The following is a 144,179-nucleotide window of genomic DNA, read 5'->3' as shown; positions in this document are numbered from 1 at the left end:
GAATTTATTTATAAAACAGAAGTAAACTCACAGACATACAAAACAAACTTCTGGCTACCAATAGGGAAAGGGGGAGGGTTAAATTTGAAATTTGAGATTAACAGATACAGAGTACTATCTATAAAATAATTAAACAACAAAGACCCACTGACTAGCACAGAGAATTATATTTCTCTAATAACCTAAAATAGAGAAGAATCTTAAAAAATATATATATATATTTATATATTTAAAACTGAATCACTTTGCTGTATACCTGAAGCTTTGTAAATTAACTATATTTCAATTTTAAAAGATTGTATGAATTTAAAAAAGAATTTATTATTTCAGAAAACTTAAGACGCAACAAGACCACCATGAAAATGAATGAAGAAGTAATTATAGTAACATTCACCTCAAGACAATCTCTATATGCAATTGTGTTTTAAAATATTTATCCTATCACCCTGATTGATTATCTCTTTCAAATCATTCTTGATGTTGAAACTAGTAGGATGGAAATTACCCTTGATACACAAAGGAAAATATCTCAAACGAATATTTTCTGAAATTGAAAGAGACTTGATAATAATATGCATTTTTATATTTCTCAAGTTTCTGACAGAAATTGAGGCATATGGTGCTTGTGTTACAGACTGTATTTATGATATAGTGTTATTTTTGAAAGGTCAGAAAACACTTGTTTGTTAGCCATTTAATGCTCTCTGTCCATCTGTCTCCCACAATAGAAAATCTAAAAATGTATGACAAAATTAGTGAAAAATATTTTGTGGATCTAATCTTAAAAAAAAGGCCAACACTTAATCAGTGACAACCTTGTAGATATAATCACATTTGCAAAAACCTCAAAGTACTGCATGTCAGATTTATCTTGCCCTTTAACAATTGATTGCACAGAACCTAGCTTACAGATTTACATAAGTCACAGGTTTTTGTATTTATTGTTACATAGTTGAAACTGGTTTTCTAGACCATATACTTTCTCCAGTGAAAGTAATTTGGTAGTCTATAATTGTAAACTTTTTGCTTCACTGACTTTGCTAAAGTCTTTGACTATGTATATCACAACAAACTGTGGAAAATTCTTTAAAAGATGGAAGTACAAGACCACCTTACCTGTCTCCTGAAAAGCCTGTATGGGAGTCAAGAAGCAACAGTTAGAACCAGACAGGGAGCAACTGACTGGTTCAAAATTGGGAAAGGAGTATGACAATACTATATATTGTTACCCTGTTTATTTAACTTATATGTAGAGTACATCATGTAAGACATACTGGATGAATCACAAGCTGGAAATAAGATAGTCAGGAGAAATATTAACAATCTCAGACATGTAGATGATACCACTCTAAAGGCAGAAAGTGAGGAGGAAATAAAGAGCCTCTTAATAAGAATGATAGAGGAGAGTAGAAACATTGGCTTGAAACTCAATATTAAAAAACAAACAAACAAACAAAAAAACTAGGATCATGGAATCGGGTCCCATCATTTCATGTCAAATAGAAGGGGAAAAAGTAGAAGCAGTGACAGATTTTCTTTTCTTGGGCTCCAAAATCACTGTGGATGGTGACTGAAGCATGAAATTAAAAGATGCTTACTCCTTGGAAGGAAAACTAAGACAAAACTAGACAGCATATTCAAAAACAGAGAGATCACGTTGCCAACAAAGGTCCATGTAATCAAAGCTATGATTTTTCCAGTAATCATGTACGAATGTGAAAGTTGGACCATAAAGAAGGCTGAGTATCGAAGAAGTGATGTTTTCAAATTGTGGTGCTGGAGAAGACTCTTGAGAGTCTCTTGGACTGGAAGGAGATCAAACCAGTCAATCCTAAGGGAAATCAGCCCTGAATGTTCATTGGAAGGACACTGCTACTGCTAAGTCGCTTCAGTCGTGTCCGACTCTGTGTGACCCCATAGACGGCAGCCCATCAGGCTCCGCTGTCCCTGGGATTCTCCAGGCAAGAATACTGGAGTGGATTGCCATTTCCTTCTCCAGTGCATGAAAGGGAAAAGTGAAAGTGAAGTCGCTCAGTCGTGTCCGACTCTTAGCGACCGCATGGACTGTAGCCTACCAGGCTCCTCCATCCATGGGATTTTCTAGGCAAGAGTACTGGAGTGGGGTGCCATTGCCTTCTCCGGGAAGGACACTGCTGGAGCTCTAATACTTTGGCCTCCCGATGCAAGAGCTGACTCATTGGAAAATACCCTGATGCTGGAAAAGATTGAAGACAAAAGGAAAAGGGAGTAGCAGAAGATGAGATGGTTAGATAGCATCACTGACTCAGTGGACATGAACTGGAACAAACTCTGAGAGACAGAGGGAAGAAGAGCCTGGCATACTATAGTCTATGGGGTCACAAGGAGTTGGACTAGACTTAGTGATTGAACAACAATTATAAACTGGCCTTACTGAGTCCACCTTTATAGTGTTTCAGAACTATAATTTACTCTCCTCATTGGCTCCAGAAAAAAGAGTAACTTCAAATTATTTAGAATTCCAATCTTCAAATTATGCTGTCTCAAGATTTGCCACCTTCATTTGCTTTATTTCACCTTAGTCGGCATGTACTCATCTAGGAAAGAACTGTCCTGATTTGTTAGGACTGTGGTGATTCCCTGGATGCAGTACTTTTAAGAACTAAGACCACTAAAGGCCAAGTGATAGACTGACAACTCTATCCTTATTCCTTATGTATATGTATCATGAAGTTCCCTCACATTTTATGTTTGATATCAGTTTGGTACTTAGTTAGCTTTGAGACTTAGTTCTTATACATAAAATGGAAATGAATAATTTCACCCTCATACAGCTGTTGCAAGATATAAAAATGGTATCTGTAAAGGTTCTACTACAACTCTTGGCCCATAATGGATGGGTAATAAATGATAATTATTTGGATTGTCTGTAGGGTTTCCCTGATGGCTCAAATGGCAAAGAACTCTGCCTCCAAAGCAGGAGAGACAGGTATGATTGAGAAGATCCCCTGGGTTGGAAAGATCCCTTAGAGTAGTGAATGGCAACTCATGCCAATATTCTTGCCTGGAGAGTTATCTTGTTTTAACAGGTAGATACATGGGGTCTCAACAGAAGTGAGTGACTGACACACTAATTACTGTTGGGAAATGGAAATAATTGCTTGACATATGTAATACATAAATATCCTCCAAAAAGCATATAACTCAATAGAAAAACATATGTATGTATTAAAAATGAAGTGTCAGTTCTCAGAAAGAGTATAAATCACATCCTAAGCATATAACTACGAGTGGGACTTCAACAATAACAATAATAATACATGTTAGAGAAAACCAACTTTCATTTTTAAACTACCAAGAAAAATATATCAATTAACCAATAAAAATGTTAATATGTCATATTTATGAGTATCAGAAATCAATATTCTCATATCCTCTGATGGATGGACATATAAAGTATATAGTATTTATATAGGCTAATAGAGACTGTGTAACACAATGTCAAATATATCATTTGGTGGATAATTTTACTATTAATGCTCTATCCTACAGAAGCCTTTGCAGAAGTAGCCAAAGATTAATGGTAAACAATGGCCACTGAAGCATATCACTTATGAGTAAAATTATAAAAAATCCAAAGAATAAATATATCATCATGAGTGTGTTTATGAAAGTATTCTATGAAACATTATAAAATCATTAAACACAATGATATAAATGAATAAGTACTGACAGAGTGATAACTCCATAATGTAGTTAAATAAACCTGGGAAGAAAAATACTATACATAAATAAGTATATAGTAAGATATATAGTAGAAAAATGGTATTTCTTCTAAAAAATGATATGTGTGTGTGACAGAGGACTAAGAGACAGGGGGATAGATGGGAGAAATGAGGAACAAGAGAAAGAAAAACCTAGAAATATACATCAAAGCATTTATATCTAGTTTCAACTGGAGAATGAATAAAAGATTTATCATAATACTTAAATGCCTATGTATTTGAATTTTTACCTTTTATTTATATTACTATAGCATTTAAAAGCAATAGCTAATAAATAATGTCTTTTTAAAAGAAGAACTTTAACTGATTTAACTGTCAGAAATTTGTCATGCTAGACAAATGTCCATGGTTTTAGGACATATGTCTATCTTGTTCCCCTCTGCATCCTGTGCCTCTGTCATAGCCTGGGCATGAGTAGGTCCCCCCCAAAATGGTCAAAAAAGCACTCATTCAATGTTAGTTATTCTACAGAATTATATAACTGCCTGGACAAATTGTCAAAGTATTTCTTAAAAATTTTACTCTCTAGTCTGTCGTGAAGCCTAACCATATTTTTTGGAAGAAATGAGATTTTTTAATCAAAGAAAATACTAAAATCTAGAGCACAACTTTAAAGAACAGCTAACATAGAAAACATTAGAGTGAGCTTGTGAGAGTGAGTATAGTGATGAGATTAACTGAAGAGTAAAGAGAATTTCTGGACAAGTGGTGTATCATCAAAGGCAGACAGGACCTCAGCCACATGGATGTAAAGAGGGGTGACATGAGAGGGGACAAAAGTCAACATAACTTTTGTATATTTTTCCTAGAGAAAAGCCAGCTTATATCTACCTTTTTTCAGTAATTTATAATTTATTAAATTTTCATTTTAACTTCTTTGGAAAGAGTATTCATCTTTCAGCAAGCGGTGTTTTCAACTGCTGTCAGTCAGGAGGCAGTTTGAAAAACTGTCCTTGACCCTTTGTGCTAAAATCATGAATGAATCTGAAAATTTTTCTATGAATTAAATGCTTCCAATTTTATCAAAGCAATCATCCTAAGGATAATCTTTGAGGAGTTCTCTTGTTTTAAACACGTAAATTGGAAATAGTGTATTTTATGTTAAGCCTATGGGCTTCCCTGGTGACTCAGATGGTAAGGAATTCACCCGCAATGCAGGAGATCTGGATTTGGTCCCTGGGTTGGGAAGATCCTCTGGAGTATTCTTGCCTGGAGAATAGACAGAGGATCTTGGCAGGCTGCTGTCCATGGGGTCACAGAATCAGACAAAACTGAGCGACTAACAGATTTTTTTCATGCCAAGGCTGTACAAAATATTAATAATAAGATAATTTTCAGTAATAGCTGCAAGTAAGCTATTAAATTATTCAGCCAAATCAAACATCTGTTTTGATATGGACATGGTAGTAGGCTGTGGATCTTTAAGAAAGATGAAGGCAAAATGCTTCACCTACAGGTACTAATTGGGTCATTTCTGCTCATACAAAATAGACTTAGAGATGGCCTACAAAAGAAATGAACTAGCACTCATCCTACTCAATCACAGACAGACAGATGCATACACATTTTCTGATATGCACTTCTTATATGCTGAAGTGGTGTTACGGGCAAGAATGAGTACATTATCTACCAAATTGCAGCTAGCTACCATCTAGGAAAAAATATGACCTAGTTCAAATTGGTACTGAAATTAAAACTGCTCTTCACTCTCCTCAAGTACCTTCAAGTGAGTTAACTTGGGAGCTTCTTCCCAACACCCCTATGTCTTTGTTTGAAAGACAGTTTTTGCATTAAGAGAGAATTACAATGACCCCCTAGTGATAATCTTTTATTAAAAAGGCACTTTCACATTATGCATGTTCTTTGAAATTTTTATATGCCTTTTCTTTATTATGAGTCTAAATTAAAGAGAACTTGCAACTCTGAGGTATAAAAACTAGCACTATATTAACAGAGTGCTTGTAGCAAATGCCTCATTCTACCTTGAAAGGGTAATATGTGGCAAAACACATTTACCTTGGAAATAGAACACTCAGGATCCTGTAGTTATCTGTAAATATCTTGGCAATGTTAAAGAGTCCTTTTTGATTTACTTGCATATTGAAGAACTAAAGCTTTTGACTTTTGCAGTGTCACAGCAGCCTAGGTATCATAGATATTTGGAGGGGTTAGAGCTACTAGGTGGAGAAGGAAATGGAAACCCCACTCCAGTATTCCTACCTGGAGAATTCCATGGACAAAGGAGCCTGGCAGGCTAAAGTCCATGGGGTTGCAAAGTGTCAGACATGACTGAGGGACTATCACGCATGCTTACTCAGAGCTACTAGGAGAAAATAAAATATAAATTGACCTTAAATTTATAATATGCTGTATTCAAAATATGTAGCAAATTCTCCTGCATGTTATCAGTCTATCAGATATATTCATTCATACTTATTACATTCTTTCCAGAATCATTTAGTCAAACATGTTCTTGCTATTGTTGTTGTTATTGTTGTTCAGTCCCTCAGCTGTGTCTGACTCCTTGTGACTCCATAGACTGGAGTACACCAGGCTCCTCTCACCTACACTGTCTCCTGGAGTTTGTTCAAATTCATGTTCATCGAGTAAGTGATGCCATCTAACCATCTCATTCTCTGCCACTCACTTATTTTTTCAATCTTTCCCAGAATCAGGGTCTTTTCCAATGAGTTGGCTCTTCACTTCAGGTGGCTGAAGTATTGGAGCTTCAGTTTCAACATTAGTCCTTCCAAAGAATAGTCAGGGTTAATTTCTTTTAGGATTAATTGGTTTGATCTCCACGCTGTCCAAGGGACTCTCAAGAATCTTCTCCAGCACCGTGATTTGAAAACATCAATTCTTTGGCTTTCAGCCTTCTTTATGGACCAACGCTCACATCCATACATGACTACTGGAAAAACCATAGCTTTTACTAAACGTCCCTTTGTCAGCAAAGTGAATTCTTTGCTTTTTAATATGCTGTCTAGGTTTGTCATAGCTTTCCTTCCAAGGAGCAAATGTCTTCTCATTTCATGGCTGCAGTCACCATCTGCAGTGATACTGGAGCCCAAGAAAATAAAATCTGTCCCTGCTTCTACTTTTTCCCCTTCTATTTGCCATGAAGTGATGGGACTGGATGACATGATCTTAGTTTTTAAAGTTGGGTTTCAAGACAGCTTTTTCACTCTCCTTTTTCACCTTCATCAAGAGGCTCTTTAGTTCCTCTTCACTTTCTGCCATTAGACTGGTACTGTCTGTATATCTGAGGTTGTTGATATTTCCCCCGGCAATCTTGACTCCATCTTGTGATTCATCCAGGCCAGTCTTTCACATGATATACTCTGTGTATAAGTTAAATAAACAGGGTGGCAATATACAGCCTTTTACTCCTTTCCCAATTTTGAGCCAGTCCATTCTTCCATGTCCAGTTCTAACTGGTGCTTCTTGGCCCTCATACACGTTTCTCAGGAAACAGGTAAGGTAGTCTGATACTCCCATCTCTTTAAGTATTTTCCACAGATGTTTTGTGATTCACATAGTTAAAGACTTTAGTGTATTCAATGAAGCAGAAGTAGATGTTTTTCTGGAACTCCCTGCTTTCTCTTTGATCCAGTGAATGTTGGCAATTTGATCTCTGCTTCCTCTGCCTCTTCAAACCCAGCTTGTACATCTGGAAGTTCTCGATTCACATACTGCTGAAGCCTAACTCGAGGAATTTTGAGCATAAACCTTCTAGCAGTGTGAAATGAGCACAATTTTCTGGTAGTGTGAACATTCTTTGGCATTGCCCTTCTTTGGGATTGGGATGAAAATTGACCTTTTCCAGTCCTGTAGTCACTACTGAGTTTTCCAAATTTGTTGACATATTGAGTGCAGCACTTTAACAGCATCATCTTTTAGGATTTTAAATAGTTCAGCTGGAATTGAATCACCTCCATTAACTTTGTTCACAGTAATTTTTCCTGTGGCCCACTTGACTTCATCCTCTAGGATGTCTGGTTCTAGGTGTGTGACCACACCATCATGGTTATTTGGATCATTATGACTTTTTTTGCATAGTTCTGTATATTTTTGCGATTTCTTCTTAATCGTTTCTGTTTCTGTTAGGTCCTTACCGTTTCTCTCCTTTATCGGGCCCATTCTTGCATGAAATGTTCCTTTGATATATACAATTTCTTTGAAGAGATCTCTAGTCCTTCCCATTCTATTGTTTTCTTCTATTTCCTTGCATTGTCCACTAAGAAGGCTTTCTTATCTCTGCTTGCCGTTCTCTGGAACTTTGAATTCAGTTGAGTATATCTTTCCCATTTTCCTTTGCCTTTCACATCTCTAATCTTTCCTAAAAAACTAGAAAGATTTTGATTGCCCTAGAAATGTTGAGAACCCTGGAGTTGTTTGATGTTGAAACATCAAATATTCTCAGACGTCCAAGATTCAGAAAAATTGAATATGTCTACACACTACAAAAAGTGTTCAAATACATAAACATCTGTCTCTGAATTAAATATATTATGAAGTATATTATATATATAGTATATATAATAAATATATTATTAAATTACTAGCAATAACTAATAAGCCTATAATGAAAAGAAATTATTAAGTTCATTGCTAAAGAAAAATAATATGAAATAGAAGAATTTCTGTGTTCAGTCTCTCAAATACATATTATTCATTGACAATGTTAAAATATGAGAATAAGCTATAATCATTATTGTCCTTAATATTTTGATTTAACCATTACATATTATTTAAATAAGTTAATACAGTCAATTACTTGTATGCCTGCCTAGCTTACTTAAGTGATGTTGAACATTTTGCAATTCCCAGATATATTTCTCTTAATTTTCTACTTAATTCTATAGTATAAACACTAAATTATGTGGCAACATATAATTTTCCTTTCAAAACTTTTCTTTGAAGTATAATGAACATAAAGAAAATTCTACATAACCCATAAATGAACAGTTCAATGAATTTTTGTGAACTATTAGTACCGTAAAACCAATCCCCAGATTAAGAAAAAGAGTTTTACCAGTATCACAGAAGTCCAGGTTTCTAGATTCTATCACTTACAAGGCAATCATTATCCTACCTTCAAAGCATAGAAAAATTATTTCTGCTTTTAATACTATTTATAAATTGAAACATGTGACATGTACTCTTTTTATGTACAAATTATTTTACTCCTAATTATGCTTGCAATATGTTTACTGTTGGATAAAATTATAGAACTTCATTTTCATTGGTCTACAGTGTTCTATTGTTCACTTATATAAATTTATTCACCCATTTTATTACTATACAAACACACTAAATATCTATCTAGAGATGGGGACTTAGAAACAAGATAATTTTTTTGGAAGTCTTCTTTCAGTGTTTAAAAAAATATATATATATATATACATATATATATAACATATAACTATGCAAAGCATGAAAAATGTATCCTTAAAGCATATCACATGCAAGTAACCATAGACCTAATACTATTCATTTCCTTCTTATGCTAAATTTTGCCTCATTTGTGAGACATTGTTCTCATATTTTCTGTTCTTTGTTCTTTGGACACTTTATAATAACTCCTTTAAAGTCTTTATCTACTTAAAGCAAATATGGGCTTGTTCTGGGAGAAATTTATAGACTTAATATTTATTTCTTGTTTCTTTGAATGCTTCATGTATTTTTTGAACTCGATATTTTAAATATGATAACTTGGCAACACTGGAAAACATATCCTCTCCCTCCCCTCTAAGGCTTTGTTGTTGTTGTTGTTGTTATTTGTTTGTTTAGTGACTTTCTTATACTAGTCTCTATTGTCTTTTGAGACCACTTCAGTCACTATTCTGTAAGTTTAGTAATCAACTGTTAGTTAGATTTCTTTTTACTAATTTTTGTCTGACCTGTCACTTAGGGGCTCATTGAACTGGTGATACTGGTGCTTAACCACTCAGTGTGTTTGATTCTTTGCAAACCTATGGACTGTAGCTCGACAGGCTCCTTTGTCCATGGAATTTTCCAGGCAAGAATACTGTAGTGGGTTGCCATTTCCTACTCCAGGGGATCTTCTGGACTCAAAGATAGAACCTGAGTCTCCTGCGTCTCCTGCATTGGTTGGCAGATTCTTTACCTCTGCACCACCTGGGAAGCCCCATTGAACTGGGCAAGCTTTCAAAACTTCTAGCATTCATTTCCTTCTTACTTGGAGACACAAAGTCAGAGAGATATGAAAGATTAAAGCCTCAAGTCTTTCCTCAGCATACACAGAACCCTGCATATGCACAGGGTCTCTAAATTTCCAGGAATATGTTAGAACTTTTCAAGTTCCTTTAGAGCCGTTTTATTCCCCAGATTTCCCTTTTAAGTCTTTGGCCAGCTTCTTATTTGCCCCAACTGGTATCAGTACTTTGAAAAAATTTTTGAGAACAGAGTTTTCCCACTGAGCAAAATTGTATTAAGTCAATTAAAGATAATTCCCATGAATAGGCTTCACAACAGAGGTGACAAAGAGGTAATACAACTTAAAAAATCTATTACTCTGGGACATTTGAGGGAGTTCCAATCCTGTTCTCCCTCCTCCAGTGTCTGCCAAACTACTAGTTTTAAAGCTAATATGGGACTGGTGAGAGGATGACAGAAATAGGGCAAGTAGAAACTCCGTGAAATTACTATTTTACCACAGTTCAGTCATTTTCCTTGAATAAGTGACCTTCATACTGTTTTGATATCATAAACATAACATTTAGATATCCAGAATTTAGAAAAAAAATGTTGATTTTTGTCATTTTCACTTACAATATAATTACTTTTGTGAAGGAACACCTTTTTGAGATCTTTATCATATCATTCCAAGTGCTTTCTCTGTCATTGGGATTTTTATATTTTCGGCTGTTCTTTATTACTATGGACTTCTGTATATGTTAAAACTTGACCTCAACCTCATTTTCTAACTATGTTTGTATCTTTTCTCTGGAAATAGTTTATCATATAACATTGAATCATCTACTTCTGTCTACATTTCACCTTTACTATATTCTAACTTTGCTTTTTGTTTTTCTCTGCCTATGCAGGTCAAGACACAAAAGTTAGAACCGGACATGAAACAACAGACTGGTTCCAAATTGGGAAAGGAGTACATCAAGGCTGCATATTGTCACCCTGCTTATTTAACTTATATGCAGAGTACATCATGAGAAACACTGGGCTGGATGAAGCATGAGCTGGAATCAAGATTGCTGGGAGAAATATCAACAACCTCAGGTATGCAGATACTACTACCCTAATGGCAGAAAGTGAAGAGAAACTAGTCTCTTTATGAGGGTGAATGAGAATGAAAATGCTGGCTTAAAACTCAACATACAAAAAACAAGGATCATGGCTTCTGGTTCCATCACTTCAAGGCAAATAGATGGGAGAAAAATGGAAACAGTGTCAGATTTTATTTTCTTGGGCTCCAAAATTATTACAAACAGACTGCAGTCATGAAATTAAAAGACACTTGGTTCTTAGAAGGAAAGCTATGACAAACCTAGATAGCGTATTCAAAAGCAGAGACATTACTTGGCCTAAAAAGTCCAAATAGCCAAAGCTATGGTTTTTCCAGTAGTCATGTATGGATGTGAGATTTGGACCATAAAAAAGGCTGAGCACTGAAGAATTGATGCTTTCAAACTGTGATGCTGGAGTAGACTCTTGAGAGTCCACTGGACAGCAAGGGGCTCAAACCAGTCAATCCTAAAAGAAGTCAAAGCTGAATATTCATTGGAAGGACTGATGTTAAAGCTGAAGCTCCATTATTTTGGTCACCTGATGCAAAAAGCCAATTCATTAGAAAAAGAACTGATCCTGGGAAAGACTGACGGCAGGGGAAGGTGGTAACAGAGGATGAGATGGTGGATGGCATCACTGACTCAATTCACATAAGTCTGAGTGACTTTGGGAGATAGTGAAGGAGAGGGAAACCTGGTGTCTTGCAGTCCATGGTGTTACAAATAGTTGGACACGACTTAACAGCTGAACAGCAACTCCCTAGTTCAATTTGCTCATTTTGGTTTTGAATGGTTTCATTCAGTACATTTGAAAAATAATTTTGCTAAAATCACAATGGTTGAAGCTAATGTCTTGACATTGTATCATTAGCCAGACTCTATTTTAAGTACTTTGCATTAATTATCTCAAATAATCTTCACAAAAATCTATGATGCAGAAAGAATGTAAAGAAGAATTTTAGTAGTATATTACTTAGATGAAAAAAGACTGTTTAGAGTCTTAATGACCAGTTAGAAATAAAGAGGAGCATAGGTCACTAGCATTATTTTAAACTTGAGTTAATAGGTTGAAATTACGAAGTATAGAAGAGAAAAAAAGGATGAGTTCTAAGAGCAACTATGAAGAGCTATTTATCGAACATGCTGAGTTTGTGAAACACCTGCATGAAGAAATTCAGCAAGCAATTGGATATATGAAGCTGCAAGGCATGACATGTATAGCTTCAATCTTGGAGATATAGATTAGGAATTATGAATATGGTAGGTAGTATTTCAAATTTAGCACTGGGAAAGCATGCCAAAATAACCAGTACAGTGAAGCAGAAGTCTGAAAATGGAAATTTGAATATACTCAAAATTTTAAGAAAAGTAAATATGGGCAAGAAAGAGATCAGAAAGAGCATGTCATGTGTGAAGATGAGAGACAAGTTGGATTAACATTAATGTTTGAAGGTACTGCACATTCTTAATAGTTTCTTTGATGTATTGGAATATGAGAAAAAAATAATAAATACAGAGGCGCAAAGGCTTATGGGTAGAAAAGAAGGACATTACGGTAGGGTAGAAGAAAGAAGTTGAGTGGACATAAAGACAGTAATGAAGATTTGTAAAAATTACATGGAGGGAAAAGGGAAAGAGTGTTGAAAAAGGGTCACCATGTTACATGTGGTCTATCTAAAGCGATTGTTCAAAACTGAATAGCGGCACTAGACTGTTTGGTTATGTGATTAACTGTGTCAGGGTTCTAAGCTCTGGAGACAGAGTAAAGGGCAGATGGAAGCCTTTCAAGATTAAAGTGTGTTCCTTTCTCCAAAGTTTCATATTATACTGCAATAATTTTTTAAAAGAAATATGAATGTAAAAAAATCAAAGCTATTTAGTGCAATGATATCTCTTGGAGCTATTTTTGCATGCATGCTAAGTCGTTTCAGTCATGCTTGACTCTTTGCAACCCCAAGGGCCATACCCACCAGGTGACTCTGTCCATGGGCTTCTCCAGGCAAGAATACTGGAGTGGGTTGCCATTTCATTCTTCAGGGTATCTTTCCAACCCAGGGATTGAAATCAAGTCTCTTATGTCTCCTGCATTGGCAGACAGGTTTTTTACTACTGACACCACTTGGGATGCCATGTTTATACTGGTCTAAATATTTATTATGGAAAAAAGAATCAGATCTGGTCAGAAAGATGCTTTTTAAAATTACCATTCTTTTTCACGTAATCTATAATAAATTCAATATTTTATGAGGCTTAGAGAATATCTATATGAATTTTAACTTAGATAAAAATTGAGATAGTCACATATTAGTTAACTTTTCTTATCTAAATAAAAGAAAAGATATTAAGGCAATTTTGAATTTATATTAACCACTTAAAAATTCTAAAATAATAATGCATTTTTATTCTATTCTAAGAGTTTAAAAAGCTTGTATCTAGGATTTTATTTACTGAAAAATACATTTATACTAAGGTACAAATGATATAGAATTCTAAGGGCTACATAAACTAATATCCTCTAAATCTTCTTGCCTATGGAAATCAATAGTATGACAATCTGAAATTTGACACGAACTTAGCATATAAGGTAGCAGCTATATTTAGTATAGAAAGACAGCTTTATTTTTATAGATATCAATATGTTTCTCGATAAATATTAACTTATTCTGCCAATACACATAGTGGCCAGCAAAATGGGTTAATTAATGTTTCACAATCATTTTTAATCTTAAACTATTTGTCAGTGCTTTAAATTTCACAAAGGTATTGTGAAATAGGTGACTCAGTGGTAAAGAATCCGCCTGTTAATGCAGGAGTCACAGATTTGATCCCAGGGTTGGGAAAATTCCCTGGAGGAGGAAATGGCAATCCACTGCAGTATTCTTGCTGAGAAAATCCCATTGACAGAGTAGCCTGACAGGCCACAGTTCATGGGGCTGCAAAGGGTTGGACAAGACTGAGTGAACTGAGCCCATACACACATACTAAAACTTGATATATATGTCTCAGCTTCAATTTTTGAATTTAATTATATTTTTTAAAAAGGCAGAACCTTATCTTTGAGAAATCAAATTTATACTACTCATAATTCAATTTAAAATGCTAAATCTCCTTGTTAATAGATAAACTACTAATTTAACACATAATACACTGCATAAATCAATATTTTTAAAAATTTAAAACAAACATGAAAACAGAAATCTTAGGATCTAGATCAAATATTTCTGAAAAAATATGAATTTATTTCTTAGAATTGCTGTGTCAAATCCCTACAAGCTCCATGGCTTAAAACAACAGAAGCTTATTTTTTCATAGTTTCAGAGGCTAAAATTCTGAAATCAAGGTGTTGGGAGGGACATACTTATTCTGGAGTCTCTAAGGGAGAATCTTTCCTTGCTTGTTCCTAATTCTGGCGGCTGTTGGCATTCCTTTTTCTTGGTCCATGACCATATTATTCCAGTTTCTAACCTGTCCTCACATTGTCTTCTCCTCTTTATGTCTATCCTTTCAGTTTCCTATAAGGACAATTGCCACTGGATTTAAGGTCCACTTGAGAATAATCTTCTCCTCTTAAAATCCTAAACTATCATATTTTGTCACATAAAGTAATATTTACTCTTTTACAATGGAACACAATACTCATTTGATCCAGGAATTTGGAAATTAATATACCTTGGAGGAGGCATTTTTTCTGCCTACCACAGGAAAGAGCACAAAACTGATTTCCACTTGGCTCATTTTTTTTTCTAAGTATTTTGCTCATGTCAGTTATCATCTTTTGTCATTTCAAATGTTACTGCAAACAGTAACAGCTATATTTACATTCCACTAATTGAATAATTTTATTAACTGAATAATTAAAAAATTACAAATCACTAATTTCTGTCTTTAAATTGTTTAAAGCTAAGTGTTAATTATTCCTATGTTTGGTCTAACTTCAACTCTCCTAAAATAGAGTTCATTTAAATTTGTTCTTAATCCAATTCATTCTTAATGAAAATTATTCATGTAGCTTACTAAGAAATGTTTAAAAAAAAAGAAATAACTTACTGAGAGTATATTGAGTGCCTGTATATTTGTGTGTCTGCAAGTTCAGAATATAAATTTTATAATAAAAATTATATATTATGTTTTACATTAAAACTATATTAACCTCAATGTCTGGATCTATCAAAATACTATCAAGATTAAACCAAAAGGCTAAGTGGGAGTAAATTTAATAAAAGAAGTTCATGACTTGCAGTCTGAAAACTATAAAATGTTTATGCCAAAAATGGAAAAAAATTCCCCGTTCATGGATCAGAAGAAAACATTATTAAGATAATATACTCCCAAATTGATCTACAGTTCAAAAAATTCCTACTGAATTTACAGAATTTTTTTCTGTAAAAATTTACAGAACTGTTTTCAGAAATTGGCCAATTAATTTTTAAATTTATATGGAAATGCACAGGACTGAGAATAGCCAAAATAATGGTGAAAAAGAAGGACAAAGTTGGAGGACTCATGCTTTTTGAGATTGAAATATATTGCAAAGTCACATTACTCATGTACATCAATGAAAAAAATTGAGTCGAAAAATAAACTCTTATTTTATTGTCAATTGATTTTTGAAGTAGTGTCAAGATAATTCACTGGAGCAGAGAATAGTTTTTTCAACACATGGTGCAAGATCAACTAGGTTATCTATTTATATGCAAAAGAAACAACTTTGACACTGCTTTTAACACACCAAAAAATTGCTGCAAAATAAATTGTCGACCTAAACATAAGAACTAAAATCGTAGTCATCTTAGTAGAAAAAACAGACGTAAATCTTCACGACCATGTATTAGTCAATAGCTTCTTAAATATGACACTGAAAAGCACAAGTGACCAAATAAACACACTGATAAACTGGGTTTCATCAAAATTAAGAAGCTTTGGAATTTCAGCCATACAAAAATGTGAAAAGAAAGTGGAAGGTAATATTAAAAAGAAAACCCACAGAAAGTAAGAAATATTTACAATTCATGTATCTGATAAGGTAGTTTATTCAGAATATGTAAAGAACACATAACTTAATCATGAAAAGACAAATATCCATATAATGGATATGAATAGATACTTATTGAAAGAAGATATACAAATATTCAATAAGCTATGAAGAGATGCTCAAAATTATTAGCCATTGGGAAATACAAATCAAATCTCCAATGAAAAATCACTTCACACACAGTAGGAAGGCAATGATAAAAAAAAGAAAATAATGAGTTGAGGAAGTAAAAAAATTAGACCCATTATACATACTGGATATGTGTGTGTGAGAATATGGAAAGAAGTGTAAGAATTTGGACAACAGGCTAGTAGTTCTTCAAACATTATAAAATTCTGCTTTGCTATCCGTGATCAAGCAATTCCTTTCCTAAGTATATACTCACAGAAAAGAAAACATAATCCACATAAATATTTATAAACAAATGTTTATAACAACATTATTCATAATAGCCTCAAAATGGAATGACCACCAAGTGATGAATGTCTCCAAGATGTAGTCTATTCATACAATGAAATATTATTTAGCAATCAAAAGAATGGAATACCAACACCTCCTATGGTATGGAAAAACCTTCAAAAGTGTAGGCTAAGCAAAAAATACCAGTTACAAAAGAACACATATTTTTGGATTCTATTATATGAAATGTCCAAAATAGGCAAATTTTTAGAAATAATAAGTAGAGTACTGGTTGCTTAAACCTGGGGGTAGGAGGTGGGATGCATGCATGCATGCTAATGTCTTCAAAACATAGGCATGTCATTTCAGTCATGTCCAACTCTTTGCGACCATATGGACTGTGTCCTGCCAGACTCCTCTGTCCATCGGATTCTCCAGACAAGAATACTGGAGTTGTTGCCAGGCCCACCTCTATGGGATCCTCCAGACCCAGTGATCAAACCTGCGTCTCTTGTGTCTCCTGTGTTAGCAGGCAGGTTCTTTACCACTAGCATCACCCAGGAAGCCCTGGGTAGTAACTACTAATGTCTAAAGAGTTTTTTGGGGAAGAATATAAAAATGTTTTTAAATTACATGGTAATGACAGTGGCACAACTTTGTGAATGTATTAAAAACCTTTGAATTGTAAACTTTAAGTAGAATAATTATATGGTATATGAACCAAATCTTAAAGCTGTTAAAATGAGCCATTGTAAAAATTTAAAAACTAAAAGAAAACTTCTTAGGAGATGATTTTAAATATAAAATCATTTACAAAGATGATGTAAAATATAAACTAAAGGTGGGCTTTTTCACCTTTAATTTTCTCTCTTCTCTCTCTCTCTCTATATATATATATATATTTTTTTTTTTTTCTTTCCCTGTAGGATTGACCAGAATGGGGGATAAGGAAAGGAGTAGGACAGAACTGATCTTGTATGAGATCAGGTAAAGGAGGAACTTTGAAATTTCCTCTAAGACCGCAGTGTGCAAAATTGGGTTATAAAACATCATCAAGATGTGAAAGCCAACAGTTGGTATGAAAAAGAATGTCACATAATCTTTTGGAAAACTGTTTAAATTTGAAAACAGTAAGCTTTTGTCTCAGTCTGTATGAGAGATGGTCACCGGCCATAAACAAGCCAGCTCATGCCCAATGGGAGGCCTGGAGTACAGCACAGTGCCGATTGCACTGTCACTCACTTGTAGCCTCCTGCAAAGTAGTCCAGGTTATCTACATTTACATATCATATCATATCCACATATAATGAATAAAGAAACTGACCCTCACAGGATACATTTGTCTTTAAAAAATTCTTATAGAGACATATTTCATGTGAACGCAAGTGAATAAAACAATCACAATGCTGAGAAGACACCTTACTAAAATTCTTCACTGGAAATATTATAAGATTAAAACAAGAACAATCTAACCAAGTTTGATAGAAATTTTTACCACGAAAATTTGAAGTTAAAAGTAAATATGCTGATTTATCTGCTTTGGTTATAAAATAAAATTAATAAGTCACATTTATGAATGTTTGAAATGTATTCAAATCATCATGTTCAGGTAATCAAATGCCAACACATAATTTAAAATCAGAAGTTTTTAGGATATTATTCATATGGTTAAAAACAAACAATAAGTACTATGCTTTTTAGTGCTTTGTAATGAGATAACACACTACCAGGAAGGTTTTTATCTTACACAGGGATGCTGGTTAACTGTTCATATAGAACTTTAGATGAGATTACAAAACAGGACCATTCTGCATTTGCTGACATGGTATGTGATGACAAGTGACAAGGCAGGAGTATGCAACAGAGATTTTGAAAGAGAAAAGGAATATTAATTACATTCAAAGCAAGGGAACCATTTTTTACAAATAGTAAGATAAAGCAGTGCTTTTCTAAATAAATTTATTATGTAGAAAAAAATTTTTAAAAAAATATGTTTGAGAATGTTTCCATTATTAGGTAATTTAATACTCAAACTATGTTTAGGGCTTCTCTGGTGGTCCATTGATTAAGGGTCCGCCTTGCAATGCAGGGAATACCAGTTCTATCCCCAGTCCAGTAAGATCACACATGGCAAGGGACAACTACGCCTGTGCAAAGCAACTATGGAAGCATGCGTGCCTAGAGCTCCTGCTCCGTGACAAGAGAAGGAGTTCCACCACAATGAGAAGGCTTTGCACCACAACTAGAAAAAGCCCTCGTGCAGCACTGAAAACCCAGCAAAGCCAAAAATAACAATAAATAAATAAATTAAATTCTATGAAAAAAAATAACTATGTTTAAGTTCAAAAGTAAGAACAAACAGGTGTGTCCCAAAGGGGAAAAAGGCAGAAAACTTGGCAACAAATATTCTACTCTATGTAAAAACCTTCTAAATGAAGAGCTGCATTTGGTTTTGTTAACTATGGTAAATGTGAGACTCATTATGAGAGAAAATTGCCTAGCAAGATATAAAACTGAAGAAGACTGATAATGTAGAGAACACAGAACATGATATCATCCTTCCATTTAGGTATATGTAACTCATTATATATCTTTTCTATTTAGCAGTAAAAAAAAAGCTATATAAACAAACTTTGGATATTAGAACTTTAAAAGTAATATCAAAAACTTATTTTATCAAAATTTTAATGAAACATGATAAATAATAGAGCATATTCAACCACAAAGTGAGAACTACATGGATCTTATAGCATTAATAATTATCATTAAATTCATTTATAATCCAGCCTTATCCATTAACTGTTTTTGCATGTCTGAGATATCCATGATATATTAATATAGAAGCACTAATGTTTAAAATTTATGCATATAAAAGTATAAAACTGAGTGCAGTAAACTATGTTTATTATCACAAAATATTTATTGTCCCTCCCAGAGAGAATTATCTATCTGTGCCCATTGATATCAGCTTTTTTCATGTGATTTTGGATAATGAGATGAGTGGAGTTACATGTAAAGAAATTTTAAAAATTCAGTAAGACAACAGGTATTTGAGGAAACAAAGGTAAGCTAGTAGCCAATAAACATGAAAAAAAAAAGTCCAGTGTCAGTAGTCTAGTCATTAGGGAAGTGTCTATTAAATCCAAATAACAGGGACTTACTGTTTTAGGGCCAACATTAAGAGAACTTAGAAAACGTCACTCCCATATTTAAAGAAAAACTGAACAAATGGAAAATCACCAACTTTTCTTAGACACATAGGAGATCTGAGTTTGTAGAGCACATCACTATTAAGATATGTTGAGAGATGTGTACATCCAACCAAAAAGGTACATCTGGGGTTGATTTACGTGAAGCAGAAGTTGCCGAGTCATAAACTGGTAGAAACATGAAACTGTTTATTTTGATGGATTGGTGAGACTAGCATAAAACTGAGAAATTCATATTAGTCTCAATCTTAGAGCTGGTTCCTAACTTCTGAAAGGGATCTCCTCCTCAAGTCCCCTTAAAGCCTTCTTATCTCACCTAAGGATGAGACAAAAGAAAAAGAAAAGAGAAAGAAACCTAGAAAAATATGTGAGAATGTCAGAGCATGAAGAAACACTAATTAAAGACTGAGATTTCACTATAAAATTATGGAAAGCTTCCCTTTCTTCTCATCATACCAATGGGATTCCAGTATTTGTTGTTCACTTGCTCAGTCATGTCTGACACATTGAGACCCCATGGACTGTAGCATGCCAGGCTTCCCTGTCCTTCACTATCTCCTGGAGTTTGCTCAAACTCATGTCCATTGAGTCAGTGATGCAATTCAACCATTTCATCCTCTGTCCCCTACTTCTCCTCACGCCCCCAATCTTTTCGAGCAGCAGAGTCTTTTCAAATGAGCAGGCTCTTCACATTAGCTGGCCAAAGTATTGGAGCTACAGTTTCAGCATCAGTCCTTCCAATGAATGTTCAGAGTTGTTTTCCTTTAGGATTGACTGGTTTGATCTCTGTGCTGTCCGAGGGACTCTCAAGAGTCTTCTCCAACACCCCTGTTTAAAAACATTAGTTTTGAAAAAAAAAAACAAAACAAAACAAACAAAAAAACACATCAGTTTTGGAGAAGGAAATGGCAATCTACTCCAGTGTTCTTGCCTGGAGAATCCCATGGACGCAGGAGCCTGGTAGGGTACAGTCCATGGGGTCGCTAAGAGTTGGACACAACTGAACGACTTCACTTTCATTTTTCACTTTCATGCATTGGAGAAGGAAATGGCAACCCACTCCAGTGTTCTTGCCTGGAGAATCCCAGGGACGGCGGAGCCTGGTGGGCTGCCGTCTGTGGGGTCGCACAGAGTCGGACACGACTGAAGCAACTTAGCAGCAGCAGCAGCAGCAGCAGAGTATATGTGTCAATCTCAATCTCCTAATTCATCCCACCCCCTTTCCCTCTTTGTATCCATATGTTTGTTCTCTATATCTGTGTCACTATTTCTGCTTTGCAAATAAGTCCATCTGCATCAGTTTTCTAGATTCCACATATAAGTGATATACAATATTTGTTTTTCTCTTTCTGACTTGCTTCACTCTGTATGACAGTATCTAGATCCATCCATGTTTCTTCAGATAGCGCATTTCATTCCTTTTCATGTCAACAGCCAATTCTATATCTAGAAAATACAACCTTCAGGAATGAAAGTGAAATAAAGATATTCTCAGATGAAGGAAAAAATAAATAAATAAATAAAAACATCAGTTTTTCAGCACTCAGCCTCCTCTATGGCCCAACGCTCACATCCATACATGACTACTGGAAAAACCACAGGTTTGACTATATGAATATCTGTCAGCAAAGTGGTGTCTCTGCTTTTGAATACGCTGTCTAGGTTTGTCATAGCTTTCCTTCGAAGGAGCAAACATCTTTTAACTTCATTGCTGCAGGCATCATCCACAGTGATTTTGGAGCCTAAGAAAATAAAGTCTGTCACTGTCTCCATTTTTTCCCCATCTATTTGTCATGAAGTGATGGCACCTAATGCTATGATCTTAGTTTTTTGAATATTAAGTTTTAAGCCAGCTTTTTCACTCTCTTTTCTCACTTTCATCTAGAGGCTCAACTTAGATGAAAAACAATAAATAGTCTAAAATAAATCTGCCTGCAATGCAGGAAACCCAGGTTTGACCCCTGGGTAGGGGAGATCCCCTGGAGAAGGAAATGGCAACTCACCCCAGTATTCTTGCCTAGAAAATCCCATGGACAGAGGAGCCTGGCAGGCTACAGTCCATGGGATTGACAAGAGTCAGACGTGACTCAAACCACAACCACAAATAGTCTATAGTTGAATACATTCCTAAACCCTTAGCTCAGCAAGCACAAGTAATAGAAGGCTATTCTCCCAGACAGCTACAGAGCATTTCCCTTCGAACCCCTTCTCATTACATGCACTTATGACTGGTCCAAAAGTCCCAACAAAATATTTTCAGACTCTGAATTCTTTAGATGAGAGTATCATTTGGATCTATAAACACAGGAGAACTATACAAAAAAGATCTTCATGACCCAGATAACCACGATGGTGTGATCACTTACCTATAGCCAGACATCCTGGAGTCTGAAGTCAAGTGGGCCTTAGGAAGGATCACTAAGAACAAAGCTAGTGGAGGTGATGGAACTCCAACTGAGCTATTACAATTCCTAAAAGACAATGCTGTGAAATTGCTGCACTAAATATGCCAGCAAATTTGGAAAACTCAGCGGTGGCCACAGGACTAGAAAAGGTCAGTTTTCATTCCAATCTCAAAGAAAGGCAATGGCAAAGAATGTTCATACCACTGCATAATGGTACTCATCTCACACACTAGCAAAGTAATGCTCAAAATTCTACAAGCCAGGCTTCAGCAATATGTGAACTATGAACTTCCAGATGTTCAAGCTAGTTTTAGCAAAGGCAGAGAAGCCAGAGAGCAAATTGCCAACATCCACTGAATCATCGAAAAAGCAAGAGAGTTCCAGAAAAATACCTGTTTCTGCTTTATTGACTATGCCAAAGCCTTTCACTGTGTGGATCACAACACACTGGAAAATTCTGAAAGAGATGGGAATACCAGACCACCTGACCTGCCTCTTGAGAAATCTCTATGCAGGTCAGGAAGCAACAGTGAGAACTGGACATGGAACAACAGACTGGTTCCAAATAAGAAAAGGAGTATGTCAAGGCTGCATATTGTCAATCCGCTTATTTAACTTATATGCTGAGTACATCATGAGAAACACTGAGCTGGATGAAGCACAAGCTGGAATCAAGATGGCCAGGAGAAATATCAATAACCTCAGATATGCAGATGACACCACCCTTACGGCAGAAAGTGTAGAAGAACTAAAGAGCCTCTTGATGAAAGTGAAAGAGGAGAGTCAAAAAGTTGGCTTAAAGCTCAACATTCAGAAAACAAAGGTCATGGCATCTGGTCCCATCACTTCATGGCCAACAGATGGGGAAACAGTGGAAACAGTGCCAGACTTTATTTTTTGGGTCTGCAAAATCACTGCAGATAGTGACTGTACTAATGAAATTAAAACATGCTTACTCCTTGTAAGGAAAGTTATGACCAACCTAGACAGCATATTAAAAAGCAGAGACATTACTTTGCCAACAAAGGTCCATCTAGTCAAGGCTATGATTTTTCCAGTAGTCCTATATGGATGTGAAAGTTGGACTATAAAGAAAGCTGAGCACTGAAGAATTGATGCTTTTGAACTGTGGTGTTGGAGAAGACTCTTGAGAGTCCCTTGGACTTCATGGAGATCCAACCAGTCCATCCTAAAGGAGATCAGTCCTGAGTGTTCAATGAAAGGACTGATGTTGAAGCTAAAACTCCAATGCTTTGTCCACCTGATGTGAAGAGCTGACTCACTTGAAAAGACCCTTATGCTGGGAAAGATTGAGGGCAGGAGGAGAAGGGGATGACCGAGGATGAAATGGTTGGATGGCATCACCGACTCAATGAACGTGCGTTGGGGTAAACTCCGGGAGTTGGTGATGGACAGGGAGGGCTGGAGTGCTGTGGTCCATGGGGTCACAAAGAGTCAGACGCGACTGAGGGACTGAACTGAACTGAACTGATGGTATACTCCAACTATCTCTGAAATTCTTTTCCTTTATGTATATAATTAGCTGAATGATAATAAAGCTAAATAAGTATAGAGATTTCCCCATTTGTTTAGAAAATTCCCATCATACTTGGAAATGTAAATTTTGTCATTCAATGCCTAGAGTAGGAATAGAGATGGAAACATATGACACATATGTTATGCCATTTTACCAACAATTTAACAAGTAATTTTAAGTACAATTACTACAACCTCGCAATGGCTGGTTTAAAAAGAGTTTTCTTATTAGAACAGAGTCACTTTTTTTGTTTCACACGAATGTAAAGAAAAATTGAAAATCCAACTACCAATAAATTGCTAATCTCTTAAAATGAAGATATCCTGGTCTAATTGGTCATTTGAGTAGCTGATACTTTTGGCCGTAAGCTTTATAAAGCACTCAGGTCTTTCCAGTAAGTGAATTTATCCATTGAGGTAGATATAACTTTGAAGTGTTAAATTTGACAATTTGATAAAAGGAAGTAGCAACGATTGGAATCTGGTTATTTGGATATGTGATTCAGAGTATGATAAAAGCTGTTCATTATTCACAGTATATATGATGCATAGCATTCTAAAAGCTCTTCATTACTCAGGGAATACCTTCCCTGGCCTTGCAGTTTGACTTTTCTACATCTTAACCCAAATTGCACCATGGACCTGAATTCATCCAGAATAGTCAATTCCTAATATCATACTTCAGTGATAGAAGGCCAACTGTGATACAATTTCAAGGGTCCCTATGGTATTTCAGTGATACATGTGCAAATAACCTTCTGTTTTTTTGTAACACCATCCCGCCAAGGAGCTCAAAGGACTTGATAGACCTCCTAAATCCTCCCAACATTACCTTTGAGGTAGGAGTAGAGATCCCTGATAACATAATTCACATGCAGTTAAATACACTGCAGGTTAAGTCCTATCTCTTATAAAGTAATTAGATATAATGAAAAGCATCTTAAAATCATATTGACCATTAATAGAGGTACTGTTAGTTTGGCTCAATTTGTTCAATAACTATCTATGGAAAACTTATGTGTGAAATACTGTGTTTGACATACTTAATTACTATGCTCTGACATTACAATAGCTGCCACATGATGAGTGTCTACCCTGAGTGATTTATTGGGCTAAATACTTTCTTAGGCATTCTTCATAATTTCATCCAGTTAACATTCAAAATAAATTTATGTATGAGAAACCACAGTTTTTCTTATAGTATAGCCAAATTTACATTACTAGAAATTGTTGTTGGTACTGGCAACCAAACTCAAGTGTATCTGATTCTAGAATTGTTATTTTATCATTATATTAAGTAGTTCTCTTTTAATGGAAAAAAATCACCTACCCCCAATTAAGATTATTATTTTACTGGAATAAAACTGATTTTCTCGAAGTGCTTTAGCAAATAATAATAAGTAAGTCATAGAAATATAGAACTGGAGAATATGTTAATGTAATTTAACTCTTTCAGAAATGAGCTAAAAAACACTTTAACAAAATACATCAAAAGTATTATCTCCTGAATAAATGATATCATAGTTACAGATAGATAGGTAGATCTTGCTGACATCAACATCTTGTTGGATTTCTCAGGTTCTCTAACACATGGGCCAATACCTACAACAAATCTCTTCTTACCTATATCTATTGCTGTTTAGTTACTAAGTAATGCCCAACTCTGTTGTGACCCCATAGACTGTAGCCAGACATGTTCCTCTGTCCATGGGATCTCCCAGGCAAGAACACTAGAGTGGGCTGCCGTTTTCTTCTCCATGGGATCAAACCTGGGTCTCCTGCATTGGCAGGAAGATTCCTTACCACTGGGCCACCTGGGAAGCCCATATGGCATTTAGTTATGCTTTAATAAAAGTATGACAATTAAAAAATTCTAGTGTGAATGCCAGGGTTGGATCTGCTACCTATATTATTACATGTATCTTGTGCTAAATCACTTCAGTCATGTCTGACTCTTTACCACCCTATGGACTGTAGCCCACCAGGACCCTCTGTCCATGGGATTCTCCAGGCAAGAATACTGGACTGGGTTGCCATGCCCTTCTTCAGAGGATCTTCCAAACCCAGGGATTGAACCAGCATCTCTTACATCTCCTGCATTGGCAGGTGGGTTCTTTACCAGTACAGCCACCTGGGAAGTCCCTTATTGGTGCTGTTTCACTGGAAAACATTGACTATTGCAATAAGGACCTGAAATTCTATTGCTTGCCAAGTTTGAGATGAGAAATAAACCACACACTTGTTCACTTTCTTGGTACCCAATACTATCTATGGTTTTGTTACCACTACCTTCAATGTCTGATCTGAGAGGAGTAGGGTATTGAGATTGTTCTGAGGATCACATCAAAAATAAAATTTCAGCTTTATTTCTCAGTGTATCCCTTTCCCAATCCACAGAAGAGAACAAGAAAATCAATAAGACAAGAAGTCAGTTATTTATCCAAGCTGATATTTATGGGAGGTTCTTGACTTTGGAAGCCACAATATCACAACATGATTTGTTTGTTTATGTTTGGCTTGGTATTTGAGCTATGGTCTAACTTCTCTGGAGAATGAAGGCCAAGTTATAGTTTGAACAGTTGAAGACTGAGAGGATAAATGAAGGGAAAATGAAAGATAACACAGCCAAGAAAATATATAGATCCACACTGGTTAACGCTGCAAAATTGTATCTCACCACATAATCTTTGAATTAAACATAGATTTTTGTAAACAATCATAATATCCTCCATTCCCCATAACAAGTCTCTGAGAAATACAAGATCAATCTGACTCATTTTATTTATAAGGAGATTTTAGCTCTTAAAGTTTGTGTGACATGTGCATGTTCATTTAGCTAAAATTTGCCCTTGAGAACAAATGCTATGTCAACACTCTAAGTTTCATGAGAAATAATAAATTCAGATATAACTATTCATAATCAACTACATAGCTTAAAATGCCCATAATCATAACTAATCACTTGTGTTAATGTCACCAAATACCAATCATATGTTCACATAACAATATACAATGTTTTTGAAAACCGAAACAAGACATTTGCCATTTTTGACTTTTGATATAGTTTTCTGATCCAACTGAAAATAATTTTAAATCCAATTTTCCTACATTATTAATAGAGTTCCAATGCTACAAAGAAATAACATTCAATTGTAGTAAAGTTTATCTGCGCGATACTCTTTTTGGCTTAATTTTTCACTTTTATTTATATTTGTATATATAAAATATATTCTAAGATTTAGAGAGATTATATAAAATTTCACATACTTTGTCTTCCCACAGACATTTAAATGAGTAATCTATTTTACCAAAATTCAAATACAATTCCTTCATATTATTGTCAATCAGTGTAGAGTCAGTAACTTAAAATTTAGTAACCATAATATTTGAGCGAGCACTGTGGGAAGCCATCCAAAGCGTCCTTGAAAAAACTCATGGTTCACTTCCTTTAGGTCATCATTTCAAGTCTCTCCATTCATTCCACTCAATCTCATAGATTGAATATACAAGTGAATCATTAGTGATATCGAAGTTCATTAATGACTATAGAGAAAGAAATTTAAGATGTTTTCAACACATATACTGGCTATATTTTAATAACAGTATGAGTTAGTTGCACCATGCTCTTGTATTCAGAACTGTTGCACTACTGTCTCCTGATAGCAGTGTATTCATTATTCCTTCTGAAAAAGAACAATGTCACAGGACTCACACTGCCTGGTTTTTAGAATTACTATTAATCTGCAGTAGTCAAGGCAGGTATCAGTGAAAGGATAGCCATAGATGAATGGAATACAATGAAGAGACAAAAAATTAACTCACACCAGTAGAGTCAATAGCTTTTTGACCAACGTGCAAAGTCATTTCAATGGAGAAATAATTTCCATTTCAAAAAAAATGTCCAAAAATGGTGGAACAATTATACACACATACATATACGTGTGTGTGTGCGTGTGTGTGTGTGTAAACAACAACAAAGTTTAAGAAAATAAACCTAAAATTCATTTTGCTGAGAGTAAGATGCTAGATGCAAAGATCCACATGTTATAGGAATTTATAAAATGGCACTTGTGAAAAGGCAAAGTTATATGGATGGGAAACAAATCAGTGGTTACCAGGGACTGGGAAACTGGGAAGCAGTTGACTAAAAGAGAACACATAAGCTAATTTTCAGAGTGTTGAAGCTATTCTCTATGGTTCTGAAGTGGTAGACCCATGAATCTATACACTTTGCAAAAAAAAAAAAAGAAAGAAAAAAATCAAGCATGAGTTCAGGGATCTCAGGATGGAATGCAGATTGTAAAAAAAAAAAAAAAAGGAAGATTCTAACTGTACTATAAATACAGAGTATAAATTCATTGAAGAGGGTAGGTAAAAGTGATAACTAACTTCAGTAACTGGAAAATGGTGTTTTCACTGAAAGCCAAAATGTTTCTCACAGAGATATGGGTTAACAGTTCTGAAGCTCCTTTCTATACATACTGTGGATGTATAAACAAGTAAATGAATGGTAGATGGTGAATGGTTGGAGACAAGTTTCTCACTGTTGGATGGGAAATTACACATAAGCAAGAATACCAGAATGAACAATGTTCTCCTGCATTAGAATTGAAGACATCAGTATGGACTTTTTTTAGCTTAACATACAATAAAATAATTATAGATGTTTGTCTATGTATGTGTTAGAATGTGTACTTACATTTTCTAACTTTGTCCATAGAAAGGGCCTAGAAGTAGTGACACCCCAATAGCCATAAGCCTACCTGTTGCTTGGTCTCTAGTACCATTTTCTAATAAAAGGAACAAAGACTCCTTGGAGGATTGAATGTTTTATGAGTGAGCCTGAGAAACTAAAAGATGAATTTGGAGTTCATAAGAATTAAGAATTATTATTTAAACTTATCTGAGGTTTTGAGTTTATGCCTTAAAAACATTTTCAAAACAATTAATTGAACATTTGAAGAGAAGTATTTTTTCTCTAGATACTATACAGTTGATAATCCTAAATTGATTCGTGGTTTGGTCCTTAGTTTTTATTCTGATAATGAAGAGTTTTAGCATCAGGACCATAATGTTGTACACAGGAGCATTAACTATACAGATAACCACTCATTTAGCTATTTTTTTCTTTACTTTTAGATATCACTCTAGATTGTGTCTTAGGAAATCCTGTAAATTAAGCAAAAATGAATTCATTTGCTTTTATAACACCTGTATTTCAGTTATAGAACTGATCAATCTGTACTGTCATTGATATATCTCCTTCAAAGAACACAAATAGAAAGGGTTTAGTGACTGGCTCAGTTCTGGGCACATAGTTTTATATCCAGAATAATGTGACACTATTCTGACTACCTTTGGATATAAACTAATTAATTTCTCGTGTGAGATAAACAAAATAAAAACTATTAATGAAAATCATTTCAATGGCACAAAACTGCTACCTTTAGATGTCCTTTAGAACATTTCTATAAATGTAGTCCCATGTGGTATTCATTATAAGGGCTCCTCTGTAGACAAAAGCCATATTCCAGCAATAAGTTTCCTTTCTGTGCTATTAGGTCATAAAATTACTTCTTGTATCAAGCTGCCTTAGTCCTCTCATAAGTTAGTAATCCTTATAAGAAAATAAAGTGACAGACTATTTTCTTGGGCTCCAAAATCACTGCAGATGGTGACTGTAGCCAAGAAATTTAAAAAATGCTTGCTCCTTCGGGGAAAAGCTATGATCAACCCAGAGAGAAAATTAAAAAGCAGAGACATTACTTTGCCAACAAAGATCTGTCTAGTCAAAGCTATGGTTTTTCCAGTAGTCATATATGGATGTGGGAGTTGGACTATAAAGAAAGCTGAGGGCCAAAGAATTGATATGTTTGAACTGTGGTGTTGGAGGAGACTCTTGAGAGTCCCTTGGACTGCAAGGAGATCCAACCAGTCAATCCTAAAGGAGATCAGTCCTGAATATTCATTGGAAGGACTGATGCTGAAGCAGACACCCCAATACTTTGGCCACCTGATGCAAAGAACTGACTTTTTAGAAAAAATCCTGATTCTGGGAAAAATTGAAGGCAGGAGGAGAAGGAGATGACAGAGGATGAGATGGTTAGATGGCATCACCGACTCAATGGGCATGCGTTTGAGTAAGCTCCAGGAGTTGATGATGGGCAGGGAAGCCTGGCATGCTACAGTCCATGGGGTGGCAAAGAGTTGGATATGACTGAGTGACTGAACTGAACTAAGGTAGTAATCCAGAATTATTTTTTTTCCCTTGCAAAAAAATATTTCCCAGATATACTGGGAAAATACAATGTATACCTCCAATGGAATACTTGTGGCTTTATTACTGAGAGTATTTAAATAATCAGAAGGAAAATTGTAATGGTATAAAACCATCTAAATAGTGAAAATCTCAAAACTGATGAAGACGTAACTGATAACATTTTAGACATAGCTGCTTTTGAGTTTGAATCATAAATGATTCTTTCAGGTGTAGTCAGAAAAAATAGCATATTTGGAGTTTCAGAAAGACAATGGAACTTTAGACGTAATCACAATAATAATTTCTACCAACAAATCCGTAGTAAAAATAGCCATTTAAGATCTGTTATGAAGGCACTATGTATGCCAGAAAATGTGCAATGAATATCCCCTACAGTTTCCTTTAATAGATGTACCTTTCTGAATTATGGATAATTGCACATACTTTATAGTTGATATTGCCAAGAGAGAGAACTCTTGGAAAGAAAACCTGAGGTTCAGGACAGAACTTTTGGAATGTCAACACGACAGTGCAGAAAAAGAGCCTTATGTCAGGAAATGATAATGAGAAAAGAAAATATAAAATGCTATAGAAAGTTCAGTTTCTCAGAAATTACAATGTTAGATTCATGAAGTTTTGCCTAAGTGTCAGATGTACCAAGAAGTAAAAGAGGCTATCAGGAGGTGACAATTAAGGGCCATGAATCAAACAGAAGAATAGCAGCAGTTGTGGCAAACTCAGATGGCTAAAGGTGATACTAGCCAGGATGAGATGCTCTGTGAAGAACTTATCCAACAGGAATAAAGAAGCAGAAGTAACAAGGAAAAGTATTTTAGACTGTGACAGGAATCCATGAGTATGATTTTTAGGATTCATGGGGGAAAAAAAAGTTTAATTTTCTGAAAGGAGATGTTTGCTTGTATTTTGAATCTGACCGATAGTGGATTGCAATAATTATTTGTAAAATAATATCCATATGAAAATTGATTTGGCAAGATCTCTGGAAAGAAGCAAAAAGATAAAATTAAGAAGAGTGAGGAGGCTAACCTTGGAAAAACGTACAACAGAAGCACTTTTTTCTATACTCATATTAAACATCTGCTAAGAGGTAGTGAAAATAGTCATTTGGAGAGGATAAGGAGTTGTGGAAGTTGAGGAAACACATTATTGATAGGCTTTATATCTCGGGAAAGCAGAAAGCTAAGATATCCAAAGGAAGTGAGAGCCATGGCAGTGGCATAAGAACTCGAGAAGAATGAAAAACTGGCCACGGGCGTACTATCACTTTGGAAAACTGAGCAGACAAGCAATAAGAGATGAAATATTTATGAAAATAAGGAATATCTTAAGCAAATTAAACAGGAATTTGCAAGCATACTAAATTCTAGATGGGGAACTAAGAGGTGGGGAGTCAGGCTTGTGTGCAACTCTCTATCTAGTATAGGGTATATTTTCCTAAAATATCATCAGTGCTAACTGGATTACAATCAACTGAGGGGCTTGATAAAAATGCAAATTTGGGGGTCGTAAAGCAGTTCTTCTAAATCAGAAACTCTGCAGGTGGGCCCTGTAATCTGTAATTTAACACCTCCTAAGGTAAAATTTATGCATATAAAAGTAATGCATCAAACAAGGAAAGAAGCCACCAAGAGAGAGAAGCAAAAGAATGAGAGACAGTGTAAAGGTACCGGTGGCTGCACTTAGCTAGGAAGGCCACTACAACAGGGAGGGCAGAATACATTCTACCTTCCTTACTCATTGTGATGGTTGAGAAACACAGTTTTGATATCTGAAAACATGAATCATAATTACTTTTGCCTTATGAATAGAAGCCCAATTCTGTTATATCTAGGGGAATCCACAATTATCACAATGTCTACGTAAGAGAGTATTTTTAGAAAACTCTCCCTCCACAGAAATTTGAAATTTCTTGCCAGTCTATATGAATATTTTCTTTCTTATGGAAATAAATGATTAATGAATTTGGACAGAGGAGACTGGCGAGTTACAGTCCATGGGGTCGCAAAGAATCAGACACAACTTAGTGACTAAACAGCAGCAGCAGCAGCAATTATTATTTCTAAACAAGGCATCACAGGTGTCTTGGCCTTTTTGGCACTTGGCACTTTTCTTTTAGCTTAAGCTACTCCTATGTCTTCATTTGCACTGAGGAAGTTTGAATGTACATATTTCAATATTCCCTCCTTTTGTTCTTTTGCTTACAGTCCTATAGCTTTAGTCTATTAAATGTACACTCTCTAATTTTATTTTTTTTTCTTCTTTTTGGCAGCATGCATGGCTTGCAGGATCTTAGTTCCTCAACCAAGGATCGAACCCAGGCTCTGGCAGTGAAAGTGTGAAGTCCCAACCACTGGACAACCAGAGAATTCCCTTTAACGTATAATATTTATGAAAAGGTTGGTATTTTTTTACACCTGAGACAATGCACATTGTTCATGCTAATATGATTAATACATGGTTGAAAAGAATTTATTATTAGGAAATCATTACCTTCTTCCTCAACCTCAGGAAAGTTTATATATAGGGATGATAACATTACCTATAAATCTTGGGCCTATCTGTCGGCTACAACTATTTAAGACTCATTTATCCTAATCATTTGTCTGCCACCAATAATAACACAAAGGATGTTATCTATTTAAAATCAGAGGGCTAAAAGTAACACAGATGATTACTAATGTTGGAGATTGATGTGAATATGAAAAAAATGGCATGGAGAACCCTTTAAGTGATCTCTATCTCTTTAATTTTCTAAAATTCTCCATTGCTGAAATTAAAATAATTGAATTTTTAGCAGGTTGATTATAGAAACCTCCTAGAATTTAGGTAGACTACAAAAGAGAGTGATGTCAAATATTGTTATCAGGATAGTAATTCACTGTAGTTTAAATAACATATATTACATACAAAAATTTCAATGCTAATATATATAATCATAAATCAAACAATAAAGCGACACCACATATTTTTTTAATGTGGTATCTTTAATCCTCAAATTCCACCTAAAAGGGGTTTTCAGATCACCTAGGTTCAGCCAGAAGAGACTGGTGAGAAGAGACAGATGATAAAGCAGTATCAGTAGATGTATTCAATGAGTCTAGAGATGAAGTAGGAGGAGCTAGGAGATAGATGGGATGCTCTTAAATTCTGCAATGTCTAATTCAAAGGTGAAGGACATTTTACTTCATAAATTTAAAACTTTTAGTCCCTAATAATTTTAGAGAAGTTGAATTTATGTATATATATATTACTATATAAATATTCGATTATGATTAGCATTTAATATTTAATTTGTCAAGTTTTATTTGAAATTTAAAAGAAAAATTTATAATTACATTTTTTAAATTCAGCAATTTAAAATATTTTTTACAATACTCTTTCATTGTTGGTAATATTAGGAAACAGTAAAAAAAAGTGGAGCCATGTGTTTGAAGCTATGTGAAAAGTTGGTAGGTTTTATACCTATCACTCGATTATCTAAACAGGAGTCAAAGAAATAATTTGGTGGAAATAAAACAAAAAATACATAACAGCGTGAATTATTTTCTCACCACAATTTTCTGTTATTCTGATGAAACTAATTGTTTAAAAGATTTTGTATTTCTTTCTGTCATTTTCCAAACATCTGTTTTATAACCGACTACCTCCAGAGGTTCACAGTGACAAAGTTATACCCAAGAAATAAAATGAATAGAGATTTTAGTTTCCAAACCATGTCATTGTGTTTGTTTTTCATACATCAAACTAATGATATGATTGTCGTTTTTGAAAATATATCCAACATCTCAATATGAACTAATTGAATGTCAATCTAAGTTGTCCATATTGGTACTCTTTTTAAAGAAATATTTCTGGAGTACTAATTATAAGCCAGGTCATGAGCTAGGGTTAAATGCACATATATTTAACCCTCACAACAGCCCTTTCAGGTAAGTCATAAGCCTTTCTCCATTTCACATATGAGGCATCAGAACCATGAAACATTAGTAATAATCGAGAATTAGGAAAGCAGGTTTGAAACCACAGATTCATCTGGCTTTAGAGAATAGGTTCTTCACCCATAATACATCAAAATTCAGAATATGTAATAGAAATAGTAAATTGTTCCTTTAATAAGAAAGTAGGAAAGGGAGAAGGGATTGTAAACAGCTCACTTATCAAATACTCTAGACTTGAAAATGCATAAAAATTCACCATGGATACATTCCTGATAATCATGTGCACTGAGACTCCAAGAGGAAGAAAAACAATTAGATATTCATAATGATAATGAGGAAACCCTGTTAGTTGCATGAATTGAATTAAATAAATCAACCGCTGGAACATTACTAGAATTTATGTAATTATGTTATTTTTAAAATGCAGCTTAATAGTTCATTTTTCAATGATTATAACTCGCTGATCATTATTATGCTGTATACACAAAAGCAGTCAGGTGAAAATGCTACTGACCATTTTGAGTCCTGCCCTGTCAGAGGTCCTCCTGATGAGTGTTCTTCAAGACAATAGAAGCACGGAGAGTTCAGTTCAGAAGCCAAGAAAGCTTCATTCTGAGATCAGAGAAAGATGGTGTAAAAGCTCCCGCTGGTGCAGCCAAGCTGCCCTCCGGCTCCAGGTCCTAGTGCCGGGTGCTGTGGCTCTGTTGGGGCCGCCGCCATCTTGAATTGCCTTGTGGTGCTCAGCGCTTCTGCACACCGCGCAGGAGCCAAGCTGTTCGCCCAGAGAGACTCTGGTCTGAAGCAGTGCGTGTCAGGTCCCTGCACGTAGCACCCGCTGAGCAAGTATAACTAGACTAAGCCACAAAGGAAAAAAAAAAGGTGAAGGTGAGACTTTATTTTGTTACCCAGAATCTATTTTTATTTCCTGGGAATTAGTACTAGCCTTTCTTTGCTGGTGACAAATCCCTCCTCTTTCTTTTGTCCTACTCCTCATTCTTGAATTCTTCGGTAATTCTTGCTGCTGATTTGGTGCCTCATCATAACCCTGGGTGGAAGAGCAGAAGTTCTCCCCAACTGCATTTAGACGTATTTGTCACCTGCTCTCAGCTGGGCTACATATCCCTTAGCGGCCAACTTTGTCTAATCGTTTGGAGGCAAAGGACACCTGATAATTTAAGATACAAAGCCCAAATATTAGCAAAAGGAGAATGATCACAGATCAAAATTTTCCCAAAAAATCAATGTATCTACGTCTTGTGCCTGCCCTAATGTTGAGGCTCACTGCCTCACTTGTTTTCCAAAGAGAAGCTTCAGATCAGTGGGAGGGTCACACAAGTAGCCAAGGGAGTCTGTTGCCTCAGGTTGTCTCTCTGGAGTCTGAGGCTCAGGGGCTCTCCTCATTCTAGTGTGATGTACCTCTGGAGAGATCCCCCTGTAATTTCAGGGCAGAATGGACAGTTAGGATCACCACGCGGCATTCGTTCCACTTAGAAGTGAGCTGATCTTTCAGGCTGTCGGTTTTCCAGGTTTTTAGATTCACCCTATCTCCTGGCCAGACGGGGCAGAGGGCCAGGTCCCCGTGGGCAACGTTTGGTTATTATATGTAATGAGAGTTTTCCTGGTTTCTCCTACCTGGAGGGCATACACCTGAATTCTTCCATTTCTAAGGGGTTAAAGTAGTCCTTTGGGGGCTTGGGAAATGAGTCTACCATACAAAAGTTCAAATTCTCTTAACTTGGTACCTTGGAGCTAATCACAGGTGGAGCAGGGTAGTCAGAAGTAATTTAATCCAATATTCTTGAGTTTCATGACATAGTTTGGCTAATGCCTATTTCGAGATCTGATTGGATTTCCCTGCTTTCCCTGACAATGGAGGTCTCCAGGCTGAGTGTGTGGTCCATTTTATTCCCAAGTCACTTGTTTTCCCTTTCTTCACTTGAGACGCACATGTTGAGCCATTACAACTTGATAGAGATCCTGGGAGCCCAAATCTGGAGATTAATTCTTTTAGAAATTCCTTAACCACTTCAGCTACCAATTCAGTTCTAGCAGGAAATGCTTCTATCCACCCAGAAAATGAGCCTAACTAGAACCAAGAGGTACCTGAAATTTTCTGGCACTCTCAGGATGAAACTGGAATCAGTCTGAATATCTTCCCCAGGTTATGTCCTTCTGGTCTGAATAAACCTTATCTAGTTCATTAATTAGACACCCATGGCCTCCTAGACCTCTACTGAAGCCCCATTTGGGAGCTTTGTGTAATTCTTCCTTTATGTAGATTGGGGAATGAGGGATAGTTGCCAAGTTACTGGTTTGGGTCTGCCCTTTTGCCAATTGCACCCACCTTGTTGTTTCTCTTTATCATCTTTGCAGCCCCGTTTTGAAATTCCTATGATGGATCACTGCCACATTATTACACAATATTGAGTATATTTTCCTGTGCTACGCAGTAGGTCCTTGATGGTTATCTATTTTATATATAGTAGTGTGTATATGTTAATCCCCAATTCCTAATTTATCCCTTCAGCCCCCCTTCCGCCTTTGGTAAGCAGAAGCTTGTTTTCTATGTCTGTGGGTCTGTTTCTGTTTTGTAAATAAGTTCAAGTGTATTGTTTTTTCTTTTTTTTTAGATTCCACAAATAAGTGATACCATGATATTTGTCTTTCTCTGGCTTACTTAAATTAATATGATTATCTCCAGGTCCAAGTATACTACTGCAAATGGCATTATTTCCTTCTTTTTATTAATGGATAATAATTTGCTTATGAGGGCTTCCCTCATAGCTCAGTCGATAAAGAATCTGCCTGCAATGCAGGAGACCCGGGTTCGATTCCTGGGTCGGGAAGATCCCCTGGAGAAGGAAATGGCAACCTACTCCAGTATTCTTGCCTGGAAAATCCCATGGACAGAGGAGCCTGGCAGGCTACAGTCCATGGAGTCGCAAGTCAGACATGACTTAGTGGCTAAACCACCAGCACCACCAATAATTTCCTTGGGCTTCCAAGGTGGCTCAGTGGTTAAGAATCTGCCTACCAGTTCAGGAGATGTGGGTTCAATCTTTGGGTTAGAAGATCCCCTGAAGAAGAAAATGGCAACTGATTCCGGTATTTTTTCCTGGGAAATCCTATGGGCAGAGAAGCCTGGTGGGCCATGTCCATGGGGACACAACTTAGCAAATATACAACAGTATTCCATTATGTTTATATCATATCTTCTTTACCAATTCATCTATAGACTTTTAAGTTGTGTCCATATTTTAAATTAATCATCTTTAAAAAAATTATTTCAGTTTATATTTAATCACTGTTAGATAGTTGAACTTTTAAAATTTTCTGATATTTTCTATCAGATAACTGTACTATCATATTTTTTATAGAAAAGGAAGCAAGTGAAGTAAAATTTGTCAGTTGTCTAAATCAAATTTCTGTTTCCTGAGTGTAGATGTTCTAGTTATAATGTCTCCATGAATTTATGATGAGATGATATTCCATAATGACAAATAATTGCCCTTAATAACAAAATGAGTTGACATCTTTGGCTGGTAGTTTATTTTTTTTCTCTTTTTTTAGTATAAATATGAAAAAGGATATGGACTAAAATCCTCAGAACAGGCAGATGAATAGCTTATGTATTGTTTTGGTTTTTGCTTTGTACTGTTTTAGAAACAAGATATTTATCATTCCTTTTCATGTTACTTGATCTACTACAATGTAAGTACACTTCAAAGAATTTTGCTACAAACAAAGGCTGGTGTGTGTGTGTGTGTATATATGTGTGTGTATGTGTGTGTGTGTATGGGTATGCTGATAGCAGGTAGCGGAGTATAATAGAGCTGAGACGGCTTGAATTTTGCATCTACATGTGTACAGTATAGAAAGGAGCAAGGTGCCCTGGAGGAAGAGAAGATCCATCAACTGAACAAATTCAGTAGGAGCAGTAGGAGCAGTAGGCTCAGAGATAGAGATAACCAGGGCTCTCAGGAATTTTTTCAGCTAATGATTTGATGTAAGACATTGCTTTTGTTTTAGTCAAACTTATCTATATCTTCAGGTGTAGACTAACTTCAGTTTTCTTAGCAACTTTAATCTTAAGTACTTAAATTTCATATACAAATCATCTTTCTAGTGACATTTCATTATGGGAACTGATTTGTTCAAAACTCTGCAACACGTGCTCATAAATCAACTGGTATATTTCCTGTCAAAATATAATGCATTCTGTTTTATAATGTAGAAACACATGCTCAAGGCATGAAAACTAAGTTTTGAAATACCTAACAACAAAACCCCAAATTTTTCTTATAAGCATTATGCAAGGACCTGCCTATTACAAAAGCAAGGCATTAAAACAAGATGTTACACTTCTATAAGTCTTTTCAGTTTTTCAGCTCTGATAAACATTGGATAGTAAACTACATTGATGTTTAATTACATTTTCTGTATGTACCAAATTGTATGAATGTGTTAAATGTAGCAACAAATGTATATGTATATATATATATATATATATATATACACACACACACAAATATATGCAGAAGCTAATCATGACACTCCCTGACAACAATAAGAATGTGATTTATTTAAAATTTACAGTTTTCCTAGGGTAATGCTTTTTGTTGGAATCCATGGTAGGCTATGCATTGAAAGATAATATTTATGTCTTAATAAAATGACAGAATTTCACCCACTAGAAGTGTATGCTGTTCTAAAGTTTTTGATTGTAAATTTCAATGTTCCTAGAAAAATTTTAGTGTAGTGATATATCATAGCCCATAGATTTGATAAGTAAACAGAAAAAAACCCATAGGAGTGTACTCACATAAAACCTAAAACTGATATTAATTCAGACAATCTTTTCCCCATATGAAATGATACAATCACTTCACCCAGCTCTCAAAATGAAGGATAATACAGTAGTTCCAATTGAATTAGAAATGGAGTAAACTTGGAGCTAAATGAATCATAAATCAATAAATACCTCCGCCTGCCACCTCATGGTTTATTGATTCGCAAGCTGTTTATCCCTCACTCATTGTGCTTCAGTGCAATTATCATTTAATTACATTTTCTGTATGTACCAAATTGTATTTTAGATGTCTTCCTAGACCAAACAATTTCAAGCTCTATATCTACTCACTAACCATGTGGTTTGTTTATCTTTTCTACTTAAGTATGCTAGTCTTGATTTCTGCTTGTATACCAGACACATCTCACAATAGAACCTATTAAAGCACATTTAACAAAGTCTCTCTAATTACAATCATGTTTATTGTTCTCATTTTTTACATCAAGATTGATTTGAAATATAAAAGATGATGTGTTAGAGAAAATATAGCATAATATAAACCACAAAATCTATTGAATTTTATGAATCTAAACCATTAAACCTGTACTTTTATTCAACTTAACTATGACATGCTCTAGAAAGAGAATATAATTATGAATTGACTTGAAGCTGATCATTAAAGATTTTTTGGAAATATATTTGAGTATAGAATATTCTTCCTAACTTCACATTATCTACTGTTAAAAATATAATCTTCAGAGAGCAACTGAGAGACAGCAGGTAATTTTCTAATTATATAATATGAGGTATCAGTTCAGTTCAGTTCAGTCACTCAGTCATGTCCAACTCTTTGCGACCCCATGGACTGCAGCACGCCAAGCTTCCCTGTCCATCACCAGCTCCTGGAGTTTGGTCAAACTCATGTCCATTGAGTCGGTGATGCCATCCAACCATCTCATCCTCTGTCGTCCCCCTCTCCTGCCACCTTCAATCTTTCCCAGCATCAGGGTCTTTTCAAATGAGTCAGTTCGTCACATCAAGCAGCCAAAATATTGGAGTTTCAGCTTCAACATCAGTCCTTCCAATGAATATTCAGGACTGATTTCCTTTAGGGTGTACTGGTTGGATCTTCTTGTAGTCCAAGGGGCTCTCAAGAGTCTTTTCCAGCACCACAGTTGGAAAGCATCAATTCTTCAGCACTCCTCTTTCTTTATAGTCCAGCTCTCAAATCCATACATGACTACTGGAAAAACCATAGCCTTGACTAGACGGAACTTTGTTGACAAAATAATATCTCTGCTTTTTAATATGCTGTCTAGGTTGGTCATAGCTTTTCTTCCAAGGAGTAAGTGTCTTTTAATTTCATGGCTGCAGTCACCATCTGAAGTGATTTTGGAGCCCCCAAAAATAAAGTCTCTCACTGTTTCCATTGTTTCCTGATCTATTTGCCATGAAGTGGTGGGACCAGATGCCGTGATCTTAGTTTTGTGAATGTTGAGTTTTAAGCCAACTTTTTCACTCTCCTCTTTCCCTTTCATCAAGAGCCTCTTTAGTTCTTCTTCACTTTCTGCCATAAGGGTGGTGTCATCTGTGTATCTGAGATTATTAATATTTCTCCCAGCAATCTTGATTCCAGGTTATGCTTCATCCTGCCCAGCACTTCTCATGATGCACTCTGCATATAAGCTAATAAGCAGGGTGACAATATACAGCCTTGAAGTACTCCTTTCCCTATTTGGAACCAGTCTGTTTTTCCATGTCCAGTTCTAATTGTTGCTTCTTGACCTGCATACAGATTTCTCAGGAGGCAGATAAGGTGGTCTGGTAGTCCCATCTCCTGAAGAATTTTCCACAGTTTGTTGTGATCCACACAGTCAAAGGCTTTGGTTTAAATAAAACAGAAGTAGATATTTTTCTGAAACTCTCTTGTTTTTTTGATGATCCAACGGATGTTGGCAATTTGATTTCTGATTCCTCTGCCTTTTCTAAATCTGAGGTATAGAGTACATCAAACATTTTTTCTAATCAAAAAGAAAAGTTATTAACTAAAAATCCATGAAATAATGTCCTGGATGATATTGTCTAAAACATCTTTCAGAAGAATAACAAATAGCATGGGATGGCTGAAAAAGAGAATCCTTTAAGAAGATACAAATTACACATAATTTTGTCAAATGGAAGTGGATTAAAGTTATACCTGGAAAGTAACAGCATTTATATCATTCTTCCAAGTTAAAAAATTCATCTGTTGTTTCTGTCCCTATTAGGAGACTGAGATAAACTTTGAGGTCTACCATCAGAGGTTAGAGCTGATTTATATGTTATAAATAATTGAGGATACCCAATTTACTATAAACTCAGCAAAGCAACTTTATTGACAGAGAAGGGAATTTGAAAGGATTTGTTCTTCCATGGTTATACCCCTAAAATTAGAGTGTACACTTGGATTTCAAAGCTTCATCAATTTCCAAAACACTTAGGAAATATTTAGTTGCCAATATCTTATCTAGTTCAGGTGCTACTACTCAGATCATGTAGGAGGGAATGTCCTCTTCACACCTCATGGTACACAAATTAAGACTCTGGCTATGGCTATTTCTTCCATACTCAACTCACATTTACTTTATAAATTAATAGATGGATGAATGTACCAGTATTAAGGAGTCAATAAATGATAACTTTAAAAAATAGTTTTATTTGGTATTTCATTGATTCTAACAATTATAAGACAAGTAATTAAAAGAATGAAACAAAAAACTTTTTGCCTGTTTTTGTATGATTTTCCTTAGATGCAAATATTGGATATGTGTGTGTGTCTTAACCTAACCGCAAGAAATATGTTCTCTCATTATTTGGGCAACATTAGAAGAGCATTTTTTGCTTTCTGTAACTTTTCACATAACTTCAATGCAGTCTATGAAATTAAAAAATGTATACATAAAAGTCTACTAATTCATAATTAATTTCTGCAGGTGAAACTATTTTAAAACTTGGAAGTCAAATTAATTCACACTTTGGGAACCATGCATCTAGGAGAGCTGTCCCTTTCTGCTCAGCATAAACCACATCACGTGTATTTCTAAATACATGTAACTACAAAGTTATTGTACATCCTACTGGATTTCCAAGCTATAGATGATGTTGCAACAATTAACTTTAAACACATAGTTTGGGGATGAATCTAAGACAAACTTGTCTATAGCATAATTTTTCACCACTAATGGAAATATCAACATGGAAAGTTTCTGTCTCCATTTCAAATATACTCAAAATTAAAGACCAGAATATTAGGTATCAGCTTTTCCACCATGCCAAAGTGATGCGTGCATGCTGTCACTTCAGTCATGTCTGACTCTTCAGTCTTGCCGTGACCCCTTGGACTGTTGCCTGCCAGGCTCCTCTGTCTGTGGGATTCTACAGGCAAGAACACTGGAGTGCGTTGCCATTTCCTCCTCCAGGGGATTTTCCCCACTCAGGGATGGAACCTGCATCTCTTTTGTCCCATGCATTAGCAGGCAGTCGCTTTACCACTGGCACCATGTGGGTAGCCAAACCAATTCACCATAGGTCGAAGCAGGACTTGAAAAAAATTTGTCAGATCTGTCATTTTTTTTTTTTTTTGGTGGTGGTGTTGTCTTTAACTGACTTTCCAGGTGGCACTAGAAGTAAAGAATCTGCCTGCCAATGCAGTAGACTTAAGAGATGTGGGTTTGATCCCTGGGTCCATAAGATCCCCTGGAGGAGGGCATGGCATCCCACTCCAGTATTCTTGCCTGGAGAATTCCATGGACAGGGAAACTTTGCAAGGTCGCAAAGAGTCAGATACGACTGAAGTGAATTAGCATACACATAGTGTCTCTAACTTCTGATGTATTCTCTGCACCACCATGTGGGTGATGTCTATATTCCAAAAGTGTTGGCCTTCTTATATCATTCTATTGATAAACATTTTTATTTCTATAGCATTTTATTGAACACTATCTATGTGAAATGTTTGGGGCAGATGGATGGCAGTGGGGATTAGAGAAGAAGGAGAAAAGAATTCTATCAAATAAATTTGGAGATTTTGCCAATTATGATACTTTCTTGGAAATTTCCCCAATATATAGGCATATATGTGTATGTTCTAAGAAGGTTCAGTTGTGTCCGACTGTTTGCAACCCTATGGACTGTAGCGCTCTAGGCTCCTCTGTACATGGGATTCTCCAGGCAAGAATACTGGAGTGGGTTGCTATGCCCTCTTCCAGGGGATCTTCCCAACCCAGGGATGGAACCTGCATCTCTTACATCTCATGCATTGGCAGGCAGTTTCTTTATCACATGCTACCTGGGAAGGGCAGTGGTAAAGGAATCTACATATGCTTATAGATGACTTTTACAAATTGTAAAATCAGGAAGCTAATTTTAATATTATTGTACCTACTTTGCAAATGAATTTGATGAAGAAAAAAAATTAAATTGTTTTTTTTACATACAAGCTTGTAACATAAGTAAATAACTAAATAAAATTATTCTCATAGAATTTTTTGAGAGATTTTATTTCTAGGATGCAAAATTGGGTTTAGCAGCAAACTTTAGATTTGAAGTTCTTAATTGCAAAGAGATAATTAGATTTAAAATTAACATAGTAATTCACCAATCAGATTCATTGCTGTCATTATTTTTCATAAACACATTATTATTAAGCTCTCTGAATTAGAAAAATTGAAATGTACTGAAGAAAAGTAAAATAAAATTATATTTTTAAGTTTAACATTTCTGAGATATTACTTTTCTATTTTCAATTTTAAACCTTCTAAATAGAGTCTAAAATTTTGTTTTAAAATTTATTTGGTGGTAATAGAGACTATTCTAAATATGCCCTGTATATTTTAACAGTTCTTTCATCACTGCACCGTAAAAAGACAGAAGAGAGTTTTTCTTTTCAACAATAGATTTTTATTTTACATGAATATTCTGAATTTACTGCCATTTGTCTTTTTGCCTTACTCTAGAAATACTGTTTTAGAGAAATCAGTTGAAATAAAAATATCTTATAGTAGTCTCACTTAGTCAAGTGATAGGGTTTCTCTTTCTCCTTTAAAGCCATGGGAATCACTAGTCTTGGATGGTTTTCCAAATTAAGAACAGTGTCCTTAAAACTACTATGTGTTAATAGTTTAATAATTTTAGTAGTTTTATTATGTTTTAATAGTTTTAATAGTTTATTAAGAACAAAGTCCCTAAAACTATTATGTTATACTTTATTTTCCACTAAACTGTTTCAGTAGTGTTTGCTAATTCCTTTGCCCTCTCTCTGTCTCTGTCGTTCTTTTTCTTTTATTCAATTGGTAAGTGTAAGATTAACCAGTTTTCTATGCAGGAAGTGTCATTATGGAACTTTAAAAGAAATAGAATGAAAAAAAAAAGGCTTAACAAAGTCAAATTTGATTTACACATATACTGGTAACATTCCTTCTGAATTAATATTTTTAGAAAACCCTCTTTTGATACATATATGTCAGTTTATTTCTTATCAGAAAACAGTACTTGAGGATGTGATGACAAGTCAAATATTAATAATTAAGAACAGAATCTTTGAATGAGCAGAATTTGATAATGGCAAGTACCTCTCATTAACAATATACTTAGGAACTAGTCAATATATTATGCTAGAATTCAATAAGCTAGCAAATAAATATGTGAGGACTTATGGTAAAATGAAATAAAAAGTAAATATGGTTATATTTTAAGATGGTTGGCTATATGTGGAAATGTAGAATTGATATAAAATGACTTCTGTGAGGTTTAAAGAATTCAGGACAATGGAATTATGTTAAGACTTTAAAGTTCATATTTACCCCATGCAGCTTACTGGTCTGTGTCCATACCACTTGATGATGTAATGAAACTGAATTTCACAAATAAGGTAGCAAGGGTCAGCACAAGAGGAGAAAGCCTTTAAGGAACTTGCCTACTGTGTTTTTATTAACAGTACTGCTAATTTCTTTAGCACTCATTTCCTCTCTGCCACAATTAAACTGGTCTTTGCTCAGTATATTTGTGGCATGTGCTCACTTGCATATAGATGACCATTCTATTTAATAAAATAAAGCTATTAGCATTAAAATAGGGTAAACAAGGATCATCAATGTAAATTCAAGCTGATAATATCAACACTATTGGACTTGTTCTGTTATGTTCATAAAATGCTTAAATTTCTCTGAAATATGCAACACGTCTGCCTGTGTGTACACTAGACAGAAAACACAAATGTAGGAGTATCAGAGAGTGAATAGTCTATTTAGGAACTGATTACAAGACACCTATATGGAAGTAAGAAAGGAAAGTAGGAAAGGGAAGGCAGTCAATATGCTGGGTTATCAGATAAGTGACCCCGTGTGCAATTACAGCTTAACCGTAGTGGGGATATCTCTGGCAGGCAAATGTATGCCAGAGTTATCCCAGCTAAAGGACAAAATATCTGGGGCATTCATACACCAATTTCCAATAGGGATTAGTTGAGGACTACTTGTAGGATGTATTGATTCATCAAGGCTTACTTGTGGGCAAAACATGTTCCAGAAATGAGGAGAAAAAAAAAAGCCCTCAAGCAAAGAGATTCACATGCAGCAACTGGAAGCTTTCTGCGTGCACTGAAATGGTGAAGCACAAGGAGATATGTGTAGGACACAAGCACACAAAGGAACACACTGATTGTATGGCAGTAATTCAAAATCATTTTAGCCAGAAATTTATTTAAAGATTTGTGCTGCTGCTATTGTCCTATCACCTCTCAGAATGATCACGTGTTGGAATGCTTTGAAATCATGACACCAGGTTGCTGGCATGTTGATGCTCTTGCTTGCTTGTCTTCCTCATGTGTACAGTATCCTCATTTGCGGTCCAAATCTAGTACCATTTTATCTATATAGACATTTTTGTAACTCCCGGTGTTCTCTCATCTGAACTCCTAAATTGCTGCAGTCAGTACTAATAACTTGACACTTAATATTCAATCACTTAATTACATTTTAAGCTCTTACCTTGAGGCAGACAATGTTTTAGGCTCTAGGAATATAGCAGTTAAAAGAAAAATTTCCTGCCTTCAAGGAGTTTATGTTGAAATAGCGGGATGTAAATAATAAACTAAAGAGCCTCTTGATGAGGGTAAAAGAGGAGAGTGAAAAATCTGACTTAAAATTCAACATTGACAAAACTAAGATCAGGGCATCTGGTTCCATCAGAGGAAAAAGTGGAAGCAGGGACAGATTTTATTTTCTTGACCTCCAAAATCACTGTTGATGGTGTCTGTAGTCATGAAATTGAAGGATGCTTATTATGACAAACCTAGACAGTGCTTTAAAAAGCGGAAACATCACATTGTCTGCAAATGTCTGTATAGTCAAAGCTATGATTTCTCCAGTAGTAATATACGGACGTAAAAGTTGGACCATAAAGAAGGCTGAGCACCAAAGAATCAATTCTTCTAAGTTGTGGTTCTGGAGAAGACTCTTGAGAGTCCCTTGAATTTTAAGGCAATCAAACCAGTCAATCCTAAAGGAAATCAACCCTGAATACTCATGAAGGACAGTTTCTGAGGCTGAAGCTGCAATACTTTGGACACCTGATGTGAAGAAATGACTCATTGAAAGAGATCCTGATGCTAAAAAAGATTGGTGGCAAAAGGAGAAGGGGGCAGCAGAGGATGAGATGGTTAGATAGAATGACTAACTCAGTGGACATGAATTAAGCAAACTCTGGGAGACAGTGGAGGACAGAGGAGTCTGGCATGCTGCAGACTGGGGGAATAGTATTCCAGGCAGCTTAAGCACTGATTGCAAAGTTCTGAGATGACACATGTACCATTTCAGGGAAAAGTAGAGAAAACAGCTTATGGAGTGAGTAGAAGGAAACAAAACCAAAGAGTCTACAAGGGATTGTGTTGGGCCTTATAAATCATTGTAAGCACTTTGGCTTTTACTCTGAGTGAGACAGGAAGGCACTGGGGTATTCTGTGAAGAGCAGTGACATGTTGTGATGCATCTTCAACAGGATCACTTTGTCTGCTGCCTGGAATGCAGGATGTGACTAGACAAGAAGAGTCTAGGATGACATCAAGTTATTTGACCTGAATAACTGCAAGGACCGAACTGTCACTGTTTGAGATGGAGATACATATAAACATAGCAAGGTATGTATTTATTTCTGAATTTCAGTAAAGTAGAATGCTCTAACAGTATACGAATTTGGGAGACAGACTGGATATCATCATCAAAAGAGTAAGTAGACTGAAAAACTAAAGGCATCCAAAGAATGAATCTCAAAACATTTCAACATTCATGAAATGAGATCCAAGAAATGAAGAAGACCCAACAAGAAGACTAATAAGAGTAATTAGTGAGGAAAAAGTTAAGACAGAATTGTGCAATACTCTTAAAGTTAAGTAAAGTTAAATAAAACACCAACTGAAATTTAGTCGTGGGATTAAGTAGAGGTCATTGCTAACTGGCAAAAAAAACCTCTCTGAATTAGAAAGGCTGAGGGTAAAACCCTAACAGACTTTGTGAATAGGTTCATGAAATGATGCGAAGAGAGAAAGTATAGACAGGATACTGAGTCAACATAATTCTTTACCTTTGGAGGAAAGAACAAGAGAACAGGGGCCATGAATGAGTGTGCAGGCAATTAGAGGGGCTTGCACATACACACACATACACAGAGCTAACCAACAATTGTGAATGCAGCACTACCATGTCCCAGGCATTTTGCTTAGTACTTGGGAAAGAGTGGTGAATGAAATATTAACAAGGGGCTAATTTACCCTCATCTTTGTTTTTTTTAATTTAAATTAGTTTATTTATCTATTTTTTAACTTTACAATATTGTATTTGTTTTGCCATACATTGACATGAATCCACCATGTGTGTGTATTGGAATTTCGTTTCAGAATATGGGAGTCTGTTTTCACTATCATAAATCCACCACTTTAATCTTTGATAATTGCTCTTTGTCTGTTACCTTTCCATATCTTTCTAAAGAAGGACCACACCCCTTGTACTGTCCTTCTTAATTTAAATACAGTTTTTCTCTAACGCTACCTCTGAATTCCCAGACATAGGAAATAACCTCTGGCACCTTTGAAGATTTATTTTATAAATTGCTTTCTATCAACTGATACAGGCAACTTTTTGTAACAAATTATACCCCTGGCTTTCTGGACCAGGTGGATATGCAATAAATTAATCAAGAAAAGGGAGAAACCCTTGCATGAAGAGCCACAAAATTTGCCACTGAGGTTCCAAGAGTTTCTTCTAATCCAGGTCTAAACATGAGCTTATCTTTATCATGGATCTTGAATTTTTATGGAATTTGATTTATCTTTCTTTAAAAAACAACTTAAAAACAAAAAACTAACAAAACACAAGAAAAGAAAATCTCTTAACCTGCCTAAAACTCATTTTTTTGAATCAAACCACCTAAAGCTAACCAATACTATTGTGTTTGACTCTTTTTCTTTACCCTTCGTCTTTTTTCACACCTATTATTATATTGTATCTACTACTTATCATATTTCTGGCAAAATAATTGTATTGACATGCATCATTTGATTTTAATCATTAGTCGACTTATTATAGAGTCATAAATTGATAGTTTTCCACTCTTAAAACCTACAGACATTTGCATTGGAAGAAAGCATAAAGGATAGATGTGACTGCAAGTTCAAGTTAGTAAAAAATTACTTATGGGACATCACACTTTTGTAGCTTGACCTGTTGGCCCTCAATGTTCATTAGAAATTCATCAGTACAGAGACTACCCTCTCTTCTTTACTTCTTTTTTCTGATCTATTGGCTTTAGGCCAAGGAGAGATTTTCTACAGAAAACCTTTTTAATTAGCTCTTCAACCTCCTGGTAGTTTCAAAATAATTCATATAAAATGAAAACTTCAGATCATAGTTCATTTAATGAAAAATTTCATGGAAAATTGGAGATATCCAACAGTGCTATTCTCCTATTAAAAATTCCAGAACCCACATCTTTTTTGCATGTGTGTGGAGATCATAGGAAAAGATAATTTTTATTTTATTATATCTGAGACATTAAAAAATCCTGAAAACTTCAAAACTTGATTTATTCATACAATAAAACTAATAGCAAATTTTTAAATGCTCACTATGGGTTAGACATCAACTTAGTCCCATAAAATTGGTTATTTTATTTAATCATTTGAACAACCACATTTGGCTGGTTGTATATTCTTCTTACTTTGTGGATAAGAACTCTGAAGATATATATGTTTAAGTGACTTAATCAAATGATTGATTTACAATCAGTAAATTTTAAAGTCTAAATGTCCAAATAGTTGGTCTTATTCCAAAGCATGAATTACAAGAGTTTATATTGTATAAAATCATCTTATGAATATTTTATATATTTACATAGATAGAAATCATAAACATATCTTAAAATCTATCCATTTATATTGGCTGAAAAGGAGTTTAATATCAAACATGTGTTGGTAATTTGGAAGTGAAGCAATATAATAAACATCACATCCTCCCACCCCACCCCCACCATTATTGTATGTGTGTAGGGCAAAGTGGTAGTCAGGGAAGGAAAGGGGATGGTGTCAATTCAAGCAAAAGACAGGAAGACTAAAGTTCTAAATTTTTTATCTTCATGTTTTCCTGAGTTACAAAGAAATAAATGTATGAGATTCCTAGAATAAGATTAATCTCAATGTTTAATTCTTGGAACTAGGATATCTTTTTCCTAGTGTATTGGGAGGCAGAATGGCGAAGACCATTTGAGAAAATGTTTTACCAAAAATTCTAGTTTACTTTGTCCATTTCTACCATTCAAAGTGTTGAGATGGTGCCTCTTTCCTAAGATGCTGCTCCTCACCAACCTTTCTGTGTCAAACCCATGGAGATCAGTCAGTCAACAGGCTTTTTGTTATCTCATACCACTGTCTCCTATATTTTCAGTTTTAGTGTTGTCCTTTATGTGATTTTTTAAGATAACAAAAAAGAATAACATTGTTGGCTACTGTTAAAAGATAAATTGTGGCAAATTAAAATTTATTTTAAAATTTAAGAGCTATTTTAACAAAAATTAATTCTAATCAGTGCAGCTACAAACCAGAAGTAGTTAGGGACACTACACCAACAGAAACTTAGGGAGAAGCTATTAGAGAGGAAAAGTAAAGCAAAGTAAGGAAATTGCTGATTTGCTAGAACTTAAAGTTATTTAGTTGGGGCAACCATAGTTTGACCCCAGGTAAATAACAGGGAGGGAACACCGCTCCACCCATCAACAGAAAATTGGATTAAAGATTTACTAAACATGGCCCCGCCCATCAGAACAAGACCCAGTTTCCTCATAAGTCAGTCTCTCCCATCAGGAAGCTTCCATAAGTCCTTATCCTTCTCCATCAGAGGGCAGACAGAAGAAAAGCCACAATCACAGGAAACTAACCAATCTGATCACATGGACCACAGCCTTGTCTAACTCAATGAAACTATGAGCCATGCCATGTAGGGCCACCCAAGACAGACAGGTTATGGTGGAGAGTTCTGACAAAACGTGGTCCACTGGAAAAAGTGAAGCCGCTAAGTCGTGTCTGACTGTGACCCCATGGACTGTAGCCTACCAGGCTCCTCATTCCATGGAATTTTCCAGGCAAGAGTACTGGAGTGGGTTGCCATTTTCTTCTCCAGGGGATCTTCCCGACTCAGGAATCGAACCTGGGTCTCCCGCATTGCAGGAAGACGCTTTATCGTCTGAGCCACCAGGGAAGCCCACTGGAAAAGGGAATGGCAAACCATGTCAGTATTCCTGCCTTGAGAACCCCATGAACAGTATGAAAAGGCAAAAAAATAGGACACTTAAAGATGAACCACCCAGGTCAGTAGGTGCCCAATATGCTACTGGGTATCAGTGGAGAAATAACTCTGGAAAGAATGAAGAGACGGAACCAAAGCAAAAACAACACCCAGTTGTGGGTGTGACTGGTGATAGAAATAAAGTTCGATTCTGTAAAGAGCAACATTGCAGAGGAACCTGGAATGTTAGGTCCATAAATCAAGGCAAATTGGAAGTGGTCAAAAAGGAGATGGCAAGAGTGAACATTGACATTTTAGGAATCAGTGAACTAAAATGGAAGGGAATGGGCAAATTTAACTCAGTCAGTTCAGTCGCTCAGTCGTGTCCGACTCTTTGTGACCCCATGAATCGTAGCACGCCAGGCCTCACTGTTCATCACCAACTCCCAGAATCTACCCAAACCCATGTCCATCGAGTCGGTGATGCCATCCAGCCATCTCATCCTCCGTCGTCCCCTTTTCCTCCTGCCCCAAATACTTCCCAGCATTAGGGTCTTTTCCAGTGAGTCAACTCTTTGCGTGAGGTGGCCAAAGTATTGGAGTTTCAGCTTCAACCTCAGTCCTTTCAATGAAAACCCAGGACTGATCTCCTTTAGGATGGACTGGTTGGATCTTCTTGCAGTCCAAGGGACTCTCAAGAGTCTTCTCCAACACCACAGCTCAAAAGCATGAATTCTTCGGCGCTCAGCCTTCTTCACCATCCAACTCTCACATCCATACATGACCAGTGGAAAAACCATAGCCTTGACTAGACGGACCTTTGTTGGCAGAGTAATGTCTCTGCTTTTTAATATGCTATCTAGGTTGGTCATAACATTCCTTCCAAGGAGTAAGCGTCTTTTAATTTCGTGGCTGTAATCACCATCAGCAGTGATTTTGGAGCCCCAAAAAATAAAGTCTGACACTATTGTTACAATCTCTGAATCTAACTGGACACATAATAATCACCCAAAGCCTATAGTTTACATGGGAATTCACTCCTGGTTTTATGCATTCTGTGGATTTGGAATCAAAAGTTATTTTAAGCCTCAAACATAGACCCATTTTAACCTCAGATTCCATGTTATATTTGGCCCTGCTACTTGACTCAAACCTGGAATTTGAGTGAATTCATCATCAAGTTGATTCCAAATCAGTAATATATGCCAATAGTCATAGTCCAGCTCTTTTCTAGAATACTTCTCAGCTTGGCTTTTTTTGTAATTAAAAAAGAAAATATTTTTAGCCTAATAGAATGAATACAATTCTCTTTGTTTTACATTTTTTCACTCTTACCTTTGACTTAATTATAAATGCCACCCTCTCAGGCTTCATCGGGAAATCCACACATGCTGTATGTTTTCTCTGTGGCATACATTTCAAATACATATGTGTGTATTTTCAATCATGAAGATACCGGTTACCAGTTCAATTCCTTCAAAGACTAATTAGTTAATGGAAGGCCATATTCTTTATTTTTTCCTTATAACAAAACTGAGTATTAATCAGACTTTTTTTTCACAAAGTAAGCATTTAAACTTTTGAGATGTAATTGACAGTAAATGATTCACATTTAAAGTGTAGTCCGTTGAGTTTTTACATGTGTATATACCTGTGAAAGGATCTCCACAGCTAATATAATGGACAAAGGAATCACCTGCAAAAGTTTCTTCATGCCTTTTTGTCCATAGCCTCCCTTATATTCCTTACCTCCAAACAAAAACTGATCTATCTGTTTTGTGACTAGGATTTTATATAGATTGAATTTTATTTGCTGTATTTAGCATAATTATTTTGGCATTCATTCCTATTGTATTGTTATGTTGTATTCCATTTTGTGGATGTAAAGGAAAATGCGTTTATTCATTTACTTATTGATGGACATTTGAGTTATTACTAGTTTTTGTCCACTGATAATAAAACTGCTTTGAATATTCATGAACAAATTTCTTGATTTTCAGTTTTAAATGACACATTTAACTATCTTTGGTTAAATAGCTTCTTCTTCCAAATCTATAGGGCCCTGAATTTAGGCACTTTGTTTTCATTCATCACTGCCAGTTATGTTCTGGGATAATTTCTATTAATACTTTGCCAAATTCAGCCAGTAACCACACATTATTAAGAACCTGTATTTCAACCGATAACCCCAGGGTTACAAGTTTTTAGACTTTTTTTGAGTCCCAAAGTATCAAAAACAAGCTTAACTATTGATAAAAGTTATACCACCATAGAAATGGAATCAGTATAATGGTATGTGTTCAAGTTTTCAGAGAAGAAGCTTAATAGCCTGCCTTTAAAAAGTAAATGCAAATTATAAGCACAAAATTAGGAACAAAATTGAGTATTTGTAATGAAATGATTGGATGGCATCACCGACTTGATAGAACATGAGTTTGAGCAGGCTCCGGGAGATGGTGATGGAAAAAGGAGGCCGGGAGTGCTGGATTACATGGGGTCGCAAAGAGTTGGACATGACTGAGTGACTGAACTGACTGAACTGAATGCTCTGATAGTCCAGTGGTTAGGACTCTGCTCTTCCACTAAAAGTGACATGGGTTTGATCCCTGGTTGGGGAACTAAGATCCTGCAAACCATGCGGCACAGTCAAGAAATAGAAAAGATATATTACAAAATAATCACATATGTAAAACATGATAAATACCAGAGCCATCAGAAGTTTAAAAAATATTTTCTTTTTTGACTGCATCGTCTTTATTACATATTATGAATAATAGTACATTTATAATATTAATGTTTCAATTAATGTTTTAATATTAATGTTTTATAATATAATGTTTTTCTCTCAGAGAATAGAAATGTAAATCTCTCTTCTTTAGCATCATAGATCGTTTTTTAAATTATTGACAATTTGGATATATGAAACTTTAGACTCCATGCATAGAAATACTACTGTTAGTAATAATGGTGCACATTTTTGCCCCATTATTACTTTTTTGCCCCATTAATACTAAAAGAGTTCTGATGAATTCTATAACTTTTATAAAAATGAAAAAAACATTGTGTTTTTATTGTTTTATATATATATATATATATATCACATTATTTCCTATATTACAGATAGGAGAGAACTTCAGTTTTGATTAGGCTTCTATAAAAAACAAATTCTCCACTTACAATTTTACAATTTGATAATTAGAAACAATATTCCATATACAAGTTTCTAACTTTAAAGGTTTCAATCTTGTTACTCCTCCACAATTCACCTTCTGGTTCCAGGTGCTTCATGACATGTTTCTACTGAATAATTCCAAGTGACTTGGCACAAAGTGTTGCAAAAATATTCTGGAAAGCATTTCTGTACTGGAATGGCTAAAAACAATTTAGCTATAAATTGTGAGTCACATTCCTATATTTCGTTAAGCTCAAGCTAAATATATCTCCAACTCAATTTTCCCTTAGATAAATGGAAGAAATGATTCTGGCAACTTTAAATCCTTTCAATATGTTAAAAAAAAAAGTGATAGAGAGGAAATTGTAGTGGTCTTTACAAAATGAGATTATACCTGATTTTTGCACATTTTGTAAATGTTAACATGTAAAATAAATGTGAGCACATTACTGAGTTATATTTAGGGCTATAAAGTGAAACATATAAATAGGAGGCCCTGAGACTTAAGATTTTATTTGACTTTTTAGTAAGCCTGTCCATGATCTCCATCCTTCTAGCCTTTGATTTTACCTAATTACCTGCCTCTAAACACCTAACCAAATATCACATATCACAAGTATGAACTGAATTGTCTTAACAGTCAGGATACAATATGTTTTGATGTGGAATTAAATACTTCCAAAATTTCACAATCACCTTAACACGGCAAAGAGAACTCTAGAGTTTATCACCCTGGGAATTAAAAATTACAACTTAGAAACGACGTGACCCTGTATGCGAGACAGCAAAAGAGACACAGATGTACAGAACAGTATTTTGGACTCTATGGGAGAGGGCGAAGGCGGAATGACATGGGAGAATGGCACTGAAGCATGTAAATTATCATATGTGTAATGAATCGCCAGTCCAGGTTCGAAGCATGATACAGGGTGCTTGGGGCTGGTGCACCGGGATGACCCAGAGGGATGGGATGGGGAGGGAGGTGGGAGGAGGGTTCTGGAAGGGGAACACATGTACACCCATGGTGGATTCATGTCAATGTACGACAAAACCAATACAATACTGTAAAGTAAAAAAACAGATAAATAATAAATTAAAAAAAAAAAGAAATGGCATGACATATACCTCCCTTAACCTCAATTTTGTTGCTGCTATTGTTGTTTGGTCACTAAGTAGTGTCCAACTAAGTAGAAACACCCCAATGCAGGGAACTGAGCAAGGTCAGAATTCTGTCTGCCTAGAAGAGTGGGAAACTGGATACCAGTGAGCAGCACAAAAGACTCCTCCTAGTATAATAGACATGTCAAACTTACCGTGTCAAAAGCTGTTCTCCTAGGCTACTCCCAGACAGCTCTTGCTACCTGTGCTATTGTTTCAACATAATGTGTTGTTTACCATATCTTGTTATTGGAGTATAGCACGGGTAAGAAATAAAAATGGAAACATTTCAAATTTTTATTTTATTAACTGCATTATTATTTATGAAACTTATTACTACTTCTGATATAGCAAAAATCAACAGTAATCCTAAATATGATGTGAACTCAAATATATGGAAGAAAGGCATGTAGGAGTTTTTTGCTTTTATTTATTTATTTTTCTATACTGGTTACATGATAACATTATTTCCCTCATTAGAGAATTGGTTGGCAATAGACATGGGATTTCACCAGTTATTTTGACTCCCACTTCAATGTCTTTTCTCTTTATATGCTTTTACCCTAATTTTTCTCCTAGAAATGTAACTAAATAAGCAATAGTAATTCAGCAAAAATTCTCTATTTTAGTTTATAATGCATAATTTCTTAAATTGTAATAATCCTGTTTTGTATCTGTTAAAATAATTTTCATCTTTCTGATTTTTTTTTTACTTGTCTCATTCAATTATTTTAATCAGACGCTCTTAGTTTTGTTAGTTAATTTATTTAGACCTTACAATGTGGCCTGATCTGGGGATACAAAAAGAATAAAGCACAGCTCCTTCCATCAGGAACCTCACAAGTAGAATTTAGACCAGGAAATAACAAAATAGAGAAGAAAAAGAAGGGCATTACAGGCAGAGAAAATTAATGTATAATAGCAATATAGTTTGAAACTATATTATTAAAGGACTGTTCCTAGTATACTGCATTTCAATAAAATTGGAATTTGGGCTGTGTATTCTTTATCATGGAGATGGGTCACACAGCAGGATAACGGGACTAGTGAAAGATAAAATAGAAAAAAGTGAGTAGTTGGCCAGACCATGAATGAGATTTTGGCTACAGAGAAATATTCAACTTTTTCTTGTACATAATAAGAGCATTGAAAGTAATACCACTATTGGATTATCTCTCTCTCCTACTATTAGTGCTTTTATTCTATTTTTTAAACTCAGTGAATGCCAAGACCATTTTTATGACCTTTGTACAAATACTGTCTTCCTATAATGATTATGCTTTACTTTCCTCTGTCTAACCCTTTGATTCATGGTCTTTTTTAAAATCATATTTTTATTGAACTGTTTTCTTGAAGTATAGTATTTCAATAAGCATTTCCCTTTATGATTATTTTACATTATTTTACATTAACCTGTTTTGCTTTAAATTTTTACAATCTATGATCATCAAGCAATAATTTTATACTTTGTTTTTAGATAGATTAATATGGTAGTAGTGTAGTAACTACTATATTAATAATTTATAGACATTATATAAAAATAGAGCCTTAATAAATATGTTTACTTCAGAAGTTAGGTTAAAATTCTTCGAAATTTCTGGTAACAATATTTACATTCCTTACATTCAATGGAATAACTACTAATGTGCAACATGGGTAGCAAGTCTCTATAGTTCAGGAAAAATATAAGTAAGAGAGTCTCTAATTTCAAGGCAAATTCAGAAACACATATTTTTTGTGAAATCTGTTGGGTAGTTTTAAGGTGTTATATTTTCACTTATAGCAACTGTTTATATTTATCGTAGTAAGCATTCTATTTGTATGCATTCGTTTCTTATTTTAAAAGTACAGAGGCTTATTGTAAAGCTATAATAACACATTTTCACTTAGCTATGATAGTGTTCAGGCTCACTATAAATGCTATAATAACTGTGAACATTTGCCAAAGCTAATAGTGGCTTTGTTCACTTTGCCTATATACACAGAAAAAAGTGAATTTTTGTATGACCACATATTATTCCCTTTCCAAACACAAGTGATCCCAGGATTTTTTAATTTCTGAAAGGCACCCAGTTTGTGAAAGAACCACCTTATATACCAGCAAATATGTCCTTTAAAGGACATATTAAAGTTTATCCTTGAGAGATGTACAGCCTCCTCCTTCTTTATGTTGTAATTTCTCCACACCCTCTGATGCTTTTTCATCAGCATCAATGTGATGCTTTTTTCCCCTGCATTTCATAGTAGAGTTTCATAGTACATAGGTGATTCCAGATTGATCACTTACACTTTCATAAGTTGCTCTATGAGCTGAATACCTTATTAATTAAGGCTTTGACATTAGATTATCTCCATACCAAGTATAGCTTTATCCTATGTGAGTGTCATAAAGTGAAAGAAGTTCCTTAAAGAAACGTGTTCTTTAGAAATGGTAACACTAACACTTCAATTTGGTGTAACTCCAAGACCTTTACTTTTCCTGTACTGGCAAGTGCTTCTCTTAAGTCTACTGTTATTTCAAAATGACTACTTCCCCAATCCACAGTGGATCCATAGGTAACTGTCCCATGCTCAACACTGAAGAGTTAATAAATAACTGTATCTTAACTAATATGATATTTATAAATAAACAGCCAAGCAATTACAGCTTATCCTGGGGTATGCGGAAGAAGAAAAAAGCCTTAAGAATTTTTGAAGCTACGCTTTGTAAAACATCAACATATTTTACAAAATATGTAAGCTATTACTTTATCAATTAAGGCTGACCAGATAATAGTAAAAAAATGAAATTGTTGAAGTTTCTATCTCTTATTCTGTACTCTATAGAAGTTCTATACTCTTATACTTTCTTATTAGAATTTTATATAAAACAATACAAGATCACCCAATTAAGCAGAAAACAAAGACATAACATTTGTAGCACATAACTGTTCACATTTTAGTTACTGAATAAACACTTGTATAATACCATCTATGTATCATGCAGCATTCTTAATGTCTTACAAATACAAACACGTTAATACTCATTAAGCTATGGCTGAATTATTAGCACTTTAGAGCTTTCATGTGAAGTAGCTACACATGATTAGAAAGTACTTGTTAGTAGTGACAAAGAGATTGTGGAAATAATGGGGCTTCCACGATCAGGGGGCAATTTATAGTGATTCAATTGCAGGAGACAAGTGCAAAGAACATTTAATGACCACTCTGTTTTCAAGGACTAGAAACTCATTGTTCCTATAGAAGTCTTATATGTTAAATGTCTTCCTCATTGGGCAGTAAGTGAAAGAATATATCCTTTAAAAATCATTTTCTTACATAGATGCAATGTGGAAGACCTGGGTTTGATCTCTGGTTTGAGAAGATCCCCTGGAGAATGGAATGGCTACCCACTCCAGGATTCTGAACTGGAGAATTCCATGGACAGAGGAGCCTGGCAGGCTAAAGTCCTTGGAGTCGCAAAGTCAGACAAGACTGAATGACTTTCACTTTTACTTTTCACTATATATAGAGTTTTCTGGATTTTTTTTTTAATATATATATATATTATTTTATTTGATGTGAAGACATTGTGAGATAACAGATTCTACTGTTCACTGATTTATAAGCCAGAGAGTCTGTCCATTGGGCTTCCCTCATGGCTCAGATAGTAAAGAATTTGCCTGCAATGCAGGAGCCCCTAGTTGGATCCCTGGGTTGGGAAGATCCCCTGGAAGATGGCATGGCGACCCACTCCAGCATTCTTGCCTGGATAATGCCATTGTCAGAAGAGCCTAATAAGGTATAGTCCATGAGGTCACAAAGAATCGGACATGATTGAGCAACTAAGCACAGCACAGTCTGTCTATTACCTTAATTCATTTCATTGAATCCTCAGAATTTCTGATCATACTAAGTAATAGAAGGGGAAACTGAGGCTCAGGTATTAAGTACTAGCAAGTCAGTATCCCATGATAGGCTTAAAAATTATATTTTGATTGAATTATGCTCAGGGCAGAAAAGAAGCATGTATTGTAATGGAGAAGGGCTAATATCAACTTTTGCTTAGATTTATGTTTTAACAGCACTGGTATTATTATTTTATTATTATTTTAACAACCCCTGCTTTGGAGATGGGGAAACAAATGAGAGTTATGACTCTGCAACAGTTCCATTGATAGTGACTGGAAGTCAAGCTAACTATAGAGGCAAAGTAACATAGCAAAATGAAATGACATAAAGAAGTAGGTTCAAAAACAAATAAAACCTTCTTAGAATTAGTAAACAAATTTAGCAAATTTGCATTATACCAAATCAACACTGAAAAATCAGTTGTGTTTCCACATGCTAAAAAAAAGCAATCAGAAGAGGAAATTAAGCAGTCAATTTCACTTACAGTAGCATCAAAAGAATAAAATACTTAGGAATAAACTTAACCAGGTGGCAAAAGACCTGTATGATGAAAACTACTGATGTTGATAAAATAATTTAAAGAACAAAAAAATAAATAGAAAGCCAGTTTATATTCATTAACTGGAGGAATTACTATTTTAAGATGGCAATATTACCCCCAAAGCAATCTAGATAAAATTCATACGGAATCTCAAAAAACGTTGGACAGACAAAACAACTTGAGAAAATCCAAATTGTAGGTCTCATGCTTCCTGATTTCAAACACTACAAAACTACAGTAATCAAAACAATGTGGTACTAACATAAAGACAAACACATAGTCAGATGGGATTGAGAGCTCAGAAACTTTCTCACACATGATTAAATAATTTCTACAAGGTGCCAAAACCATTCAATGGAGAAAAGGCAAAATTTTAAACAATTGGTTTAGGGAAAACAGAATATCCACATGCAGATGAATGAACTTGGATTATTCAAGAGAAAATATTTGCAAATCACATATCTGATAAGGAGTTAATATATCCAGAGCACTTAAAGAACTACAATTGAGTGCTAAGAAAGCAATATAATTTAGAAATGGGTAAAGGACATGCTATCTAGGTTGGTCATAACCTTCCTTCCAAGGAGTAAGTGTCTTTTAATTTCATGGCTGCAATCACCATCAGCAGTGATTTTGGAGCCCAAAAAAATAAAGTCTGACACTGTTTCCACTGTTTCCCCATCCATTTCCCATGAAGTGATGGGACCAGATGCCATGATCTTAGTTTTCTGAATGTTGAGCTTTAAACCAACTTTTTCACTCTCCTCTTTCACTTTCATCAAGAGGCTCTTTAGTTCTTCTTTGCTTTCTGCCATAAGGGTGGTGTCATCTGCATATCTGAGGTTATTGATATTTCTCCCGACAATCTTGATTGAAGCTTGTGTTTCTTCCAGCCCTGCCAACAAAGGTCCGTCTAGTCAAGGCTATGGTTTTTCCAGTGGTCCTGTATGGATGTGAGAGTTGGACGATGAAGAAAGCTGAGCGCCGAAGAATTGATGCTTTTGTTGGAGAAGACTCTTGAGAGTTCCTTGGACTGCAAGAAGATCCAACTAGTCCATCCTAAAGGAGATCAGCCTTGGGTGTTCATTGGAAGGACTGATTGATGTTGAAGCTGAAACTCCAATACTTTGGCCACCTCATGTGGAGAGTTGACTCATTGGAAAAGACCCTAATGCTGGGAAGGATTGGGGGCAGGAGGAGAAGGGCATGACAGAGGATGAGATGGCTGGATGGCATCACCAACTCGATGGACATGGGTTTGGGTAGACTCTGGGAGTTGGTGATGGACAGGGAGGCCTGGTGTGCTAAGATTCATGGGGTTGCAAAGAGTCGGACAGGACTGAGCGACTGAACTGAAAGGACTTGAAAGGATACTTCTCCACAGAAGTCATACAATTAGCTGATAAGCACATAAAAGATCCTTAATATCACTAATAATTAGGCAAATGCAAATAAAAAATAAGATTCAACCTCAAACTAATTAGGATGGCTATTATTAAAAAAAAAAAAGGAGAAAAATTGGTGTCAGTGAGGACGTGAAGAAATTGCAATCCTTGAACACTGTGAGTGGGAATGTAAAACAGAGGTGGCTCTGTGGAAAATAGTATGGCATTTCCAAAAAAAATTAATTATAGACTGTGGTCCAGCAATTCCACTTCTAGTTATATATCCCAAATAATTTAAAGCAGGGATTCAAACAGTTATTTGTAAACCAGTGTTCATAGCAGCCGAAATGTGGAAGTAACCCAAGTGACAACAGAAGAAGGAATAAACATAATGTGCTATATATACATATATATACATATATATATATATATATAATGAAATATTATTCAGCTTTAAAAAAGAAAGGAAATTATCGTGCATACTGCAATTTGGTAAATCTTGATGATATCAGCTAAGTAAATTAAGCCAGTCAGCAAAGGATAAGTACCACATGATTCCACTTATGTGAGATCCCTTTGTGTGTGTGCTCAGTCGCTTCAGTCATGTCCAGCTCTTCCCAACCCCATGGACTATATCCCATCAGGTTTCTCTGTTGATGAAATTTTGCCAGAAAGAATACTGGAATGGGTTGTCATGCTCTCCCCCAGGGGATCTTCCTGACCCAGAGATTAAGCCCACATCTCTTGTGGTTCCTACATTGCAAGCAAATTCTTTACTACTTGAACCAACAGGGAATCCCCATGTGAGGCTCCTATAGTAGTCAATTTCATAGAAAAGTAAATTGGTTGTTGTTACAAGCTGAGGAGTGGGGGAAATGGAGATTTATTGTTTAATGGTACAGAGTTTTCATTTGGAAAGATGAAAAACAGTTTTGGAAATGAATGGTGGTGATGGTTGCACAACACTGTGAATGTACATGATGCTATGAAACTGAATGCTTAAAAATGGTCACAATGGTAAATTTTTTGTGATGTATTCTTTACCACAATTTTTAAAGAATTTTTTTAAGAAAAGAAATAACATTAGAGAAAGAGAAACTCAAAAATTCCCAATTGATTTTTTAATTTAAAAGTAATGACTTTGAGCAGTTGGTCAAAATCTTTTCATTTTTCAGTTTCTTTGAAAAAGAAACTGTAGCTAATTCATATTCTCTGAGGTTGTTGGGAGGTTTATCACAATAATGTATGTAAAATACTTTGTACAGTGCCTGACACAAGGCAGGTATGCAACAGTAGCTTCAATGTTCATCATACACCTGAGGCATACATCAGTAATTGGATGGGGATTATCTGGAAAAAAGCTCCATTTAAGGATTTAAATGATAAGTAAGTATTAATCATACAAACATCTTGTAATGATTAAACTATTAACTAGCATTTGTAATACAACGTCTTAAGATACAAAATAAGCCCTGAATTTAATGACATTTTATCTAGTTCCTTTTTGTAGGGCTTAAGACTGTTTGCAACACTTGTGTTACTCATCATAAATTATAATACAAATATTTGAAAGTTGGAACTAAACTAGCAGCTATAAGTTGCCACTGTATCTCTTGTTTAGTTATGACTTTTGATCGGTGAGAGACAACAAGTAAAGATAAGGAAAGATCGAATCTATAGCCATCAGTCTTGGGAAATTTAGTATAGTCTGATAAAAAGTAATATTTTACGGTGCTAAGGTTATGAATAAAAACCATCTAATTATTAATGTTGAACTAAGATGTGTTTTCCCAAGAGACAAGAAATCTTTAGTTTGGAAAAATTTAATACCAAGTCTATACCATAGTATAGATATAGTTAGAAGCCTGGATTCTGCAGTCAGATGTCCTGGGGATAAACTGCTACTTTTCCTCTTCATAGTCATATGTCCTTGGTCATGTTGCTTCACCATTCTAAGTCTAAACGTGATGATAAACAGAGCTAGTTCACAGAGATGAGATACCACATAAAGCATTTAACGTAGTTCATTGCACTTAGTAAGTCTTTTATAATTTTATTATGATGGTAATTATCATGATTCATGCGATCTTATTATCTCAGAAAATGGCTGGACACAGCCCACTTAATTATAGTGGGATACAGCAAACTGATCATTGCTAGCTTGAATGTAGGCTTGACACTAAGAGATGTTCAGACACAGAGAAGCATTTAGATTCAAAGGAAATACATCAGAGGTCTAATCCAGCTGGTATGTCATAACTTTTAAAAGTAGGTTATGAAACTACTTAACAGGTTTAAACAATAAAGCAGCTTGAAGGGAAGAGTATTGGTTTAACCTGATACTGCAAAATCATTAACCGACAGACAGAAAATCATAATTAGGAATGTAAAAGCAGATTGTTAGAAAGCCAGGCAGGTGATGAGGCAGCATTAGAGATACAGAAGTAGCAGAAGCACTGGCATCACTATGGGAGTCCCTTAGAGGAGTTTTGCTCTTGGTTAAGACAGGGGAAGTTAAAAGTCTTTCAGTTGAGGTTTCCCCAATATCAGCCCAGAGACAGGGAAGAAAGGACACATAGTCTATTGTAAAGGGGCAATAAACACAAGTGGGCTTCCCAGGCAAACTCAGTAGTAAAGAATCCTCCTGCTGATGCGGGAGACACAGGAGATGTGGGTTCAATCCCTGGGTTGGGAAGATCCTCTAGAGGAGGAAATGGCAAACCCACTACAGTATTCTTGGCTGGGAAATCCCAAGGACAGAGGAGCCATGGGCTACAGTCCATGGTGTCACAAGGAGTCAGATATTACTGAGCAACTGAGAACACAGAGCAAACACAAGTAGAGAAGTGCAGAAGTAAAAAAATAAAAAGGGAAGTTGAAAGTAGCCAATAAAGTATGTTGTTAAGCTAGCTTCAAGAGGTAAAGGAATCAGAGGATTTACATACCAAATGTTACTGATGATTTTTTTGAACTCTACTGGTAAAAGGAGAAGGAGAGACTACTTTGGCTTCAGAGAAAACCCTAAAGCAAAAAGATGTAGACACTACCAGTTGGAAAATGCTCAGGCCTGAAGATGCACAATAGAAGATCATAGCATTAAGGAAGTCAGCTGTAAAGTTCATCCCACACACATGGTGTTATCACATCTAACTTACTTGTAACCATAAACCCAATGTTCATAGAACTCATCTCCTACTTGTCCTATTTCCTACCTCATTCCTTATTTACAACATCTCAAGCATTCTGGCAAAATTTTGCATTTTCTTCATGTTTTTAATCCTTTTCCTGAAACGCTTGGGGCCAGATGATTTTTCAAGTTCAGATTTTTTTTTTTTTAAGTTCAGAAAGATAATATTTAATTTCTGTAATAATATTCTGTATATTTAATAATATCTCCTATGATGCTTGGGGCAACACTAAGAAAGCAAATATATGAATATTTCTAGTGTCACACAAATAAATATTTCCATTAAGTGGTATGAAAGTGAGAGTGAAAGAGTTAGTTGCTCAGTCATGTCCAACTCTTTGCACCCCCTTGGACTGTAGCCCATGGAATTCTCCAGGCAAGAACACTGGAGTGGGTTTCTGTGACATTCTTCAAGGGATCTTCCAGACCCAGGGATCAAACCTGTGTCTCCAGCATTGTAAGCAGATTCTTTACTATCTGAGCCAGGAGGGAAGTCCATTAAGTGGTATAAGCCAATAAAAACCTCACATCGATTCATGTCAGGTTTGTGCTTAGTCTGGATGTAACTGGAATGTACACAATGTGGAACTAACTCTAGAATAAGACTCTCAACCCACAAATGTTCAGTCACTTATAGAATGGAAAACACAGGTGGACAGACAAAATCTAGGAGACCATGAAGTTATAGAAGTTTAGGAGGTCAAGGAAGTGGCCTCCCTAGAAAGGGGGAGTGGAGGCTCTGGAGCTAGCATTAGATACTATTTATTCTCTTGATTCAGCTCAGATCTGCTGACACAGGTCTTTGATAAGCTACCAGAAAAGAAAGAAAGTGAAGTTGCTCAGTCGTGTCCGACTCTTTGCAACCCCATGGGCTGTAGCCTACCAGGCTTCTCCCTCCATGGGATTTTCCAGGCAAGTGTACTGGAGTGGGTTGCCATTTCCTTCTCCAGGGGATCTTCCGGTCCCAGGGATCGAACCCAGGTCTCCTGCATTGTAGGCAGACACTTTACCCTCTGAGCCAGCAGGGAAGCCCAAGCTACCAGAAAGAAGGTGGGAAATGAGATTTCAGGGATATCTAGATTTGTTTCTCTTCAGATGCCGGCTTATGAAAATTATTTGATTTTCAGAACAAAGTTTTGGGATTCTAGAATAGTCGATAACTGGTAACTACACAGTGGATCTGTATATTAAACCTGGTTTTTTCTACTTCATAAAAATTCTACAACTGTAGTCCTCTCTCTCTCTCTCTCTCTCTCTCAGAATACAGAATTCTGGGATCCAGTGAGATAGAATCCTTAGTGTATTATGTCTTAGTTTGTTGTTGTTGTTGTTGTTGCACCCTTCCCTTATTAGCCTTTTTGGATTATTGTTTCCCTAATTTTCCACCTCCATGACATTTAATACAAAATATACACATGTATCTGAGGACTGACTGTGGCATTTTTGGAGGACCATGCATCATTATAATACCTAACATTTTTGTCCCCCTAAGAATCAATTTTTGCCCCTCTGGGGGCTATTTTTATTTATCTTATTATTACTTGGGAATGTATGCCCAAGTTAGAGAGTACAAATTTTACCCAATATGACAGTGAAGACTAACATACATGATGTCTTTTAATATGTTTTTGTAATAACTTTAATCAGTTTAATTGAGTTTTGTATTAGATTTCCTTTTAAAGAATCTTCTAAAAATCAAATACATTAATAATATAAATTGGAATATATGGGTATATTGAATAGTCATGAACATATATTGTTGAAATAATAGGTTAGTTGAAAGAAAACATATATTGTTAAAGTATACAGGTTAGTTGAAATAAAACTATACATGAAATTAATTCAAGGAACTTGTGGGTGGATATTAAGTGCTTTAGTGCTATTAGAGTGTCCCTGGTAGCTCAGCTGGTAACTAAGCCACCTGCAATGCAGGAGACCCTGGTTCAATTCCTGGGTCAGCAGCATCCCCTGGAGAAGGGATAGGCTACCCACTCCAGTATTCTTAGGCTTCTCTGGTAACTCAGCTGGTAAAGAATTAACCTGCAGTGCAGGAGACCTGGGTTCAGTTTCTGGGTTGGGAAGATCTGCTGGAGAAGAGAACAGCTACCCGTTCCAGGATTTGGGCCTGGAGAATTCGAAGGACAACACAGTACATGGGACTACAAAGAGTCAGACACGACTGAGTGACTTTTACCAAGTGTTTTAGAAGTTTTATTTATTTTCAGTCACTAGGTCCTGTCTGACTTTTTGTGACCCCATTGATTGCAGCACACCAGGCCTCCCTGTCCAATACCAACTCCTGGAGTTTAATCAAACTCAAGTCCATTGAGTTGGTGATGCCATGCAACCATCTCATCCTCTGTCATCCCTTTCTCCTCCTGCTTTCAATCTTTCCCAGCATCAGGGTCTTTTCAAATGAGTCAGCTCTATGCATCAGGTGAACAAAGTACTGGAGTTTCAGCTTCAGCATCAGTACTCCCAATGAATATTCAGGACTGATTTCGTTCAGGATGGACTGGTTGGATCTCCTTGCAGGCCAAGGGACTCTCAAGAGTCTTGTCCAACACCACAGTTCACAAGCATCAATTCTTTGGCACTCAGTTTTCTTTATAGTCCAACTCCTACATGCATACATGACTACTGGAAAAACCATAGCTTTGACTAGATGGATCTTTGTTGGCAAAATAATGCCTCTGCTTTTTAATATGCTGTCTAAGTTGGTCATAACTTTTCTTCCAAGGAGCAAGCGTCTTTTAATTTCATGGCTGCAGTCACCATCTGCAGTGATTTTGGAGCCCGAAAACATAAAATCTGTCACTGTTTCCACTGTTTCCCCATCTATTTGCCATGAAGTGATAGGAACAGATGTCATGATCTTAGTTTTCTGAACATTGAGTTTTAAGCCAGCTTGTTCACTCTCCTCTTTCACGTTCATCAAGAGGCGCTTTATTTTTTCTTCACTTTCTGCCATAAGGGTGGTGTCATCTACATATCTGAGGTTATTGATATTTCTCCCAGAAATCTCGATTACAGCTTGTATTTCATCCAGCCAAGCATTTCTCATGATGTACTCTGCATACAAGTTAAATAAGAAGGATGACAATATACAACCTTGACGTACTCATTTTCCTGATTTGGAACCAGTCTGTTGTTCTGTATCCAGTTCTAACTGTTGCTTCCTGACCTGCATACAGATTTCTCAAGAGGGAGGTCAGCTGAACTGTTATTCCCATCTTTTTAAGAATTTTCCAGAGTTTGGTGTGGTCCACACAGTCAACGGCTTTGGCAGAAGTAGATGTTTTTCTGGAACTCTCTTGTTTTTTTGATGATCCAGCTGAAGTTGGCAATTTGATCTCTGGTTCCTCTGCCTTTTCTAAAACCAGCTTGAACATCTGAAAGTTCACCGTTTACGTACTGTTGAAGCCTAGCTCATACAACTCAATACCAGAAACACAAACAACCCAATCAAACGTAGGGAAAAGACCTAAACAGACATATCTCCAAAGAAGACATACAGGTGACTAACAAACACATGAAAAGATGATCAACATCGCTCATTGTTCAGTTCAGTTCAGTTCAGTCGCTCAGTCATGTCCGACTCTTTGCAACCCCATGAATTGCAGCACGCTAGGCCTCTCTGTCCAAGACCAGCTCCTGGAGTCTACCCAAACCCATGTCCATCAAGTCAGTGATGCCATCCAACCATATCATCCTCTGTCGTCCCCTTCTCCTCCTACCCCCAATCCTACCCAGCATCAGGGTCTTTTCCAGTGAGTCAACTCTTCGCATGAGGTGGCCAAAGTATTGAGTTTCAGCTTCAACATCAGTCCTTCCAATGAACACCCAGGACTGATCTCCTTTAGGATGGACTGATTGGATCTTCTTGCAGTCCAAGGGACTCTCAAGAGTCTTATCCAACACCACAGTTCAAAAGCATCAATTCTTCAGCGCTCAGCCTTCTTTATAGTCCAACTCTCACATCCATACATGACCACTGGAAAAACCATAGCCTTGACTAGACAGACCTTTGTTGGCAAAGTAATGTCTCTGCTTTTTAATATACTGTCTAGGTTGGTCATAAATTTCCTTCCAAGTAGTAAGTGTCTTTTAATTTCATGGTTGCAGTCACCATCTGAAGTGATTTTGGAGCCCAGAAAAATAAAATCAGCCACTGTTTCCCCATTTATCTGCCATGAAGTGATGAGACCGGATGCCATGATCTTAGTTTTCTGAATGTTGAGCTTTAAGCCAACTTTTTCACTCTCCTCTTTCACTTTCATCAAGAGGCTCTTTAGTTCTTCTTCACTTTCTGCTATAAGGGTGGTGTCATCTGCATTTCTCAGGTTATTTATATTTCTCCTGGCAATATTGATTCCAGCTTATTCTTCCTCCAGCCCAGTGTTTCTCATGATGTACTCTGCATATAAGTTAAATAAGCAGGGTGACGATATACTACTTAGTACTTAAAGAAGTGACCTATCAAATGATGAAATAAAATGGAGGAAATGTAAATGTTAGTTTCTAAGTGAAAGAAGCCAATCAGAAAAGGCTACATACTGTATGATTCCAACCATATGAGATTCTACAAAAGACAAAATTATGGAGACTGTAAAAATATCAGTGGTTGCCAGGGTATTGGGAGAGATGAGCAAGGGATGAGTAAGTTCAAGCAGAGGGAGTTTTTAGAGGTATGAAACTTCTCTCTATGATAATATGAAAATGAATTTTTGTCATTACACAATTGTTAAAACTGCACATAAAATGCAAAATACCAGATATGAACTCTAATGTAAATGATGAACTTTGGGCAATTATGTCAATGGAGTTTCATCAGTTGTAACAAACGTACCATTCTGGTGGGGGATGCTAATAATAGGTGCAGCTAGGAGTGTGAAGGATTAAGATATATAGAGGAAATGTCTGTAAATTCTTAATTTGTTTTCTGAACCTAAAATTGCTTTTTAAAAATACTCTTTAGAATTAAAAATAAAAACCACAATTTTAATCTATTTTTTTCTATCTTGGTATGACATATCATATTTAAGTTCATACATACATATAGCCATGATAAATTGAAATATGCCGGTAACTTATTACATGTTCTATTAATAAATCTACACTATTTTGGATCATTAATTTTGGGGTTTTATTTAGAAATCTTTTACCTTCTGGTAACTTATATGCAGAGTAAATCATGCGGAATGCTGGGCTGGATGAAGCACAAGCTGGGATCAAGATGACCAGGAGAAATATCAATAACCTTATATATCCAGATGATACCACCCTTATGGCAGAAAATGAAGAGGAACTAAAAAGCCTCTTGATAAAAGTGAAAGAGAAGAGTGATAAAGTTGGCTTGAAACTCAACATTCAAAAACAAAGATCATGGCATCTGGTCCCATCACTTCATGGCATATAGATGGGGAAACAATGGAAACAATGACAGACTTTATTTTTTGGTCTTGAAAATCACTGCAGATGGTGATTACAACCATGAAATTAAAAGACACTTGCCCCTTGGAAGAAAAGCTATGACCACCATAGACAGCATATTAAAAAGCAGAGACATTACTTTGCCAACAAAGTCTGTCTAGTCAAAGCTATGTTTTTTTCCAGTAGTCACGTATGGATGTTAGAGTTGGAGTATAAAGAAATCTGAGTGCCAAAGAACTGATGCTTTTCAACTGTGGTGTTGGAGGAGACTCTTGAGAGTCCCTTGGACTGCAAGGAGATCCAACCATTCAATCCTAGAGGAAATCAGTCCTGAATATTCATTGGAAGGACTGATGATGAAGCTGAAACTCCAATATTTTGGCCACTGATGGGAAGAACTGACTCATTGGAAAAGGCCCTGATGCTAGGAATGATTGAAGGCAGGAGGAGAAGGGGATGACAGAGGATGAGATAATTGGATGGCATCACCGACTCAATGGACATGGGCTTGAATAAGCTCCAGGAGTTGGTGATGGAAAGGGAAACTTGTTGTGTTGCAATCCATGGGGTCACAAAGAGTTGGACATGACAGAATGACTGAACTGAACTAATTATTAAACCAGGTGCAATGATAAAGAATCCACCTGCCAAACAGGAGACTTGAGTTCAATCTCTGGATCATCTCCTGGAGTAGGAAATGGCAACCTGCTTCAGTATTCTTGCCTGGAAAATTCCATGGACAGAGGAGCCGAGAAGGCTATATAGTCCTTGGGGTAGCAAAGAGTCAGTCATGACTTAGCGATTGAACACACACACACACACACAAATCTAGTTTTCAGTGTTATTTTGAAAATAATAGTAGCATGTTAGTGTCTGGGGCATGAGCTGTCTTTCCTATTTGGGTTAAGATGAGGATTAATGTTTTAATCCTATGTCATATGTGTGAGGTAAAGGGAGTAGTCTTAAGTGTTTCTGGGGGTTTTCTTGGCTCAACAATTATATATATGTAGGGATAGAGGTAGTAAATAGCTTCTAATAAGAGCTAAAGATACTGATGATTAAGGATCATGAGGACATAGGTTTTACACAAATATGAGCATCAGTATATAACAAACTGAAAAATTAAAATGTTTACTTTACTATTGTTGTTTTTCAGTCACTCAGTCATGTCTGACTCTTTGTGACCCCATGGATTGCAACACGCCAGGCTTCCCTGTCCTTCACCATCTCCCAGAACTTGCTCAAACTCATGTCCATTGAGTCAGTGAAACCATCCAAGCATCTTGTCCTCTGTCCCCTTCTCCACCTGCTTTCTATCTTTCCCAGCATCAGTGTACTTTCCAATCAGTTGGCTCTTCAACTCAGGTGGCCAAAGTATTGGAGCTTCAGCTTCAGCATCAGTCCTCCAATGAATAGTTAAGGTTGATTTCCTTCATGAGTGACTGGTCTATTTTACTTTACTTTAGGCTTTTCTTTAACACATCATAGACCAAGGGATTACTGAATCACACATTTGGTCAGAAGTGTAAAAGACATCTACCATCCAGCTTTACTATCTGTGAAGGCTTTTGCTTAATTTTCTCCCTCTCCATTCCCTTCTCCAACCAGGACTTCTTTTATTTTATATGTATTGTGTATCACTTTAAACCTCCAATTGATAGTTATCATTTAGGGCTTCATTTTTCTTTCTCCTAGTCTTGCTTGAGAAAGAGTCTTTTTTTTTTTTTTTTTTATAAATCTCTAATCTTAAACAAGCATTTGATTTTTTTTGTGTGAAAATATTGCCCTACTGTGATTATTACAATAAATTCTGCACATTAATGTGCTTTGTAAAGCATAGAATCTGTGTATTATTACCATTGAATTTAGGTGCAGTAATTTTTCATGTTTCATGTCCATTTCTTTCCACATGGCCAATTCAGAATTTAGGACTAGACTGGCTGCACTCCAGGACATCATTAGTGGTGACCTTGTCACTTAATGTTAACTGTATACCTCATTCATACCATGGTTGAAAATGGCTGAAAGCCAGCACAAATGAAAGATTGCAAACAAGGGCCGAGATAGGCAGGTGCAGCCTTTATTTCCCATGTCTGTTAAAATAACGCTCAGCTCTCCAGCTTACTAGATCTATTTCATTATTTTTGCCAAATATGGTTGTCTTCAAAACTCTTTCTCAGAAATTTTCTGGCCCAGAAATACTAAATGCTTTACTAGAAATGCATAACATTTTAGGAATTTATTGATTTTTACCTAATTAGAAAGTTCTGCTTCAGTAATACAAACTAAACATTTTACTATCTATAGAAAAAGAAAATGGATAAAGAAATGGAAGAATATTAATCAGTAAGCTATAAAATCTCTAAAACCATTCAACAAATTGGTGCATTTAATCCTATAATCTAAGTATTATTGAATCAAGCATTTCTGTAATTATCATTTTACTTTATTTACTTTAATTACATGTATGTATTGGATTTTTTCTTGCACTTATACATATTTCCAGTTTGTACTTAACACTATCAAAATGTCAATTTTTCTTTTATATTTCATTTGATATACTTAAAAGAGGAATGTCATAGCAAATATATCACTTACATACTATTTTTCCCAGTTCAGTTCAGTTCAGTTCCATCTCTCAGCTGTGTCTGACTCTTTACGACCCCACGGACCACAGCATTCCAGTCCTCCTGTCCATCATCAACTCCTGGAGCTTGCTCAAACCCATGTCCATTGAGTGGGTGATGCCATCCAACCATATCATCCTCTGTCGTCCCCTTCTCCTCCTGCCTTCAATCTTTCCCAGCATCAGGGTCTTTTCCAATGAGTCAGCTCTTTGCATCAGGTGGCCAAAGTATTGGAGTTTCAGCTTCAACATCAGTCCTTCCAATGAACACTCAAGACTGATTTCTCAAGACTGATTTCCTTTAGGATGGACTGGTTGGATCTCCTTGCAGTCGAAGGGACTCTGAGGAGTCTTCTCCAACACACCACAGTTCAAAAGCATCAATTCTTCAGTGCTCAGCTTTCTTTATAGTCTAAATCTCACATCCATACATGATCACTGGAAAAACCATAGCCTTGACTAGATGGACCTTTGTTGGAAAGTAATGTCTCTGCTCTTTAATATGCTGCCTAGGTTGGTCATAACTTTCCTTCCAAGGAGTAAGTGTCTTTTAATTTCATGGTTGCAGTCAACATCTGCAGTGATTTTGGAGCCCAAGAAAATAAAGTCTGTCACTGTTTCCACTGTTTCCCCATCTATTTGCCATGAAGTGATGGCACTGGATGCCATGATCTTAGTTTTCTGAATGTTGAGCTTTAAGCCAACTTTTTCACTCTCTTCTTTCACTTTTATCAAGATGCTCTTTAGTTCTTCTTCACTTTCTGCCATAAGGGTGATGTCATCTGCATATCTGAGTTAATTGATATTTCTCCCAGTAATCTTGATTCCAGCTTGTGCTTCATCCAGCCCAGTGTTTCTCATAATGTACTCTGCATATAAGTTAAATAAGCAGGGTGACAATATACAGCCTTGACATACTCCTTTTCCTATTTCTCCCAGTTGTTATTATTCAAGTCAGAGATAAATGGCAAAATCATTTTTTACTTATATACTATATATCAATAAATTGAATCATTCTCAAGTTATTAGAAAAAAACTATTATTAATGTTTTTAATGGAAAACTACAAAAAACTTGGGAAGAATATTATTAAATAAATATAGCTTATTAAATTTGTTTGTTTGGGGGTACAAACTAGTCTTATATAAAATATTTTGTTACAAAGGGTGTTTTTGGTTTGTATTGTTATTGCCACTTTCAAAGATTTTACCAGGTATTGAATGCTGCTGCTAAGTCACTTCAGTCGTGTCCGACTGTGCGACCCCATAGACGGCAGCCCACCAGGCTCTCCCGTCCCTGGGATTCTCCAGGCAAGAACACTGGAGTGGGTTGCCATTTCCTTCTCCAATGCACGAAAGTGAAAAGTGAAAGTGAAGTTGCTCAGTCATGTCCAACTCTTCGCGACCCCATGGACTGCAGCCTACCAGGCTCTTCTGTCCATGGGATTTTCCAGGCAAGAGTACTAGAGTGGGGTGCCATTGCCTTCTCCGCAGGTATTGAATACTGAAACAAAAAATATCATCTACTGTCTGACTTAAACTGATAGGGAAGATATTTCAGTGTGTAGAAATACTATACTAAAATACAAGTGTGTATGTTTAAAGCAAGGATAAATTTATTCTCTGAAATTTGTAAGGAATGGTGGTTTTCACTAAACATATAGAATTCTCACTCTCTAAAGTTTGAGAACTGTGAGAATTGATTCTGGATTAAGCCAGTAAACGTTTTATTTGACCAAAATTAATTATGCAAAGCGAAGCTGGCTTTGGTTGATCTTGCATTCTTTAGTTGGCCACCACTGGCACCACACTTTATTATTATTAATTTTTTTTTGGACACTAAAATGACATGTCTGTCTCTGAAGATATTTTATTTATGACTTTTGTTTGAAATGTTAAAATAAAACAGATGGGAAATCATTTCTAAAAGTTTGCAGAAAGTAATGTTTTCAGTAGTACAATGAAATATACAATATTCTATGTTAAGTAGCTATATTTTTATAAAATTATAACTGGAGAATCTAGAGCTGAATTATAACCTATTATATTAAAATTATATAATATTTAACTCTGTGAGAACAATGCATATCAACAATAAACTGTATTTCATGGTGTAATTTCCATTCAATCATTCCTAGGGTGATGGTAATTATACCCAGAAATCAGAAGTTAACAGATATCTACAGAATTTTCTCATGTTTTCTTCTTATCTTAGCCAAGTGAAAAATTGAATTAGCATATACATAAAACTGTGAAAAAATACCTAGATAATTTACAGAGGAATGCAGGAAAGAAATCAACAATTTATAAAAATCAGAAATTACTGTAATTATATGAAGTACATTTTATTTTCACTAGTAATCAAAGAAATACACATTTTAAAAACTTTATTTTGGCTTGTAATATTAACAACATTACAAATTATATCTGAGTGTGTGACTTAGCAGACAATTTTACATGTTAGTGACAGGGATGCAAAGTGCTGTAATCTTTCTAATGACACTTTTGTCACATGCCTAAAAATGTGATATATATATATACACACACATATATATATATATCACATTGTGTCTAAAGACAGATTTGTATATATATTTTATTTAACTCTGCATATAAGTTAAATAAGCAGTGTGACAATATGCAGACTTGATGTACTCGTTTCCCAATTTGAAACCAGTCTGTTGTTTAATGCCCAGTTCTAACTGTTACTTCTTGACCTGCACACAGATTTCTCAGGAGGCAGGTCAAGTGGTCTGCTATTCCTATCTTTTTAAGAATTTTCCACGGTTTGTTGTGATCCACACAGTCAAATGCTTTGGCATAGTCAAGCAGAACTAGATGTTTCTCTGGAACTCTCTTGCGTTTTTGGTGATCCAACATCTGTTGGCAATTTGATCTCTGGTTCCTCTGCCTTTTCTAAATCCAGCTTGAGCATCTCGAAGTTCACGGTTCATGAACTGTTGAAGCCTGGCTTGGAGAATTTTGAGCATTACTTTGCTATCGTATGAAATGAGTGCAATTGTGCAGTAGTTTGAACATTATTTGCCATTGTCCTCCTTTGGGATTGGAATGAAAGCTGACCTTTTTCAGTTCTGTGGCCACTGCTGAGTTTTTCAAATTTGCTAGCATACTGAGTGCAGCACTTTCACAGCATCACCTTTCAGGATTTGAAAGAGCTCAACTGGAATTCCATCACCTCCACTAGCTTTGTTCATAGTTATGCTTCCTAAGGCCCACTTGACTTCACATTCCATGATGTCTGGCTCTAGGTGAGTGATCACACCTTTGTGGTTATCTGGGTCATGAAGATCTTTTTTGTATAACTCTCCTATATATTCTTGCCACCTCTTCTTAATAGCGTCTGCTTCTGTTAGGTCCATACGATTTCTGTCCTTTGTTGTGCCCATCTTTGCATGAAATGTTCCCTTGGCATCTCTAATTTTCTTGAAGAGATCTCTAATCTTTCCCATTCTATTGTTTTCCTCTATTTCTTTGCATTGATCAGTGAGGAAGGCTTTCTTATCTCTCCTTGCTATCTCTGGAACTCTGCATTCAAGTTGGTATATCTTTCCTCTTCTCTTTTGCATTTTGCTTCTGTTCTTTTCTCAGCTTTTTGTAAGGACTTCTCAGATAACTGTTTTGCCTTTTTTCATTTCTTTTTCTTGGGAATGTTCTTGATCACTGCCTCCTGTACAATGTCACGAACCTCCACCCATAGTTCTTCAGGCACTATATCTATCAGATCTAATCCCTTGAATCTATTTGCCACTTCCTATCATAAGGGATTTGATTTAAGTTATACCTGAATGGTCTAGTGGTTTTCCCTACTTTCTTCAATTTAAGTCTGAATTTGTCAATAAGGAGTTCATGATCTGAGCCACAGTCAGCTCCCTGTCTTGTTTTTGCTGACTGTATAGAGCTTCTCTATCTTTGGTTGTGAAGAGAATAGTCACTTGGAATAATTTTAGCAGGAAATCCTTGGATTGAATTGCTCATGATAAGCTTAGAATCTATAAATTCTTCCAGCACAAATACCTAGAAAATGTTATATTAGCTCTAAAATGCTTTGGTGTATAAAGTGATATCATTGACAAGGTGCTCCCTGTGAGAAGTAATACATGTACTTCATGAAGAGAACTCATTACTCTGGATTAGAGGAAGTGTCTCATACGGTGATGAAGGACTGGGAGTGACCATCAAAGTCTCATAACTCTCCTTGATTTGCTCATGACGTTTGATTTCTTGTACACTTGATGTGAGGTGTTATCTTTGATTCTAATGTCTGATTTAAAAATATGCTCCATTGTGTCAGCTTAATTGTGAGCTTCTTGTTCACTCTTCTTCTGGAGGGGCTTATCCAGGGATTTGACATCTGAATAGTGATATGAATGTTGATAAAGAAGCATTGGAAAGAGCATGATGGAAGAGCCGTGTGAAAATTTTGGAAAAGAATAAACTGGTAAAGCAGACTCAAATGTCCGGTGCACTGGTGTCTAAGTTTTTGGGGTATGCTCTCTTTTCACTCTTGGAAATCATTGAGCGATCAAAAAACTTTTTTAATTTTTTCTTTGTGTCTATCATTTTTTGCCATATTAGAAACTTAAACTGAGAATTTAAAAATAGTAAATGATTTATTTAAAGCCAATCATAAACATACATGTTAATAACATACATAATGTTTGAATTATATTTTCCAAAACATAATAAGCATAGAGAAGAATGTCAATGCAGTACAGTTTTTCAAAATTCTCTAATATCTGCCTTAAGGAAGATGTCTAGGATCTTGTATTTACTTTTACATTTAACCTGTGGGATATAATAGTTTATGTAGACTCTTGAAAATACCACTGTGGAAAATTCTCACAGTTGTGAGATAATAGAACTTACCAGGCATGTAAAGCCATTAGTATTATGATGAAAACAGATTTGACCTTGCAGAGCTCTTCAAAGTGTTTTGGTGACACCAAGGGTACACTGATCATGATTTAAGAATTCATAATCCTGAAAATGAGTTTAAAGTATTTGAAGGATCGACAGAGGATGATTTAACTGAAATAATGTGAGAGAGGATGAGGTGTGGTATGGAGGAAAGCAGGCCAGAATGGAAGCAGGAGCAGATCATTTATGACCATATGAATTATGGTAGGGTATTCAGATTTATTATTTTTATTATAATTTTATTTATTTATTTATTTTTGGCTGTGCTGAGTCTTGGATGCTCTGTGGATTTTCTCTAGCTGTGCTGAGCAGGAACTACTGTCTATGTCTTCTTCTTGTTGTGGCACACTGGCTCTAGTGTGGGCGGGCTCAGTAGTACACAGGCTTAGCTGTTCTGTGGCATGTGAGATTGAATCCATGTCTCCTGCATTGGCAGGCAGATTCTTTACATTGAGTCACCAGGGAAGCCCCAGATTTATTCTTATTTCAGTGGAAAACCATCAGAAGATTTTAAGAGGAGAAATGTTATCTGCTTTTTATTTCAGAAAGTCAACACTGGTATGTGATGAGGAATTTAGGCTGGTGGAAGGGGTAGAATAGAAAAGAGTAATTAAGTTAGGAGACTTTTTCAGTGTAGGCAAAGGTAATGGTGGCTGAAGATAGCAGGTAATGATCGTTAGATGGATCACACCACCATCATTTGGAAGGTGGAAGCAGCACAGACTTTCCGGGAGACATCTCTTCTGCTGAAATCACTTACCTGATGGAAGATGGAAGGCTGTGAAACTGCTATGGGAATAATAACCTCTTTACACAGGAAGTACAGCAAAAAGTAAAAATAAAATGCGGAGTATGGCAGAGAAGACTTGGGAAGAAAATCCTGGAAAACAGTCATGCATCAAGGTTTTATCTTATTCTTGAGAAACAATTATGCACACTGCAATTTTTAGGATAAGATTGAGTGAATAAGTTCCTCTTCTTTCCCTTTGCATCTTTCAGGTGACTGGCTGATACATTCAAAGAAAAGAATCTTGATTAATACACAGAGTTATTCTGTAATTATTAGTAATATAATATTGTATCAAATTAATAATCTGGATTGAAGAGTTGACTATATTATTTAATCGTTATTATTAAAGAAATAAGAGACACACCAAGTATGTCAGTTTTTAGAAACAATATCAGTGATTACCTTTGAATGGTAGGATTATTCTTGTTTGTTTTCCTCTTATGATTTTCTGAAACTTCAAAACAATTAGTAGAGTAGTACTTTTAGAATCAAAAAAGCACTATGAGAAAAATAAAACATTTGTTAATATTAATTATTAACATAACTTGGTCATGAAAATAATTTAAAAGTTTCTTATAAAATGTGATATCTCTGTCAAAATTTTTAGGTCTTATATTAATACATTAATAATTCCTAATTTAAAATATATGCCTACATAAATGTCCATACTTCAGAAACACCAGATATAGCCTAGAAGATAACCTTATAATCAGTGAAGAAAACAATTAAAACTATATTTTCATTATCTTTGTTGTTTTTATTATTTTAGAAATCTTTTAGAAGGCATCTAAACATATTTAACATCTATAAAGATACTACCAGGCTTCGTTTTTAACATGAATCTCAAATCTATGAAATATTATACTGAAAGTTTAAGAAATGTACATTGAGTTATGATAAACTTAAATACTCTTGATTGTTAATAACAGATTCACAGTTAGTACACAATCCAGTAAGCTTTTTCAGTTATTATGCCTACATTTTAATCCAAAATGGATGTGTTAACGGCTTTAGCAAATCATGAATGCTCCATTACAGAATATAACAAAGAATGGACTGTATATAGGTACGCTTTATTAAATAGAAATGACTTGTTACATAAAGTGCCCTTGAAGTTCAGTTTTATATGTAACTTCTTGTATCTGCATTGTTTCTGAGCACTTTCATTTAGGTTCAAACCAAGTGAAACATATACTTTTCCACTTCACAGTCAGAATATTACAACTTTTTCAAATGCTTTTACTTGCTACTTGTTTAATTTGGAAATTTGCCTTTTAATTTTAATAAGGTACAATTCTGACATGATATGTAATACAATCAAGTGTCACTTAGCTTTTAAATATCTATTGTTATAATTAATGATACATTACTGATTGAATCTTGAAATGCAAAAAAAAAAAATTATGTGTATTATAAATGTAAAGGGGGACTTTTCTGAAGCTTCCGAGGACAAATTGGAAACCCACATACACAGAATACATCTTTCAGAACTCTCTGTGGAAAGCCAGTAGGTGGAGACAATGTCAGTTTCTCGTACAGCTCTAGTCATCAACTTGAATTACTTTTCTTGCTCAGCTGCTTTTGAATGGACATGCATTTTGGTTGTATTTTTCAATCAGACAAAATCACCACCTGTCTTTGAATCTAGAATCTCTAGCTGTGGCTCATATCTCATTGTTACCCTTGGACTTTGTTTAACTCTGGTAAAGAAACATTTCAACCTCAAACGAGCTAGGTGTTTTCACAAAGAACCATCTATAAAAGGCCCTTGCCAGAAACCTGCTAAATATTCTCTTCTGTAATTGAATTTCAAGCTTCTTTTTACAGAAACAATGCTGCATTATGAGGTCACGTTTATATTCAAATAATATTCTGTTTTGATTTAGTGCTTTAATCTGAGTGTTTCTATGGAAATTTGCATAATCTCCCAAATTATAAAGCATGATAACCAATGGTTTATTATACTACCCCTTCAATATTAAAGCTCCTAAGAGAAGGAACATGATGAGAATTGTGTATTTGGAGATATTGAAAAATTATACATGTATTATTGTCAAAAAACATTACCAATAAGAAGGCTATTAGTGGGATTATTATGAACGAGCTTACCCTTTGACCTAGTAAATCCACTGCTAAAAGGCAATTATATTTGTACTGTGGTACTCATTGTATTATTGTTGTGATATAAGATGTTGGAATGAGCCAATTTTATTTCAGTAAAGATGATACATACAATCTAACTGTACATCAATAAAAGCTTATATCAACATATAATAGCAGAAAATGAAGATTTAAGAGATACATTTCTCTAGTATGTGGTAAGCACTATACTATACAATTATTAATACTGTGTGCATAGATCATACTGTCAAGTGTGGGAGACATATGTTAATGCAAATAATCATCCACCCACCTGTATAATTATCCCCTCTGAAATGTTTAACGGGGGGGGAAGAACAGAGAGAAATCCACATAAAATCTAAGTTGCAAAGTAGTAAAATATTACATGTATATACCTATAAAATATTTATATATGATAATTTCAATATGTACATAAAGTACAAAATGGTAATTATTTGGAAGACATTACGAAAGATGGTTAGTTTTGAATGGTTTGAATTAAAAACTTTGTCAATACATTCCAATGCAGGAAACATTTTAATTGTATAAAAATATTTAATTACATTAGTAGGAATGAGTTTACAAAAACTTTTTTAAATTAATTAATTAATTTTAATTGGAGGATCTTTACTTTACAATATTGTGATGGTTTTGCCATAAATCAATATGAATCGACCAAAGGTATACATGAGTTCCTTCCAAAATTTCAGCATGTAATTAAGAAAACACTAAATTATTTAAAGTCAATATTTGTAAACTTATTATTTTCCTTATTTTAAAGCAGCTATTTGCAGCTTCAATAACAGGAGCAGAATCTTACTCATTGATTTGCTGTTACACTCTCAGTGGAAATTAGACTGATCTGCTTCTTTTCCTCAACATGATAAATTTCCATAAATAGAGAAAGCATAGGAGTTGGTGACTTGCTTGAGGACAAGAGCTAATTTCCAGAAAGTAGAAATGTTTTGTCTCTAGACCACAGGTCAGCAAAATAGACTCTACAAGCCAAATTCAGCCCACAGCCTGATTTTTGGGGGGCTTCAGACTAAGAATGAATGTTATGTTTTAAATGCTTGAAAAAAGAGAAAAACTGAAGTATTTTACATATATTTTATGACATTTAAATTTCAGTGACCATAAATAAATGTCTTAATGAGGTGGCATTTAGTATATTCATGATGTTGTGCAATCACTACCTCTCCAGTTTCAAGACTTTCTTCATCATTCCAAAGAATACCCAGTCCTCCTCCTCCCTTCCCCATATACTCTAGCAACCACTAATCTACTTCATCTCTCTAATACTCATGAATATTAATTTGTTAATATAAATTAAACTCAGGAATATTAACATGAATTAATGTCGATGCATCTATAATGATAATTACATTGGTACAGATATGCACACACATCAAATACACATGCATACATTTTTTCAAAAGTTTGGTATTATTTTGTTTAAAATCTACTACTATTATTTCATTAGAAGATGCTCTACTACTTGTTCCTCAAGATTTTCATTAACATGATTCTTTCTTTAGAGATTAGGTCATTTAGTTATATTCTTAAATGTGTATTTAATAAGTCATACCTGAAATTTTTAAGTTAGTGTGAAAAAATATTGTAGTCATCATAGCTGCTTACTGAGTTTAAATACTAATGGAATTGGGATTGAGTAGAGGCTGTAATTACACATATATTTTCCAGAAAAAAATATGAATTGATGATCTAGCCCATTTCATTTCCCTCCAGTATAGCATAGAAGAATTACACAGAATACTAAACTACTACTTGATCAGTCAGTGAAGATTGCTCAAGATGAATATGTCATAGATGAGGGCTATGTACTGGAACTATGTACCCATGAAGAAATTTGTATGCAAAATTCAAAGCATATTATCTGAAAAAAAGATATGGATCCAAGTTTATGAGCCCAAAATAATAATTCTGCCATTAATAAAATAATTCTGAATTGTATTCCAGAATGATGCTAGAAATTCATAGATGTCAGCACTAGGGTTTAATACCATTCTTTTTGTTCAATCGCTATGTCGTGTCTGACTCTTTGTCACCCCAAGGACTGCAGCATGCCAGGCTTCCCTGTACTTCATTATCTTCAGAAATTTGCTCAAATTCATGTCCATGGAGTCAGTGATGCCATCCAACCATCTTATCCTCTGTTGTTGCCTTCTCTTGCCCTCAATCTTTCCCAACATCAGGGTCTTTTCCAATAAGTCGGCTGTTTGCATTAGGTGGCCAAAGTGTTGGAGCTTCAGATTCAGTCCTTACAATGAATATTCAGGGTTGATTTCCTTTAGGAATGACTGGTTTGATCTCCAAGGGACTCTCAAGAGTCTTCTCTGAACTACACTTTGAAAGCATCATTTCTTCAGTGCTCAGCCTTCTTTATGGTGCAACTCTCACATCTGTACATGATTACTAGAAAAACCATAGCTTTGACTATATGGACTTTTGTCAGCAAAGCGATGTCTCTACTTTTTAATACCATTCTTGGTTAAGTCAATTAAGTAATATACTCATGATACAAGTGCTTTTAAAGTACATATACATTGGGCTTCCCTGTTGGTCTAGGGGTTAGGAATCTTCTACCAATTCAGGGGACTTGAGTTTGGTCTCCCTCATGCTATGAAGCAACTAAGCCCTTGTGCCACAACTACTGAGCTCATGCTCTAAAGCCCATGAGCCACAACTACTGAAGCTCTGGCACCTAGAACCCATGCTCCTCAACAAGAGAAGCCACGTACTGCAACAAAGAGTAGCCCCCACTTGCTGAAACCAGAGAAAGCCCGAGTGCGGCCAAAATAAATAAATAAATAAATAAAATTGTTTAAAAAAGAAAAAATCTTAAAAAAAAAGAAAATATACATTTATTTGATTTTGAATTCAAAGTAGATAGCCAAATTCAGTCCCACATTTCGTCTTGTTACATATAAAGCTTAGTAAGCCTGTGATGTATAGATACCAGATAATACAGAATACACTGTTCGAGCTTTACTTTATATGTATGACCTACTGCATGAACCCCACAGTTTTTCATTGTTCTTATTGTCAGTGAAGATATTGGAAGTTAGGTCAAGTCTTCCACCATGTTCCTGGAATTAATAACAAAAAGGACTACTTTGACTGTAGGGGTGCTACTCTGATCTTTTGCTTCCTGATATCGGAGAGGGTAAAATTCCAAACTGATCAGTTTCTTGGTCTATGGTTGAGTAAGCCCAATTATCTCTCTATTTCAGATTTACTTTGATTTTTTTTTTTTGGTTTTTTTTTTTTTTTTTTTTTTTTACTTTTTCAGGTTTGCCACAGATTTATTTTTAAAGTTTTTTCAGCTTTGTTAGTGACATTCAGTCGTGTCCAACTCTTTGTGACTCCATGGACTACAGCCAAACAGGCTCTGGAATTCTCCAGGCAAGAATACTGAAGTGGGTAGCCATTCCCCTTCTGCAGGGAATATTCCTGACCCAGGGACTGAACCTGTCTCCTGTACAGGTTCTTTACTGTCTGAGCCATATTGGCACATAATTGATATACACAGTTGTGTAAATTTAAGATGGTAATTTGGTGTCATATCAGAAAAAAACTATTGCCAAGACAAATATCAATTTTATTTTGTTTTCACATTCATTTTGGTTAAGACCTCTATGTCTTTATTTATTTCATTAAGATATTTTTGACTGTGGTAAGTCTTAATTGCTGCATGCGGGCTTTCTTTAATTGTGGCGACTGGGTCTACTCTTCATTGTGGTGTGCAGGCTTCTCATTGTGGTGGCTTCTGTTGTTGCAGAGCATGGTCCCTAGGCACATGTGCTTTGATAGCTGAAGTACACAGGCTCAGGAGTTGCACCTTGAAGGTTCTAGAGTGCAAGCTCAGTAGTTGTGGTGCATAGACTTAGTTGCTCCCTGACATGTGAGATCTTCCCAGACCAGTCAACGAATTCATGTCCTGTGCACTGGCAGGCATATTTTTAACTACTGGACCATGAGTGAAATTTCAAGATCTCTATGCTTTTATTATATTACTATGGATTCTCTCCAGATTTCTTCTTGGTCTTGGTCTAAGGTATATTGAATATGATATACTTACTTGCAGATTTTATTTTAGCTCATTTATTCTGCTTGGTGTTTTCTGAAAATCCTGAGTCTGAAGTTCAGTATCTGTCATTAATTTTGGAAAAATTCTTAGCTGTTAGTACTTCAAATATTTCTTCTGCTCTATTCCGTCTTTCTTATCCTTCTAGTACTATAAATATATGTACTCATGTACCTGTTGAAATTGTCTCATAATTCTTGGTTGTTCTGGTCTTTCTTTTTACCTTTGGTGTCTGACTTCTTTTATTTAGCATAATATTTTCAAAGTTATATCCATGTTGTAGCTTATACTAGTATTTTATTCCTTTTAATGCCAAATAAATTCTATCATGTGTATATTTCATATATTTATCCATTCATCAGTAGATGGACATTTGGGGTTTTGTCCCAGTGCATAATGTTGTTGCAAATATTTATATAAAAGTTTTTGTGTGGACATATGTTTTCAGTCTCTTGTATATATGTATCTAGGAGTGGAATTGCTGGTTCATATGGTAACTCTATGTTTAACTTTTTGAGAAACTGCAAAATTGCTTTCTAAAACAACTATATTATTTTACTTTCCATCAGCATTTTTGAAAGTTGTAATTTCTTCACATCTTCACCAACACTTATTTTCTTTTTTTCAGTCTAGCCATCCTAGTGGGTTGTGAAGTGATATGTTATTGTGGTTTTCATTTTACCTCCCTAATGACTAATGTTGTTGAGCATCTTTTCATGTACTTATTCACCATTTTTGTATCTATTTTGGAGCAATATCTATTCCCATCATTTGCCCATACTGGTCTTTTTATTATATTTTTTATCTTTGCATTACAATTAAAGAAGTTTCTATTGACCAATCTTCAAGCTCATTGATTATTTTTTTGGCCATGTTCTATCTACTGAAGTGCCCATCAAATACATTTTTAGTTTGTTCCAGTTTTTTTGTTTAATGTCTAGCATTTTCTTTTAATTCTTTTTAGAGTTTCCAGATATCTGTGCTTGTTTTACCCAGCTGTTCCTACATGTTGTCTACTTCTTGTCTACTTTTGTCTTTACTGTATAAATGATAGTTATTTTAAATTCCCTGTCTGATAATTCTGAAATGAAATCTCAGTCATTTTGTGGACACCTGTTCCGGAGCTGCAACATTCACAAATGTTTCTTACCTCTTTTTCCTCTTTAAGTGAGATAAAACCAGAGGGCTCTGGACTTGCAGAAATTCCCTTCTCTCAGCTGATAGAAGTCTTTTCCCCTGGAGTATAGGTTTTCATTGTGAAGAACATTTTAGACATATTTTAAAACATTTACTTTTCCCCTTACCCTGTCATACTCATGAGGACATCTTTCTTGGCTTTTAATCATGAGAATATAGTTGGGTTCTTAGAGGCCAAACCTATGAAACTGTGGTTCCCCCTGCAAACTGTCATCTGAAATTTTTTTCACTCTCAAGCCACTCTGCACTTAGCCTCCAACAATTAATCTAAATTGCCATTTAAAGATTCCTGCTTACTTATGGCCCCAGGGACTTCTGCCCAAGGTAAACAAATAATGGCTGTGACTCTGGATTAATTTGTCTCTCTAGATTGACGAATGGCATCTTTTATGAAAGCATCATTCTCTGATGAATTCAAAGAAAGTTATTGATGTTCAGTTTTGGATTTTTTTTGCCTGCCACTCGGGCACTGTAATTGGCATATATTTTTTCAATGTTCAGTTTTTTCAGCTATTTTCTTATTGTAAGAATGCTGGTAACTACATGAAGCTCTTTTCAATTTAGAAATAGGATGTCTAATACTATTTCTTTGACATCTCGTTGTAATAAATATTCTGTAAAGGAAATTGTAGTATACTGAATGCCCAAAATAGAATTTTAGGTATGCACAAATGATAATAAACCCTAAATAATGCTAGTTTTATTGCTAAAAAGGTTTGTTGGTCTTACAATAATATGCAAATATTTTTCTTTTATTTACTGATTACATTTTTCACATATGACATACGCTAGATTCTCCAATACTGTGCACACATGCATTACATTCTAATTGATATCATTGTACCATGTGGGTTATGTATTCTATAGCAGTTACTTGTGCTTGTGTCATATTTTTATTTTACCACATAAATATATTTTGAACTATTATAATGTTAATAGCAAAGTGAATAAGAAATAAGATCACATGATAACTAAATTAACAACAACAAAAAATAAAATACGAAGTATCAACATAAGAAACACCGCATGTTTCTACAATAAGAATAGCAGAGACAACGGGATCTATAATCCCAGAGAAAGGTTAAGGAGTTATTGAGGCTTTAATAGAAAAGATAAGAGTTAATAAAAATCTTATAGAACTGGATAGATGGAAAAAGCAGGTGATAGAATTACATTCTCTCAGATTTTGATGGCAGAGAAGATATCCCAACAGCTTTGTTGTGAAGTACAAATAGGATATTCCTACTTGATAAACTTCATGGTACTTATTTATTGGTATACTGCAATCATCCTTTTTTTAATCAAAATTAGCAAGGTGAATATGAAGCAGTGAATGTGAGGAAGGTTTGGAGAAACATACCTCTTATGTTTTATATCTATAAAGATGCATTTCTACAACTATTCTACACACTGGTTCATATATATACTGCTGAACTTTGTTTAAAAAAATATATTTTGTTTTCAATAAGATTGGCAGAAAATAGAAAACAGAGATAATAATATGAGAGATGTATAAATGTTAAAATCTATAGCACATAAACAATTATTTACGAGTATTAAATATGCACAGGGACAAATGCAAAGATAACTAGAATGCACTAAAACTGGATATTCTTTTAATGTTAAAAATCTCTTTGCTATTCAATTAGATAACAGTAACAATTGACATAGTGATTTGCATCATATGCAGATTAACTTGGAACTGTGTGCCCATTAAGTAGTTTAGACAAGAGAGTTTCAGTCAACAAATTTTATAATGACTATCTTTCTAATTAATGAATCTTTTCATTACCTGGACATATTTTTGTGATATTCCTTAAGGTGATTTTTACAGGTAATGATATTGTCTGGCTGCATTTGACCAATCAGGAAGATTTGGCAATGTAATAAAAATATTTATTTAATATAAATAAGAAATAGTATATACAATATAATCAAAATATTAATTTCTAACTATGATCATTTAAATTTACATCTTTTGTTCATGTGACAATCCTTGAAAACTTCTACTTCCTTAGAATGCAACTAACTCCTTTTAGATGTTAATGTTTTCGGATAATGACAATAGCTTTTGATGTTGTACTTTCTTAAATTTTATTATGAATATTAATTTCAAAGGGATAATAAAGGAGTGTTTTCAATTTGAAATGAATTTTTGTATTTTATAAATGTCAGCCATTAGAGGAGTAAAATATGAAAATAAATTATATGTTTGTAGAATATAGAAAACTTTCAGAATTATATATTTTGAAACTTTATTTTACATTTTGTATCCAAATTTATTTCTTAATACCCTTTAAACTTATTTTGGAACTATTTTAGATTAACAGAAATGTTGCAAAGATAGTATAGAAAGATCTATTACATCCTTCGTTCAACTCCCCTTCTTATTATTTTTCATAAACATCACATATTTATTACTATCAAGAAATTAACAATCGTACAACACTGTTAGCTAAGTTGTAGGTTTTATTCAAATTTTGCCAGCCTTTTTCAACAATATCCTTTTACTCTGCCAAGATTCAATCTTGAATATCATATTCCATTTAGTTATGTAATGTCCCAATATATGTGAGTTTCTTTATCATTACTTTTTTTTTTTGAACCTTGCCATCTTGAAGAGTTAGTAGTTCAGCATTTTGTAGAATCTCTCTTGAATTTGGCTTTTGTCTAATAGTTTCTCATCATGAGAGGGAGATTATTGATTTACTGGAGAATACAAGGGAGGTGAAGTGTACTTCTTACTGTATCTTGTGAGGTAATGCTTGATATTAACAAGAATTATTATTGGAATCTGACACCAAGTTTGGAAATTTTTTGGACCTTATTTCATTCAATATTTCTTCCTCCTTACTCTTTCTGTCTTCTCATTTCAAGGTTCCAGTTACACAAATATAGATACTTTTCATATCATGTCAGAAGGCTTGGATAGTGTGGGCCTCTTGTTTTGCTTGTTTTTACCTTTTTACTATTTGCATCGTATTTGGGGTAATTTTTAATGGCCTACCTTCAAATTCACTGAATTATTTTCTTCAATGTTATGTCTATTAATAATTACATTAAGCATGTTTTCATTTCTGTTAGTGCTTTGTGTTGTTTATATTTCTAGCATTTCAATTTTGTTCTTTCTTACAGTTTCCATACCTCTGCTGAAATTAACTCACATTACTCAAATAAGATATTGCATTCCTTATCTGATATCACCTCTACAATCCTTTTTGGATCCCACGGGGCAGAATAACATTTGAGTTCTTATAACATTTTAAACACAATTCTGTCCATGTAATTATCATGCTGCAATGGATAGCATTAGAACTAGAGCTACCCAAGAGCAAAGAATTTGTCTCAACTTTATTTTTTTTAATCACTGAAAGATATCACAATGACTAGTATAAATAACTAGTGATTTGTGAATTAATAAATGGGTAACCAACATTTTTATATAGCCCTTAAGATATTACTGTCACCTACACAAATATTAGTATACTATATTAAGGAAATAAGAAGTGACTAGTACACTTTACTGGAACTTATAGGGACACAGGATATAAATCAATCAATAAATGAGTATTTACGTTGATTACTAAATATCTTGTCCCATTTTAATTCTCAAACTGTGAAATTGCTAATGAGTAGCTTTGGAAAATATCAGAAAATTTTAAATTTTTTAGATTCATTTATCATCTCTGAGTCTTATTATTATTTATTTATTTTCTTATTTTAGTGTTCATGTTTACCTTCCTTCTCTAAATTAGGACTTCATTATGAGCACAAAACTTTACAATAATCCTGAGTCATTTTTTATTAAAATAGAATTCTTTCCACTTCATCACCAAAAAACTACAAAAATAATGAACTCAAATAAAATACATGATTGCTTTTGCAAATACCATGCCCTGTGTGGAGTGTACCTTTTGAGAGGATACATCAAGAGTATAATATGAGCCACTATTTAATATAGTTATGACTAAACATACCCAATCTGTGAGGCATATTTTGCAAATTTTCATGTAATTGTTGTGTTAGATGTTTGAAATACATCTTTATCCCTGTGTCTTTAATAATGTAAAATTCAAGTTTGGGTAAGAAAATATGCTTATAATCTTGGGAATCCTCTGAGATACTTATTTTATGATGATGTGGTAATTGCTATCAGGACATTTCTTGATGATGATTGATAATTAGAGTCTCATCTACTATTTCTCTTTCTAAAAGACCTTTATAAACATTAACACTTTTGACCTTTTTAATTGCATGGATTAAAGCTAGAAATAGTGGTTATTAATGTTCTGTACTTTCATGCCTAGAGCTTGAAATAATGTTTGCTTTCTCGATAGCATTCAGCAAGTTTACATTTGACTCAGTAAATGTGACTTTAAAGGTGGCTCTGTAGTGGGTTTTAATTTGATATTCATAAATCTTTCAATCACAGTTAGTAGTTTCTGGTGTTTACTGAATCCTCCTTGATGCATCCATTTCATTCTAATTACAGATTTGAGCTGGGCTGAACAAATCCATGCACCTCATTTGCTATAGAAGGCAAGAAAAACTATTTATAAAAGTGTCTGCTGTTTCTTCTCTTTACACAAAATTTAAAATGGCATCTTTTGGACTTGTCATTCAAATTTGCCAGGATATGACAGTGATGTAAAACAGTATTGCGAATGCAGAGCTGTACTGTAGAATTAAAGGTACCTTTGATATGCAACCTCCCAATTAGGGAGGCCACTTATTATTGATTTCCAAAAACGAGTGAAAAATATCATGACTTGAGAAAAAAATTATTAATATATATGCAAGAAGAATATAGTTATGAATAAAGAATATTACAACTTATAGTTACCATTTATTCATATATGCCTGCTTGTATTATGCTGAAATAGGTAATAGGCATGTTTAAACATGCACACAGATGTGCATAAATGTGCATTCATCATATATGAATGTTTATACACATACATTAATTAAAATGTATCAGCTCTTTATTAAAATATTTAATATGTTATCTTGTACATGGATGTGCTACAACAAAGTGAAATATTTATCACATTTTTTCTAATTATTATTATGGACTAACAGCTGGATGGTAAACTTATCATTTTACCCTTTATGGCTTTATCTAGACATATCTCAGATAAAATGAGAGTAGATTAGTGAGAATGTTGGCAGAGATAAGAGAAGAAAAACTCTTATTTTCCACACATATGAACCCATTTGAACCTAATCATTTTAATGCTGACATGAACAGCTATGCTGGTGCTCATGATTTGATAATGAGAGTTGTGCATCTATAAGGCAGTTTTTAGAAAACTAATGTTTTATAGACTAAAGGTAATTGTGTGTGGATATACACACATATACACACAGGACCAGAGACCACTTTTCTAATCTGATTTCTACTTTCTTCATTATAGTTTTTTTGCTTAAACAGTACTTCATAAAGAATAAAGGTATAATGCATATTTTACAAGTTACTATAAGAAATGTCCAGAGGAAAAATCATTTAATTTCATGATTTGTACTTGTTTTATAGTCTTCCAATTTTGGAATGTGTCATAGATACATTCATTTGTTTTTGCTTATCAGTCAGTTCAGCTCAGTCATGTCCAACTCTTTGCAACCCCATGGCCTGCAGCATGCCAGGCCTCCCTGTCCATCACCAACTCCCCAAGTTTACTCAAACTCATGTCCATCAAGTTGGTGATACCATCCAACCATCTCATTCTCTGCCGTCCCATTCTCCTCCCACCTTCAGTCTTCCCCAGAGTCAGCATACAAAGAGTCAGTTCTTCCCATTAGGTGACCAAAGTATTGGAGTTTCATCTTCAGCATCAGTCCTTCCAATGAACATTCAGGACTGATTTCCTTTAGGATGGACTGGTTGGACCTCCTTGCAGTCCAAGGGACTCTCAAGAGTCTTCTCCTACACCACAGTTCAAAAGCATCAATTCTTTACAACCCTGTGAAATAAAAGCATAAGATATTACCTTTTCTTTAAGTTGGAGAAAAATGAAATATACAGAATTTAAGGTGACTCACATAAAATGACATAAATTAGTGGAAAAATCAATGACAATTTCCTGTTAATATTTACACAAGTTTTGTTACCTCTGAACATGAAAACATAAATTAATCACTAAATCATGTATTATTTTTCAGATTGCTCATGAATATTTTTAACAAGTACAGGTAACAAGCACAATCTATGAGACACAAAAGGTACTCAGTGACTAACTGCTAAAAAAAAAAGAGGGAGTAAAAATTTGAAAGTGAAAGTTTAGGACTTTTAATTTCATAGCATCAAAAAAGTACATATAAAATCAATTTTTAAAAGAAGAATTAAACATTATTAAAATAAAACAGAATAAATTTATTTTTCAGTGAACTATCTTGACTATTCTAGTTTCAAGTTGATTGATATTTTTGAGAAAATTTTTGTTATCTTTATCCCTATGTATCAATGTGAGAGTTGGACTATAGAGAAAGCTGAGCACTGAATAATTGATACTTTTGAACTGTGATGTTGGAGAAGATTCCTGAGAGTCCCTTGGACTGCAAGGAGATCAAATCAGTCCATCCTAAAGGAAATCAGTCCTGAATATTCATTGGAAGGACTGATGCTGAAGCTGAAACTCCGATATTTTGGCCACCTGATGCGAAGAACTGACTCATTTGAAAAGACCCTGATGCTGGGAAAGATTGAAGGCAGGAGGAGAAGGGGATGACAGAGGATGAGATGGTTGGATAGTATTACCGACTCGATGGACATGACTTTGAGCAAGCTCTGGGAGTTGGTGATGGACAGGGAAGCCTGGCATGCTGCAGTCCATGGGATCACAAAGAGTTGAACTTGACTGAAAGACTGAACTGAACTGATGTATCAGTGAGGAAGTTTATTCTAATACATTTGTAATGATCTAGAATAGAGAGTAGAAAATATTAATACGGAAAGCTTAAATCATGTTACATTTCTAGGTATATTAGTTGAGATAATGTAAATTACAAAGTTAAATAATATAATTAATATGAGAAGAAACATACTGAAAAATTTTCTAATTCTAATTTTAACCAAAGCAGATATATCCAAAAAGACCTTAATGGAATCATAGAGAACATCAATAGCCAAATTTTTCTTATTGGAACAGTTTTGCAGATTAGCCAAATTTTCACTAATCACCATAAGAATTAAATTTAAGGAAATTAACCAAGTATTCATAAAGCAAAAAAGAAATATTGGAATAAATTATAGCTAAGAGATTTCCAAAATGAGTGTTAGATACCAAAAATAAGTATCCTATGAGACTTGCAAGTAGTATGACTATATTAGCTTTCTCTAGTTAAGGCACAGTAACAAATGATTCTTAAAACATAACCATAGCAAGATTTTATTTCTTTTTCACGTTAAATGTTGCTATGGGTCAGATTTGACTGTACTAATGGAGTCTTCACACAGAACTCAAATTGAAAAAAAAACATAATCTTACCTTTTAGAACTTTTGCTCAGAGTTGACTTATGTCACTTCTGTAAGCAAGTCATATGTCCAACCCTAAATTTACTGTAAGAAGTGTACTTCTCCAATAGAGACAGTCTCTGTAAGTACAGAATTGAAGACATGATTATTTGAAAAAAATATGACAACATATTGCAGAAAATTTTGTGGAAATATTTTCAAAAGTTCTTAAATACAAGAAGAGAATTCGGTTTTATTAATATATGAGATATTGCCAAATAATACATTTCACTGTGCATTCTTTAGGGATCAAGTGTTCTCTATAAGACTCTAAGGAAGCCAGTTTGGAAAAGAAAAATAATTTTTTTCCTATTAAAGATCATATATATGAACTATAGAAAAATCAGTGATACTGGGATTTCAGACTGTTTAGGGAACTTTCTCTTAAAAAAATATATATATATATATATTTGTGGTTAGGGAGATTATGTATAATTGTCAAGGATGCTGGGTAAAATTAGTTGGGCCACTTCTGAAAATATATTGGGGATGATTACTATGGAATTCAGCAGATGGAAGCCATAAATCAAGAACACATGTTGAAACACTGTATGCAGAAAAGCCAGTGAAATGAGAGTTTATGTTTTTCTAGTAGGTCTACTTCCTGGGTGTCTCAGACACTAAAGAATCTACCTGCAATGCAGGAAACCTGGGTTCTATCCCTTTTGGGGAAGATCTCCTGGAGGAGGGCATGGCAACCCATTCCAGTATCCTTTCCTGGAGAATCCCCATGGACAGAGAGCCGGGTGGGCTACAGTCCATGGGGTCAAAAAAGTCAGACATGAGGGGGTGACTAAGCACACAGCACAGCAGATCTGAGTGAAGGGCTATGTGACCACTTCATATAGGGAAGTATCAACTGAGGAAAAACGGCCAATCACAACTTCCGGATTAATTATTTGATTTGGATATTAAGAGAATCTGTGGATATTGTGCTTCTTTATTCCATATTTCAATGACATTCATTGATACTGCAAAATATGAGACTTTAACTGCTACTGTTAAGAATTGGGCAAGAAAGGCAAATGATGAAAAAAGGGAAGGTCAACTCCTCTCAGAAAACTTCTAACAAAACTCCACCTACCTTTTCCACCGTAATATATCCTGTGACATCAATGTTTTCAGTTAACTTCAGTTAAGTTGCTCAGTCGTGTCCGACTCTTTGAGACCCCATGGATTGCAGCATGACAGGCTTCGCTGTCCATAGCCAACTCCTGGAGTTTACTTGAACTCATGTCCATCCAGTCAGTGATGCCATGCAACCATCTCATACTCTGTCATCTCGGTCCCCTCCAGGCTTCAATCTTTCCCAGCATCAGGGTCTTTTCCAATGAGTCAGCTCTTTGCATCAGGTGGCGAAAGTATTGGAGTTTCAGCTTCAGCATCAGTCCTTCCAGTAAATGTTCTATCCCTGGGTTCTATCCCTTTTGGGGAAGATCTCCTGGAGGAGGGCATGGCAACCCATTCCAGTATCCTTTCCTGGAGAATCCCCATGGACAGAGAGCCGGGTGGGCTAAATACAGTCCATGGGGTCAAAAAAGTCAGACATGATTTCCCTTAGGATGGACTGGTTGGATCACCTTGTAGTCCAAGGGACTTTCAAGAGTCTTCTCCAACACCATAGTTCAAAAGCATCAATTCTTCGGCATTCAACTTTCTTTATAGCCCAACTCTCATATGCATACATGACTACAGGAAAAAAACAACAACAACAACATAGCTTTGACTAGATGGACCTTTGTTGGAAAGGTAATGGCTCTGCTTTATAATATGCTGTGTAGGTTAGTCATAATTTTTCTTCCAAGGAGCAAGCATCTTTTAATTTCATGGCTGCAGTCACCATTGGAGTGAAAACTGACCTTTTCCAGTGATTTTGAAGCCCAAGAAAATAAAGTCTGTCATTGTTTCCACTGTTTCCCCATCTATTTGCCATGAAGTGATGGCACCGGATGCCATGATCTTAGTTTTCTGAAAGCTGAGTTTTAAGCCAACTTTTTCACTCTCCTCTTTCACTTTCATCAAGAGGCTCTTTAGTTCTTCTTTGCTTTCTGCCATAAGAGTGGTGTCATCTGCATATCTGAGGTTATTGATATTTCTCCTGGCAATCTTGATTCCAGCTTGTGCTTCATCCAGCCCAGAGTTTCTCTTGATGTACTCTGCATAGAAGTTAAATAAGCAGGGTGACAATATACAGCCTTGATGTACTCCTTTCCCCATTTGGAACCAGTCTTTTGTTCCATGTCCAGTTCTAATTGTTGCTTCCTGACCTACACACAGATTTCTCAAGAGGCAGGTTAGGTAGTCTGGTATTCCCATCTCTTTCAGAATTTTCCACAGTTTGTTGTGATCCACACAGTCAAAGGCTTTGGCATAGTCAACAAAGCAGAAGTAGACGTTTTTCTGGAACTCTTGCTTTTTTGATGATTCAACGAATGTTGGCAATTTGATCTCTAGTTTCTATGCCTTTTCTAAATCTAGCTTAAACATCTGAAAGTTCATGGTTCACACACTGTTGAAACCTGGTTTGGAGAATTTTAAGTATTACTTTACTTGTGTGTGAGGTGAGTGCAATTGTGCGGTAGTTTGAGCATTCTTTGGCATTGCCTTTCTTTGGGATTGCAATGAAAACTGACATTTTCCAGTCCTGTGGCCACAGGTGAGTTTTCCAAATTTTCTGGCATATTGAGTGCAGCACTTTCACAGTATCATCTTTTAGGATTTGAAATACCTCATCTGGAATTACATCGCCTCTACTAACTTTGTTCATAGTGATGATTCCTAAGGCACACTTTACTTTGCATTCAATGTTTTCAGATGACTTTAAAACTAAAGAACTTTAGAGGAGAGGAGTTTGTCATAGTTTTGCTTCCAAGGAGCAAGCATCTTTTAATTTCATGTCTGCAGTCACCATCCACAGTGACTTTGAAGCCCAAGCAACTATAATCTGCCATTGTTTTAAGCTTTTCCCCATTTTTTGACCTGAAGTAATGAATGTCTTTCTTGAAGTTTTAACATGTGCAGTCTTACTATTTATAGGTAATCCTATAGACACATTGGGATTCCCTGGTCCTCAGCTAGCAAAAAATCCACCTGAAATGCAGGAGACCCTGTTTTGATTCCTGGGTCAAGAAGATCCCCTGGAGAAGGATCGACTACCCACTCCAGTATCCTTGGGCTTCCCTGATGGATCAGCTGGTAAAGAATCTGCCTGCAAGGTGGGAGACCTGGCTTTGATCCTTGGGTTGGGAAGATCCCCTGGAGGAGGGTATGGTATCCCATACCAATATTCTTACCTGGAAAATCCCCATGGACAGAAGTGCCTGGCTGGCTACAGTCCATGGGGTCACAAAGAGTTGAACATGACTGAGTGACTAAGCACAGCACTGCATAGACACATAAACATCTGATGATGAGAAATTAGGTGACAATATAGATAACAGCTCATTTTCATAATAATTCTTCTTTATTTGTCCACTCTACAAAAGTGATTACTCTTTGGAATTTTCTTTGCCAATTTGGGAAATAGTCTTTCACATGGGAATGCCCTACTTTCATACCTTCTATAATAATGTTTGAAATTACAATATTTTTATAATTACCCTTCTACCATTCATTGTGGTTAAAGCAAGTTATGAAATACATTTTAAAGACTGTCTCCAAAGGGTGATTTTTTTACCTTTAACTTTAAGTTATAAATCCTCATTATTAACCCTTTTCCACATTTCTGTTGATGGTTTCTACAAAGTTGTGTTTTTTTTTTTATATAGGTAATAAATTAGAAGATTGTAGAATAATTATGAAACTAAATTAGAATTAGGAGATTAAGCTTCCTTTCATAACCCTGTAACTAATACATAGTAAAACCTTAGGAAAACCATTTAGCCTATAGGTAAGTTTACTGTAACCCCTAAGGTTTTTTCTAACTTAAAATTCTTTGCCATCTAAAAAGAAAACTGTTATCTAAATAGATATTGTGAAACAAGTTTAAGAAGTGTTTCTTATCATTAAAACATGAAAAACATGCAATCATATTATGAATCGTATCATTTTCTCTCTACAGTTCTAGAAAAAGATATGGCAGGAATAGAATTGGTAGATATTCTCAAAGTTGTTATTGAAGTTTACAGTGGAAATGATCAGATAATAACTCTGTGCTTTCTGAACTAAAAGCTCAATCTTTTCTCACCCACTGAACTCTAAGCTAAAAAGAAGTATTACTTTGCCAAAGAGACAGGAAAACTGTAACAACAATGCAATCACCATCATCCTGCTACAATTCGTACTGTCATGCTTATGTCAGATGTGACAAATTTTGAAAAGGTCTGTGCAACTAATACCTGCCAAGCACCTCTACTCTCCAGATAATTCTGAAGTAAAGAAAAATAGAGACTGTGATTTTTGTTTGATGGTGGGTAAAAATGTGATAGTACCTTGACATCTCTACAAAGGAAAAGAGCTAATAGGTATTTGCAAAGCACCTGGAGATTATGTGCAAAAACAGTTGCTTGATATATGAGGTAAACTGAATATTTTGAGGGATTTATGAGCTTTATATATCTGGTATAATCACTGTGGATAGATTATTCTTATATTAAGATAATTCTATTATATTGTTGTTATTCTTACATGTTAAGTCATATTTGACTCTTGTACCCAGTGGATTGTAGCACACCAGGCTCCTCTGTCCATGATGTTTCCCAGACAAGAATACCCAAGTGGGTTGCCATTCCCTTTTCCAGGGGATCTTCCCAACCCAGGGATTGAAACTACATCTCCTGCATCAGAGGCAGATTCTTTACTGCTAAGCAAACAGAGCTTGTTTCTACTTTACAGTATCCAAACAATTCATATATTATAGTAATACATCTTTAAGGATGACAAGATAATCTAGATCTGATAGAGTGCCTGATGAACTATGGATGGAGGTTCATGACACTGAACAGGAGACGAGGATCAAGATCATACCCAAGAAAAAGAAATATGAAAAAGCAAAATGGCTGTCTGAGGAGGCCTTACAAATAGCTGTGAAAAGAAGAGGACTAAAAAGCAAGGGAGGAAAGGAAAGTTGTACTCATTTGAATGTAGAGTTCCAAAGAATAGCAAGGAGAGATAAGAAAGCCTTCCTCAGTAATCAGTGCAAAGAAATGGAGGAAAACAACAGATAGGGAAAGACTAGAGATCTCCTCAAGAAAATTAGAGATACCAAAGGAACATTTCATGCAAAGATAGGCTCGGTAAAGGACAGAAAGTGTATGGACCTAACAGAAGCAGAAGATATTAAGAAGAGGTGGCAAGAATACACAGAAGAACTGTACAAAAAAGATCTTCATGACCCAGATAATCATGATGGTATGATCACTCACCTAGAGCCAGACATCCTGGAATGTGAAGTCAAGTGGGCCTTAGAAAACATCACTACAAACAAAGCTAGTGGAGGTGATGGAATTCCAGTTGAGCTATTTCAAATCCTAAAAGATGATGCTGTGAAAGTGCTGCACTTGATATGCCAGCAAATTTGGAAAACTCAGCAGTGGCCACAGGACTGGAAAATATCAGTTTTCATTCCAATCCCAAAGAAAGGCAATGCCAAAGAATGCTCAAACTACTGCACAGTTGCACTCATCTCACATGCTAGCAAAGTAATGCTCAAAATTCTCCAAGCCAGGCTTCAACAATATGCGAACTGTGAACTTCCAGATATTCAAGCTGGAAAAGGCAGAGGAATCAGAGATCAAATTGCCAACATTCGCTGGATCATCAAAAAAGCAAGAGAGTTCCAGAAAAACATCTATTCCTGCTTCATTGACTGTGCCAAAGCCTTTGACTGTGTGGATCACAACGAACTGTGGAAAATTCTTTAAAAGACTGAAATACCAGACGACCAGACCTGCCTCCTGAGAAATCTGTATGCAGGTCAGGGAGCAACAGTCAGAACTGGACATGGAACAATAGACTGTTTCCAAATGAGGAAAGGAGTACATCAAGGCTGTATTTTGTCACCCTGTTTATTTAACTTCTATGCAGAGTACATCAAGAGAAACGCTGGGCTGGATGAAACACAAGCTGGAATCAAGATTGCTGGGAGAAATATCAATAACCTCAGATATGCAGATGACACCACTCTTATGGCAGAAAGCAAAGAAGAACTAAAGAGCCTCTTGATGAAAGTGAAAGAGGAGAGTGAAAAAGTTGGCTTAAAACTCAGCTTTCAGAAAACTAAGATCATGGCATCCGGTGCCATCACTTCATGGCAAATAGATGGGTAACAGTGGAAATAGTGACAGACTATTTTCTTGGGCTCCAAAATCACTGGAAAAGGTCAGTTTTCACTCCAATGGTGACTGCAGCCATGAAATTAAAAGATGCTTGCTCCTTGGAAGAAAACTTACAACCAACCTACATAGCCTATTAAAAAACAGAGACATTACTTTTCCAACAACGGTCTATCTAGTCAAAGCTATGCTTGTTTGTTTTTCCAGTAGTCATGTTTGGATGTGAGAGTTGGACTATAAAGAAAGCTGAGCACAGAAGAATTGATGCTTTTCAAATGTGTAAAAGACTCTTGAGAGTCCCTTGGACTTCAAAGAGATCCAACCAGTCCATCCTAAAGGTGATCAGTCCTGAGTGTTCATTGGAAGGACGATGCTGAAGCTGAAACTCCAATACTTTGGCCACCTCATGCGAAGAGCTGACTCATTGGAAAACTCTGATGCCGGGAAAGATTGAGGGCAGGAGGAGAAGGCGATGACAGAAGATGAGATGGTTGGATGGCATCACCAACTCAATGAACATGGGTTTGAGAAAACTCCAGGAGTTGTTGATGGACAGGGAGGCCTGGTGTGCTGCAGTTCCTGGGGTCACAAAGAGTCAGACAGGACTGAGCAACTGAACTGAACTGAGCTGATTCATTGGAAGGACTGATGTTGAAGCTGAAACTCCAATACTTTGGCCAACTGATGCAAAGAATTAACTCATTGGAAAAGATCCTGATGCTGGGAAAGATTGAATGTGGGAGGAGAAGAGGACAATAGAGGATGAGATGGTTAGATTGCATCACAAGCTCAATGGACATGAGTTTGAGAAAACTCCAGGAGTTGGTGATGGACTAGGAGGCCTGGCATGCTGTCATTCATGGGGTTGAAAGACTCAGACAAGGCTGAGTGACTGAACTGAACTGACTGAAGATAATCTAAAATCTGAACTAGAATTCTGAAGCAAGTCTCGGTTGTCAATTATTTCACTTGCTATACTGTGTATGATGATGGGAACAATCTCTTGGAAAATGTTTATCTCCTGAACAACACCTATTTTAAAAAATAAAGGAATAAAATATGCTCACAGAAGTTAAATAACATTAGAGATCATTGTATGACTTTTAATTTCAGATCACAATATATTTCTTTTAGTTTGTCAGTGGTAGTGAGTTTTTATCAAATGCTATTTGGGGGCATAAACTTGGAGAAACATAATTCCTGACTTTATTAGGTTATAGATATTTTTCTTATTCATATAAGTTGATTTTTTAAAAGCATAAGTAAATCTGAAATGAAAGATAAAAAGAATATACAATCTCTTCCTAACTCCAAAGAAACAAGTCAGGAAGAAAGGAGCTAGCCAAGCTAAAAAGACCAAAGTTTGACCAGTTTCAAGGCATATAAGTAGATAAGAGGATATCAGGGATGAGTAAAAAGTGGTCTTTGGAGCTTTAAATGTATAAAAGCTTAATTCTTCTTCTCTTAACTAGATCTAGTCATCTACATCAGATGAATTTCAATATTATTTATCTTTTCCTAAGCCTCCTGTCACATCTCTAACCTCCATCCCTGCATTGACATATAGTTTTTATATAGTATTACAAATTACTATCCTAGATATCTTCTTAGTCCTAACTTATATTTAGATGGTCATAACTTTTGTCTCATTAACTTACGTGTTTTACAGAATTTAATTTATGCTATCACTAATTTAAGCAGATTTCTACTCTACAGTTTATACATATTAGTATAATATTAATCTGTAAATAATATATTTATAGCTTTCTGAATGAGCAATTAAGCATTTTAAAATACTGTGGGTTAAGAAAAAACATCTAACATTGAGAGTTATCATAGACAGAATTCTTACTATTAAAATTATATAGTACAAAGTAAGCATGAATTACTATGATAAATTTCCTTCATGGTTATACTATATACTGTATATAACTACATTATATATATATAATATTTGATGTTTTATATATATACGCACACACATATACACAGGCTTCTCTGGTGACTCAGATGCTAAAGAATCTGCCTGCAGTGCAGCAGACTCGGGTTTGATCCTTGGGTTGGGGAGATACCCTGGAGAAAGGAATTGCTACCCACTCCAGTATGCTTACCTGAAGAATTCCATGGACAGAGGAGCCTTTTGGGCTATACTCTATAGGGTTGCAGTCAGACATGACTAAGTGACTAACAGTTTCACTATTCATATTAAATTTAATATATTTAATGTAATATATATATTAATATATATTATATATATATATACAATACTTTTAGTGTCACCAACAAGATTTAATTGCCTCCCTCTTGAGATGTGGTGGATTTTAGCATTTTCTTTTCCAAAATATGAGGTGAATAATTTTTAAACTATCACTTAGACTAGCCAAAAGTTATAATGACTTAGGCTAGGCAAAAGTAACTATGCTTATACAATTTATTTGTATTTCTATCTATCTCTGTCATTTAACTTTCCAACAAATAACTTCAAAGATAACAGATTTTGATATTGATATCTGGAGGTAATTATTGGAATTGATAATTGAAGTTACATTAGTTAGAGTAATAGTATGAGAATCAGAGAGAGACAGAATAATTCTGGTGTATAATAGAAGTTAAATTAATTGGAACTGTAATATGAGAAAAACAAAGAGAAAGTGAAAGTAAGAGTTATTTTAAGTTTGAACAACAAATTCTTGGGTAAACTAAAAGAATTTGGGATCAGGTTAATAGAATTAAAATGTTTACTGTGAGGCAGAATTTATTAAACAATTATCAACTGCCGTAAGTCCTAACATTTAATGCATAATTATACTTCTCTTTTTACAATGATTATTCCAATTTTTATTTCAAAAGTACAAATCCTAATTGAATATTCACTTTGAATGTTAATAATATGAGCCAGGTAAAATCCTTCCTTTCCAATAAAATTTAATTTTTTCTTACACAGATGGGTATGTGCATGGTGGTAATAGATTGTAGGCAGATTAAACATAGAATGTGTTACATCTATTTATTCAGTGATCTAGTTTCAGTAATATAGCATAACTCTTAATTCAAAGATTTGTTTATTTCCATTTTAAAAGCATACTTGCTTATAGAGAATAATGGTACATGTTTTTCAGTAACAAAGTGGTTAGAAGCATAGTCTCCAGAGCCTGTGCACGTTAATTTCAAACCTAGTTCTGCCATTTAAAAAAATATATGCCCTTTCACATATTAAATAACCTTACAATGCTTCAGTTTTTCCACTTGCTAAATAGAAATGATTGCAGCCCCTACATATAGGTGTTGTTATAAATAATGATAGTGTACAGTAAACATTGAAAACACTGCTTGGCACTTTTGGAGGAACGGTCCTCTATTTAGAAGAAAAGTTCACAGTTTCAGGTGTGATATATTTATATATATTCAGTTCTCAGTGTAGATAATGAATACTTTTGGTGGAGGACAAATTAATCACAACAGGTAATAGAATAATAAATTATTAAATTAACCCAATTAAATAATATGAATGTGATGATGAGATGTAGAATAACAAAATTACCATACCTCAAACATAGCTTCTTTCATTCTTGTGCTTTAACAAAGGCTTAATTTTTGTTAGTTTTTAAGGGAACATATTGAAGAGGGTTAAGGAGACAGAAGATGATGTGAAAAATATTGGCTGTGTTTATAGTGGGTGGAAGCCCACATGCTGGGTATGTTAGCTAATGCTTTGATATGTTCTCTATGTTCTTTTGTTCATTTTGCCTTTTTTGTGTACTGGTTTTTTTACAAACATATAATTTTATTGCAGATAAAATAGATAATGTTTAATTATCCATTTCTTTGCTATAATTCAGTGTTTGGGTGAGGTTCCCTATATCTATTCTGCTAAACAATTTAAGACTTAGACTGAAAACCATAGGAATATTTATATCACTAACAATTCGTTGGATAGTACAAAAACATTTCTTAATATTATATGCAAACTACCGTTATAAATATTTCTAGAAACAAGCAAGTGGATTTTGATTTATTTTTATTCTATATGCTGAAAGAGTTAAGTATCTTTCCAAACAGCAAATATGATAATAGACTATTAAGAATATTATAAATTCCATAAAAATGAGTTGAATATTACGCTTAACTTTACTGACAAAAACACCTCCTATATAACTATATTTGCTTTCAGAACTATTTTAGCAGGGTATCAGAGTGGATTTTTTATTAGATTTCATCATCAGGTTGATTTCACTGAGTTACTTTTTTGCTACTGGAAGTTTTCAGCGTTAAAAACTGTTAGTCACTCAGTCCTATCCAACTTTTTGTGAACCCATGGACTGTAGCCTGCCAGGCTTCTCTGTGTATTTAATAAAAGGACAAATCTGACAAACCCGGTCTTTGGAGATTTTCCCAAATCTTTATTTATAAAAATAAAGCCAATATTATTCAACAAACAAGAGAATAAATGTATTCCTAAATTGTATGTGTCACAAGTAAATGTTTCAAATTATGAATTTGTGGTTTTACCACCCTAATAAATGTGTGATTGTCTTGCTAAAGTAGATTACTCCATTGTAAGACAAAATTCTACATTTTGGACATATTAAGGAAACATTTGATATAACAATAGGCATGATAAAAGACATAAATGGTAAAGACCTAACAGAAGCAGAAGAGATTAAGAAGACATGGCAAGAATACACAGGAGAACTATACAAGAAAGGCCTTAACCACCTGGATAACCTCAATGATGTGGTCACTCACCTAGGGTGACATCTTAGGGTGTGAGATAAAGTGGACCTTAGAAAGCATTACTAGGAACAGAGCTAGTGGAGGTGATGGAATTCCAGATGAGACATTTAAAATCCTAAAAAAAAGGATGCTGTGAAAATGCTATAATCAGTACACTAGCAAATTTGGAAATCTCAGCAGTAGTCACAGGACTGGAAAATGTCAGTTTACATTTTAATCGTGAAGAAAATTAATGCCAAAGAATGTTCAGACTACCATACAGTTGCTCTCATTTCACATGCTAATAAGATTATGCTTAAATTCCATCAAGCTAGGCTTCAGTATATGAACTGAGAACTTCCAGATGTACAAGATGGGTTTTGAAGAGGCAGAGGAACCAGGGATCAAATTGCCAACATTCGTTGGGTAATGCAGAAAGCAAGGGAGTTCCAGAAAAACATCTCTTTCTGCTTCATTGACTATGCTAAATCCCTTGACTCTGTGAATCACAAGAAACTGTGGAAAATTCTTAAAGAGATGGGAACCACCTTATTTGTCTACTGAGAAACCTGTGTGAAGATCAAGAAGCAACAGTTATTAATAGAATTAAATATGGAACAACTAACTGGTTCAAAACTAGGAAAGGAGAATGACAAGGCTATATATTGTTACCATGCTTATTTAACTTACATGCAGAGTATATCATGTGAAATGCTGGACTGGATAAATCATAATCTGCAATCAAGATTGCCAGGAGAACTATCAACAACCTCTGTTATACAGATGATATCACTTTTATGGCAGAAAGTGAAGAGGAACTAAAGAGCCTCCTCCTGAGGGTGAAAGAGGAGAGTGGCTTGAAGGCTGGCTTGAAAGCTGGCTTGAAACTCACATGAAAAAAAAGAAAAAAAAAAACTAAGAACATAGCATCCAGTCCCATTACTCATGGCAAATAGAAGGGAAAAATTTTAAAGCAGTGAGAGATTTTATTTTCTTAGGCTCCAAAATCACTGCATATGGTAGCTGCAGCAGTGAAATGAAAAGATGACTGCTCCTTGAAAGGCAAGCTATGGCAAACCTAGATGGCATATTAAAAAGCAGAGGCATTATTTTGCCAACAAAGTTCTGTATATTAAAAGCTATGGTTTTTCCAGTAGTCATGTATGGATGTGAATACTTGGATCATAAAGAAGGCTGAGTCCTGAAGAACTGGTACTTTTGAACTGTGGTTTTGGAGAAGACTCTTGACAGCCCCTTGGACTGCAAGGAGATCCAACAAGTCAATTCTGAAGGAAATCAACCCTGGATATTTCTTGGAAGGACTGATGCTGAAGCTGAAACTCCAATATTTTGATACCTGATGCAAAGAGCCAACTCACTGGAAAAGACCCTGATGCTGGGAAAGATTGAAGGCAGGAGGAGAAGGGAGCAGCAGAGAATGAGATGGTTAGATAGCATCACCAACTCAATGGACATGAATTTGAACAAACTCCAGGAGATAGTGGAAGACAGAAGAGCATGGTATGCTACAGTCCACGGGATTTCAAAGATTTGGACACAACTTAGTGATTGAACAACAACAACAAAGATCTAATAAGCTTTCCAAATTCCAAATAGGGTGTACACATAAAAAAGACTAATGTTAAAGAAATCCTGAAAGACTAAGAGAAAATCTTGATAGTAACAGAATTAAATGCTATCATATTCAAAGGAGCAACTATACAATTTGCATCTGAATTCTCATTCTAAATAATTCTAGAAGGAAAGAGAAATTTTAAAAGTTAAAAAATTTTAAAAATTAAAAGTTTTTATGGAAAATAACTGTTATCCAAAAGGTCTATACCAGTCAATATATCCTTTAGAAATAAAAGTAAAATAAATACATCTCCAAAATTTAAAACAAAATTTGAGAGATTTCTACTAAGAGATCTGCTGTACTGACAACAAAACAATTCCTTCAGGGTAAAAGGAAATGTCACCATACAGTAACTCAAATTCATAAGAAAAAATAAAAAGCAAAGAAAAAGAGGGGGTGGAATATATTGGAAAACATGAAAGACTTCAAGACATATTTTTAACTTTGGTTACTTAATTTTTAAAACAATATGTTATATAAAGCAACAATTGTAGCACTGTTTTATTGGGTTTATAATAATTAGATAATGTATATGATTATAATAAAACAAAATAAGGAGAAAGGGAAAGTTGTAGTACATTTGAACAATGTTGCTGTGTTAAAAAAGATTTTAACCTTAAGATGCATAGTTACTCAGTTGCGTTTGACTCTTTGCAACCCTTCAGAATGTAGATGTCCAGGCTCCTCTGTCCATGGGATATTCAAGGCAAAAATACTGAAGTGGAATTTTTTCCTCCAGGGGATCTTCCCGACCCAGGGGTTAAACCCACGTCTCCTATGTCTCCTGCATTGCAGGCAGATTCTGTACCATGGGGGAGGCCCTTAACCTTAAGGAAACAATGATAAATTAATATGTATATTGTAATTTCTTCATAAACCACTGAGAAAATTATTTTAAAATTTAGGTGAAATATCAACAGAAGAATTAAGATAGTATACCAGGAATATTTGCCTAACGTAGTGAATGTAGTAAAGTATCAATGGAGGAAACTAAATATATATAAATCATTTAGAAAATAAATAGCAAAATATCAGGAATAAATGCAACCATATGATTATATTAAATGAGAATAGACTAAACATTCTTATAAACATCTAGATCTTTTCACACAAGCTAAAATGTGGGATTCAATTATATTTAATTTTTTTTTTAAATTGGAAAAATAATAATAGTAAGTGAGCAGGAGTAGTTATATTAATTGGTCGTTTAGAATAGACTTTAAGACAATAATTATTTCTACAGATATAAAAGTATGTTTTACAATAAAAGGGCCAATACATTTGGAAGACATAATAAGCATAAGGACATGTACCTAAGAATAGCCATACATATTGTATGAAGCAAAAAGAAACACATTAATAAGGAAAATTAAAGAAATGATTATGCTTGGAAATGTTAATATCACACTCCTGATTTCTGTAGAAAAACTAGACAATCTAAAAGTATATTTAAGATTAAGGTAACACTACCAACTAACTTAACTCAATTTATATTTTAGAATGCTTCTTCCGGCAACACAAAGCAAATATTCTTTTCAAACACATATGGGACATTTCCAATGAAAAGCCGTAAGAGAGTTCTCAAAGATAAAGCAAGTCTCAAAAAATTTAAAAAGATTGAAATTGTTCAAAATAGATTTTATGAACACAATAGAATGTTTCAAATAGGACATGAATTGCATACTTCTATGTATGCTGTCTTTTATGTTACAAGAGAGATTTCTCCTGTGGCCTAGTTAGAAGCAAATGTTAGTCAGTGTTTTATGTTGATACATCTCATATCACCATCTAAAAAATAACTGTTCCTAAAATTTTGTTCCTGCTAATATGTATACATATTTACATGTATATATTTATATATAGAGAGACATATGTTTATGTGTATGTGTGTGTGTATTCACATACATATGGCTACTCACCTGAAATTAAAATTTAGAATTCCTCCCATGCATCAAACTACCTTATTTATCTTATCCATTTTCATAGAACATTTCTCAAGAAAGCCTTCTATATCTACTTACTTTTTTTTATACATTATTCCACTCCTTTTTACTATTTCAATAAGGATATAATACCCACCACACTATTGAACATATTCCTCAGTTTTTGCAAGGATTCCTTTCCAAATCCAATGGCCAATTGTATATCATTGTGTCATGACTTGATTTCTAACAGATTTTAAAATCCTTAAACAAACTAGCCATGACACAATTTCTTCATTTGATTTCTACAACAAATCACTATCCTGATTTCTCTGATCTCCCTGGACACTTCTAAATTTCTCCTGTGAGAGTCTCTTCCTCTTACAGATATCTTAGTGCTTGTGTGAGTTAGAGATTAATCCTTAGGTCTCTTTCTAGGTTGGAACCGATAATTTCCAAATTCAGATATCAGCTCTCTTTTTGCCCCTTGGTCCCAGACTAAATATATTACATTTCTTTACTTGAATTCGTCACCTAAATGATACATAAAAAGAAAGTCTTATTTACTTCTCCCAACCGAGACCTGTTCTCACAGTCTCGCTCATCTCTGCTTTACATATATTTGCAATTGCCACAATCCCAAAATTAACATTTACTCATCACTTTTCCTCATTCTAACATCCCGTTCAGCAAGTCCATTTTTGATCTGCCTTCAAAATATATCTCTAAAAACATATACCTATTTACCTATCAAGACTTTTACTCTTTACCTTCTAGATTCCCCCATCCATCAGTTCAGTTCAGTTGCTCAGTTGTGTCCAACTCTTTGCAACCACGTAGGCTGCAGCATGCCAGGCTTCCCTCATCCGTGGCCCAGACTAATAATAATGCCCTCATAGATTGTCTCGCTATTTCCACTCTTAATCTCCTATGGTCTGTTGTCTACTCAGCAATTCAAGATGAAGAGGAAAAAAAAAAATTCCTCAGTTCTTGCTCTAATACTTTTTGCTTTTGGTTGCTGAGTGATAATCCAATCAATTCTCCATCTTTCAGAAATCTTCACTACACAGATTAGTCAGAATTTATGCTCCAGTTATACATCCCCCTTTTGAAATAATTAAAAACACACAAACAATTTTTCTATTTTAAAAATATCAAATGGTTCTTATTCATTCATATCATCCTATTTCCGTCTTCTTAGTCACTCTTTCAAAGATATACCTTGTCACTCTTACCTGTATTTATCTACAGTTCATTGGTCTATTACTTTCATCTATATATTTACAGCAAGTAAAAAAAAATCAATAAATCTAATATTAGGGATATTAATTTTCACATATAATTTATAATATATAATCCCATAGTAATTGTTTTTAAGCTGTTTTTTGAAATTTGTATAATATAGTACAGTAATTTAAGTTTTTCTGCTTTGTAATCATATTCACTACTTGAAATTATTTCCTTGAAGAAGTTCATTAGGCAAAGAAAGAATTCATTGATGTGAAGACTGATGGAGATGAGAGATACAAAAGAGAACTTCCTTAAGAGATACAGATAAAGTCAAGAAACTGATTCTACATCACAGATTGAATGGTAGATGGATCTGTGAATCCTTAATTGCCTGTCTTTGACAATTGTCTTTACTCTGAGATTGAAAACATTCACTGAATTCTTTACCATGTTGCTGTCCTATATTCATTTTTACAGATGAGAAAACAGGCTCAGAAAAGATAGATCAGCTGCCCAGGATAATAAGGAAGCAAGAAGCAGAGTTAAAGCCATTTATGGATTCTAGAAATGTCAACCGGATATCTTTTACATGACACTATGGTAAACAAAACAGAAATGATTCTGCCATTCACAAAGATGGGTTTAGTGAAAATTGATATTGAATTCAACTGTATTACTTCAGTGAAGCTTAATCTCATAAATTATTTTAAATGGATTAAGGAAGATGAATAAAGGCAGGAAATCATTGTCCTTAATCAAATGTTTTCATCACTTTCATTTTTATAAATAGCCATTTCAGATGGTTGTTATTATCTAATCACTAAATATGGTATAGCCTGAAAGACCAATGACAAATTTAATTATGGAAAGGCTGTTTTAGATTAGTAACCTTTTCATATTTATTGAATACTGAAATAGTCCTGGATATATTTCTGGTAACAAACATTGTATCTTAAAATTTAAGAATCTCAGGGTTGAAAGTTAATTGCATCATTCAGGAATCTTTCAATTGCAAGTGATAGACCCAGTTCAGCAGAGCCTAAGAACGATTTAAATTCATACACACTCAATTTATTTGATGGGCATTGAATAGCTCAGAGAATTCAGGGCAGTACTTCAGAAAGTGGACAGCCCTAGGTCTCTCAGGAACTGGTCACCCAACGTATTGTATGCATTTCTTTCCTGCTATAATTCTTTATGTTCATGTTTATTTTTTTTCTTGTGCTTTTCAGTGTAGTTTCGGATATTTCTTGAGTTAGTACCTTAAAAGCTTCATTACCAGAGAGACAAGAGAATATTTCTCTAAGATGTCAGGAAGGAAATTTTCACGGATGAATTCTAGTGGTCAGGCATTTCTTTTGATCAGTCCATCTAGGGCCTTGGACACTGTGGTTTCTAAAGATTGTTCACATCACTAACCCTAAGTGGTCAGAAGAGTAAGTTCTGTTAATAGAAACAGGAGGATAGAGGGGCTGTCAGAAAAAAGTAATAGTCACAGGTTACCACTTGGTTTCTCAATACACACGACCATACTCGTAAACATATTTCTCACTTACTAATTTTTTAAAGAATGTCCTCTTCCCAGTTTTAATGCCATTATCCATTAGAAATTTAAGAACCAACCCTTTCACGATAGCATCTAATGACTGCATTGGAAACTCAGCCAACAATATATCTTCAATGTGAATTCCTCCCAGTTATATCTTGAAGAGATCAATGCTGATACCACAACCTAACACAATTGTATGAATATGTATATACCACAGAAACTGTATATGTATATACCACAGAAACACAATTGTATGTATATGTATATGCCACAGAAACTCTAAAATCTATTTAGAGAAAACAAAAAGGAATCCTATCGTATACTCTTATGGATCAAAGCAAATATAACTTTTCGAACACGAATTTTGCAACTGCATTTATTTATTTATTTATTGAGTGATTCCCTTGGTCAAGCTTTATGACTGAAGAGATTACATTTCCTGTGAGTTCTCTGTAAAACACATAAAACTGGGGGTACTGGGGGACAGGTGCAAGAAGCAGTCATACATGCCAGTCTTCTGTCTTTTTCTATCAGGTCTCAATAGTAAAACTCTCCAACAGTGTTCTCAACTATTCTGAGTATATGATAAGGTGTTTATGCCCTCAGTCCTCAGGTGGCATGGCAGAAACAAGAACTGTAGAAACTCTGGGTCAGTGTCTGGCCTCTTAGGATGTTTATCTAGTTACATACACAAATACAATTTTCTAGGCATGTGATTAAATGAAAAATATAAATATATATTTTGCTATTATATATCTGTATTCACTAGGCTTCCTTGGTGCCTCTGTCAGTAAAAAATCCACCTGCAACGCAGGAGACCTGGGTTCAATCCCTGGGTCTATGCCTGGGGAAGATCCCCTGGAGAAGGAAATGGCAACCCACTCCAGTATTCCTGCCTGGGAAATCCCATGGACAGAGCAGCCTGGCACGCCACAGTCCCTGGGATCACAAGAGTTGGACATGATTTAGAAACTAAACCACTATATGTATCCTAAAGCTACAAGTTGTTTGAAAACATATTTTGAAAGTGAAAATTGAAGTAAATCATTTGACCAGTTGCATTGTTAAAACATAACATGCATGGTTGTCCTCCTAGACCAACACTGAGAAATCCTCATTATTCACCCCTCTCCCCTCAATTTGTCAATTCACATTTAAGTCCTTTATAAAATTCCATATAAAATGCTAATTTAATATTAACTGAAGTTGCAATGGTTGTAGGCAATAGTAACTGATGTTAGCTAATAATAAAAATTGGATTTATGATAAATATGTGGGAGAATTTTCCTTATGGAGGGAAAAAATGCAGAAATTTAAGTTTTGATGAATATATGGTCTGAAATCTGAGTCCTGGTATCGTATCATCAGTAGTCAGAGTCTAGCTCATTTGAGGAACACAGAAAAGGACAGAATATGGAAAAACAGTGATTAGTAAAAATATAAATTCAAAGGACAAGTAAAGGCCAGATTATGGTAAACTTGTTGGTTGTGCTAAGTAAAATATGATGACTTTTTTATGTGAGAGAAAAAGCAGTTGTTATACCTAGTTTGTAGTTAACTTTTCATAATCTGCCTCTGCATAAATTATATCCCAGGTCTTCACAAAGGTCCCCTTACACCCCAGTGTGCCACACATTGAGTGGCAGTTTGTTAGGAATGTGGCCAACAATGACAACAAAACTAAGGGCTTTTGAAGTTTTTCATTTCAACACTGTGGTTAAATTGAAAATGGAGCTACTGAGTAAAATTATAACCAGGCAATGACAAAGGAGAATAATAAATGACCTTAAATCTTTAGATTCCCGTGCTCTAGTCTTTATGCTAGTTCATAAATAGGCATTTTGTTAATAAGCTATTTAGCAGTAAGTTGAAAACTGAACATATAAACTCAAAATTATGAGTAGATATTAACTTTAGTGTGATTTTCTGTTGAATTTTTCCTTAGAAATTTTATGATGAAAATTTACATTTATCTTCTCCAAAATCATTTTTGAGTGGAATTTACAGAACTTCAGGTAGCATCAACTATGAGCTAGCATAGAGGCCCTATGCAATGCAGTTAAATCCTACGGTGTACAAACTTAAGATAACGCACATGCATGCTTAGTCACTCAGTCGTGTACAACGCGTTCTGACCCCATGAACCGTAGTCTGCCAGGCTCCTCTGTCCATGGAATTCTCCAGACAAGAATACTGGAGTGGGTTGTCATTTTCTCCTCCAGAGGATCTTCCCAACCCAAGGATCTGTGTCTTCTGCTTCTCCTGCATTGTCAGGTGAATTCATTACCTCTGAGCCACCTAGAAAGCTCCACTTAAGGAAATAGAAATTCCTAAATATTACTTGTATGAGACCAAAAAGGTTTTGTCTCTCCAGGCTCTGCACATATCAGAAATTAAAAGTTGTCTTCCTAGCTACATGAAAGCTAGAAATTTCTTAAATATCCTGGACTAAATCCTCAAAGTGACTTAAATGAGAGAGATTGTTCTGAAGTGAGTGCTCTATTGCACTAGCAAGTGACAGAGTGCAAAGCCTTCTGAACAGACAGAAAAATGGGTAAAAAAGAATTATCTTCTTTTACAGAAAGAATCCTTGCCAACTCAAGTTAAAACAAATTCTTATCAGGCAAACTAGCTGACAGAGCTGTAATAATCTTATCTTATGTGACAAGAGTATTGATAAACACTTCAAGGTCTGATAGAGATGAATAAATAAATAAACATAGCACTACTTAATCAAACTGTATCTGTCTTAAATACTTTCTTAGTAGAGACAACTCCACCAAAAAAAAAGCATCTCTAAAAATATGCTGTTAGAAGTCTTTTCATTTTAGAAATATGAAAATAGACATTTTAAGTGTTCGCATTATTTTGAAAATAACAAATATTTGAAATACAGATAAAAAAACTAAACATTTAAAATTCATTAAAATCAAGAAAGAGTATTTAACATATTTGAAACTAGGGGAAATAATTTAAGACAAAGAAGCCTCTCTAAATTGATAAGAAAAAATAGCTTATAAGAATCTTGATTGTAAATGTTCCAGTGTCCCAAGTATATTATCAAAATTTGGTAGTGTACTGAAGATCTGTATATAATAAAGTGAAGTCTCTCTGTTGTGTCCGACTCTTTGTGACCCCATAGACTGTAGCCCACCAGGCTCCTCTGTCCATGGGATTCTCCAGGCAAGAATACTGGAGTGGGTTGCCATTTCCTTCTCCAGGAGATCTTCCCGACCCAGAGACTGAACCCAGGTCTCCTGCATTGTAGGTAGACACTTTACAGTCTGAGCCACCAGGGAAGACCAATATATAAAATGAGTCCTATTTTTGATTAATAGAATCGGTATCTATGGAGAACACTGATATGCACCCTTGTGTAAAGCATTTGAAAGCATTATTCATTTCAAAAATTTCACCTAATTGCTAAATTTTCAGTGGTATACATCAGAATAGTAAAATCAAATTGAAAATACACTATCAATGGATTTGTGGGGAAGATACATTTTTGACAATATTGTTTACAATAATTGTTTAGAATCTTCCATCTTGTCAATCTGTGCTGAGTCAGAGCTGAGCCATCAACATGAGGTGCTAACAATCATTAATTTTTCCCTTGTCTCTTATTTACCATGACTTTTAAATATGGAACTACAACATTTGGATAATGGATGGCTCTTACATAAAGTTACTGAATTGCCTATAACTGTCATCTGCTTAATAGTTTTCTTTTTCTATTATGTTTTTTTTTTCAGAAACATAAACTTTCCTCAATTAAGAGAGAGCAGTATCCACCTATACGCATGATTGTCATTAAAAACTCAGATCTTTAGTACAAGGAAGATATATGTCAGCATGCACATCAAATTAATGGAAATGAACAAGTGTCACCTAGGCTATGAATTAATAACCAGTAAAAGCAGTGGAGATTGACACAGCAAGAGAACTTGCAGAAGTATTTAGTTTCTTGATAGCCCTTATTTTTAAAAAGCCTTATTTACTTCCCAGATACCAATCTATATTTTTCATTCAGGATATCCTGACAAGGTTAACAAATCTAGACCCAAATTATTGAAATTATATATCTTGGTTTACCCAAAGCAATTTGATTTACCTGTTATTTGTAATTCAGTTCTGTTCTGTCACTCAGTCTTGTCCAACCCTTTGAGACCCCGTGAACTGTAGCAGGCCAGGCTTCCCTGTCCATCACCAACTCCTGGAGGTTACTCAAACTCATGTCCATCGAGTCGGTGATGCCATCCAACTATCTCATCTTCTGTCATCCCCTTCTCCTCACGCCTTCAATCTTTCCCAGCATCAGGGTCTTTTCAAATGAGTCAGTTCTTCACATCAGGTGGCCAAAGTATTGGAGTTTCAGCTTCCACATCAGTCCTTCCAATGAATATTCAGGACTGATTTCCTCTAGGATTGATTGGTTGGATCTCCTTGCAGTCCAAGGAACTCACAAGAGTCTTCTCCAACAACACAATTCAAAGACATCAATTTTTCAGCACTCAGCTTTCTTTATAGTCCAACTCTCACATCCATACATGTCTAATGGAAAAACCAAGCCTTGACTAGATGGACATTTGTTGGGAAAGTAATGTCTCTGCTTTTTAATGTACTGTCTAGGTTGGTCATAGCTTTTCTTCCAAGGAGGAAGCGTCTTTTAATTTCATGGCTGCAGTCACCATCTGAAGTGATTTTGGAGCCCAAGAAAATAAAGTCTGTCACTGTTTCCACTGTTTCCCCATTTTTTGCCATGAAGTGATGGGACTGGATGCCCTGATCTTAATTTTTTGAATGTTGAGTTTTAAGTCATCTTTTTCACTCTCCTCTTTCACTTTCATCAAGAGGCTCTTCAGTTCCTCCTCTCTTTGTGTCATAAGAGTGGTGTTATCTGCATATCTGAGGTTATTGATATTCCTCCTGGCAATCTTGATTCCAGCTTGTGCTTCATCCAGCCCAACATTTCTCATTATGTACTCTGCATATAAATTAAATAAGCAGAGTGACAAGATACAGCCTTGATGTACTCCTTTCCCACTTTGGAACCAATTTTTTTCCATATCTGGTTCTAACTGTTGCTTCCTGATCTGCATACAGATTTCTCAGGAGGCGGGTAAGGTTGTCTGGCATTCCCATCTCTTGAAGATTTTTTCACATTTTTTTGGCATAATCAATAAAGCAGTCAAAGTTTTTGGCATAATCAATAAAGCAGAAGTAGGTGTTTTCTGGAATTCCCTTTCTTTTTCTATGATCCAATGGGCGTTATCAGTTGATCTCTGGTTCCTCAGCCTTTTCTATATTCATCTTGAACATCTGAGAATTCATGGTTCACCTACTGTTGAATCCTGGCTTGGAGAATTTTGAACATTACTTTGCTAGCATGTGAAATGAGTGCGATTTTGCAGTTGTATGAACATTCTTTGTCATTGCCCTTCTTTGAGATTGGAATGAAATCTGACCTTTTCCAGTCCTGTCGCCACTGCTGAGTTTTCCAAATTCCAAATTGAGTGCAGCACTTTAACAGCATCATCTTTTACAGTAGTATAGTATATTTATTTCAAGCCTAGGAGGTCCAGAAGCAAGCATAAAGTAGTGGTGATGTAGCTGGTTCTACTGTAGTTTTCAAGATACTGTACTGTAAGATTTAAAATATTTTCTTTATTTTGTGTGCTTTTTAAAATGTATTATTTGTGTGAGAAGTGTTATAAACCTATTACAGTACAGTACTGTATAACTGATTGTGTTAGTTGGGTAACTATGCTAACTTTAATGAACTTAGGAACAAATTGGACTAACAAACTTGCTCTTGGAATGGAACTCATTAGTATATAGGGGACTTATGGTAATGTACACATTCATCTCATCCTCCAGTGTGGAAAACCTTTTCAAATTATTCTTCATCATGATTAGGTCATTTACCTGATATTGTAGTATATTTCATAAGAGAAACTTTCCTTGGGACATTGCAATATATATAACTTGCACCTAGACAAAATGTGTATCTATCATATGGTAATATTATTGTTCAGTTTGGTTTACTGTACTAGATCTTTCTAGTGCTAGAAGTTCTTCAGGCTGTATGTATCAAAGTTAACAGTGGGATTGACAATAAAATGTACATTTAACTGGAACATTGCAGGGTGTATGCAAGTAGACTTTTTTTATTTTGCAGCAGCATTATGATATCATCAATAATCCAAGTTCTTTCTATCTTTCCATTCCACTATATGGTACTTTACCTTTTTCTGGTTCCATGCTTGTTACCTCATATTTGAAAGATGGGTGTTGTAGCTTAGTTTTCATGTCTATGTTCAAGGAAGAAAGGAGGGCAAAGAGTGATGCTAGTAACTACTCTCTTCTTTCCTTTCCTCAGTGAAGGAAATTCATTGGCAAGTTTGTAGTCCATCCCCTTCATATGTCTCATTACACCAAATTAGAATATTGCACCACCCATGTTCTATACAAGTGGCAGTAAATAGAAATTTCTGGCATTTAACATTTATATATATATACATAAAATGGGTGATAGTAAAGCTAAACTGGTACAAAGATCAGTTGATGCACTATGTCTAGCACAGTACTTTATATATTGCATTTCTTCTGTAAATAATAATCTAGTACTGTTTGATTTTGTTGTAAAATTATTTGTAGTATAAATGTTCCCAATAAATTTAATACACCAACTATTGTTGGACATTTACATTGTTACTGATATTATTACAACGATTCTGTATAGCCTTGCTTATATCTTAGAATAAGTTTTGATAAGTAGATTTATAAAGACAAAGGGTGTAACTAAATTCATAGCATGATACACTTGTTGAAAAATCACCTAGCAGAAATAGTCCATTATAACCTATAAACATATGATCAGCAAAAATAATAATGCAAGTAGAAAATATTATGTAATACTATTCATCAATGCTGTGCTATTTATATATTCATTTAATACTTACAAAGTTCTATTTCCTCAAATAATTTATAGAAAAAAAATGCACAATTTCTTTTTATCACTCTCCATAACATACTAATTCAGTTCAGTTCAGTTCACACATACACATACACATAAAGAAATTCTCCAATTAAATTGTAGTGGTTTTAATGGGATGTCACTCCCTCTCCTTTATTCTACTGAAATGAGATGCCCCAACATTATCAAACAATTTCATTTTTGGAAAGTAAGACTGTGTATTGGATGTGGATATGAATTTCTTTTTCCATCTGGATTCTGGTTAGGTAACAAATTTGCTGATCTTCTCCCTATGTGTATTTAAGCCTAGAAGAATGAGACTGAGAAAAGAGATAGACAGGAAATAAGGACAACAGTATAACAGACTATATTTTGATTTGTCAAATATGAGTGAGTTGTCCATGAACCGAGTGGACACATGGGAAAAGTGAGCTGGAACTGTCTTGCTGCTCTACATCATATCACTAGGGATGGAGCTGCAAGGTTGGACAAAGTTAAGCAACAGTTAAACTTCCATTTCAGAGAACTGTGCACAGAGGAAGTCCCATAGGACCTACAAAGATTTTACAAATGGGCCCCATGAGAGAGCCAATTATTTGAATTTCTGTCAGATACAAAGTATTGAGAGCCAGTGAGAAATAAATAAAGAAACAGGAATGAAATCTTCACAAGATTTCTTAAAGGAACAGCATATAAAGATTCAATAGAGTATAGGTGAACCAATTTACTGAAGAAAGCTAACAGTTTTATTTTTAATTTGTAATTATTGATTGCTTAAAAAAACTGCACTTACATGTATACTTTCATTATGCATATTTGACAGCCTGATATAGTAATTCATACAGCCATTTTACCAGTGAGAAAGACAAGCCTTAACCTCATTTTTTGAAACTCAAAAAATTAATTTTAGTTTTAATTCCTTAGATTTCCTCTTTTTTCCATTTAAAATAACAGTAGCAAGTCTCACAAGTATAAATGGATTGTGTAAGTTTAGAAGTAAGAGCTCTCATGTGCCCAAGGGAAATTACAGGGAAGCTCCAGAGAAGGTGATATTGAAATGCACACTGAGTGAAAGACAGGGATTTCTGCTAAGAATAAACATTGTGCAAAGGGAATGTCATTATCAGAATCTATGTGCAAAGAAGAAAAAGTTGGAAATTTACATGTACAAAGAAATGATAAATCTCACTAGAAGTGTTATCATGGTGAAAGGAAGAAATTGTATGTCCGGAGAGCAAGCTTTGAATGCTAAGTAGAAGACATCTTGTAAGGTTTACTGTTTTGTGTGACTTTAAAGCATTTAGTTTAACAGCAATGATATTATTATATTGTTTTCAGATTAAAAATCTTTATTATAATTCAAAATGTTAGGAGTTAAGAAAAGGAAACCCATTCACATCGATCATGTGATAAGCTCAATTCTTTCTGCAAATAGCATGACAAAGAATTAGTATGCATGTGCCGAAAGAGTTGAGTGACCCTCTCAAAACAAAACTGAACTTGTTACAAAAGAAAAACTTGTGTATTCAATTTTTCAAACAATGCTGAGAAAATATAAAATAAAAAAATAATAAAACAGATTAGAGAAGAGAGAAGTGACTCATAGTGCACTCATCATAGTAGTATGCAATACTAAAACTGAAGTGGACCTAATGGGTATCTACTGAACATTCCTCCCTCCAACAATGGCAGAAAACACATTCTTGTCAAGTGCACATGAAGTACTCTCCAAGGTGGGCCTGATTTTAGGCCATAAAACATGTGTTAGCAATTTCGATGGGATTGAAATTATACGAAGTGTGTTACTGTATCTCAGTGGAATCCTATTAGAAATTAATAGCAGTAGAATATTTGTCAAATTTAAAACAATATGGCAGTTAAACCACAATGAACTAAACAACAATTAGGTCCTAGAAGAAATCACAAAGAAATTAAAAAATACTCTGAGTTGAATTAAAATGAATACACAACATTCCATAACTTATGGGACACCGTTAAAATAATACTCAATGGTCACTGCTATAAAGATGCATAGAAAAAAAGAATAAAGATCTCAAATTAATAATCTGTAACCTCCATGAGAATAGAATTATATTTGATTTTTCTTCTTCCACAGTAATTGCATCTAGAATCAATATTTTTCTTTTCTATCTTCAGATATTATGCCAAATTGGTTGCCTCTCACACTGTGTAGTTGTATGACATGGTAGCCTGACATTATAAAGAATGGTTCAAATTTTGTTCATTTTATTAAAAGTCTAATCTAAATGACCACTCAGTATGTCTCTTAAATTCTCTGACTGATAATTTTGGTTCACTTGTGAGTATTATGTGATATATTTTTGTAAAGTGTACTTGGTTTGACATGAAATGTATTTTAAAGGTGAGAATGAATAATAAACTTCAAAGTATCACATTAAAGCTCTTATGTAACACATCTTAATTTTTTAATTATTAGCTTATGTTTTCTTTTTTACTGAAGTATATTTGATGTACAATATTATATGTTACAGGTTTGCATTATAGTGAGTCACAATTTTTAAAGATTATACTCCATTTATAGCTATTCTAATGTTTATTTGCTTTGTAATAGATTTCATTTGTTTACTGCTATCTTTTGCTCTTTAACAGCATTACATTCCACATTGATATGGTGATTACACTGACTTTCAGTGAAAATGACAAGTATTAAGCAAAACTTTCCATAATTTTCTATTGGTATTTTATATTCTTTTGTCTTCAAGTTTGTCAATAATGCAAGCTAAGTAATACTTAAAATCTTGCCTTTCCATTTTATGGATATAATTGAAATACAGCTGCACAATACAAATTATGGAAAAGATGAATAACTTTATACATCAATATTTTACATTATAAATGAGTTGTCTTTTTCCAAAATAAATGACCTAGTGTTGTAGGTACTCAATCATGCTTTTGGAATTTAATTTTGTTTCTCTGTGGAGAGGATTTTAGAAATTGTGTGAGCTTTGGATACCTTCTCAAAGGCTTGGATTCTTTTTTGACACAGATTTTTTAAAGGATTACTATAAACAATTTTTAAATCAATGAGTAATTATTATAGCTTTTTCCAATCAAATAAATATTGACTTTGGAGAAGACATATGTTCTTTCCATATTTCTGGGAAAGAATGCTGTGATTGCCATTTGCCCTTATTTCACATTAAATAAACTGAAATGTTTGTTAAATGAAGTGATACAAAAAAAATAAAACAGATACACACTGACATTATATTGTTTTGCTGGGAGTTACAGTAGCCTATTCTGACTTAAAAGTAAAAAAAAATACTGGTCACTGCATATCAGTTTGTAAGAGATGTATTCAGACAATATATTAGTGTATTTATTTGAGGTATTGATGCCAAAGCCTGACAACATTGTTTATACTGTTTATGTCACTGTAAGATTGGTTTATAGTGATACAACTTGTAACATTGTCTAGATATTATAAAGAGTAGTACTGATTGTTCCACAGTAAAGTTCACTTTATAGTAACATTAATGAACAATATTTGTGCCATCATGCTTTATGGTACCAAATAATTTCACTGTAAGAAAATCACAGTTATCCTGAACATTCTAATCTCACAGTTAAACTTTAAATTAATGGTACATTTTAGTTCAATGTCACAATGATTCATAGGCTTTTCTGAGCTCCCGAGTTGTGAAGAATGTCTTTTTAAGCAGATATATTGCTAGTTATAATCTTTAAAATATTTTACATAATTAAAATTAGTTTCTTAAAAATATTTTTATTCTTCTGAATGTTTTTGGATATTTTATACTTTCAGTTCAGTTCAGTTCAGTTCAGTCACTCAGTTGTGTTCGACTCTTTGCGACATCATGAATCACAGCACACCAGGCCTCCCTGTACATCACCAAATCTAGAAGTTTACCCAAACTCATGTCCATCAGGTCGGTGATGCCATCCAGCCTTCTCATCCTCTGTCGTCCCCTTCTCCTCCTGCCCCCAGTCCTTCCCAGTATCAGGGTCTTTTCCAATGAGTCAACTCTTCACATGAGGTGGCCAAAGTATTGGAGTTTCAACTTCAACATCAATCTTTCCAATGAACACCCAGGACTGATCTCCTTTAGGATGGACTGGTTGGATCTCCTTGCAGTCCAAGGGACTCTCAAGAGTCTTCTCCAACACCACAGTTCAAAAGTATCAATTCTTCGGTGCTCAGCTTTCTTTACAGTCCAACTCTCACATCCATACATGACTACTGGAAAAACCATAGCCTTGACTAGATGGATCTTTGTTGGCAAGGTAATGTCTCTGCTTTTTAATATGCTGTCTAGGTTGGTCATAACTTTCCTTTCAAGGAGTAAATGTCTTTTAACTTCATGGCTTCAATAACCATCTGCAGTGATTTTGGAGCCCCCCAAAATAAAGTCTGACACTGTTTCCACTGTTTCCCCATCTATTCCCCATGAAGTGATGGGACCGAATGCCATGATCTTAGTTTTCTGAACGTTGAGCTTTAAGCCAACGTTTTCACTCTCCTCTTTCACTTTTGTCAAGAGGCTTTTTAGTTCCTCCTCACTTTCTGCCATAAGAGTGGTGTCATCTGCATATCTGAAGTTGTTGGTATTTCTCCCGGCAATCTTGATTCCAGCTTGTGCTTCCCCAGCCCAGCGTTTTTCATGATGCACTCTGCATATACATTAAATAAGCAGGGTGACAATATACAGCCTTGATGTACTCCTTTTCCTATTTGGAACCAGTCTGTTGTTCCATGTCCAGTTCTAACTGTTTCTTCCTGACCTGCATACAGGTTTCTCAAGAGACAGGTCAGGTGGTCTTTTCATAGGACATAAAAGCAGAGTTTTTTCATTTTACCTATGGATTTTTTTGTGTAAGTTATTTTGTGATGTTATTATATCCTATTCATTTATTTTAAATGAATATAATTCAAATATGAGCTCACTCTTAGCAAATGGTGTTTTTTTCATACTGTAACATTTGCAGTCATGGATGTTTAATTACACTGTTGTAAGTCAGTTTGCATGTGTTGTTGTAATTGCTATCATTCAGTTGCTAAGTTGTGACCCAGTTACTGTATCATAATATTGAATACACAACTGTACACAATTGCAACTTTGCATCCTTTGACCACCCATACCCTATTTCCCCAGCTTCCTATCCCTGGTAACTACACTTCTACTCTCTGCTTCTATGTATTTGACATTTTTGCATTTCACATGTGATTGGGATCATGCATGTTTCTCTTTTCTTTTCTTTTTTTTTTTGCTTTCTATGTTTGGTTTATTTCATTTAGTGTACTGTCCTCCAAATCCATGCATGTTGTTGTGAATGCCAGAATCTCTTTCATTTTAAAGGCTGAATAAATAACATTCCATTGTATATCTAAACCACAGTTTCTTTAGCCATTCATCTATTGATGAACACTTGGATTGTTTATATATCTTGGCATTTTTAAGAAGTGCTGCAATGAACAATGGAGCTGATATCTTTTCAAGGTATTGATTTCATTTCAGTGAATATGGATCAGAAGAGATATTGCTGGATCATATGGTAGTTATATTTTTAGTTTGTGAGGAAAGTATATTATTTTCCATCATAGCTGTACCAATTCACATTCTCACCAACAATGTACAGTTTTCCCTTTCTCCACATGCTAGTCAGCTCTTAATGCATATTGTCTTCTTCATAATAGCTACTATTACAGGCGTGAGACAATGTCTCATTGTGGCTTTGATTTGCATTTTCCTAATTAGTGACGATGAGTACATTTTCATATACCTGTTGGAAAATTCTATGTCTTCTTTAGAAAAATGTCCATTTAGGTCTTTTGCCTATTTTTTAATTGGATTATTTGTGGTGGTTTGTTTGTTTGTTTGTTTTTTATTTTTGCTATTGAGGTTTACCTTTTATTTTCTCCTTCAAAGAAAAGCTATGACCAACTCAGCATATTAAAAAGCAGAGACATTACTTTCCTGACAATTGTCCATCAAGTCAAAGCTATGTTTTTTCCAGTAGTCATGAATGGATGTGAGATTTGGACTATAAAGAAAGCTGAGAACCAAGAATTGATGCTTTTGAACTGTCCTGTTGGAGAAGACTCTTGAGAGTCCCTTGGACTGCAAAGAGATCCAACCAGTCCATCCTAAAGGAAATCAGTCCTGAGTGTTCATTGGAAGGACTGATGTTGAAGCTGAAACTCCAATACTTTGGCCACCTCATGCGAAGAGTTGACTCGTTGGAAAAGACCCTGATGCTGGGAAAGATTGAAGGCAAGAGGAGAAGGGGACGACAGAGGATGATATGGTTGGATGGCATCACTGACTCAATGGACATGAGTTTGAGTAAACTCCGGCAGTTGGTGATGGACAGGAGGACTGGAGTGCTGTGGTCCGTGGGGTCGTAAAGAGTCAGACACGACCAAGCAACGGAACTGAATTGAACTGAACTGGGAAAAATAGTATGCAAGTGATATTTTTGCTATGACATTCCTCTTTTAAGTATATCAAATGAGATATAATAAGAAAAATTGACATTTTGATGGCATTAAGGACAAACTGGAAATATGTATAAGTGCAGGAAAAAAAAAACCCAATACATACGTGTAAGAGTCTGACATGACTGAGTGATTGAAGTGAACTGATTGAGGTGTATAATTTCCTTACATATTTTAGACGTTAACTACTTATAAGATTTATCATTTACAAATATTTCCATCCATTATGTAGATTGCTTTTTCATCCTCTTGACTGTTTGCTATACATAAATTTTGTAGTTTGGTATATTGTCACTTGTTTATTTTTCCTTTTATTGCCTGAAAAAATTGTTTCAAGGCCACTGTCAGAAGCTTTTCCCCTATGCTTTCTTACAGAAGTTTTGTAATTCCAAGTCTTACATCTGTCTTATTTTCTGATCTCTGTTAGATCATTTACAGGAAGAATGTATTATAGTTTCTCCTGTTCCTTATTTTTAAAGACTATTCTTCTGTTAGTTGATTTTAGATCTGAAACTGAGATTTTTATAAATATACCAGATATTTATCAGGTTATGTATTGGCTACAAGTAAAATTGATGTTTAATGAGTAAATATATAGCTGAAGGCTAGCTTCCATAGAAGTGTGACAATGACTGGCTGTAAGATTTAGGAAATATCACATATGTTCAATGAGATTTACTACTTTTACCAGAAAAGAAAAAAAAATGCTAGATAACCTCCAAGAGTTATTATTCCATTATTTCATTCAGATCCAAGGACTGGACATTTGTCATTAAGATGTCTCCAAATAAAATTTTAGCAATTCATTACACCTGATTAGAGGAATATCAGAGGGATGAGTCAGCACAGATTATCAGCTACACATCATTGAAATAAGTAATCACAGTTTAAATTCTCCACTATAGATAATTCCAGGAAGAAATATTCATACATTATATAAAGGAAAATAAAACATAATGTAAAATAAAGCTTGAATACTCAGAACAGGTAGAATCTTTTGATGTAGCACTTTGTTTCTTATGCTGTTGAATTATCCTTTATCATTAACTTTCCTATGACTAATACTTACTATAGAAGTCATAAATGTTGGTTAGCTACAACTTTTAAGTGTATAGTTGGTCATAGGGCAACGTTAAACTGACTGGAAAATTTTGAAATCTGAGTATGAACTCTGACAAGAGTGGGATAATGGAAGATTATGCAAGAGGGATTTTTTTGACTGGGAGTGACTCAAATGTCCTATTCAGGTAGAGACATATAATTTTCTTGATCTTCAATACACTTCTTAGATTATTACATACATATATGTAATAATATATATTATATATATATACATATATATGCTTAAGGTCTCTTTTTTGATATATTATACATATATATGTATACATATATGTATATATACATATGTACAAGAAAGACTGAGAGAGACAGAAAGACACACACACAGAGGAAAAGACTTAACAACAGTCAGTAGAGGAACAACTGAGCATTTTTTCATTTAAATTCATTTCATTGTGTGAGAAGATGACAAAGTGAGTGAATAAAAGTAAGGTTATAAACATTTTATGTACCTTTTCATCTATTTTTACAGGGAAGTTTGCAATATCCTTCCTTTCTCTTCACTGAGGGTGTGCTCACTTATGGGAAAGCTGCAAAGATTCTACAAGTGCATGGGCATAAGAGGTCTGTAAAGTGCTTTCTTCCTCTGAGATTCTACAACAGTCTTTTCTGCCAGTGGCTGCTTGAGGTTGAGGTACAAACTTAGCTGGTAATGTTCACTTATTTAAAAATCTTATCATAAGAAAGCTAAATTCTCCCAGAGCAAAATATACCGGTAAAAATTAAAGGGCCTGGCCCCAAATCTCTCTTTTAGGAATTTTACTCTGAGTGTATCTTTTTGACCATCTCTACTTTTACATACCCCACATAAGCACCCAAAATTTTCAGTCTGCACTTTCAGCTTCAGCCCAAAGCATAGTGTTTGTGTTTATATTAAGTTTTGAATTTCGCATTTTGTATTTACCAGCTATAATTTACTTTTTTATTACTTATTTAGATAATTGTTGTTTTGGTTTTAAATCAATATTATTTTTTAAATTCAATCTTTTAAGAAAATCATTGTAGTATTTTATTTTTCATCTGTTTCACTTAATCTCATTATATGATATTACTAGTAACAGAGATTTTACATTTTATTTTCTCACTATATTCAACTTATAAGATTGAGATTTTCAAGGACAGTTTTGGATTTCTGGAAAATTTATGAAAATAGTACAGAGTTCCCAGATCTTCTATTATTAACATCTTATATGGATATGGTATATCTGTTACAATGAATGAAGCAATATGCATATAGTATTATTAATTAAAGTTTATATTTTATTTGTATTTCCTTAATTTTTAATTTATATATATTTTGTATTCTGGGATCCTATCCAAGATAATAAAATAAATTTATATGTTATAGATCAGGTTCCTACTGACCATTTCTCAGGTTTTTTTTTTTTTTTCCTTTTTGAATGACTGACAGTTTTGATGAGTGCTGGTCAGGTGTTCAGTAGGCTGTCTCTTTATTGATTTTTTTTTTTAAGTTTTTCTTATGATTAGTTTGGTATTACAGATTTGCAATGGGAAGATCACAAAGGTAAATTTCCATTTTCATCACATCATATAAGGGTACATTAAAAACATGACTTATCACTGTTGAAGTTGATCTTCATCATCTGCTAAAGTAGTGTTTGTCAGATTTTACACTGTAAAGTTACTTTTTAATCCCCTTTAGATTCACTTTTTATTGCTGTATTTCACATCTATATATGTCAAATTGCTACTTTTGATACACTATCATTATCTTATCTTTTTCCTTTCTGAAAAAATACTGGTAAAATATTTAGCCAAATACATTTTAATCTGGATCATATATTTTCTACTTGCTTAGATGTTTAAACGGATATATTATCCAAGAAGAAAAAATCTCTTTGGTTTGTATAACAGTTAGATTTATGTATATCTTTTTTGTAAGAGTATATATGGTAGATTTCCCACATTGGAATATATATATATATATATATATATATATATAAATTACTAACCTAATGAATATAGTATATTAATTTGGTTCTCAAACTTGAACAATCTAAAGATTACATTTAAAATATCGGCTCTCACCCTAGAAGAGTCAAATTTAGCACATTTTCTGTGGCTCCTAAGAATAGGCATTTCAATGGGCACCTCAGATAATTCTGATACTCATGTCCTGACACCACACTTCTCAGCTACAAGAGAAATTTTTGCTATCTTGGATTTCTCATCAGCAATGTCTGAGTTTTATCCAATTTCTAATTATTATCATCTGTGTCACCTTGAGCAATATACTTAATCTCTAAAACCCAATTATCTCTAAAGTGAGGTAATAATAGAATTGTATAGGGATAATGTAGCTAAATCAACATTTAGCACAGTGCTTAATATAAACTGAGAGTTGAATAAATGTTGACCTTATTGTGTAGCATGGGATAGTAAACCATTTCATAAGTTTTCCTCTGATTACCTTCAAACTTTGTACAGTAAGTGATATTATTTTTTTCAAATTAAATCCTATGCCTCTCAAAATACCAATCATAGAACTCTAAAATGTGTACCCTTTCCCAATACAACAAGTCTAAATGTTGCAATGATAAACCAAAGCTTTTGGGAAAATATTTTCTATTTACACATCTCAAGACATTCTGTCTTTCTGCAGGGGAATGTGATTTTAAGAATTAAATGATAAGGCTATGAATTGAAAGATGAACTTCCTAGATAATACTTTCTCCTTTAAAGTGAGAGAACATTGTCTTTGTTTTCTCTGAGATTAACAATACTTGCTCTCATTTAATAGCCAAACACATTCACATATTCATTAATGCATACAATCTCAACACAAATGTGATTTTCACCTTTTGACTATGAGAACATTGGAACACAGAGGGATTCTAGAATTTTCTTTGATTATTTAGCAATTTCAAAATCCATAGCTACAAATTGGATGTGGGGCAGGCATAAAGAGAATTCAAAAATTTTCTTTTGAGCATGATAACAGAAAGTGGAGATGTCATTAACATATTGAACTTGATTTATAATTTATAATGTAAGCATATTTTGAAAATGCTAATCTATCATTGATTTATGTCATACCTGAATGGTCTAGTGGTTTTCCCTACTTTCTTCAATTTAAGTCTGAATTTGGCAATAAGGAGTTCATGGTCTGAGTCACAGGCAGCTCCCTGTCTTGTTTTGCTGACTGTACAGAGCTTCTCCATCTTTGGCTGCAAAGAATATAATTAATCTGATTTCGATATTGACTATCTGGTGATGTCCATGTGTGGAGTCTTCTCTTGTGCCGTTGAAAGAGGGTGTTTGCTATGACCAGTGCGTTCTCTTGGCAAAACTCTGTTAGCCTTCGCCCCGTTTCATTTTGTAATCTAAAGCCAAATTTGCCTGTTACTCCAGGTATCTCTTGACTCCCTACTTTGGCATTCCAGATCCCTATAATGAAAAGGACATCTTTTTTAGGTGTTTGTTCTAAAAGGTTTTAAGTCGTCATAGAACCATTCAACTTCAACTTCTTCAGCATTACTGGTCGGGGCATAGACTTGGATTACTGTGATATTGAATGGTTTGCCTTGGAAACGGACAGGGATCATTCTGTCGTTTTTGAGATTGCATCCAAGGACTGCATTTTGGATTCTTTTGTTGACTATGAGGGCTACTCCATTTCTTTTAAGGGATTCTTGCCCAAAGTAGTAGATATAATGGTCATCTGAGTTAAATTCACCCATTCCCGTCCATTTTAGTTCACTGATTCCTAAAATGTCGATGTTCACTCTTGCCATCTCCTGTTTGAGCACTTCCAATTTGCCTTGATTCACGGACCTAATATTCCAGGTTCCCATGCAATATTGCTCTTTACAGCATCGGACTTTACTTCCATCACCAGTCACATTCACAACTGGGTGTTGTTTTCACTTTGGCTCCATCTCTTCATTTTTTCTGGTGTTATTTCTCCGCTCTTCTCCAGTAGCATACTGGGCACCTATCGACCTGGGGAGTTCATCTTTCGGTGTCCTATCTTTTTGCCTTTTTGTACTGCTCAAGGCAAGAGTACTCCAGTGGTTTACTATTGCCTTCTACTGTACGCCACATTTTTTCAGAACTCTCCACCATGACCTGGTCCATCTTGGGTGACCCTACATCGCATAACTCATAGTTTCCTTGGGTTAGACAAGGCTGTGGTCCATGTGATCAGTTTGATTAGTTTTCAGTGGTTGAGGTTTTCATTCTGTCTGCCCTCTGAGGGGTAAGAATAAGAGGCTTATGGAAACTTCCTGGTGGGAAAGACAGACTGTGGGGGAAACTGGGTCGGGTTCTGATGAGCAGGGACATGCTCAATAAATTCTTAATCCAATTTTCTGTTAATGGGTGGGGCTGTGTTCTCTTCCTGTTGTTTGACCTGAGGCCAAACTATGGTGAAGGTAATGAAGATAATGACAACCTCCTTCAAAAGGCCCCATGCACACACTGCTGCACCCAGTGCCCCCAACACTGTAGCTGACCATGACCAACCCACGCCTCCGACGGAGATTCTTAGACACTCACAGGTAAGTCTGGGTCAGTCTCTTGTGGCATCACTGCTCTTTACTCCTGAGTCCTGGTGCACACAAGATTTTGTTTGTGTCCTCCAAGAGTCTGTTCTTCAGTCCTGTGTAAAAACTGTAATCAAATCACACTGGCCTCCAAATTCAAATTCCCTGGGGGTTCTCAGTCCCTTCAGACTTAAACTGAAGAGATTAGGAAAACCACTGGACCATCCAGGTATGACCTAAATCAAATCCCTTACAATTATAAAATGGAGGTGACAAGTAGATTCAGGGGATTAGACCTGATAGAGTGCCTGAAGAACCATGGATGGAAGTTCTTGACATGGTACAGAAGGCAGTGACCAAGACCATCCCCAAGAAAAAGAAATGCAAAGGGCAAAATGGTTGTTTGAGGAGGCCTTACAAGTAACTGAGAAAAGAAGAGAAGCAAAAGGCAAAGGAGAAAAAGAAAGATGTACCTATTTGAATGCAGAATTCCAAAGAATAGCACGGAGAGAAATGAAAACCTTCCTCATTGAACAATGCAAAGAAATAGAGGGAAAAAATAGAATGGAAAAGACTAGACATCTCTTCAAGAAAATAAGTGATACTAAGGGAACATTTCATGCAAAGATGGGCACACTAAAGGACAGACATGGTATGGACCTAACAGAAGCAGAATATATTAGGAAGAGGTAGCAAGAATACACAGAAGAACTGTATCAAAAAGATTTTCATGACCCAGATAACCATGATGGTGTGATCACTCATCAAGAGCCATACAATTGCACACATCTCGCATGCCAGCAAAGTAATGCTAAAAATTCTCCAAGCCAGGCTTCAACAGTATGTGAACCATGGAATTCCAGATGTTCAAGCTGGATTGAGAAAGGGCAGAGGAACCAGAGATCAAATTGCCAACATCCACTGGATCACTGAAAAAGCAAGAGAGTTTTAGAAAAACATTGAATTGTGCTTTATTGACTACATTAAAGCCCTTGACTGTGTGGATCACAACAAACTGGAAAATTCTTAAAGAGATGGAAATACCAGACCATTTCACCTGCCTACAGAGAAATCTGTATGCAGGTCAAGAAGTAACAGTTAGAACTGGACATGAAACAACGGACTGCTTCCAAATACAGAAAGGAGTAGGTCAAGGTTGTATATTGTTACCCGCTTATGTAACTTATATGTAGAGTATATCATGTGAAATGCTGGGCTGGATGAAGCACAAGCTGAAATCAAGATTGCCAGGAGAAATAGCAATAACCTCAAATATGCAAAACCAAAGGGTGGTTTGTCAGAAAGTGAAGAAGAACTAAAGAGCCTGTTGATCAAAGTGAAAGAAGAGCGTGAAAAAGTTGGCGTACGTAAAAGTCAACATTCAGAAAACTAAGATCATGCCATCCGGTCCCATCACTTCATGGCAAATAGATGGAGACACAATAGAGACAGTGACAGACTTTATGTTTTTGGACTCCAAAATCACTGCAGATGGTGACTGCAGTCATGAAATTAAAAGATGCTTACTCCTTGGAAAGCTATGACCAACCTAGACAGCATATTAAAAACCAGAGACATCACTTTGCCAACAAATGTCCATCTAGTCAAAGCTATGGTTTTTCCAGTAGTCATGTATGGATGTGAGAGATGGACTATAAAGAAAGCTGAATGCCAAAGAATTGATGAATGGAATTGTGGTGTTGGAGAAGACTCTTGAGAGTCCCTTGGACTGCAAGGAGATCCAACCAGTCTATCCTAGAGGTAATCAGTCCTGAATATTCATTGGAAGGGCTGATGCTGAAGCTGAAACTCCAATACTTTGGCCAACTGATGCAAAGAATTGGCTCATTGGAAAAGACCCCGATGCTGGGAAAGATTGAAGGCAGGAGGAGGAGGGGCAAGAGAGGATGAGATGGTTGGATGGCATCACCAACTGGATGGACATGAGTTTGAGCAAGCTCTGGGAGTTGGTGATGGACAGGAAGCCTGGCGTGCTACCATCCATGGGGTTGCAGAGTCAGACACACTGAGGTATTGAACTGAACTGAGTCTATCATTGGAATTTATTTATGTTCTCATGAATTTTGTAATTATTATTATGCTTATTTACACTTTATTGCATGCATATAAAGTTTTATTCTGAAACTTGTTGGATATATTAATAATCTACTATATAATATTTTTAAGTGTAACATTCTTAATTTCTTTAACTTAGTGATATTTTGGGCAGTCAAGTCTGTAATTGAAAACTTTTTTTTAATATTTGAGGTTTTTATTTACTCTGATAAGTACAGAAAATTCACTTACTATTCTTCAGAAAGAATGTTCTTCACTTTTGTTCACCAGAATCAGAAATGTTTGTTCTTCTTTCCTTTGCCTCTTCTGTTGGTTTTACTGTCCCCCCATCTCATGGCCAGTTTTTTACCATGATACAGACTTAAAGCTTTTATCGCTTGGTGTAATGTTTTCAAGGTTCATTCTCATTGTGGTTGTTTACATATGCCAGTAATTCATTTCTTTACATTATTGAGTATTAATATGATTTATTTTGTAAATCTATTTTTCTATTGATAGACACTTGATTTGTTTTCAGTTTGAGGCTATTTTAAATAAAACCATTAAAAGCATTCTTATATGTTTCTTTCTGTGAATATGTGTATATACATTATATATATATTGATAAATATCCCATAGTAAAATACTGGATCTTATTGTTGTTATATATTTTGTATTATGACCCATCACTAAAACTACTCCCCAGTATGGTTGTACAAATTTAACCACAATTTACAAACTTCCATTGTTATGCTTCCTCAGCAGTATTTTCAGCTATTAATTTTTTAATTTTAATCAGTCTTGATAATATTAAATAGTACAGTATTATTATCTCAATTTGCATTTTCCTAATAACTAATAGGTCTTCCTATGTGGTGCTAGTGGTAAAGAACCCACCTGACAATCCATAAGAAAAAAGACATGTTGGGAAGATTCCTTGGAGGAAGAAATGGCAATCCACTTCAGTATTCTTGCCTGGAGAATCCAAGGATAGAGGAGCCTGGTGGGATACAGTCCTTAGGGTCATAAAGTCACACAAGACTGAAGCGACTTCCCACACACACACTATAACTAATAATATTGAGTAGTGTTTCATTTGCTTTTTGCCATTCATATATTTTCTTAGGTGGTGTGTCTGTGCAAGCCACTAGCCTATTTTTCTACCGGATTGCATGAACTTTTATAAATAGACTTACATGAATTCTATATGTATCTTGAATACCAGTCCTTTATCAAATACATATTCTGTGTATTTTCTTAAATCTGTAATTTACCTGTTTATTTTTCTATGTCTTTTGACTAGTAAAAATATTTAACATTGTTTAAGACCTTTCTTTATGAATTTTTTTTTCTTTACAGTTATTGCTGTCTGTGATTTGTCTACAAAAAGAGTTGCCTAATCCCAGATGATGGAAATGATTTACTAAAGTTTCTGCTAAATATGTTATGGTTTTAACTATGGGTTGTTTTGACACTTTTGAGAAATATCAGTTGGATATATGAGTCCATTTCTGGGTTTCCATCCTGGTCTTTCACTGATTCAATTTCTAATATTTATTCCACTCCACATTGTCTTGACCAGTGTATGTTTTTATTACATTTCTGAGGAAGGCAGTGAAAGTCTTAGAAACATTTTGCTTTTTCAAAATGGACTTGGATATTTTAAAGCTCTTTTCTTTCTCATATACATTTTATAATCACCTTGGATATTTCAACAAGAGCAAAAAGGATGCTGGGATGATATTAGGGACTATATTGGGTTTTTAGGTCAATTGAAGAAAAATTGACATCTTAGCAATATTGAATCATCTAATCCACCATATATTTCTCTATTCTCTTATATCTTTTAGAATCTCTCTCAGTAACAAGTCTTGATAAACACTTCAGAATTTTAGTCAAAAACTCTGAAATCAGGCCTTAGAAGACAGGGTGACCTTTAGGTATAAGGTTCTTACCCTTCAAGTATGTCTTCACTTGAATAAAGCTATACCAAAGAATAAGTGGAAACTGCAGCAGACCAGACATATAAAACCAAAACCTAACATTCGACAAAAGGATTTGTTTCAAGCTCGAATTAAATTGCCCCACTGCTGGCAAGTAAATGAAACAACTGAAACCCTTATGTATTGCTTTGGAGATACAAATTGCCATAGCTACTATAGAAAGCACTTTATTAGGATCAAATAAAATGTTTGTTTACATTATGATCTATAATATCAATCCTAGATACATACTCCAAGACACTGAAACTGTATGTAAACTTGTTCAATAAACTTAGCACAAATAATGCTTACAACAGCTTCATTTATAAAAGTCCCAACATGGAAACATCCTAAATGTGTATCATCAGAGAGATGGGTAAAGGTATTTTGGTGCATTTACACAATGTCATACTACACATCAGTGAAAAATAATGAACCAATGATAACATAATAGCACAGATGAATTTCATGGAAATAATATTGAAAGAAACCAGGCAGAAAAGACCATACAGTATATGACTATATTTCTATTACATTCAAATACAGAAAGAACTCACCTATAGAGGTCAGAGAAGTGGTTAATTTGAGCAACATATTGTCTGGAAGGTAAGGCAAGGGAACCTTCTTAGGTATTGAAAGTGTTCTCTATCCTCATCTAACTAGTGACTATTTATGTACATAAAATATATAAAGTCAACTGAGCCTAGGGTTAAGATCATGGATTTTACTGTGTGAAAATTATGCATCAGTTTAAAAGAAAAGAAAAGCACATAGAATGACTAGATTCTAAAACTTATTCTCCACCATATTCATTACATAAGCAGTAAGGCAGCTCTTTTGTAAGCAAGAGATCAGGTGATTCTTATGGGGAGAAAGCAAAGAGATCTAAAGAAAAGACTTTTTTCTGCTTCAATCCAGGAAACACTATGTTAAAAGATTTGGTGCTACAGCAGCCTCTATGAAATGAACCCAAACAATTGACTAGCTCAAAATATAGCCCAAAATACCTGTCATCACTTAGAACTTTCCTATTTTTAATTTAAAGAGATAATCAAGGATCAGAAGTTATGAAAATATACAAACATAAAACTTTCTAAAATATGGAATAAAGAAAGTATACAAACATAAAATGAGGACAAAATGCTATTTGAAAGAACAGGAAAACAAAACAAAACATAAAACAAATAAATGATGAGCAGGATAACAAAGGAAAGTTTGGCATCGATTTAAGAAGAAATGCAGGTTTTTGTAAAAAGAGAAATGAAAAGATGTTCTTAGGAAAAAAAGGTAATAGTCAAAGTAAATGAAACTTTTTGGGAATTCCCTGGCAAGTCCAGTGGTTAGGACTCAGCGCTCTTACTGCTGTGGCTGGGTTCAATCTGTGGTCAGGGAACTAAGATCGCACAAGCTGGGTAGTGAGATCAAAAACAGAAAAGGAAAAGGAAGCAAAACTCTCAATAGAATAATTGAAAGTCGGTAAACTCTCAAAAGACAGCAAAAAACATATAACAAAATAATCAGAAAATGATTAGAAGAATTCCAGTGTTAGAATGATCTATCTTCTAACACAGAACAATGCATAGGAAAAAAAGAAGAGTGATATACTAAAATAGCTGTTAATAAAACTTTCCAAGGACTGAAGATCATGTGTCTCATGGAAAAAAGACCAACACTGGAAGACAGAATACAAAGAATGCATGCTAGGAAAGTGATTTTCTGCCTGGAAATTATATCTAGCTATACTCATCTAGTATAAAGACAAAGTAAAGAAATGAGATGATTCAGAAACATTATCTCTCATGTGTGCTTACTAAGGAAACTACTAGAGGATGCATTCTAGCAAGTTAAGGAAATAAAGCCAGAAGAAATAGGGTTCAGAAAACGTGACCCTAACAACCGAGAGCAGATTAGAAAAATCCAGGGTTTCTGCTGCTCTTCAATCATAGCAAAACATCCAGATTAAAGCAGGAGGAAGTAGGTCGATTGCCGGTTGCAGACCATTGATTCACTGAGTGATCCACTAGACAAGTTCAGCCATAAATTTGTATCAGCATCATACATGTGGCACACCAAAAGCCCAGACCTGTCTGCAGCCACTAAAAAAGATTGATGTTACATGGAAGCTTAGAAAATGAAATGCTGTAGGGAAATAAAATAAAATATGTTTATTAACTATGATGTCTTCTAAATTGATTCTTCAATATTATAAATCTTAGCAGAAAAGATCAATAGTCTCTAACATAGTAATTTGGTAAAAATAAAAACAAAACAAAATCTTGACAACTTTCCTTTGATTTTACTTAATAGACCATCTGTGACTGTAATAAAAACATGGTGGTACTGCAAAAAGATTGTTTATATTTAATAGAATCAATGCATTAATATCTATTAATATAAATATATATTAATTGAATAAACAAGAGAAATTTTAAAATATTTCAAAGGTAACTTAAAGGAAGAAATGAGAGATTTATTGACAGGTTGGATCTGGAACATGTACAAGTTGATTCATTAAGAAATAGCAGTTTAATCATATCATTTTGAGATACTTAATTGACTATCTAAAGTATTAAAAACATGAATACTTTAACTGGTTACTTGGTTCAAGGAGTTCAAGTGATAAGATATGGGTATTTTATTTGTTACTTTTAATTATAGTCTACACTATGATTTTTAAAAGTGTACGTGTACATTTTCATGAATAAAAACACTTTTAAACAAAAAAATCATCAGAGAAGATGAGAAAGCTTACCTTTTAATATTACATTATCTTGTTATATTTGAATTGTGTATTCTATGTAACTTATCATTTGAAACTGTTTTAAATTAAATATATTATTTTCCTTGTCTGAGAGCAGAGATCACAAACTATAACTGTTTTACCTCTTTTTATATGACCTGCAAGCTAATTTTTTAAACATTTTAAACACTAAAATGTTTGAAAAATCAAAATAAGCCTAACACTTTACAAAAATTTATGAAATTCAAATTTCAATCTACATATATACATTCTCACTCATCATCTGTCTAATATTTATGGTTGCTTTTGTGCTTCAATGGCAGATTTGGTTAACCGTGATAAAGACCAGACCTTAAATACTTAGTATCTCACTTTTTACAGAAAATGTTTGCCAACCAGCCTTACAAAATAATCCCTAAAAATAAGGAAAATTTTCTCATGAGGCAAATTTTCCTACGTTGAAATAAAATAATTCTTTAAAGTAATAGCATACAATGAATATATACATAGATTTGATCATCAGTATCTATATACCTGAATCTTCAATTTAAAAAAGAAGAATAAAGTGATTTCCCTGGTGGTCTAGTGGTTAAGACTCCAGTCTTCCAAAACAGGGAGCAACAGTCCAATCCCTTGTCAGGGAGCTAAGATCCCACAAGCCACATAGTATGGCAATAAATAAATAAAAGAATAAAGATGTAAGAGATTATTAAAATAAAGCAAATGATTCCAACTGAGGCACGAATTAGGAGAGTCTTAACTCTATTAGAGCCAACTATTCAATATAAAGATGACCAAATGGTACCTTTTGTTCTGAGGACACTCAAATTTGGGACATGGAAAAACTAAAGTGATTCTCATAAAAGAGAAAAAAAAAAAGATTGATGAGAAAAACAGTGACATTAAAAGATAATTCTCATAAAATTAAAGTCTGGCAATTCAAGTGCATATAAATTGGGGAATTCCAAAATGTCTATACATGCATATATCCTTATTTTTGCTTTGGGGAGCAGATCATTATATGCATAAGATAAAATTCTGCTTTAGGCAATCTGTATGTGGATTCAAACAAGAGGGAAGATCCTGAGGAAGAAAGGACTCCCCTGAAGGCTCAGTGACAAAGAATCTGCCTGCCAATGCAGAAGAGGCAGTTTTGATAGCTGGTTCGGGAAGATCCCTGCATGGGGACGACCCCTGGAGAAGGAAATGACTACCCGCTCCAATGTTTTTGCCTGGGAAACCCTGTGGACAGAGGAGCCTGGTAGGCTACAGTCTCTGGGGTTGCAAAAGAGTCTGACATGATTTAGCAACTAAAACTACAACCTGAGGAAAAAAGAGCTTGAAGATTTGCATTTCCCTTAGTGGAAATTATTACATTACTGTATCTACCTTTATTTTCTTGTTTTCCTTTGCTTTGTGTTTGTGTTCTGTGGAGTAATTTAATGGCTTGTTTTGCTTCCTTAACAACATCTAATTTTATACTAAAACATTTAGGAAATTAGAATAAGATACTAGTGCATATACAATTAAAGAAAACAGTGCAATTTTAGTAAAATGAAACTAGTTTTATTCATATTTTATCATGAAGTCCCTGGTGCCTCAGAGGTTAAAGCGTCTGCCTCCAGTGTGGGAGACCTGGGTTCGATCCCTGGGTTGGGAAGATCCCCTGGAGAAGGAAATGGCAACCCACTCCAGTATTCTTGCCTGGAGAATCCCATGGATGGAGGAGCCTGATAAGCTACAGTCCATGGGATCACAAAGAGTCGGACACGACTGAGCGACTTCACTTCACTTATTGTCAATTAACTAGCATTGCTATACTGCTATTTTTTAGAGAATATTGAACTTCATGAAAATGATTCTAATGTCTTGTAAATTTTGGATGTACCTTTGGAGTCCCTATATTTTCTCAAAAATATACTTTGGGAGCTTGCTTTTATTTACAGACAGAGAGGAAATATCCAAAGATAAAAGAAAACTGTTATAAACTGTATTTATTTAGATATCATCATCTTGAAACTGAGTGCTTTTTTAAGAGACATATGTGGATTAACGAAATGGAAAAGTCACATTTACAAATAAGTAGTAATCAATAGTTTACTGGAAATAAAATCAAGCTTGTATCAAGTAACTCCAAGTGATTTATCAAATTAAAAGGTGATTATGCTTATATTATCATCTACAATGTTCTACTTATTTGGCAAAAATTCAAATACAATAATATGGTAATTTTGTATGTCCGAAATACTTGCCCAAAGTTGTCAGGATGCATTTCTATGTGGAAATCATGAGAAAGAGATGATCTTATTCTCTTATAACATGTTTGTTAATTGTAAAAATAAGTCCAGAGTTGCCAGAAATCCTCAAATGACTGTGAATCAAGCCAATACAGATGGAAGTAGAAAGCTAGAAATGTATTTCTGATGACATGGAACTTCTAGAGCTCAAGTAATTCCTGAGTCAGCCATCTCTTTAAACTTGAGCTTCTACATCATCACTGAAAAGATCCTAAGATAGGGTTACTTAAAGTGGAACATGCTATTCACCACTTTTGTTGTGTAAACTTGGCTACATTGAATAGGTAGAAGGCAGTATATGTCTACAGATTTCAATTTGTAAGAGTTACAGTACAAAAAGCAAAATGGTAGAATAAGCTTTCTTACCCACCCATTGCGCACGGGAGCTTATAATTTTAAGGCATTTGTTGGGTAAATATTAGATCATTGGAGTTTCTTTACTAATTGCTGTGTCTTTAATATGGCCTTTCATACTGTTCATGGGGTTCTCAAGGCAAGGATACTGAAGTGGTTTGTCATTCCCTTCTCCAGTGGATAATGTTTTGTTAGACCTCTCCACCATGACCCATCTGTCTTGAGTGGCCCTACATGGAATGGCTCATAGTCACTGAGTTAGACAATGCTGTGATTCATGTGATCAGTTTGGTTAGTTTTTTATGATTGTGGTTTTCATTCTGTCCGTCCTCTGATGGATAAGGATAAGAGGCTTGTGGAAGCTCCCTAATGGGAGATTGGGACGACAGAGAATGAGATGGTTGGATGGCATCACCAGCATCACCAATGGACATGAGTTTGAGCAAGCTCCAGGAGTTGGTTATGGACAGGGAAGCCTGGCATGCTGCAGTCCATGGGGTCGCAAAGAGTCAGACATGACTGAGCAACTGAACTGAACTAATAAGGCCTTACCAAAAAAAAAAATGTTGAAAAACTTTGATTGAATTTGTGAAAGCATAGAGGAAAAAAAATACAACTTTACTAGTGTTATATGGATAGTCTCAATGGCATTCACTAGCAAAATGATGAATTTTGCAATATCTCAGACTTATAGGATTGAGGATTCCATCCACAGAGATAAAGAATTCTTCATCCATCCAATAAGGACGGAGGTAATAAAATTGGAAAGTAGAAGTCTAGCCACACCAGCCATAAAGATATAATTTCCCTTTCCTTCTAGCATGTCAAAACGTGAATCTTAACCTCATTAAAATGGCCACCCACCTGGAAGAGAATCCCTGACCTAAGCTACTGTTTCCCATTGTTCTGAGGTAGGGACCAAAAAAGAGAACATTACACCTGGCTGTCAGTAGTCCACTGTGGACCCTTAGGCTTGGGTTATGCAGTCATGTGTGTGGCCTGTGTCTCGGCTCTCTCCCATCTGTGCTCTGATTGCAATCCTGCCTCCCTTTTATGGCTGCCCAAACTGGCAATGGTGGTAGAAGGCCCTGTTGGCTCTGTTTGTCCTTTATTTGTTGATAACATGATGGGTACCCAACCTCTCCACAGGCTCAGTATTCATTCAGGTTATATGCTGAGAAAGGGTCTCATCTCTCTTAGAAAATGCCTAAGAAGATAGCTTTGCAAAGCCAATGAGCCCTTTGATTGATATTCACTTTTGCTTCCTAATCATGTGGTAATGCTGTACTGTCCTGGGAGAATCTTCAGCTGTGCTGGCTGAGAAGTGGAAATTTGTGACTAAATGGGATTATTCTTTTGCATGAGCTCCTCACCTTTTCTCCAAAAGGATGACAGAATCATGGTGTCATCAACATTGAAAGAGATTATATTCTCTGTATATAATGCAGTGAAAACAGTCTCAGAATTTCAAGAGAAGAAATGGCTAGAAGATGTGCTGTTCTACTTTGACGCTAAAAAAAATCCAAATGGTAAATATAGCATGAATAGAAAATAAATGTTCATCTGAATTTCCCTGCACACTCTGGGGTAAAACTTGCATTTGTGTTTATCATGAAATGAATAAAACAATCCGTGAGAGAGTCAATGGAAGGCAGAATTCATGGGTGGCCCAGTGAATGATGCAGCATGCAGGTAATTAAGTAGCCAGTGTTAAATGGCATTATGGAACAGAGACAAGAAGACCTATATCCTTTCAATGCAAATGAGTAACAAAGAGCCATGGCATAGTTAGTATTCACTGTTCTGCTTCCTTTTTATCATAGTGGAATATATGAAGTTAGCCAGAATCCTATAATTTTTGTTCTCCAATAGAATGGAAAGAGATGATGCCTGAACACAATGACGAGTCTTCACCTGCATTGAATGGACAATAATTAAATATGCATGAAACTCTTCTCTACTAGTTCTTCTAAATTTCCACTGATTAATCACTTTATCTCATATTGGCCAATGGATATAGAAAGGCACCTTAGGAAAAAACATTTGCCCTGAATCTTCACCTCCTAAAGTCAAGAGAGCAAGAAGAGAGAGAGATAATTGAGGAACATAATTATTGAAATCAGTTTACTACAAAATCACAAGTAATGAAATATTTTGCACTTTGTTAAAAAGACTGATGTGGTAAAGCTGTGCTGAATTTTAAACACACATAAGATATACTCTCTGAAAGCTGTATACACCAAGGATAATTTCTTCCTCTGAATCCTGGTTACATTGCTTACTCTGGGCAATAGGAGGACTTAGCTGTATTGTCAAAAATGTATTTGTAAATAGTTACAAAAATTCCAGTTACCTGAGAGAGTCCCTCTTCCTTGAATCCAAAAGAATCAGGCAAACTTAGTGACTATCCATCTGACCAATATAATTTATACTACTTACCTCAATAATGTAGTGGTTTTCTGGAGTTACTGCCTTGGCTACATGATGGGAACATTGTGACTCTCTCAAATGTAAAATGCTTGCTTGTCAGGGAAACACAACCCTGATGAATATGTTTCTAATAGGTGACATGGGTGTGATACATATGAATAGGATATATGATACTATTGATTTGATATTTCCTTTGAACGTGTGTTCACTTTTAACATAGCAAACATCCCTTTCACAAGAGTGGTCATATTTTGGCTGCATTTCAAAAGTGAGTAGGAGATCTTGAGTTCAAACTGCCACTCATCTTTTTTTAAACTCCTGCTGAGCTAAATGGGAGTTTTGTACTTGAGCAAGCAGTGAATTAGGTTTCCAGTGATGTGAAGAGAAAAGGGCAGACAGTTCCAGATGGCTAGTGCACAGAAGCTAAGGGTCAGTGTTTGCAGAAGAAGGAGTGGGCGCAATATATAATCTCAGTTAGTAAAAGTCAGTAGACAGGAAAACAACCAAAATGGTAACAGATGAATGAAATGACTGTTGGCATGAGCAAGGACTGTAAGCTTTTTCAAAGCTCTCAAGGGTGAACTCATTATTAGTAGATTTAAATCTATTAAGAACATGCATGGGATTAAACCACTGTGAGTTTATTCTATTATTCTTTTTTCATTTTTTATTCTTAAAAAGTTGAAACAGCCAAGCTTTGTAGTTAAAACACCTCTTTCATTACTTGAAAATAATGCTTCCATAGAACACATTAGTTTTCAGTTCACCCAAATGTAATTACTTACCTTTAGTTTTTTCCTAATTATACTGTACTGCATTAATATAGTTAGAATAGAAACAATACTATTTTCTTTTCATGGGAACTGAAATTATCATACATTGTTTGCAGCCTAACATTTTTTCTCCTATGAATAGTTATAGTGCAATAGATATCGGCTTTGTTTCTCGCATTCTATAGTTAATGCCTCATGCAGGATTCATGCATGGTTATCTCAATTTAGTGTTTTTAATTTAACACAAACATTAGCAAGAAGAACCAATTCACCAAACCTAATGACTGGTCATAATGCAGTACAATAAAATGCTACTTTTTACACCATTTTTTATGCAAAATTTATCTCAAAACACATTTTAAAGTTAAATGGTATCATTATAGCGTTAAATATCATTTCGCCATATCAGCTAATAAATAACAGCTAAGAGAAAAATTATGTACAAATAATCTAAAGAAAGGTTTATGGAATATGTATTTCAAGTGCGTAGTGAGAGATTCTGGCGAAGAGATAAGCAGTGAAGTCACTGAAATGTCTGGGAGCTACTGACAGAGTTTTATGAAAAAGGTTTTAGTTCAGGTTTGCTTGCTTCATGCACTCTGAATTGTTTTGTGAACTTGGGTAAGACACTTAATTGTCTGTAACCTAGGTTTGCTAGCTGGTAAATTAGGACAGAGCACAGATTTAGAAAGGAGGCTGCTCCTATTATAGGAAGTGAACTGTTGTGTTTGGGGAAGACTATTTTTAACTTTTTCCTGAGCATTAATGCTCAAATAAAAGAATTATATTAAAAATCAAAAAAATATATGAATGTCTAAAAAGAGAGTAGAATAATCCCTCATCAGCAAAACCAAACAAAGCAAAATCTACTTTCTACACCTTATTGATAATATTCATGGGCACGAATTGCACCTTTTAAAAAAGATATCAATTGATCATTAAATACTGGAACAATTTACTCCTTCTCATCAGATTAATGTTAGAAACGTGAGTGAGTTTCAGAAATTCAGAATGTTATTTCATTTCTCATTAAAATATCTGAATAAAATTAGCACATGTCCTCAAGACAAACAACTTCATGATAATAAAGTTAATGGCACTATTGGGAAGGTTTAAATTTCTATTTTGAAGTATGGTTTACATGTTAGAATAATTAAAAGACATTGCTTATATTTTTTGAGCTGTCAATATGGAGGAAATTATCATAGCTGGTGCAAAAGTAAATCAAACCAGAAGACTTCTGTTCTAGACAGCCTCCATCATCACCATTGTCTTCTGTGAACCACCTGTACCTAATTGCAATTAAACTCTACTTTCTCACATGTGAAATTAAAAGAATGGTCGGAATAGGAGTCACAGATTCAAATACCCACAGGAATCTAACTGGTAATTTAAGTTAATTAAATGTATCAGGTGACTATTTCAGCAAACTGAAGAGTGACTATCTCTTCCAAAAATAATCTTCTGCAATTATTTCTATGCAGAAATTTGGGTTAGTATGACAATGTTTCCTTTTCACATTTATCTAATAATTTTTTGTACTTCAAATATCTAATTTTTAAATGCTAGTTCAAACAGTTTCGAGCAGGCAATATAAAGCATTTATAACATGGAGATTGATACTGAAAGCCAACAGTTCTTATACACTAAAGTAGATCAATTATTATATCTCTCCTGATTAACAATCCATAGTTTAATATTTCTGTAATGATGCAATGATACAACTGAATAGAATTTTTTTTTGTTTGCTGAGGATATGTAGAGTGTCATGCTCCAAGAATAATATGGTAAATAGAAGCATATTTTTATCTTCCCTTTTTCTGTCCATTTCCCTCCCATTCTAATGCCTCTCTTTTTGCTCAGGTGTAAATTAGCTACTATGGTGTTTTGATGTTGATTCCAATAAGTGACATTTTAAAACATTAATAAAAATCTATTAATGGTTAAACCCTTTCTTACCCTACTTCACCTTCACAACCATAGGGGTGAGTGGTGCCCTACATGGAATAGAAATGTTGTAATGGAGAAGGTTATCTCACCTGAGAAAAAACAGCTTTTCCCAGAAAATAGCAGTATCCTGGTATTGTCCCCAAACTCCAGTGTCTATTTTTTCCCATTGCAGCCTTAGAAGATCAGTAATTATTTGGCCCAAAGGGAAATAGGCTCCCTAAGCCCAATCACAGTATAGACACTTAATAAAGAACAGGTGCACTGAAAATATAAATATGTATTTCCTAATTTGTTAAAATGTAATAAACAAATACACATGTGCTCTTTTATTACTGAGTATTTGTTATTTCCTGTCCCTGTATTCTAGCCTAACTGTCTAGCCAATTATAACCAGAATTTTGCTTGATGATCTTTGAAACAGCTTGAAAGTAGTTTGATGACCAGTGTTGAAAGGTTAACATGGATGGATGAACATCTTCACCATCGTGATCTTTCTACCTCAGTGACCATATACCCAAGGATAACAAGCCTTCACCTAAATCATTCTAGAGGTATGCTATCAATATAAGACCACAAACACAAAAAAATTGAATTTACCTAAACCGTAAGTTATTCACTGTCTGTGGAAATGGTTCATTTATTCATTTTACAATTTGTTTTCACTCATCTCTAGACCCAATTCCTTTCCCCATCT

At 35.0% G+C, this 144,179-nt stretch overlaps 1 long non-coding RNA gene across 1 annotated transcript; it reads left to right on the top strand.

Annotated features, from left to right (window-relative positions):
* Window positions 1-34,539: 34,539 nt before the first annotated feature.
* On the top strand, window positions 34,540-110,164 carry LOC145544843 (uncharacterized). The gene is made up of 3 exons (XR_014081667.1): window positions 34,540-34,716; window positions 46,655-46,793; window positions 108,734-110,164. It is a non-coding gene; the product is annotated as an uncharacterized LOC145544843 (long non-coding RNA).
* Window positions 110,165-144,179: the final 34,015 nt, after the last annotated feature.

The sequence above is a fragment of the Giraffa tippelskirchi genome, chromosome 1 (genome assembly GCF_054371585.1).
Source record: "Giraffa tippelskirchi isolate mGirTip1 chromosome 1, T2T-mGirTip1v1.2.pri, whole genome shotgun sequence".
Classification (NCBI taxonomy): domain Eukaryota; kingdom Metazoa; phylum Chordata; class Mammalia; order Artiodactyla; family Giraffidae; genus Giraffa; species Giraffa tippelskirchi.
This window is presented reverse-complemented; position numbering and strand designations above follow the sequence as displayed.